At 46.1% G+C, this 142,430-nt stretch overlaps 3 protein-coding genes, 1 long non-coding RNA gene, 5 other non-coding genes and 1 pseudogene across 12 annotated transcripts; 4 read left to right on the forward strand and 6 right to left on the reverse strand.

Moving 5' to 3' along the window:
* Positions 1-3,807: 3,807 nt before the first annotated feature.
* On the reverse strand, positions 3,808-15,094 carry LOC122909604 (mitochondrial pyruvate carrier 2-like). The gene is made up of 3 exons (XM_044253994.1): positions 14,956-15,094; positions 14,688-14,808; positions 3,808-4,391 (listed from the first exon to the last, which is right to left on the reverse strand). Exons 1-3 carry the CDS (start codon positions 15,092-15,094, stop codon positions 3,965-3,967), a joined length of 687 nt encoding a protein of 228 aa, XP_044109929.1. The 3' UTR covers positions 3,808-3,964.
* TRNAI-AAU lies at positions 5,895-5,968 on the reverse strand. The gene has a single exon. It is a non-coding gene; the product is annotated as a tRNA-Ile (tRNA).
* Positions 7,243-7,315, forward strand: TRNAV-AAC. The gene has a single exon. It is a non-coding gene; the product is annotated as a tRNA-Val (tRNA).
* LOC122897269 lies at positions 12,660-12,835 on the forward strand (annotated as a pseudogene).
* Positions 15,095-17,253: 2,159 nt separating the features above from the next.
* Positions 17,254-17,335, forward strand: TRNAS-GCU. Its single transcript has one exon. It is a non-coding gene; the product is annotated as a tRNA-Ser (tRNA).
* A 7,830-nt stretch (positions 17,336-25,165) lies between these two features.
* On the reverse strand, positions 25,166-28,462 carry POM121L2 (POM121 transmembrane nucleoporin like 2). The gene has a single exon (XM_044260248.1). It carries the CDS (start codon positions 28,460-28,462, stop codon positions 25,475-25,477), a length of 2,988 nt encoding a protein of 995 aa, XP_044116183.1. The 3' UTR covers positions 25,166-25,474.
* Positions 28,463-42,203: 13,741 nt separating this feature from the next.
* TRNAM-CAU lies at positions 42,204-42,275 on the reverse strand. Its single transcript has one exon. It is a non-coding gene; the product is annotated as a tRNA-Met (tRNA).
* A 5,279-nt stretch (positions 42,276-47,554) lies between these two features.
* Positions 47,555-47,627, reverse strand: TRNAK-UUU. The gene has a single exon. It is a non-coding gene; the product is annotated as a tRNA-Lys (tRNA).
* Positions 47,628-80,456: 32,829 nt separating this feature from the next.
* Positions 80,457-83,880, reverse strand: LOC122914372. Its single transcript, XR_006385789.1, has 3 exons — positions 83,798-83,880; positions 80,770-80,837; positions 80,457-80,541 (listed from the first exon to the last, which is right to left on the reverse strand). It is a non-coding gene; the product is annotated as an uncharacterized LOC122914372 (long non-coding RNA).
* Positions 83,467-92,899, forward strand: ZNF391 (zinc finger protein 391). 4 transcript variants are annotated; one of them, XM_044260308.1, is made up of 5 exons: positions 83,467-83,507; positions 83,806-84,697; positions 84,813-84,892; positions 90,216-90,326; positions 91,040-92,899. In XM_044260308.1, the coding sequence occupies exon 5, from the start codon at positions 91,118-91,120 to the stop codon at positions 92,189-92,191; it is 1,074 nt and encodes a 357-aa protein (XP_044116243.1). In that variant the 5' UTR covers positions 83,467-83,507; positions 83,806-84,697; positions 84,813-84,892; positions 90,216-90,326; positions 91,040-91,117; the 3' UTR covers positions 92,192-92,899. The 4 variants fall into 4 exon arrangements, 3 of the variants coding, with proteins under 3 accessions (XP_044116243.1, XP_044116251.1, XP_044116258.1); XR_006385725.1 differs by lacking the exon at positions 83,467-83,507 and having other exon boundaries at positions 83,896-84,697; positions 91,040-91,175; positions 91,498-91,587; XM_044260316.1 differs by lacking the exon at positions 83,467-83,507 and having other exon boundaries at positions 83,896-84,697; positions 91,044-92,899.
* The last annotated feature ends 49,531 nt before the right edge of the window (positions 92,900-142,430 follow it).

Below are 142,430 nucleotides of genomic sequence, written 5' to 3' on the forward strand. Positions count from 1 at the left end.
CCAGCAGTATTTCCCAAAACCCGCGGTATAGGCTTCGCGTGTGCAGCGGGTGCAGCGGGTGCAGCGGTTGGGCTGGAACCGACCCGGGGGCGCAGGGAAGGCGCGGAGACCCCGGCGGGCGGAGAGGGTTGCTTACCCCCAGCCTCCTTCCCTTTTTCTCCTGCCCTGCTGGACCCTCGTGCCGCCACCTGTATACCTCAGGCACCCGGTCCGCCGCGGGATCCACGCCGTCGAACCTTCCGGAGCAGCACGGCACCCCGCGGCCTGGGCTTTCCTGGGGGGAGGGGGCGGCACCAGCTGGAAGTGGGCTCCACCGGCCGCTCCCGCGAGGCCCGGGGCGGTCCCGGCTGGGAACCGAGAGGGGCTAGGACGGTTTCCTGGGGCGTGGGATGGAGAAGAGTCTGCGGGACAGACGTACACGGACTTGGGAACCGGGACCCTCCAGGCAGGGTCCGCGTCGTGGCACCCGCTCCTCAGGGACGTCGCCGCGGTCGCGAGACCCAGCTCAGCTCCTGGACTTTGCGGCGCGGTGTGCGGGATTTCTCTGGAGGGAGGAAGGAGAGGAGGAAATGGCATCGTGGCATGTTGCGATGATGGGGTGTTTGTTTTCGTCACGGATGTTTTATTTCAATGGGGGCAACCACACTCGGGGAGATGACACCCCGAGGTCTTAGCTGCTGGCGATACCGGCGGACCGCTGAGAACTGGAATTCTAGCCGGGGTGGGGAGGAGGGTTGAGTTTGCTGGGCTCTCAACCGAGGTCACTGGGTTTGTCCCCAGGGTTAGACTAAGGGGATTTCCAGGATCCAGATTTTTATGACTTTTCAAATTGTTTGGGGAAATTTAGCTGGGTTTCAGTTATATTCCGAAAGACCAGATCAAATGCTGTGCGAGCTTTGCGAGGACAAAGAGATAAAGGCAGAAACTGGTGTTTCTAGAAGTATTGATTTTCGCCTACATATTTTATGGCATTTTTTTTTTAAATCATGTAACCTTTGAGATTATGGCCTGAAATCCTCTCCTTGGCAGGGAGGTGGAGGGGGTTCCTATGTCTTCAGCCTCATTTCACACTTCACTGCCCCTTTCCCTCCTGCCACACCAACCCCTCGTACTCCCCACGGAACGATTTGTGGACTTACTATTTGTTCTTCCTGAGGTGCTTTTCTTTACCTAGTCAATGTCTCCTCAACCTTCATACTTGAGCTCAATCACTACTCCTTCAAAAAAAACTTCCCCACAACCTTTTAAATAAATCTTCATATTTCTCTTAGGACATACCCTTTGGTTGCAAAGTTTGTATTAATCTGTGCGATAACTTGCTCCGTGGCCGTCTCCCCGCGGAGAATATCATTTCCCTAGAGGGTGGTCTTGTTCATCAGTGAAACCCTGTTGCATGCCTAACACACCCAATAAATGTTCAGGGAACAAATATGTGAACACTTACTGCGGTGCAACAGGGTAAATGTTATCCCCATTTTGAGATGAAAAGCTGAGGCTCACACCAAGTAGCTATTGTCTAAGTTGCAGAGCTGGGACCCATCACCGGCAGAAACTTATCGTTTATGATGAGAACTCTCAGTCTGGACAAAAGAAACGGAGCATTATGAGATCACCATGTGTCTATCACCCAGTTTCAACGACCATTAATATTCTCCCACTTTTATCTTTACCTTCATCCATTCCTCAGTCTCGTCTGGGTTTTTTTTTTAATTATTATTATTTTTACAGTTCTTTTTATGGGTAGAAGGCACATGTTTCAAAATGTATAAATCTCTACTACAGTCTTGAAAAATGGATACAGTCATGTAACACACATCTCTATTATTATAAACAGACCATTTCTGTCTCCCCAAAAGCTCCCTCTGGTCCTTTCCCAACCACCTCCACCCAGCCCTGTAGATAAAACGACTGTTTCGACTTATTTTTCAAATTAGTTTTGCCTGCCCTATAAGTTCACAGAAGTGGAATCATACAGTATTTACTCTTCTGTGTACCCCTTCTTTCACTCAGCATCCTGCCTCTAAGATTCATTCAAGCTGTTACTTCTAACAGTAGTTGAGAGTTTGCCTTTGTGTGGATGAATACACTGCAGTTTTTTATCCACTCTCGTGTGGAGGGACATTTTTTAAAACAAAATAAACGTAAACAGACATCATCCACATTATTAATATACCCATTTGCCCCAAACTGTTCTTTACATTCAGATCAATCTAATCTAAATTCCAACAGGTTTTTTTTATATTAAAAAATCTTTGCCTCCTAAAACCTACATCAAGAAAAATCAAGAAATCTTGACTAGTAAGGACAAATTTGGAGGACTGACACAAGATATCAAGATATATAAAGTCATAAGAATTACCTGAGTTGGTTTTCCTTCCCGAGTTGACAAAGAGATCAACAGGAGAAAATTCAGAAATGGTAGTGTTGGAACTGTTGGTTAGCTGTGGTGTGGGGGAATGAACTTTAAGTCCTTCTACACACCATAATTATGGGGATGACAGCTCTGGATGCAAATATCAAAGGTAAAATGATAAAACTTTGGATAAAAAATTGGGGAGACTATCTTCACGACATTATCATAGACAAAAAAAATTTAGAGCATGACATAAAAAGCTACAACCATTTTTTTTAAAGTTATTAGTTCTCTTCTGTAGGCCACTGCTGTTGACTGGAGAGAAATTGCAAAGCTAGACTCTTCTAACACTAGGGCTGAGAGGACATCAGAGCCACGGAAGCCAGTAATTACGTTTCCCTGTCAGGAGCCTCCCGTTTATATGAAATATAATAAGCCGCGAAGCTGCAGCAGCCAGGAAAACCTGACTCATGGAGGGAAAACCTGACTCATGGAGAATCGTGGAAATGTTTCAGGTTCAACCTGTGTCATCAGAGGAAAACAAGGATGAATGATCAGGAGGGTCCTGATCTACCTACTGAGGGTAGTTATGCCAATAAAAGTCGCAATCCCATGTCCAGTTTCTGAACTTAAGAAAGATCTTCAGATTCAGAATCTGCTGAATGAAGACGACACCTCTTGTATCCCCAGGATGCGGCAGTTGCTTGTCTGAGGTCGTACAGCCGAGAGCCCGGAGATAACATCCACTGCTCCGGTTGAGGATACCGAAGGCAGGCGTCTGGTTCCTCTGTGTGCCGATGAGAAGCTATGCTGTACTTTCAGCGGATCCTAAACGGGTGTTGAAAATATCAAAGAAGCATGAAGATGCTACTGAGTGAGGACAAGAAAGTTGTCAAATAGAGGTCCTAAAAGAAAAGAGTGATTTCTCCTACAGGGAAAATGGATTTCTACATGCTACCCACTTGTTATCTTTCATGCAGGGATGTGAGTTAGGGAGTATTTGAATTTCATAAAGGAGAATGTTGAGAGAGTAAAAGGAAAAATACGGACTTCAGACCAAATTTATAGAGATCTGGGTTCTGTGGCTGTTTACTCTCAAAGGAACTAGATCAGTACTACTTAAAATATGGAAATGAGCAATGATTTCCGTAGGATCAAGGCATGTTTCAGATCAGTGGGAGAAAGAACAGCTAGGGGGAGCTGAGTAGCCCCACAGCGGGGACCAAGGAGAGTCACTGTGCAGGAATCATACAGCACATGGGAAAAAGGACCCATTCCAATGGGTCACAGATATAAATGTAACATAGAAATGTGAAAATTCCAAAGGAAAACATAGATAAAAGTTTTTATGACAGTAAAGTGGATAAACAGAACTAAAAACCCGAATAATTTGATAATTATAACTACAAAATAATGACTGTATTTTTTTGTTATTAAAAGTTTGCTTTATTTTTCTGTTGAATCAAGTATTAGGCCCCAGTTTACAATTTGATTTTTTATGCCTTCCAAACAGTAGCACAGCTAATATCACCTTATCCATAGCCAAATAATAAGTCAAATTAGTCCCAGTGGTTCTATCCACGTCTAGATTGTTCAGGTGGTCAGGAATTCTTACTTGTTTGCTTTAGCTTTTAGTTCTTGGTTATATCTCCAAATACGGAAGAGCTGAGACGCTCCTGCCGCCCCCACAAAGAAATGAACAGCAAACAGACTCCAGTTTTTTGGGATAATTACAAGTGAGTATCTTGACCAAATAAACCCTGTGGCCATCAAAACAGCAGATTGAGCTGTGCTGAGTTTCTCAGCAAGTCTGGCCACGTCAGCCAAGCCAGCACACACCAAGCCCCATTTCATAATTGGAGCCCAGAAAAAAACTGTTCTGGGACCTGCCGGGTGGTTGTACAGCGGCCTCAGTTTCTCTGGAAGCAGCAGCTCCACCTTGTCCAGGGCCCGGTGGTAGGTGGCCCGAAGGCCCCTGCGCGTCCTGGGCGGCTGAGGGGGACAGCGGCCGAGGGAGACAGCGGCCGCGGGCTCCTCCCTGGATGACAGTGAAGGACACGCGTCACTTTCTCCTGCCCCAGCGCCTCGAGCCCTCCTCTCGCCCGCGGCGCCCTTCCCGCGACTCCTCGGCTCCTACCTCGGCTCCTAAGAACCGCCCGCCGGGTGGCAGGGCCAGGGAAACCTAATGACCATATTTCTGCAAGGCACAATGGATCCTAAAAGAAGTCCAAAGGCAAATGACAAATTAGAATATTTTGGTTACACCTCATAGACAAATGACTCACAGGCCTCAAATTTAAAGAGATCCTACAAATCATCAAGACAAAACTAACAGTCTTAATGGAAAGATATCAACACACAGTTCACAGAAAAAGAAATAAAATGTCTTATAGATTTGACTAGATACTTGACATACTCATTATCAGAGAAATGCAAATAATTAAACTATGGAGGATCTCTTTTCACTACCAGACTGGCAGAAGGAGAGCTTTGGCAGCATTGTCTGTTAGGGAGGAGTCACTCATTCAGTAAACGACTGTGGATCGCCTGCTTTGTCCCTGGCCCTGACACGACCCGCCGCACACCTGGATCCAGCTCAGAGTCACGAGAGACTCATGTTTCACGGATGGCTCCGACCCAAATGCTCCTGCTCTCAAGGACGCCCCATTCTAAAATAAGCTCCGCTCAGCAGTCAAACACAAGTCAACCGACCCTCAGTTGACCCTTCAGTGGGTCTGGCCACTCATGTGAAAGTGAAGCCATGTGAAGCCATGTGAAATGTTTGCATTTATACACAAAGACAGGTCAGATTTAGGCCCAGGTCAATAAAGCACTTTTACTTCCAAGAAGGTCCAGAAGGACGTTTGGGAGTCCATTGGAGCTGAGGACAATCTGTGGACTAGCCAGCATATTTTCAGATGAGAAGGACGCCTGACCTCACTAAATGCCAGAAGAACTGGCCACCTTGTGACGGCAACCAGAAATGTGTGCACAAGAAATTTCCACAATACCCCTTCGTGCTCACTTGCAAATTCTAGGTGTAACTTACCACGAAAATGGGGGCAATGAAGTGCTTTCTAGCAAGTAAGTATGAATAAAATGAGTATCTTGGAAATTTCAGAAGTTGGAAAATATTTGTAAAGACTGAGGATGGGTAAGTTGAAGGGAAAGATTTTTGGCGAATTGACGAATTGATTGTAAAATAATAGAACGACTAACATCCTGGACAAGATAGGTTCCCCAATCAAATAATGAAGGAACTCCAGAGTTTTTTAAATTATGTGAAATCTGGTTGATTTCTTGTGTGAAAGTAAGCCCTCTGGCCAAGGTGGGGGGAGCTGCACTTGTATTACCCACTGAGCCAGTAGGGCACCCTGATAGCAGCAGTGGTTTAAAGATTATTTGTTTATTTATTTGTCATAGAGAGAGAAGCGAGAGCAAGCACAGGCAAGACAGAGTGCAGCAGTGGTTTAGAAGGAACCTCAAGTGTTAGTCTTAGGAAGCACAAGAAAATCCATAGGATCCGAAAACAAAGGCAAGATGGCCAGTACGGGGCTCGAACCCGCGACCTTGGCGTTATTAGCACCACGCTCTAACCAGCTGAGCTAACCAGCCTGCGTGTGCCCCGTTCTGTAGCAGCTCTTCCTGGAAAACTAGACATTTTCTTCCTTTTCTCATTCCACCCAACCTCACATGAACACAAACACTGAAAGAAAAAAGTCCATCTGCAAGCACAAATAAACCTCACGAGGAAATTTCGTCTTTCTCAAATCCTGCCGTTTGATCAAAATCTCAGCAAATCTTTCCCCACTCCCCACCAACCACCGAAAAGCTAATCTTAAAATCCACATGGAAATGCGAAAGACCGAGGAAAGGAAACATAATTTTGAAAAAAAGAAAGAAAGAAAGAAAAGGACCCAAGTTGGAGGATATATTGTTCTTGATTTGAACACCCTCTGCGATGACGCAGTAACCAAGAGTGGAAGAGTGGCCAAGGGCAGCCGTACAAATCCACGGAACAGAGCAGAGTGGAGAAGTCACGCCACCCACATATGGCCAAGGGTAGTCTCTTCAGGAAGGAGTGCGGGGACAATGGCTAGCCACATGAGAAAGCCTCCCTGGTCATTAGGAAAATGCAAATGCAAATCCTAGGGAGGTATCATTCTGCGCTCACAGGTATGGGAGGGGTTCTCCTTGGAGCTCTGGGCCCTGCTGAGGTTTGGAATTGTGGCTCCAGTCCCCACTGGAAAGTCACTGGCAAGCTCCTGAGCTGAGGTGGGCCTTTCAGTTTAGGACATTGGCCCTCCTGGTGTTGTAACAACATCATGGGATGTTGCAGAGGGGAAACTGGGCCTCCTCTCTGCATCTCACATTGGCCATTGACATTCATAGACACACTGGCCTCGACTCATGCGCACCGAGTCCAGCCTGGGACAGTCCGACAGTCTCCTCCCCATTTCAGTCCTCACTCTGCCTGGCACACAGGTGGGCACATCCCCCGCTTAGTCCTCAACTTCTATGGGTCCCGCCTGGCCCCACCGAGTATGGGTGCTTTCCAGAGTTCAGTCCAGCAGCTCCCGAAAGGTGGAGACCACAGGACTGTCTAAAGTTAGATAAAACCAAATAGGACCACTTCCAGGAACTTTTCTGAAATCTCCCATCCTCTGAGGCTGCCTAAAATTTCTTCCCTGCTGTAGAAAAGGACTTCTTCCCCCAGGGAGAGTTTACTTGGTGTAAGTCATTGACTCCGATATTATTGATTTGAATAAGTAGAAAACCGCAGTAACCTTGATATTTCTTGGAAGAAAGATCAATTCAGTGTTAGGGGACCTGGGACAGCCCGAAAAGTCTGTTCTGTATTAGCGAAGAGAATAATGTGCCTGGGAGGGGTTTCCGTAGTGTAGTGGTTATCACGTTCGCCTAACACGCGAAAGGTCCCCGGTTCGAAACCGGGCGGAAACACCATGACTCCTTTAGGGAGTATAATGCTTTTGAAGTCTCTCTAGAGCCTTGCAGTACGGAGAGTGAGTGGGGACCCCTCACCTGATACATCTAGCAAGCACGTGGTCAGGTGGAAGGAGGTTGGCGGGGACCCCAGGGGCCCTCACTCTGCCCAACACTCTGGAAGTTCACTTATCTACCTTCAGTGGGATCAAAACGTGTTCCACTTAGGTCCAAGACTCTCCTGGCTCATTTAAGATGGAGTTAGGGTGTTTCTTTGCATGTATGTGCACTGGACTGGGGTCCTCGCTAAGAACCTCGATACTGCAGACACTCAGCGGAGCGGCTGGGCGCGGGTGGGGGGCTCTGGAAGAGCCCAAGACCATTTCCGGTGGGAGGAGGGAGTCCACACGCTCTAAATAAGTGGGGCCATTTGCTGCATTTTGGGAAGTGAGGAAGGAGAGTGGGGAAGATTTAATAGTAACTCGGTTGTGCGTGTTAGTCTCATTTTACTCAATACCAACCGTGCACACTGGTCTTTCTTTTCAACTGGCTGACTGGTTGGTGGAGGTTCAACGCCCTTATGTGGGCTTTGAGCCAATGTTTGTGTTTAAGTCATGTTTGACTCAACAAGAAATTTTGTTTTGCTGCAGCATGAGCTGGACTTAGTAAGACTATGAATTGATGTAAAACATCAGGAAACATCTTCAAGTTACTTGTTATTTTTCTGCCTCTTAGATGTGAAACTGGCCCTTTGGGTTTCAAGCCTGCAAATAAAGTATCTCAGTTGTGAGTCTTAAGTAAGTTCTGCAACTAATAGCTCTACCAGGCGTCCAGCTAACGCTGCACATCCCGCCCTGGAATACTTCAAGAAGCCGGCAGTGAGGGGGCATGCCTCCGAATGGGCAGGTCTGTGGCTGGCGGACCTGGGCATCCATTGCATTCAGATACCCGAGTAGATGTGAACTCCTGTACAGTGACTAATGGTTTGGCCGATCGGTCAGAGAGATCAGTGTGGACTCCTGGACACAGCTCCTCTCTGGAGGAGACCAGGAAGCCCCTTGCTTCTTACTAATTACCCAGGAGAAGTGAGCAGCCAGAGTCCTAGAGAAGCTATTCCCAGATGGCCTGAATTCGCTACGTGAAGGCAGTGGCTCTGAGTGGCACCATCGGTGGGCGAGGTGAGGTGAGTGTTAGCCTAGAACCACCCCTTTCCGTTGCAAGGCATTCATTCTTCTCACAGGCCGGAGTGCTGTTTGCTTCGAGCTGGGGCTGAGCTCCCCCAGCCATGCTCTCAGCTAAAGGAAGCTGACGGTTCTAGGGTTACCCGCCCTCTCCGGCAGCAGACGCATCTAAAAGAAGGTCTCTGAGTGTGGACAACGCCACTCTTTTGCCTCCATTCACGACAACCCTGAAGAGTCTTTGTGGGGGTGTCTGCGTGGCTCAGTCCATAAAGCATCTGCCTTTCGCTCAAGTTATGATCGCAGGTTTCCTGGGATCCAGCCCTGCCTGGGGCGGTTGGGGGTGGGGGTCTCTGCTCAGTGGGGCGTCTGCTTCTCCCTCTGCCCCTGCCTCATATGTGCCCTCTTTCTCAAATAAGTAAAATCGTGGGGAAAAAAAGAGTCATTGCAACTATAGTCTCTCTTAGAATCAGAATTATTTAATACCTTCGCATTATACTCAAAGGAAAGCCAAGTTCCTAAGATCTCCTACAAGGTCTGGCACTTTCTAACAGTCCACTGCTCCCCGTCTCATCCCTGGTCTCCTTGCTTGTGCTCTGGCCACATGGGTCTTGTTGCCATTCCTCAAGCATTTTGCGCAAGTACCCACCTTGAGCTCTGGTCCCGGGGGTGCTCTCTGCCTGTAATTCCTCAGCACCTTCGTCCGGTCAAATGTTACTACAACGATGCTGCCAAGTCTGCACCAACAACTCAATTTAGAATTCCAACCTACTTCTAACACCATAGCCCCCTCCATTCTCTCAATCCCCTGTAATTTTCTTATACATTCTATCATTTTCATGTTATGCTAGTATTTATTTCTGTTTTCCTCCCTAGAAGGGTAAAAATTTTGTCACTGGTGGTGATAGCGCGTCCTTGCCCTTCGTTCCCTAATGCTTCCTAAGCACGTGAAACTGGGCGATCTTTTTAAACCACAAATCTGTTCATATGACTTCTCTGCCTAAAATCCTCCCGTGGATTCCTACTACTGTTAGGACCCATTAAAAAATCCTTAACTCTGCCTATAAAGAGTGATCCAACACCTTAGTTTATACTTGATGAGGATCAGCTAATGCCTGGTAACAACAAAAGTACCCAGATTTAGACGCTGGATTCTAGTAGAGGGTCCTGTGTCATCGACGTGTCCTCTCCCCTCTGTCTGGTATCCTACTCTCCCCACCAGTCTTGACCTCCAGGCACCTTGGCCCGCGTGGTAGCCCCGCTTTCCTCGGAGTTTTTGCCCACGAGATCCTTTCTGAGGTGTGAAAACGGAAGCCCCTGCGGACCCGTCTTCCCGGCTCTCACCCAGCCCCTTCCTGTCCCATCTGCTTCTACCACATTCTCTTTGTCAAACCACGAAGTGCACCCCCAAACTCTCACGTACCTGAGCGAAGATAATATTTCTGAACTCAACATGCACCCTCTGTAAATTTGCCTACATCTTGGCTGTCTAGTTTTGCTTCAGACCTGTAGCATGCAGCAGGGACTTCAGAAAGGAGAGCAGGAAATGTGACCAGGACCCCATTTATGTGTCCTCAGTTAGAGTTAAACACACACACACACACACACACACGGCTCTGCCCTTAAGCACAGTGGGACAGTGTCTGTCGAAATTATCAGTGCACAAATTCTTTGACATATTTTCTGTATGTGTGGGAAGCATCATGACAGGAGATATGGTGTGAAAGTTGCGAAGAGAATATCTGAAGATAAAAAAACAGCAACAATTACTCTGAATTTAGCACTTAAAAAATAGAAGTAGGGGAAAGAAGACAGAAAATCTACCCCCCACCCTCCATGTAGTGGCCGGTTAGCTCAGGTGGTTAGAGTGTGATGCTAATAACACCAAGGTTGTGGGTTTGGTCCCCGTACAGGCCACTCACTTTACGTTTCTGTTTCTGTTTTTGGTTTTTCCCCTCTTCAAAGACAGATGCTTAATTTCTGAAAAACCCCCTTCTTGGCATGTAAAAAGCAGGGAGTAATGCACAACGGTCTACGGAGTTCTCAGTCCATCAACATCAGTTTCCTTTAATCCACTCCTAACTCGATTCAGCTCCCGGGTGCATCTAAATTTGAACTTGGTGCTTTCTCTGTACCTCCATGACTGAGCGTGGCTGTTCAAGGAGGACAAGTAGTGGAAAAGAGAGACAGGCCTCTACCTTCCTTCCTCCTTGCTTGCTTGCTTGCTTGTTCGGTTTTAAATTGTCTTTCCAAAGTTGTTTCCCAACCAACCTCCTTTTTCTGAAAACATCAAGAGATACACAAAGTAAAAGAGAAATTCTTAAAAGGTTGCTATTTCGATGTTTCCAAACTAAAATTTCACTGACAGCTGAGATTGGCTGCAGGTGGAGGGCTAATTCAGGACAGCCCTTCTCTCTACCTCTGTACCACTTTGAACAAAAAACAGGCTTCCTCCCTTCTTTCTTCTTTTCATTTCTTTTCTTTTCCTTTTTTCCTTTTCTTTCTTCCTTCCTTTCTTCCTTCCTTTTCTTTCTTTCTTCCTTCCTTTCCTTTTTTCTTTTCCTTCTTCCTCCCTTCCTCCCTCTTTCTTTTCTTCTCTTCCTTTTCCTTTTGTCCCTTCTTTCTTCCTTCCTTTTCTTTCTTTTTCTTTCTTTCTTTCTTTCTTTCTTTTCCTTCTTACTTTCCTTCTTTCTTCCTTCTACCTCCCTCCCTCCCTCCCCCCTCTCCCTCTCTTTCTTTCCTTTCCTTTCCTTTTCTTGTCTTGTCTTCTGAATAGGAGTTGAACCTAGATTCTTGAAATCAATAGACATATACCTTGTATCATTTCTCCTGACTTGAAAGGACAAGCAAATATCACAGTTACCTCTGATCTTTGTGGATGGTCCATTCCCAGCTGTGTATAGTTGCCGGCCTGCCTGAACATGCTGATCATTATTCCCCTCAGTGGGGAATTCCTTCTAGAACTTTCCCTCATCACAGCTCTCTGTCCTGCCAACTCCAGCTGTCTTAGTCTCCTGGATCTCAGCAACCTCTCATAAGCTCAGGTAGTTTTTCAGCCTCTCCCCAGGTCCCTCTTCCCTGCACTGGCACCAAGAAACTCTCGAGGCAGAACGATGGGGCAGTCCTAGTGCTCACCTCATTTCCGCCCAAGATCACTTCATCTTTTTCAGTCATTTGGGGATTTCTATCCTTTGCCTGAGGGCTACTGTCCTGAAAATTGTTGTTTTCCTACCCTTTGCCAGGTTTTGGTTATTTCAGGCAGGATGGTGACTCTGATGCCTGTTTCCGCTGTGGGTGGAAACAAGTGTCCCACTTTGGGAGGGTGAAGGGTGGGTAGCAGAGGCCTCTGGTGTTTCTGCTGCAGGCTGTGGGCTCTGGCAGTTCTCATCACCTCTCTGGGCATCTTGGGGCTCAAGATGCTGGGGGCCAGCCGTCTGCAACATGTGCTGGAATCCTGACTGGGTCTCTAGCTTCCAACTGGAACAAGCTGTCTGAAGGCTCCAGGCTCCAGGGCACAGCAAGATTATTTGTGTGGGGGTTTCTGTGGGCTTGGGCTTGCTAGAGGGGAGGAGGTTGCTTGTGGGCCCAGAGTCCAGGGTCCTGAAGAGCCAACCTAACAAAAACAAGCCTTTGTTCGGATGGGTTGCGAGGTTGAAGGTGGGCATTTTGGGGGAAGGCAGTCTGAGACTTGGGGTGTGTGGGATCCATGCACGTTGCCTTTATTGCCGCCGCTGGGCGCCTTGCACTTGGGGGGCATCAGAACACTTTCCTGCCCCATCAGTGCCCCCCATGGGGGAAGTCCATGGTCCTTCTGATGGGCCAGGCAGTGACTGCCACTGAGCACAGCCCCAGAGGCTGCAAGTGACTGAATGGAAACTTCTGGGCACCTGACCAGCTGGGCTGGGTCCCTGGCTTAGGCGGGCGCCTGCACACATCAAAGGGTAGGGGCAGATGGCATGTGGCTGGGCTCTCAAATGGAGCAAGCCGTTAGCCAGTGATTCTTAAGTGACCTTTCTCGTAAGTCACATGGAATCCGTACAGACGTTGTTATTAGACAGAGTTATTTGTGCACTATTTGGTTTTGAAAGTCTCAAGAGAATAAAGGTCATCCTAGTGGGCTCTATTTTGGCATAAATATTTAGCCACTAGTGAAATTAGACCTATGTGTTTATTATAAAAATGGAAGCTTTGCGCAGTGGCAGTATCGTAGCCAATGAGGTTTATCCGAGGCGTGATTATTGCTAATTGAAAAATGAATGGGGGCACCTAGGTGGCTCAGGTGATAAGCATCTGCCTTCGGCTCAGGTCTCATGACCCCAGGGCCCTGGGATCTTTTCGGGTCTCCCTGCTCAGCAGGAAGCCTGCTTCTCCCTCTCCCCCTCCCCCCCACCTTTATCTTCCTTTAAAAAATGCATGATCTTGGTGATCCTAAAATCTTATACAGTTGAGAAGCTTTATGTTCAAGCTTTATTTCAAGTAGCTAATTTTCTTATTTTAAAGTGTATCCAGAGATAATCTGATTTACCATTTTTACTACATGTTCAGAAAACTTCCTTCACTGAGAATCATTTCGGGCATCTCATTTTGTAAATCAGTGACCTTTTTTGAAATAATAGGGATTTTTTCCAATTTTATTTACCTTTCAGGTTATTCTTACTGCAAATAACTAATTATATTTCATCCAATGAAAGTAATATGAAGATTCACTTTAGAAATAAATCTATATAAGAAATGTTCTATGAATGGACATAAAGAAATCATATTCAATAAATCATCTGTAGGGGCGGAGGGCAGATAGCCCAAAGATGGACCACTTTGGCATGAGCTGAAGGCAACTGACACCTTGTGGGCTCAAGAGAAACTTTTGCTCCTTCCTTCACTACATAGACAATTCTAAATCTGGAATCTATTCTAAAGTAAGGGTCATTGTCAGAGATGCATTTTATCTGACTGACCCGTCTATAGGACAGGGCAAACATCTAATTACTGAGCATCTTCTCTGCCTCTCATTGCCCTGGAGTTGCCCTGAAGTCCCTTACCCCCCCCTTCCTTAGTCAGGATGACATATATACCTCAGTTAGACTCTCTTTGGAATTTCTATGTCTCTGTGGATTCCTCCTGTTAAATGGGATTTTTTTCCTGTTAATTTGTCTCATGTCAATCCGATTCTTATTCCAGCAAGAAGGACCTTGATGAGGACAGAGTTACTTGCTCCCTAACACAGACAAGGGCTGACTCACAACCATTTTCCAGAGCTGGGAAGGAGCGGGTTGGAAGCCCGGGGCCCAGCAAGATCCATGGCAGCTGCTCACTTCTCTCTCCCTCTTTCCTATCACCTCACGCCCCTAACAACTGAAGTTCTCACCAACCTGCCCCCTCTCAGCCTTGAACACAAGGAGGACCCCCTTCCTGACCTACCCTGGCCATTACAATCTACAGTCTGGCAGGGCAGACAGGGTCAGGGTAGGGACCAAATTGGAGAGGGGGGATCAGGATCCCAGGAGAGGGGGAGCCAGGAAGACATCTAAGAGATGAGTTCCCCTGCTCCACTAAGCAGGCTGGGGGACAAAGCAATGACACTAAAGAGGGAAGAGTCTAGAGGGAAAGGAAACCCCTCTCACAATTTGTTAGACCTTGTCTGAGGTCAAGTTCACAGAATTAACTGTCTACACCTCTGGCAGCCTCCCCAGACTTCAATATGTGGGCCAGACACAATTTTCTACAGCCGAAGGAGGTAAAATGCCAGTCTTGGGGCTTTCCAGCCTCTCACAAAAGAAACAAGGGTGGGACCCAGGGGTCAAAGTTCCACCTGCAGGAGGACCCCGCAGCAGCCAGTGAGGGACAGATAGGTCGACCCAGAGGTCCAGCAGGAAGTCCTAGGAGCTGGGCATCTGTGTGAGGGCTCAGGGGTCAGCCTTGGGAGGGCAGACAACAGGTGACGGGCCCAGGGCCACAGAGCACAGGTACAGAAACTTCTTTAGGAGAGAGAAAAAGTACTGCGATGATGATGTAGAGTGTGAAAGATCTTACAAATAGCGGGCCTGTTTGTGCTTCAGCCTCAGCGCCCCGGAAGGGGAGGGGAGGCAGGTGGGTGGGCGTTCCCCCTGGCGTCTCTTTGGGGGTCTCTCCTGCTCACGTGGCCGGTTCCTGAGCGCTGAGCAAGGGGAGGACGGTGGTTGCGATCCGTCCCTCCTCCTATCCGCTCCCCCCACCAGGTGCTCCGGGCGCCCTGGGAGCCTCCTCCAGCCTCGCAGTGCAGGCACGTGGACTTCTGCGGAGGCGCCAGCCGCTCCCCCGTGGTGCGGTGAAATCTTTCCAGAGCGCGAATAAGACCTGATAACAAAGCAAGGGACCTCAGGGCTCTGCCTCAGCTTCCTCACTCCTGAAACAGGGACAGGGGACCCTATCCCACAGGGCGGCCGAAACACCTGTCACGGAGCCTGCACCTCGGGAAGGGCTAGGTCTCCGTCACGGCCTTGCCTGCCCCCTTTCCGGGGCACCCAGCTCCAAATGGCGCAAGAGGAGATTCGGGGACGCAGGGCAGGATGCCTGACGTTTGGAAGTCGATGTTTTCTATTGAGACTCTGGTGTAGATGGTGTCTGACAGGTAGCAGCCCATCACTTAATCCTACAGGACGGAAAGCAGAATGCTCCCACTTTTCAAGCCACTGGATTTAAGGAAGGACAAGCAGGTCAACAAAGCCTTTAGGGTCACCACCAGGGGGTTGGGTCCCGTGGTGTAATGGCCAGCACTCTGGACTCTGAACCCAGCGATCCAAGCTCCAAGTCTTGGTGGGACCTCTGTCTGGTTTCCCCCTGGATTTCGGGCACTCAGCTCCTTTCTGAGAGCCATGCTCTTCTTTCCATGCAAATCGCTGTGGCCAAACTTATTCTTGCCTGCCACCCCCTGTGAGCCAACAAGCTGGGGCACTCCTTCAGAGCAGACTGAAATGCTGTCTCCCCGGCTCAGTAAGACAACGACTGAAGCGTTTACCAACCTACTCTGAAGCTGGCCTTTTGTCGTCCCACCTCCCCCACCCCACCCCATGGACCCCGTTGTGTGGATTGGACAAGCGCAGTCACTCTGGGTATTGCCGGGGACGTTTGTTTTTGGAAACAGGCTCTTTCGTTTGGTTTTGGAAAGAGGAGGAAAGCATCGCGGCGCGAGGCGAGGAGCAAGGAAATGTGGTGGGAAAACAGCCGCGCTCGTGTTAGTGGAGATCCGAGAAGCTGGGTCAGAGAAGCCGGCGCGCCCCGCAGCAGAGGCTGGAGATCGGGAGCCCTCGGGACAGAACGAAACACTCCCCGAAAGTGCACCTGCGCCAGCAGGCTCCTGGTCCTGGGGGGCGCGACCCTCTCCGCTTCCCAGCCCCTCGCCAGTCCTGCCGTAGTGTTCCTTTGCACGCGACAGCTAGCTGCTGCGGCCTGCGACCTGGGAGCGGGGGTGGGGGTAGCTGGGGGGGGGGGCGGAGAGGATGATATTCCCTGTTGCCAAGAAGGAACAATTGGTTGGAAACGCTGGCGTCTCCGATATTCTGTATATATTGTCTGTAAATGAGACCCAGGGCTGCGTCTCAGCGGCGTGTTCTTAAGGGCCTCTTCGCGGAGGAGGTGACAAATTTCTCATCCCCTTCCGACTGACAGCACAGTAACGCGGAAGGGAACGCACGTATCACGGCAAGTTAGCGCTTTAATTTCTCTACACTTATTCAGACTCTTAAGAAGATGATTCTCCTTGACTTTTGTCCAAGGAAATAGATAATTATACTTGGTGAAACTACACTTAGGTGGTTACAAGTCCTCTCTTTGCTATCCCTGTTATTTACTAGTAAATTTAGTAAATAAACTATTTACCGTTTATTTACTAAATTGAGATGGAGGAAATGTACCGAAGAGAATGCACCTTAAACAATCATGAAAGCACCTTTTGTAAAATGCCCCATACTTAGAAGCACAAACTAGTGGTCTTTTTGTTGTTAATTCCCACTAAATTCTTCTTATTCCTCTGCGGACACATGACTTGGGGGGAAATATTCCCAGCCCTTTCACTGAAGAACGCGTTTCCAGTGCAATTCTACTTTACATGTTTAATAAATGACCGATGCACAAAATTATCTCTGTGCATCTTTTACTGTGTGCCACAGCTAAATGCGACAGCTATTCAAGGCAGAAGAAAAGTGCTTAAATAGATGCATCGTCGCTGGAAATAACTAAAATTTGGATTTCAGTGTATGCTGTTTGTTGCACAGTGGCACGAAAGGATGTTTGAGCACTAAAATACATATTAGGATAAAATTCTGTAGCAGGTATGCAATGAAAATACATTTGCAAGAGAAAACGTTTTATCGAAGAGTCTTCAACGGTAAAGCCGCAGCAAGTAGGGCTGTAAGGAAAACGGGGGGCGGGGGCTGTCAGGCCTCAGGTGAGATCGTGAGATCGGAAGGTTGAGCAGAGACTGAGGGTGCAGCGGGTAGAAAACGAGATTATGGAGTTTGGTGGTGGTGGTGGTGGGGGGGAAATAGAGAGAATCTCTCGGGACCGGAAGGCAAGTGCGAGCACGAAGGAGGGATGACAGCCGAGGCGGGAGACCCGGGCGGGTGTGGCAGGAGCTTCCAAGTGTGACAGGTTCCCCGGGGAGAAGGTGGAAGGAGCGGTCGGGTGTGAGAATTCTCTGGGACAACCGCAGTTTGAAAAACAACGCCACGCCTCAGGGTCCAAGTGCAAAGCTTTGCTAAAAGGGACACTTAAGAGTCTTCAAAAAAACCCCGATTTCTGTCGGACGAGGTGGCCGAGTGGTTAAGGCGATGGACTGCTAATCCATTGTGCTCTGCACGCGTGGGTTCGAATCCCACCCTCGTCGACCGGTGCCCGCCTCTGGGGGCGGACGTGCGCGTTTTGTCCCTCACGCACCGGCGGCTGGACCCCTACCGGCGCCCCGGGGAGGGCGTCCGCGCGGGAGCTGCTCCTCGCCGCACTCACCGCGGCTCTGCGCGGCTGAGGTCGAGGCCGGCCACCCTCGGAGAACAGGTTCTCCCTGGGAACTCTGCCCTGGATTTGCTTCAAAAGGCAGCTCGACGGTCGTGGAGGCGTAGAAGGACGTCGGCAAGATACTGCAGACCGTCCGCGCTGCTGGCGGGACCGTGGGCGTTTGTGGTACTGTTCATTCTTCACTTTCCGAACTGCCGTTACTAGGATCTTAAACGTTTTACTTGGAAGTAACTTCAAACTTGAAGAAAACTAGTAAGACTAAGAATAGTACAAAAACAACCGGTATACCTTTTTTTGGGATTCACCCCTTAATCCTGGAAACCGTTCCCTTCCTCTCCCTCCCTCCCTTCGCCCTGCTCCGTCCGCCTCCGTCTCCATCTTCATCTTTGTGTTTCTCTATTAGTTTTCAGAACCGTTTAAGAGTAAATTCTATGTTTCATGGCCTTTTGCTCTCAAATATTTAAATAGATATTTCCTAAAAATAAGGATATTCTTTATATATAATGGAAGTATGTGTCAGTTTGGTGTATTTCACAATGGTGTTATTTTTAAAATCTCTCGTCTGTATTTCAGTGTTGTCTGTTGATCCAGTAATGCCCTGGATAGCATTTCCCCTCCGGTACAGATTAGCTGTTTTATCAGTCGCCCATATCCCTTTTTTAATTTTTTTTACGATTTTATTTATTTATTTATTTGACAGACAGAGATCACAAGCAGGCAGAAAGGCAGGCAGAGAGAGAGAGGAAGGGAAGCAGGCTCCCTGCTGAGCAGAGAGCCCCTTGTGGGGCCGAGATCATGACCTGAGCCAAAGGCAGAGGCTTTAACCCACTGAGCCACGCAGGCGCCCCCCTAAATCACTTTTTAAAAAAATGTTTTTATTTAGGGGCGCCTGGGTGGCTCAGTGGGTTAAAGCCTCTGCCTTCGGCTCGGGTCATGATCCCAGGGTCCTGGGATCGAGCCCCACATCGAGCCCCACGTTGGGCTCTCTGCTCAGCGGGAAGCCTGCTTCCTCCTCTCTCTCTCTCTGCCTGCCTCTCTGCCTACTTGTAATCTCTCTGTCAAATAAATAAATAAATCTTTAAAAAAATGTTTTTATTTAAATTCCAGGTAGTTAACATCAGTTGTCCATATCCTTTTACTTTCCATTTATCTAAAACATCTTCACAGCCTCTTTTTGTATTTTATGAAATGCCATTTTTAAATAGTACAGTAACTGCTCCCTTTGTGTTCTGTATTCTTGTTGTTTTTAAATAATACTTCTCATTTGCACTTTGTGAGATGTTTTTCCCCCTCATAATAAGGCCCAGGTTTTGCATCCCCAACCACAACACCACGTAAGTGGTACTAAGTCTTTATCGGGGCAGGAAACTTAAGAAGCATGCAATGTTTATTGCCCCTCATTAATGTGGTTAATTCTGATCACAGTCAAGATCACACATGAGTAGATTTTCCCCTTTCATGATGAATAGGCAGTTTGTGGGGAGACATCTTAAGACCACACAGATATCTTGCTCCAGGCAGGAAGAATTTCCTCTGCCCTTGAAGCTCCTTCAAGAATCAAATTGACATGAGAAAGATTCACAGGAGAAAATAAAGTTTAACCTTGTTCATCGAGGGAACACACACAGACATGAAGTTCCAAGGACAGCCAAGCAAAATGACGTATACGTGTCATTCTGAACTAAGAACTGGACTGTAGTCTGAGACTTGAAGGGATGAAACGCAATTCTCTGGAAAATGACAAAGAGCAAACGTTTGGGACACAAATATTTGCTGGGCCACTCAGAAACAACAGGACACAGAGGACCTCCTAGATTCTTCTCAGACCGACTTCACAGTATAACATAGTTCTCTGCTGTAGCAGCTCTCTTCCTGGAGCAGGTTCTCTACCAAATTTCTTTTTAGCCATTTGTAGGGGAGATAAAAAGCTTTTCCTGAATCTGCTGGGTTCGGATGGCTTTTTAACTCAAAATAATCTTCACACCAAAGTGGCCCATCTTGGGGCAGCCTGGCCTTGGCCCTGCCAAGTTACCCCTCGGAGTTATCATTTTGAAAACCAGTCTTTACTAGATGATGGCATATCAGCTCCCGCCTTCTTGCACATTCTACTGTGAGTCGAAGTGCGCACCCATGAACGTGAGGTATCAAAGCAGCACCCCCCACCCCTGCCGTCTGGTCCTCCACCCTCCCACCCACTTTATTTCCATTTTTCCATGTGATTTTTTAAAGCAATTTTTCTTATTTCAGGTGCTTATTATAGGAATTTGTATTTTCTTTTTATAAGAAACTCACTCCAGAGTACTTTACTCACAAAACTTTTCTCAAAGACACATTTTTGCAAATGTCTTGCTAAGACTTCTGTGTTTTGTTTTGTTTTGTTTTCTGAGTCTGTCCATGGGATCCTGATGCACAAACTTCTTTTGTTGTTAACAAATCCCTTGCATTTTTCTCTACCATTTCCCATTTAACTTCTTTCCTTCTGTTTTGCCCTTAAAGTGCCTACAAATGGTGTCTTCATGATTACTGCAACATGTCTTGCTTTAGGAAGGATTCACAAAGCACTCCCATTAACTTGATCTGATAAATCACACATCAGGCTGAGTAAAGAAATGAAAGAAGCAGGAGACTAGTGCCCAAGTAAAGTGTAATAGAGCCACCAGGCAAAAATCCCCAATAAGAACATTTTCTTTAAAGTGTGAAGGAAATATAAAACTGGGCACCTGGATGGCTCAGTGGGTTGAGCCTATGCCTTCAGCTCAGGTCTTGGTCTCAGGTCCTGGGATCAAGTCCTGCATCGGGCTCTCTGCTCTGAGGGCAGCCTGCTTCCTCCTCCCTTTCTGCCTGCCTCTCTGCCTACTTGTGATCTCTCTTGTCAAATAAACACATAAAGTCTTTTTTTTAAAAAAAAACATAGCTAGAAACAAGTGTGTATTCTGAAAGACATAATGCTGATCCATTGGAAAGTAAACGTGAATTTGTCACCTCGTCCCAAATAAGAAGGGAGAGAGATTTGTTTCTTGACCATCTGTAGAAATTAGATAGTGTGGTAAGGCATCGTAGGAGGGGTCAAAGGAAAACTAGATTCTGCAACTTGCCCATTCCACCTGAGATCTGGGAGGGAAGAAATGCAAGGATCCTAGCAGAGGAGAGTTTTGATGCATCAGTCTCTGGGGTATGGGCCCAGCATGCTTCTGCTGTGCCGCTCTGCTGGCCGGGCTTTAACAGATGTTGTTTCTCCTAACTATGGAAATGATCAGGCATCTCATTTCCTTGCACTATATAGGAGAATTGTGATTTGTTTATAAAATAGAAATCTATTTTCAATAAAAACAATACATTTCTATCAGTTCTGTTGTGTATATAACAGCACAGTTAAATCTCAAAACCATAACGCCAGGCAAAAAAAATGCCACACAAGGCATTGTACTATATGATTCCACTTATATGAAGTTCCGGAGCAATCAAAACTGTCTGGTGATGGAAATCAGAATAGTGATTAGCCTGCAGGATGCAGTGTTGACTGGTAAGGTGGCCTAAGGTAGCATTCTGGAGTAAGGGGAATGTTCTTGATCTTGATGTGAACGGCGGTCACAAGGAATATACATATGCAAACCTCGTAGTTCTGTCTACACTTGAGATCTATGCATTTTACTGTGCATAAAATATATTTCATGAAGTACTGAAAAAGAGGGGACCACAGCGATATAATAGTGGAAAGAGAAGGGAGGGAGGGAGAGGAGAAAGGAAAAGAAATACCTTCAGTGCATACTTCAGGGAGCTAAGGCAAAAGTGGCCACGAGAGGACAGCTTCCCAAAATAATTTGTAGAACCAAGAAGTGGTCCTTGGGAGCAGGAGAAAATTCACAGCGCTCATTGGGAAGAGGGCTGAACCTTGGCAGGATTCCTCACCACCCTTCCTGCATGAAAGAATGACATTCTCAGCAAAGTGCTGACCCTAAGAGACTTGACAGCATTCTCCTCAACAAGTGAGAGAAAATTTACTTTCCAAGTATACTTCCAGGAATTCATTTCCTTCATATCAGTTTGAAGAGTGTATTGAGAGAGATCAGAACTAAAATATGGACATTTTTGTTCTGGAAAGCACATTCTTCAAGAGGTCAGAATTAGTCCTTTCACCCAGTTAAATATTTTTCCACGACTTCTGTAAACAAACAACAGACTTGGGTTTTCTCCATGTTGTCCAAGAAGTCACAGCTCTCCGCATGGCCACCCTGCCTTCTCGTGCTTTCCTCTCTAACCTAGCCCCAGTGATGTGAATAGAAAGCATACCCCTGCCACAGGAAAATGCTAGAATTGTGTGAGGTAGCAAAGCTGAGCCGTGGGCTTCATCTCTGGCCACACCGGTAAAGATAGTACCACCTTGGTAAGAATTCCCTTCTTTCTCCTTCATATGAAACTTATTTGTATTGTTTTAATCTTTTTTTTTTTTTTTTTAAATAGGCTTCACATCCGACGTGGGGCTTGAACACATGACCCTGAGACCAAGAGTTGCAGGCTCTACTGACTCAGCCAGCCAGGTGCCCCTAAACTTATTTGTATTTTCTATGGTACAGTCTGGACTGCTTTAAAATGAGCTCCCTGAGATTAAAAAAAAAAATCGTGTCTTCTGCATTCGACAGATACATGTCTCAACGCTATAGATACATGCCACGACTGCTCAACAACTCCACACTACTGGGGTAGTCCGCTAGAGCAGAAACCTCATTTAGACTGCAGAAAAGCATAATAAAAAATGAGAATTTACAATCACAATGAAAATTTTGTTTTCTCAAGAATGAGAAAGTATGGGGGTATCTGGGTGGCTCTGTCTTGGTCTCAGCTCAGGTCCCAATCTCAGAGTCATGAGTTCAAGTTCCGTGTTGAAGCCTAGTTAAAATAAATAAATAAATAAGTTAGTCTGTTTCGTGTTCCATCTCCCCTCTTAGCCTGCGGTCTCATCTCAGCCAGCAATCAGAATAATACTACCTAAAAGTGAGTTGACCTGTCATTTCTTTGCCCCAAAGCCCCCTCCCCCCACCCCACTCTGGAGCCTGGCACCAGTTCTTCTGGCCTGGAATCCTCTTCCCTCGTTCGCTGGCATGTGAATTCACGTCTTTGCTCAGTTGTCCGCTTCTCGTAAGACCGCAGATGAAACTCCGGCCCCGTCTCAGTCCTTCTTCGACCCCTATTTGGCTCGTGCCATTTACCATCTCGTTCACCTACTCATTACTTTCTATTGTGTTGATGGTTTTTTGCTTATCATTACCCAGAAGAGAAGCTCGGACAAGAATAGGAACATTATCTGTTACTGATGCATCCCACCTGTTAGAAGAGTGCCTAGGAACCAGTCTCGGTCAGCCCATGGTTTGTGAGCAAGTGATTGAAGAGCCTGCAGAGGTTTCCTTCCCACCCAAGTCGTCTCACAATCTGTGCGAAATTCTGTGTATTCTGCGCAGACTGTTCTCCCCTCTTTCCAAGCCAGACGGCTAAGAATCCATCTTTTCAGCAACCCCTTTCCCTCATTCTGCCTCTCTCCTCCTCCCACAACCATGCAATTGGTTACCAGTCCCTGCTCCTTGATTTCTGCTCTCTCTCTGCCTGGTGAGCAGTCACTGCTGGTTTGAAACCATATTTTTAACGTTTGCAGGTGTCTTCACACTCTCCCATGTCTCCAAGCCTCCAGTCTGTCCCCATGCGATTCCTCCTCATGTGACAGCCAGAACCATCAAACCCAAACTTGTCTCTTCCCTGATTAAAATCTTTCTGAGGCTCTCCATTGTGTTTGGAACACTGTCCATGCTGCACATGGTTTGTAAGCATGCCCAGCATCTGCCCACGATGTGCCCACGATCTGCTCTGTGATTTGCCCCACGATCTGCCCACAATATGCCCACGATCTGCCCCACAATCTGCCCACGATCTGTCCAGATCTGCCAGGGCTTCTCCCCAGCCACACCTGGAAGTTTGCCAGTATCTCCTTGGAAGTTAACCCAAGAGATCTGCTCTGTCTTCTAGACCTGTCCGTGAACATCTGCCTTCAGCCTGCAATGTCCCTTTCCCCTTGGTGCCCCAAACACATAAAGACAGAATTGAAGTTCTGAGTCCTTTTGTTTGTTTAAGTTCTGCGTTTTAAATAAGAGGACTTGCTCCGCTACCACCCCCGGCATTTGTACTGGACTCACGGGCTGACTGACCAATCCCCGCACTCAGTTTTCCCAGACAGGAGTCGTCCTTTGCCTCTGAATGTCTGGTGCAAAGCACAACACAGGACATATGGTCATGACTAGATAAATATTAAATTATCATGTAAAGAACTCTTGCCCCCCTCTGTAAGATGGCACTCTTGGGTCATGGAATGCTGTAAACATCTGAAACAGCATGGAGATTTAATCAGACATACCTGCTATACAGCTCTAGCTCTGGGGACCTGCTGTAGTGAGGGAGAGGTGACCACAGACCTTGGAACCATGAAGTTTAAAACCCCACATCGGCCTTCACTAACAGGGTGGGCTTGGGCAAGTTTCTTAATGTCTTTCTGCCTCTCTATTGATACGAGTTTAACAGTAATTCCTGTAGCATGTACTTATTTCAACATTTATTTTTATTTTATCAACCAATAGAAGATTGCTTGTTGTTCCAATTGGACCTCTTCCAAGATATCCATAAAACAGGAGATAGATATGTTCAGGGAGTCATTCTTGCCTCCCCCCTCCCCACTAGGAAATGCTAAGGAATATGTCACAGTTCACTTACAGACCTCCTGTTGGTTCCAGAGCAGATGTCTGCTGACTTGTCTCCCTTTCTCCCATGTTCTCAGGTCCAAGAGGCTTCCTGCCCTGCCTGTCCTCTCTGGGAGAGATGTGAATGTGGAGGTACAGATTCAAAGAAAACATGAAGTGTAAACTTTGGCTCCCTAATTGGGCCTTTCTGGCTCATACTGTAGGATCATGACTATAATGTAGAGAGAAGAACATGTCCTTCCCTTTCCAGGCCCTATTACTTCTTGAGGAGTCCGCCCTTGAAGTCAAAACCCTGTCGTGAGGTCAGGAATCAACATTTGCAGCCATTAAGTGGTCTTGCTGGCCCTAGACAATCAGCCCAGCCCCAGAAACTTCTCACAGGGGCTCTGCTCTCTGGGAGTAACATCACTCCTCCAAGCCATTCCTCCTCCAGACTCAGCTCCAAGTACAAAAGGCACAGTTGTGTCGACAAAGTGATGAGAGCAAGTCTCACAGACACACTGGAGAGTGGACAGCACAAGGCCGGGAGACTTGCTCCAAGCCTGGAGGGACACTGGCCGAGAGCTTCCCTTTTCTGGAACACGGAGTGACCTCTGGGATCTGACAGACGGGACCTTTCCCCTCTGTGAGGAGCTAAACTGGCAGGGAAAGGAAGGGGCCAGAGCACCATCTCTCCCGGGAAAAGATTAAAACCGGGAAGTGAGAGCAAGTGCAGCCCTCAAGGGTTGATCCGTCAGGGACAATTACACCAGATTTCATTGAATTCAAGTCAAGGTCAAATTATATCCAAAGCTCCTCCAAGTGCTCACTGAAGAAAAAGCAGTGAGGGATGAGGGGGAGCACCCCTGTGGGACGAGAAAGGGAATGAGTTCTTCCGGCCAGATGAGAGCAGGCTAAGTTTTAGAGAGAATCTATTCCTCCCCCCACCCCCCGCCCCAAAGATGCAAGAGTGCGGGCTGTACTTGCTGCCTTCCTGGCATGTCTGTTCCCGAGGAGAAAGTCAGGGCAGTGTCCTGACCACTCTCACCCCGACAGACAGAGGCGAGAAGGGACAGTTCTTAGTTGTGAAGGTTCGGTCCCGCTCGGTTTCATTCTGCCATTACTGCTAGATACCTTGGCTCTTCACCTTCTTCTAGGTTGCAGATTGGGACCCACACGGTGAATATGTAAAGTTCTAGCCTGAGATCTGGGAGTCGTTTGCTGTAGAGAATTGGAAGACCCCCAAGGCTCTTCACAATCCTGATGTCCAGATCAGGGGAGGGGGACACAGGCTATTTCCTGTGGGCATGCCTTCGGGAATGCCCTTGGTCCCGGTTCTTTGGGGTTTTTGATTTTGCACCAATGGAAAATGAAGAGGCTGGTGATCTGAAAGTTCCTCTCCCGGCACAACCCTGGGCAGGTGGAGAGGACATCCCAAAGTTGAAGCTGCTGCTTGTCGTTACTGGCCCAGGGACAGGGGTGCTCTGAGCAAAGGGGGCCATGCAGGGGCCCCCAAACATAGATTTTCCTGCAGAAATGCTGGCCCTCCCCAAGACAAAAGGTGGCCTCTGGTTGGCCAGGCCTGGGCTGTTCTGGCTCCAGCCCTTTCCAAAAGGTGAGGTGGCGCCAAGGGTCCCACTTGGCACTCCTCCAGTGTTGAACGTCCCGGGATTGGAGCTCCTGTCCGGACCAGTCCCACTGACCCCAGAGTCCCCACAGTCCATAGGGGTCACTAATCCCCCAAAAGCAAAAGGGGGTGGGGCTGTGCTGCCAAACACAGAGCCACAGGCCACATTCTGGTGCGTCTGGGCCACAACCCCCAAACCAGTCTTACTTGCTTGGCCAGAGGGAACCCCTGCCACAGTGCTGCCAAAGTTTGGCCAGATGCCAGCAGGGAGGGGACAGGCGGAGGCCAAGGCTGTCAAACCCCCAGAGGGTGACTTCGCAGTACTGCTTAAGGCTGGCTGAGCCGGAGCGGGGGTTGGGGTGGGGAAGGCCGCAGCTGAGTTTCCAAAAATGAAAGGGCTACTGAGGCTTGGGCCAAGGGCTGGTTGTGGGACCCCTTGCTTCTGCCCACATGTAGCCCCCCATGCCTGCTGGAGAGTGGCTCCTGGGGAGCACGGGAAGAGTGGCCCTGAGCCGGCCGCTGAGGGAGACCCGAGTGTGGATATGGGAGCGGAGATGCTGGATGGTAATGAGGGCTGGGGCGAAGCTACCAGGGCTGAGGCTGACAGAGGACAGCCCACACCCTGCGAGCTGGCAGTGCTTTTCCTAGGGGATATCTGCACAGCGCTGGAAAGAACCTGGCTAAAGATGGTGACCGTGTGCACGGTAGGAACAGTAGTACGCGGGTGTGCTGGGAAGATGAAGCTTGTGGTCGGGGTGAAGCTGGCCCTGAAGGCACAGGTAGCCCCAAGAAGGAAGGAGTGGCTGGTCGAAGGGGTGGAGTAAGTGTTGCCGGGGGTACCGGTAACATTCACAATGGCCAAATCCAATGGTGGCACGAAAGAACGGTCTTTGGCGGGGGTGGCCATGATGCCAGAGAGAGCCTTGACTGGGCCATGGAGGAGGTGGGTTGAAGCAGGAGAAGCTAGAGGAGAGGTCTGCTCGAAAGAGAAAGGAGCGATCATGGGCAGGGCTTTAACGGGTCCTATGCCATCCAACATAGGCTCAGAGGTGGGAGTCAGGATGCTTGAAGATGTTGTAGTGGCCACTGAAGTTGTGGAATATGAAGAGACTCCGATCTCACTCTTGGGTGGGAGCCCCAACATGGGGTTTGACGTGGGGTCAGCAGAAGCTGTGGCTTCAGGAGGTACAGAGGCAGGAAGATGGGGCGCTGGGCTGCTCATTCCGGACAGAGGACTCAGCCCGGGGAGCACCGCAGGGCTGCCAGCAGTCCCCTCGGCCTGAGAGGATGGAGGGGGCCATGTGGCATCAGTCGCCGGTGATGTGGGAGAAACAGAGGTCAGAAGGATGAAAGCTGACATGGGTCTGGAGTCTGAAGAGGTGCCTGAAGGGGGCTCTGACCGTGAGCAGCCTTGGGAGGACAGCGGGCCGCCCTCCTTCAGGGAGACTGCCTCTCCCGTGGCTGGTGGGAGGGCCAGGGGAGACTCCTGCATTTCTGTGAGGCTCTCCAGCTGTGGATTTGGGCCCTGGGTTGGAGTGGGGCCTGCAGAAGGCAGGGCGAGAGGCAGGGAAGGCTGAAGAGCAGAGCCCGTCTCAGGGACAGAGTCTGTGGTGAGGTCGGTTGTCTCCTCTCCGGCTTTATTGCTCCCCTGGAGTTCACGAAGCTGGGGAGGTGGGGTCGGTGCCAGCAGGTCCCCAGGACTAGAGAGCAGCCCAGAGCTGCCAGATGCTTCTGGGGACCCGTCTGATTCCAGTGAGACTGGTGAGTGAGACCGATGACCCTTTTCTGCCTTTTTTATTGGCCATTCTGGAGTCTGTAGGGACACTCTGGAAACACTTCTCTTCCAGAGCTCAGAGGAAGTTCTCGAAGAACTGTAAGAACTTGCGATCGCATTTCTTCTGGAGCCGAGCAGGCCACCTGTGTGTGTGCTGGCCAAGGAGCTCAGGGAGGAGCAACTAGGCCTCTTCATCATGCTACGATCCGAACTCCACGGCTTGAGGCTTCTCTTCAGAGGCCCAGGCCTGGGCACAAAAGAAGTGAGAGCTCCGTGTTTCACCAGGGGCCTAAATGCGGATGCTCTGGTGTCTGGACTCCTGATTTCACTGTGTGAGTCCTCGGGAAACAGTGGCTCATCAGACCTCACTCGCCCTTTCTTGCACTCTCCGAGGGCCCTGAGCACCGTCTCCTTTGCACACGGGTCTGGGGGCTTCTCAGAGGGTGAAGACCCTGCAGAGTCGATGTCCTCTGCGGGAGAAGTGGTGGGAAGCGCTCTCGGCTCAGGAGGAGCTATCTTGACGGTCACCGGGCTCCCTGCTGCCCTGGCGTGCCGGAGAGACCAGAGAGTCCGCTGGACGTAACTGTCCCACCAGTCCGAGGGACGAGGCCCCACGATGGAATTCCGGGACCTCTCCATGGGAAAGCGCCTCCAAGCCTCATGGACCGCCCACGCGATGGGACTGGCAGGATCCCGTTTTGGCTGCCTCCTCGCAGGTCGGTGCCGCAGGGCCGGGTGGGCGCGGTGGACGGCCGGAAGCCGGTGGACTTGATGAAGGGGCTGAGCCGGCCGGCGGTTCCGCGGCCTCTCGGTCGAGTCCGTGCGCGCCTGCGCGGGAGACGACGGCTGGGACCCCGGCCTGCCCAGGTAACTGCCCATGCGGGGCGCCGAGGCGGGTCGGTTCCCCAGGTTTCTGACGGACTCAGCCGGAGTCGGAGCGCGCCGTGTTCCGCTGACGGTTGGGGTCCTGGCGCGAGGAAAGTGCGAGGGTCTCGGGGCACTCGGTAGCCCCCAGGCCCGGCACCCCCAGGTCGGCGCCCCGTGGGAACAGAGAAGAGGGGCCCCGGGAGCCCCAGGAGCTTGCGGTGCGGTTCGGACGCTTCGGCGGGGTGCTGGGGCCTGTGCGCTCTCGGCTGCGGCTGCGACGCGCGCCGGGGAGGGGCCGGGGGGCAGCGCGCGGCCTGGCTCCGCGCCCGCAGCGCCATCCGGGACCGCGCGGCTGGGACCGTGAGGCCGGGAGACCAGGCTTCGCGCCCGCAACGCCGTCCGGGAGCCGCGGTCGAGTGGGCGCCGGGTCTCCAGGCTCTGGCTGCGGCCACTCGGGGGTCCAGGCGCGCGGCCCCGGAGTCGGGACAAGCCCCGCGTGGTGGGTGGGGGCGGCGCTCGGAGCGCGCAGGGCCGCGGAGCCGACCAGGGCCCCCCGGCCGCCAGCAGCCCGGGACGCTGATTTGGGGGATTCGGCGGGCGTTTTCCCCGCTTCTGCTTTCCCGCTGCCCTTACCTTTTCGCCTCCAGGGCCAGCCTCCGCCGGAAGCACGAGCTCCTGACGCCGCCACCTCCCGGACCCGTCCCGGCTCTTCTCCCCCGGGCCGAATCCCGGTCGCCCCTCAGTTGTCAGCGGGATGACGGGAGGCCGGTGGAGAGGGGCAGAGCGCGGGAGTGGCTCCGGGCGCAGCGGCGGTGGCGCCGCGAGGCCAGGGCGCTGCCGTCAGTCCCCGGTAGCAGCGGGTCGGGACGGAGACTCTAGTGACAGGTTGGAGGGAACACTCTTCCCGGGTGCGCAGTAGTTTCCCTTCTCGAGCCCTTCGTGACTTTCTGTGGATGAATCTGCTCCTGGAATTTCCCCTGCCGGCGATTTCAGGGCCCTCGGGAAAGAAAAGTCCTCCCTGCTCCATTCAGTTAAAAGTACAAGGTTCTGAATAGAAGACCCGAGAGGCAGAGATTTCTGGGCAGAGGAAAGGGTAGAAGTCTTCTGCTTCCCAGGAGTCAAGGCCCGAGACTGCTCTCGCCCCCTCTGCTGGGCGCCCAGAGGCCTGGGTGGTTCCAGATCGTGACTTTCAGACGGGCTTCCCGGAGGGTTTCTGCGCTGTCAGCCTCTCTAGACTCCAAAGTATCCTGAGCCAGAAGCAATTTTTCACAGATAAAGTGACCACAGGGTCAGCCCTAGGGCTCCGAGCAGCCATTAAAGTTAACCCGGGAAGTTCCCTGCTCACTTTCCAGGAGAGAGAGGGGGAAGGGTGGGTAGGATCCAGCAGCAGGAGATCAGCCTCACGGGAGTTGAACCCAGGGTAGGGGCAGCACAGAGAAAACCTTAAGACTGGGCCCTGAATTTGTGTGTAGGGGGCAGGCTGTGCAGGTGATGGGCCTGGGGAGGGCAGAGGACAGGGGGCAGATCTTGGGCATAGGACAGGAGAAGGTCCAGGGGAGGATTCTTTTAAGAGACAGAAAACAGGGGAATAACCAGAATGTCGGCAAACGGAACCTAGTTAAATAACTTATAGTACAGCTGTAAGATAGGATAACAAAGATAAGGCAGACCTTTATATATTAATGTTTGTCTATGTCCATGATACATAAGGCTTCTTCCTAACCTCATATAATTTTAAATTCTAGGCTTTATTTGTGTGAAAACGTAGCTGTAGATTTTTCTAAGTAGAGATGTGGTCAGCAAAGAAGGGAGGATATTGACCAAAGTACTACATGCAGTTATCTCAGGTGTGGTACTGGAGTTGGTTTGCAATGAATTCTTTTTGGTTTTCCTGCACTGTGTCATATTTTCTACAAGATTCTATCTCATTAAAAAAAAAACAAACTATTAACATTTTTAAAGAGAAAGTTTAAAAAGGAAAAAAGTTAGTTGCAAAGGAGATGTATTTGAACTCAGTATCTGGAGCCAGGAGATAAGAAGGAGGGTGTTGAAAGAATTCAGGATTCCAGGCAAAAAGGCCTAAGTAGGGATGTGGTCTTTGATCCTTTGACAACCGCTTGGTGGGGTGCAGAGTGAATGAGAAGAAAGAACAGAAGATCACTTTGAGCATTCTTTATGCATGATGGCTTGACAATAGTGGCACTGAGTTAGAGGTCCCCGCCCCCCGTAAGGAGACAGCATTAAACATCTTGGTGTTGAAAGAAAACATTGATCAACTGGATTTCATTAAAATTAAAAACTTCCACTCAGCCAAAGACGCTGTTAAGAGAATGAAAAGACAAGCCACAGACTGAGAAAATGTTTGCAAAACCTATCTGATAAAGAACTGGTATCCAAAATATACATAAACCTGTCAAAATTCACAATGAGTTTTTTAAAAGTTAGTTAAGAAACGGGTAAGTCACCATGGAAGAAACATGGATGGCAAATACGCTTGTGAAATGATGCCTGACGTCGGACATCAGGAAAAGGAGAGAATCGCAAAGGCAAGCATCAGTGAGATACCAGGACAGCCACGTTAGAGTGGCTGCAATCCAGGACACTGGTGACGCCAGATGTTAGTGAGGATGTGGAGCAACAGGAACTCTCAGGCTTTGCTGGTGGGAATGCAAAATGGTATGGCCACTTTGGAAGACAGTTTGGAAGTTTCTTACAAAATAAAACTCTTACCATGCCCGCTGGCAATCAAACTTCTAGGTATTTACCTAAATGAGCTGAAAAGTTCTGTTCACACAAAAACCTGCACATGAATGTAGAAGCTTTATCTATAATTGCCAGGAATTGGAAGCAACCAGAAAACACTTCAATGGAGGAACGTGATAAACCATGGCACGGTCATACAATGGAATATTATTCAGCACTGAGCGGAGATGAGCTAGCACGTCATGAAAAGACAAGGAGGAGCCTCAAATCTATATTGATTGCTTCCTGAACAAAACCAGTCTGAAGAAGGTTACCTACGTGTGATTCCAACTACATGACATTCTGGAATGCACAAACCTATAGAGAGTAAAAGGATCAGAGAAAGTTTTATTCTCTATGAAACTATAATGGGGGATACATGGTGTTATGAATGGCAAAAACCATAGAGTGTACAGCAGGAGAGTGAAGCCTGATGTAAACTGTGGACTTTACTAATAATGTATCAATGTTGATTCATCAGTTTTAACAAATGTCCCACACCAGTGCAAGATGTTGCTAAGAGGGGAAACTAGGAGTGGAAGTCGGGGGAGGAGAAAATATATGGAAACTTTCTGTACTTTCTGTTCAGTTTTTCGGTAAATCTAAAACGGTTCTTAAAAGATAAAGTCTGCTAATTTAAAAAATTAAGATAAAGTTTCCTTGTCTTGGAGTTTGGACTTCCATGCCTCACTCCTCTTCAAATTGCTTTGCGATTTGTAAAATAGTGCCATAAAATGTAAAATCCCAGGAATGTAATTATTTTGTTATTTAAGCAGGTAATGCACACATTCAGCACATTATCAGGTATGCAAGAAATTGTGGCAATTTTTTAAAACAGTTTTAGTTCACAAAACTGACAAGCAGTTTAGCGTAGCTTAAATTACCCATCTGCCCTCTTGCATAACTTAGCCTTCCCCAGGACCTAGGCCCAGCGCCTTGGGATGAACTGTGAACTCAAATTGGTTTTGAGGAAGCCCCCAGCAAATATGTTTTAAAGAACCAGTAACTAGGGGTGCTGTTACCATGTCCACTACTACTGGGTGGCAAGGCAGTGGGGGTAAGGAACATGGATGTAACCCGCAGAGTGGCTGGAAAATTTTCCAGAGGCATAAGATTGATGTCGAGGAGGTACTGGGTGGGCTGTGTGGAGAGAGACCAGGGAGGGGTGCTGCCTAGAAAGAGGACAGATGGTCAGTCAAGGCCACCTCCTGAACAGAGGATGGTAGAGCCTGAAGGCAGACCTGAGGGGAGGGAGGCTGAAGGTAGCCAGGATGGGGGTGGGGCAGGAGGAAGGAATTGGAGGGCAGGCTTGCTGGAGAGTAAAGCAGATTTGGAGTAGGATAAGGTGGAGGGAGGCCTGGCAGAAAGCCACAGTGGTGCAGGGGTGTGACCCAGGGCCCTCAGGCTCTGACCGTGATCAAAAGACTCCTCTAAAAGAGGGGCCAGTTTCTGTGCATAGAAAGATGCTATATACATTTGAAAGAAAAAAAAACCTTTTATGTGTTTTGGAAAGAAAGTAAAAATAAAGCCAATTTCTGGACTCAGGCCAGAAGAAAGTGGTGGCTTCCACTTCTCTCTTGGGATAGTACTTCTAGGAAGCCACAGTGTTAGAATGACCAAAAAGGCCCTGAGCAACGGCAGGGCAGCGTGGCCGCGCACAGAGCCGAGAGAACACAGCTGCAGGAGGCCTATACGAGGTATCCAGCAGCCGGAGAAGGTAAAAGATTGGAGGCAGGGACCCAGGTCCTCAGAAGAGGTTGCTGGCCTGCTGCACTGTGAGCCTGAGGGTTTATAATGAGGCTGGTTTGGGGAGTGTGGGAAACAACCCCAGACATCAAAGAAGCCGTTGCTGCTGGAACCTACTAGCGTCAGAGTGTGTGGAGCGGGGATGCCAAGCACCTGCAGGATGGAGGCTCTCCCTTCTCCCTGCTTCCAGGCTTCCAGCCTCCCCCAGGTCGCCAGGGCACAGGAGTGGAGGATGGTTTGCAGTCCCAGCTCCCGCTTCACAAAGCAGACTGCGGGAGTGTTAACACCATCAATGTCAAGTTCAGAAACCTACAAAGGACCTATCTCGTGATGCAGAGCTCTGTGGCACATCTGTAAAGAACAGCAAAAGAACGAGAGACCTAAAACAGCAATGCCTGTGGGTACAAAGAAAAGATGAAATTGAAGAGGACGATATCTGAGGTTTTAAAGTTACTGGCAGTGTTTGATTTTATAAGCCATGTTGTGCAAATCCGTGTGTCCGTTTGACTTCTTCCATACAGTGTGTTGTTGAAGGTGGGAGTAGTTGTAGGCATTCCCATTTTCACAGTGAAATATACTGCATCATATTAAATCTTATGTTGCTGAAGGCAATTAAAATACAATAAAAATTTTTCAGTCCTAAGTAGGTCATCTTGTACATATCAACTAATACAGGTAATAGGGATGCTATTAACATTTGGGGGTTAGCTCATGGAAAGAAACAGCATTTCAGCTTGCTTTTTAATACAACTTCAGAAATATAAACCCACTCGAAATGTTCTGCTGTCACAGCAGTGTTCTAGGGAGAAAAATTCCCTGGGAAGCTGCAGGGAGGCCCGCGTAAGCTGCTGAGTGAAGTTCATGGCTGAGTGGGATCAGAGTCCTGAGCCCTGGGGAATATAGTAAGGCGTGCCTCATTTGTGTTGGAAAAAAAGCATGTGTGCCCAGGGGTGAACCTTCCAATTTTAATTAATGATTCTATTTGCCAGGAAGACATGGCGTCTGGAAAGCATGTGACTCCTCTGGACACATCGGGGCAAATCCACTCCGCAGAGACACGTTCCCCAAGGATGACAAGTCTGAGCCAGGCCCAGCCTTGTCTGTGAGTGCGCCAAGCCGTCTGAGCTGCCCTGCACAGCTTGAGGGAGCGTCTGTCTGTCTGCAGCGAGGGCAGCAGAAGCTTCCTTTGGTGAGTGTTCTCCAAAGCCTTCTGCTCTGAGAACTTGAGGGAGGCTTAAGGCTGCTGGAAGCTTTTCTTACTCCCATTTAGCGTCAGCTTCATGGGTCCAGCCCTGTGTTTGGCTTATTGCTTTGCTGTCCTTATCTTGAAATTCCTAATGCTTTTCCCTGAGACGTCCTGCGTTTGCATCTTGTGCTGAGACCTGCCAGTTTATTAGCCCGCACAACCCTCATCAATCTGTCCCTTTCACAAATCAATGTGCTTTACCCTCACATTTTTCTCCCGCTATTTCAGTGTTAGCTCTTATTAATTTGGGTGTACCACACACTGATTCTTTTTCTTTTTGTTTTTGCTTTATTTTTTTCTCCCTTCCTTTATTTTTCTTTTTCTTTTCTGCTACTTGCTTGCAGCGGCCGGCAGAGTGGATGGATGTGAGAGGCTGCCTGCCTGGGGTCAGTTCAGTTCCAGCAGCGGAACTGGTTCAGTTCCTGGGCTGGTTTCTCAGTCCCTGTGGTCCCTGTCTGTAAATTAGAAGGAATTATTGTACGTGTCTCATGGACTTTGTGAGAAATAGAGTATCTGTAAAGTATTAGGACACTTCTCTATGCAGAATAAGTGCTAAACAAGTATTTATTAAATAACTCAGTAATCTTCTCTTATCCCTATAATGCACTTGCTGTGTTTAAATCTACTCAAGTTTCAGTTAACACTTTCACGATATTTGTTTTCATGATTCCTCTCACATTGTATTTTACTTTTTATTTTACTCACTTATTTTAAAAACAATATTCTGTGTTTTGTTATTTTCTACTTATTTTAAGTCATCTGGACACCCAATGTGGGGCTTAAATTCATAATCCTGAGATCAAGAGTTATAGGCTCCCCCAGCGAGCCAGCCAGGTGCCCCATCCTCTCACATTTTAAATCTATTTTGGCATTTATCATTTTGCTCAAGCTTTACTTAATTCCATTCATTACATCACTCTAATATTTTTTTTATTCTTCTGCTCTTCTCTGTACTTGATACATTAAGTGACTTCCTTAAAAGATCTGATTCTCAGGGCACCTGGGTGGCTCAGTGGGTTAAGGCCTCTGCCTTCAGCTCGGGGCCCTGATCCTAGGGCCCTGGGCGAGCACCGCATCGGGCTCTCTTGCTCGGCGGTGAGCCTGCTTCCCTTCCTCTCTCTCTGCCTGCCTCTCTGACTACTTGTGATTTCTGTCTGTCAAACTAAAAAAAAAAAAAAAGAAAGAAAGATCTGATTCTCAATCTCCTTCGCTGGGTCACCTGCCTTCTGTTATAACTTCTCTCGTTTCCCTCTGCTTTCTGTTCTATTCATCTTTATTCTGCCCCCGTTTATTTCTCATTTAAGGGTTTGCATACTTCCCAGATATTTTACATATTCTCTTTATGCTTTTTACAACCACTTGTGTACAGAGCCATCCTCCTTTCTCCTGTAACTAGATCTCTAACATCCATAAGTGCTTCTGCTTTTCTCTGATTTCGCAAGTAAATGTGTGGAACTTTTATTCTTCTTCTCTCCGATAGCCTTTAAAATTTTTTTTCCACATAATTCTTCATATTCTAGCATTCTCCTTTTTCCTCATACTGTATCTTCTTTGAGCTTCATTTCTCCCATTACCATAGCATTTATTTCTTATTTTACACTTTTCCTTCACGGATTTATATGTTTCATTTTTATTTTCTCTTTCTTTATTCTTACTCCTCTTTCCACTCATCCTCCTTAATTTCTTCTTTTCCCTCTTTATGTATGCTTATCCTTTATTAAATTTTTATATTACTTTTTAATCCTTGTGTGTTAAACAAGATATCCAGTTTCATTTTAATCATACTTGTAATAATTCTGTAAATTTTCTCTCTCTATATATATATGTACATATATATATGTATATATATATAATTCACCTTCTCTGAGCAGCTTTAGCTAATGTGTATTTTTAAATACTTTCAACAAATGCCATCCTGAATGGTGCTCCATCTTGAGGGGACCGTTGCAAACAAAGGTCTCTTTGCCATTCTCTCAGAGAACCACCAAACAGGTCAAAACGCAAAACCACAAACTGTATTTTACCATGCAGTCTGTATTGCCTCCCCCTTCGTTTCAACAAGCCACCCCAGGAGTACAGAGAGCGATGAAGCTGGGGAAGGCAGGATGGTAGGTGGGTAGGCAGAAGGGCCATAATACTTTCTTAGAAAAGCAAGCACTCTTTTTCTCATTAAGTGCTCCCCTGCTTCCTCCAAGTTTTCTGTTAGATTTCAGATTTCCAAAAATGTTGGTTCTGTTCATTGTTGCCAGTGGTTGGCCATGGTTGCTCCCAGGGAGGGAGTGATTCTTGAAGCCCCCAGCTCTGACATTTCCATGATGCCCCTCCTGTGTCTTTATCTGTAAAGCACATTTCATGCAGGTGGATTATAATGGACTCTTGCTTTTTTTCTTTTTTTGTTCTTGTCTGACAACCTAAACCTTTTAATTGTTGTGCTTAGCCTACTTATATTTGATTTATGTAATTTAGGTGGCTATAACGCTACCATCTTTTGGTTTTTCTATTAGTTCCCCTTGTTATTTGTTTCTCTCCGCCCACCCCTTTTTGACCTTATTCTGGATTAGTTTTAAGCAAGGGTGTGACACAATCAAACACAATTATTTTCCACATAGTAAAAGAGTTGAATGGCAAAGTTGAGCAAGAAAATTGAACTAATTATAAATGTACCACAAAAGAGATTTTCAAGGCATGAGTTAAAAAATAAATGGCGATGGGGAGCCTAGGGGGCTTAAAAGGTCTGCCTTTGGCTCAGATGGTGACCTCAGGGTCCCAGGATCGAGCCTCATGTGAAGCCTATGTCGGGCTTCCTGCTCAGTGGGTACTTTACTTCTCCCCTCCACTCGTGTTCTCTTTGTGTCTCAAATAAATAAATAAAATCTTTAAAAAAAAATGTGGAAGAATGAGCCAGGGAGGGATACAGTGCTTATATGTGGGGAATAGAATCAATATGACATTTCTTTGACTGGGAAAGTAGGAGTTATAGAAAATCTTTTTTTTTTTAATTTTCAGTTTAAAGATTTTATTTATTTATTTGACAGACAGAGATCACAAGTAGGCAGAGAGGCAGACAGAGAGAGAGAGAGAGAGAGAGGAAGTGAAGCAGGCTCCCTGGTGAGCCGGATGTGAGGCTCAATCCCAGGACCCTTCAGCCTGAGCTGAAGGCAGAGGCTTTAACCCAATGAGCCACCCAGGTGCCCCTAAAAGCTTAAAATAATACTACTTTCGGCTCTAAACTCAATGCTAATTCGTGAGAGTGGAGAAGCAAATCTGGAGAATGAACTCACGAGCAGAGTTTTGGAAAGATTTGCGAGTGTGTGTCTGTGCTCAGTAGTCCGAGAATTCAGGAGGAACGTGTTGGGTAGAAGCCATTACCGGATAATAGTGAGTCACTACAAGTTCCTAAACGTGACGGGATTGTCCAAACTCCGGGCTCTCCACATGTAATTTCTCTTGCTTTAGATGTTGAGGTTACTTTTTCTTAAGATTTTAGTTTTGAGTAATCTCTGCACCCAAGGTGGTGCCTGAACCCAGAGCCCCAAGTTACAGGGCTCCTGGGTGGCTCAGTCATTAAGCTTCTGCCTTCGACTTAGGTCAGGATCCCGGGGATCGAGGGCCCCCCAATCCATTAGGGCTCCCTGCTCAGCAGGAGGCCTGCTTCTCCCTCTCCCACTCCCCCTGTTGTGTTCCCTTTCTTTCTCTCTCTCTCTGTCAAATAAATAAATAAATAAATAATCTTAAAAAAAAAAAAGGATAGTTATGGAATTGCTAGGTGGTAATTCAGTGTCTGGAGAAGGGCTGTTTGTTAATTAAATGATAGAGACTTTGTCGTCCCTGTGGCCTGACTGGAAAACAAATTTGTTTTGTTTTTTAATTTTATTTTACTTAAATTCAGCTATTTAACATGTAGTGTATTATTAGTTTCAAAGGTAGAGGTCAGTGAGTCATCAGTCTTATGTAACACCCCGTGTTCAGTACATCACATGCCCTCCTTAATGCCCATCCCCCAGTTACCCCATTCCCATGCCACCCCCCCCACCCCGCTCTTTCGCCTTCAGCAACGCTCAGTTTGTTTCCTATAGTTAAGAGTCCCTTATGGATTGTCTCCCTCTCTGGTTTCATCTTATTTCGAGCAAATTTGTTTAATACCTTCTTAAGGCATCTGATTAACCCTCGCTATATCTGTAAACATACTAACTATGTTCCCTAAGCAAAGGATGTTTTTCATAACAAGCAAAATTAGCATTTTAACAGCAGAAACTATTCAGTACTTATTAACGGTGTGGTCTAAGTATGTTTTATGATTCGTCAAGGAACAGTGTGTGGCAATTATCCTTCTGAAAAGTGGGATTCTCTCCATGTACTGCTGTTGTGAGTTACAAGGATAGCTGTCCATAAAAAGGACAAAATAATTAAAACTAGGAGTTTACAATGAAAAAAAAATATTAGAATTGAAAGAAAACTTGCTTTTTTACTACATGCAAAATTTTCCTGGAAAATGGCCTAGAACAATGGTAAAAGTAGGCACATGGAGCTCCACTGCTCATCGCCCTAGACTCCTCTGCAGACATTCCAACAGCACGTGGTGTCCAGCCTCTCTGCAAGTGTCACGGATGCGCTATGAATTCCTCGGACAGTTGAGCATTTGAACCTTTGTTCTGAGGCCTCAGTGGCCAAGTTTCATATTTGAAATATGCTTAATGGGACTCTTTAAGCTATGCTGTTTCAGTGTCAAGTTCCAGAAAAAGCTACAAATGTTTTATTTTCAACTGAAGCGATTTGGGGAATTTTAGTTCTCTTTCAAACTGGCATTGGATTCACGGGCAACTTGCTGCCATTCATTATATATATGTACATTTTATTCATTCAGCCTTATCAGAAAAAGTCATTAGATGTGATTCTCACTCACCTAACTTTGGCTGATGTTAGGGACCCCGTATATGATGACATCCTTTGGAATTAGGAATATTTTGGAGGACATTGGTTGTAAAGCAGTGACACGGAGGGCTTGTATTTGCACTTCTTCGCTACTAAGTCCATCTCAGGCCATTATCAGTCCCGCTCATTCCAGGTGGGCACGGTTCAAGCCCAGAATCTTCACACACGTTCTGCCCTTGTTCATTCATTTCCTGGATAAGCAGTAGCTAATCAACATGTGGGTGATTTTAAGTTCTCCTGCCACTGGCACTTCCACTGATCTTGGACTTGTGTATTCTCTGATGTTCTGTAAAATAAGACAACTCACACGCCATTATGCAGTGTTATCTCAAAGTGTCATGTTTATGCACGATTTCTTCTTTTTGTTCTTCATGATTTGGACCAGTTTCTGTATGGCGACTGTCCTGTTCAGGCATCACAAGACAGCCATGCTTATCCACAGTCCCAGCCTCTCTCCACAGTCTTTTCCAGAGACGAAAAGCCACCCGTACTGTCCTCTTGCTAGTGAGCTGCTTTGTTTTCTTCTATGGGACCAACTCGGGTCTTTCCATTCATATGGGCTCTGTATATGAGAAAACCTGATGCCGGAGAACATCACTAGTTTTCATTCATCTTGCTACCCAACTGTGTGTGCCGTGGTGTTGATTAAATATGATAATAGAGTTTCCAGATCTACCTGTGCCATTCAAATATGATCATTTCTGCTTGTTTACAATGGAGATTTCTCTTGCATCTAAAAAATACTGATAAAAATGATTTTAATTGCAGGAGAGCATGGTTTTAGAATCCTTATGACTGCAGACAGTAGTCCTGATTACCCCTAGATAAAAATTTGGAAACTGTTAATCCCTTTAGAGTCAATCTATGAAAGTCTCATCAAGAATAAAAGAGCACATTGTAGATGAATACATACAATATAATGTCCATAGAAATTCTAGCAACAGAAACTACATCAATAAAAAATTCTAATGTAGTAAAAATTTTAAAAATGTCACCACGTGGTAAAATCAAATTCAGGGTCTATGAATTCAAGCCCTGCACTGGGCTCCATGCATGGGGCCTACCCAACAAAGCGAAAAGAAGTTAGGGTGATGGTTCCTTTTCAGAGAAAAGGGACTGACAAGTAGACAGTGGTTGTCTCTGAGGTGTTGGCAGTATTTTACTTCTTGAACTAGATAGAGCTTACTTGTGGGTTTTCAGTGTGGAAATTTATTGACCTACATTCCTTTGATGTGTGTGATTTAAAAAGTAATAAATCCTAGGGACGCCTGGGTGGCGCAGTTGGTTGGACGACTGCCTCCGGCTCAGGGCGTGATCCTGGAGTCCCGGGATCGAGTCCCACATCAGGCTCCCAGCTCCATAGGAAGTCTGCTTCGCTCTCTGACCTTCTCCTCGCTCATGCTCTCTCTCACTGTCTATCTCTCTCAAATAAATAAATAAAATCTTTAAAAAAAAAAAAAGTAATAAATCCACTCTTTAAAAGCTTGAGAGTGTTATAAATCAATATGTATGCTCTTAATCAGTTCTGTAAGAGCTCACGTTAGAAGGGCACCTAGTTGACTTAGTTGGAAGAACCTGTGACTCTTCATCTTGGGGTCATGAGTTTGAGCCCCATGTTGGGTATAGAGATGACTTAAATAACATTTAAAAAGAAAAAAAAGAATTCATGTTAGAAAATGACAATAAGTAACATTAAAGAGGCCCAAGGGACACACAGAAAAAGAGCCTAGAAGGAAAAGAACATAGAGCAGCTCAGCATGGTATGTCTCTAGAGCGCTTACTTGGGGAGGCAAAATTGCACTTCTGTTTTGGCAGCTGCTACCTTGAGGCAAAGTGACATCATTGGGAGCCCCTCAAAATGGAGAACAACCTATATTATTATCATGTGTCCCCCCAGTGTGTCCTCAGATTAATGATGACCTAGAGAGAAAACTCAACCCTCACTCCCAGTGAACTGCAGGGAAAATGCTCTGGTCCCTTGGGGAAGCTGTGGGGTAAAAGAAATGGAAAACATCCCCGGTCCTTAGAAGCCAGAGCCCCACAGTGCACCTCTGAGTTGATGGGCATCCTGGATGCATTTCCCGAGTAGTTCAGGGAGCCCTAAGTCCCAAACGTAGTTTGAGCTTTGTATTACTCATTTCTCTAACAACTCCAAATTCAGCAGTTTAGGAAAAACAACATTATCTCATGGTATCTAGAGGTCAGAAATTGAGGAATGTCTTATCTGGGTAGTCCCAGCTCATGGTTTCTCACGAGGTTGCAAACAAGAAGACAGCTAGAGCTCTAGTCATCTCAGTATTTCACAGTGGCTGGAGGATCCTGGGCCCCGTGCTCCAGGAGGTGTTGGCAGGAAGTCTCGCTTCCTCATGCCCCCTGCCCACCATAGGCGGCTCCAGGCTTAGCGACTGGCTTCCCATTGAGCCAGATCCATCACATAAGTTTGGTCACAAAAGACCATCTCTGATACAATGACCTAGAGAGCTGTGCAAGGGCATGAATATCAAGAGGTAAAGATAATTGGCAGTCACCTTGGAGGCTTCCTCCAGAGCCTGGCCTCTGGCCACCAAGGATCTACATCTATTCCCTATGCAAAACACACTCACCATTTCTCAAGAGGCCCCAGAGGTCTCAGAATATAACATTTAAATCATATGGGCCTGGGGTCGCCTGCTCCCCTCCCCCCTCTCTGCCTGCCTCTCTATTTGTGATCTCTCTGTCAAAATAAGTAAAGAAAATCTTAAAAAATAATCACAAGTAGATAATAAATTTGAAAACTCTTTCACTGGAAGATGTAACAGAAGTAAATACAGAGTTTGTTACCTCCTTCTCTGTAAGACCACCTCAGCTGGAGGAATACTCCAACAGTTCCTTTATTGGACACCCTGGATGGAAAGAATTTTACAGTTCCGGGAACTTCCGGTTGGTAGAAACCTTTTGAGAAGTGTCTTCCGGGAGACAGCATAATTTCAAGGAAAGCTGGGGAAGAGGAATCCAAAGATGAAATGAAAGATCTAGGAACCCGTTTATGCTTTTGTCATAGCCTAATGAATAAAACTTGGCACGAGGGAAGCAGGCATAAAAGCTTTGTAGCAGAGGATGGTTTCGATCCATCGACCTCTGGGTTATGGGCCCAGCACGCTTCCGCTGCGCCACTCTGCTTTCCCTCTGATTTCCTGTTTTGTTTATTAATGATGAGGATGACGATTTCCACGTTGGGAAAATGATCCTTTTCCCCTAACACTTTCCCCTCATGGGTTTGGTCACCCTCCTCTCCCCGTGCGGGAGAACCGCTCCCTCACGACCAGGTGGCCAAGGGCCGTCTGCCCCGGGGCGTGGGGGGGGGGGGCTGCGCTTTTCCAACCTGCCAAAATAGTGTCCAAGCTCGGGAATTTTTTTTTTTCTTTTAATTTTATTAGCTTTCTGGAGCGGCTCTTTGCTCAGAGAGCCGAGGAAGAGCGAGCGGAGAAAAACCCGGTAGAGCCTTTTTGGGCGGAATCCGAGCAGCCCGAGCCGACCCTGAACCACCATCAATCAGAGAGGAATCGTGTTGACCGCAGCGCTTGCTTCCTCTCCGCAAGTCTCAAGGACAATTGTTTGGATTTGTTTTTTTAAAAAAAGTTTTGTATTTGCTTGCAAGGCCGCAGACTTCCACAAGGACGATGCGCCCGGAATAAAGGGAATGAACCCAACTTACAGCTCAAGTGATAACATGGTGGCCGCAATGTCAGTTGGGCCTCGTTTGCAGGCGTTGTGACACAGAGAGAAATAAAAAATAAGAGACTAATAAAGATAGGAGCTTCCATCTCCTGTGGCTTTTATGAGAGAGCAGAACTCGTTAGGACGTCCCCGAACACCAGCCCCCGTTTGTCCCTGCGTCGGTGAGGACGCTCGGTGCTAGGGCCGGTCTGCACCGCTGTGAACCTCTTCTCTTTACCAAGGTCAACTCGAGGATGCGGCGCGTCGGGGAGCTCGCTCAGCCGCACGGCTAGGCGGTGGCCTGCACGCTGGTGTCTGCCTTCGCTCGGTTTCCCGTCCGCGGTTACACTGAGGGAGCGGCCTCGGCGGCGTTTTACTCTGGGGAAGAGTGGCGAGCGCAGGGGCGGGCCCAGGCGACGATCCGGCCCCGATTCCCCGCCGCGCGCCAAGCCCTTCCCCGCGCAGAGCTGGGGCGCGCGCTGCCCTTTCACGGGGCGCGCACCGCACAGCGCAGCGGGCGCAGGCGGGTGGGGGACGTTGCGCACTGCCCTTCCCGGGACAGAGCTGGGCGCACGCGGCCTTCCTACAGGCAGATCTGGGGCGCACGCGGCCCTTTCCCGGGCAGAGCCGGGGCGCGCACGGCACAACCCAGGGGGTCGCGGGTCGGCGGGGGAGGTTGCGCACCGCCGTTCCCGGCGCAGAGGCGGGGCGCGCACTCCTCCCTCGCGCGCCCGGCTCCTGCTGCTCCGGCCGCGGCCTCCGGAGCCGGGCAGCTCCCAGACTCCAGCCTCCCCTCGCGGAGACAGACGGAGAAACATCGCTAGGCACTTGAGCCCATTTCAGGTTTCCCTCGCTTCCGGGGAGGCCCTCCCTTCAAAGGGCCTTTCCTTTGGGCCTTCTTACCGCGGTCGGGGTGGGACGGAGCTTCCGTTGGCGCAGATTTCCTCAAGCCAAGACGGGGACGAGGGTGATGTGAAATTCAGGTTTGTTTCCCGAGACTGCACTTAGTTCCAGAGGCAGGAACCAGACCGCGGGCAACCTGTTCCCCTTAAGCCCCCAGGGATACTCGGGATCCAAGACAAAATGTGATTCCTCCTCTCGGGCCTTTACACTCCAAGATCTTCCTCATCCCGTGGAGATGCCGCCATCTTCAAAAGACACTGTATTCTCTCAAAAAGCAGTTATTACAATATTTCTGACTGCAACCCGGAGTCAGAAATATATTTTAAATCACAGCTTAATACCGTATGAAAACAAGTATGTGTCTCTATAGAGAGTATATTTAACTGCATCCATCTAGAGAGAGAAACCGAACCCCACCACGCAACATTTTACTACATGGGGTCCATTCTGATATTTCCTGTTCCTATTGTATTCTATTTCATTTATTAAAATGCCAGCCTTGACCTTTTTCCAAAATATTGACTCATTCACTTCTGAGACACAGGATGGACTGAAAAACACTGTCGCCTTTATAATGGTATTAGAAATGCCTTGTCCCTCTGGGGTGGGATAATGGAGTGGAAGACAGTGACCTTTTCCTGAGGGCGGGACCAGCAGTCAAAGAGTTAAGGAAAAGGTTGGTTTCCACCAGCTCTTCTTTTTGGTATAACACAGTAACCGTGTTAACTCTCTGAGAGTCTATACCCTGTGTGCCTCTCTGTGTGTTTATTCCTCAGGGGGTGAAGGAATATTGCACATTCTAAAGAAGTCCTCTCTGGTTCAGCTTTTTCCACCTCTGTCCTACGTTTGTGGGGTGCTTTCTTTTCCCCTTCATCTCCTGAAGGATTTTTACATCCATGGTTCCCTCTACTTAGAGAATTCTTACCTCATATATCTATAAGATTTACCCCCCACCCCATGCCTTCTTCAAGCTTTTGTGCAAATGGCAGGACCAATACACCCAAAGGCTTTGGATAGATGCCACCCACCCTCCGTTTTCTGTGAATACCTCAAAGATGCTTGTGTATTAATTTCCCTCACACTTTCCCTAGGATGAGTACTTCTCATCTTCGGTTGCTCTGTGTGTGTGTGTCATTCTGTCACTCTGTCACTTTGTTGTATGCGTAGATTTGTGTAACCACAACTGCAACCAAGATACGAAACCACTGTGTTACCACAAATCTCTCTCGTGCTCTCTCCATACTGACACCCACCGGCTGCTTCCTACCATCCTTCACTTCCAGTCACCACCCATCTGTTTTTCCTCTCTGGAATGTCATTTTGAGACTGAAATATATACACGAATCTCAAAAAGTATGTGACCTTTTAAGATTGGCTTTTTTCATCTAGCACAGGGCCCTTGAGATCCATCTAAATGGTTGTGTATATCACTGGTTCACTCATGGTTTTTACTGCTGAGCTGTATTTCATGGACCAGATACCACAGCTGGTGTAAGCAGTCACCCGCTGAGGGACCTGTTGGTTGTTTCGAGTTTGGGCTATTACAAATAAGGTGTCTCTGAAGAATAGTGCGTGGTTTTTCTGTGGACCTAAGTTTTCATTGTTCTGGGATGGATGCCAGGCAGTGGAATTGCTGGATCGTAGAGTGAGTGTTATGTGTAGTTTCTTTAAGAAACTGCCAAACTGCTTTCCCGAGTGGTTGCACCAACTCCCATTCCTATCAGCCATGGGCGACAGATGCAGAGTTGCTGCGTCGTATCCAGCCATAGGCAGTGTCAAAGAAGGCTTATTCATTTAGGTGCCTGGTGGCTCAGTTGGTTAAGCATCTGCCTTCAGCTTGGGTCATGATCCTAGGGTCCTAGGATCAAGCCCCATATTGGGGCTCCCTGCTCAGTGGGGAGTCTGCTTCTCCCTTTGCCTGCTGCTCTGTCTACTTGTGCTCTCTATCTCTCCGTCAAATAATAAATAAAATATTTTTTTTAAAAATCGTTCTTTTACCTCTTCTAACAGATGTGCAGTGATACCTCATTATGGTCTTAATTCACATTTCCTACCTGAGTAGTATTATTGCATATCTTTTTCATGTGTTTGTATATCCTCTTTGGTGAAATGTCTCTTCGTGTCTTTTGCCCATTTTCCAACTGTTGTTTTAATGTTGAGTTTTGAGAGTTCTTTGTATATTCTACTGTGCCAGATGTGTGGTTTACAAACATTTTCTCTGTAACTTACCTTTTTACCCTCTTAAGAGGGTCCTTTGCAGAGCAAAAGTTGTTGATTTTAATGAGATTCAGTTGGTCAAATTTGTCTTTTATGGGTGTGTTTTTGGTGTCATGTCTACAATTCTCCAAGCTGACGTCCTCCAAATTTTCTTATTTTTTTCCTAGAAGTTGTATACGTTTATGTTTTACTTTCAATCTACCATTTCCAGTTAATTTTTTAATAGAGTGTGAGGTTTAGGTTGAGATTAATGCCTTTTTTTCTTTTTTGTCTAGGGATATCAAATTTCTCCATCACCATTTTTTTGAAAAGACTAAGATTTCCTCCCTCTACTAAATTGCTTTTGTACTTTTGTCAGAAATAACTTGGCTGTAATATATTCGGTGATTTTCGGGTTCTCTGTACTGTCTCACTGACTTGTATGTCTATCCTTCTGCCAATAATGTACAGTCTTTATTACTGTCTATCAAACATCTTGAAATAATAAGAGTGATTTCTTCCACTTTCTCTTTTTCTCAAAATTTGTCTTAGTTATTCTAACTCGTTTACCTTTCCATATAGATTTTAGAATAGTGAGGTTCATATCCACAAAAATAACTCATCTGGATTTTGATAGGAATTCTGTTAAAACTGTATCTAACTTTGAGAAGACTTGACCTATCTGAGTCTTCAATCAGGGGACACAGAATATCTCTCTATTTAGGTCCTCAATTTCTTTCATCAGCCTTTTGTGGTTTTGTACTTTTCAGCACGTCCATGTTCCAGTAGATTTGCTTCTAAGTTATCTTTTTAAGCGATGTATGTGGAACTGTATTTTAGTTCTGGTGCCCACGTGTTTATTGCTGGTGTCCAGAAATACAATTGATTTTTGTATTTTGATCTTGTATTCTGTGACTTTGCTGAACACACATAATTGTTCTAAGAGGATTTTGTTTGTTTTTGGTTCCTTGGGATTTTCTATGTAAACCATCATACCGTCTTCAAAGGGAATGGGAAGTACAATCCTTAGCCGGAGAGGGAGGGCAAATGTATGTTTCTAGAGAAAAATACAATCCACTGAGCAGTCTGCACCACCAACTCACAATTGGCCCAGACTGCGGATACGTGACCCTGTGTTTCTGGGGATGCTGAGTATTTCACCTAAGACCTTACCACAGTGTCTGTCAAGTAACGCAGTACCCTTTGTCTTATATTAGAATGTGACATCACCAGGACTTGGCAGACAGATCTCCCCATCTGCCAAGAAGCTCAGTTGTGAGTGTGAAGGACTGAAGATCTAAAGGTCCCAGGTTTTGACACAGTGAACACTTGACTCAATAAATACCGTTTCCAGATCCTTTTCAAAAACACCCTGGTCTGGAGGGATAGTTTTCCTATATTCCTTGGACTTTAAGCCTTTGTACTGTGCTCCTAGGAAAATCTCTATTAAGAAGCACTGAAGTCCTTTTCTGCTTGGAAGAGAATAGCAGATCTCAGCTACTTTGGTTTAAGGTTGCAGGTGACTGACTTTTTGGTGTTTTCTTACTTTAGACAGATAAAAGTTGTCAAAGTGGAACCCAAATTTCTTCTTTTGAAAGATAAAACTCAACAATCCTCAGACCCAGGAAAGGCAAGGACCACAGTGCCTGGACAAGGGCTTGAACCCTGGACCCTCAGATTAAAAGTCTGATGCTCTGCCAACTGAGCTACCCAGGCTCCAGAAAGGATCTCTCCTCCAGGCACATAAATAGGATTGAACTTAATAGTGTGGCAGATTCATCCTTGCATTCAGGAAAGGCAACTGAGCAGGTGTTTAACCTCTATAGTCAATGCACCCAGCCCTTGTTTATGTTTTCTGTAGGTAGGTAGAGAAGGAATGTAAATGGCATCAAGAAAACAATCCTTGGGGTGCCTGGGTGGCTCAGTGGGTTGAGCCTCTGCCTTCAGCTCAGGTCATGATCTCAGGGTCCTGGAATCAAGCCCCACATCGGGCTCTTTTCTCAGCAGGGAGCCTTCTTCCCCCTCTCTCTACTTGTGATCTCTCTGTCAAATAAATAAATAAATAAAATCTTAAAAAAAAAAAGAAAGAAAACAATCCTTATTTGGGTACTTGTAGAAAGGGAAAATAAACAGAAGAAACCAACAGATGGCTCCCAATAGATATTTATGGAATGCATAGTGAAATCTGTCAGCTCTCATTTACTGGGCACCAAGAAATACCAAAAGGGAAACACAGAGCAGCAAAAAAACAACAAAAATATAAATGAATAATAAAAAACAGGAGAAGAAACATGGAAAGCAACCAATGGAGAACAATGGTAAGAATCTGCCAAATTTGGTAACATCTACCAATTTTTTTCTTGGTGCAAGAAAAAAGCAAGACATTAAAAAGGAAGGGAGATGTCTGGTGAACATGAGTGGCCCAATGTTGCACATTTCACTGATGTTCTGAACCCCTAAGAGAATTTTTACAACTTGATATTTCCTCTTACAATTTTCCCTGGACACGTAGCATTTTTCTTCACATGTTCAAATTCTTCTGAAGGGTATTGTGACTTGTATCAAAGGAATCTAAAAAGCTCAGTAATTTAATACTTAGCAATATCCATTGAGAGAGAGAGAGAGGGAGGGAGATAGAGACAGAGAGGGAGACCCCTTCTTTAATCTTCTATGGAAGATTTTGCATTGATCCTTTATCTCCTTGAATTTGTTATTTCCATTCTGTGTCTCCCATAGATTTTTTTTAATCTCAATACTGTCATTTTGTATTTAGTCTTTCTTGATATTCCTACCGTACTTTTAGGTATCCAATACAAGTATAAACATTGAAATCTGACGTTATTTCCTGTGACCCCAAATCTATGTTAAGAATACTTCTTATGGGGGCACCTGGGTGACTCAGTGGGTTAAAGCCTCTGCCTTTGGCTCAGGTCATGATCCCGGGGTCTTGGGATCGAGCCCCGAGCCAGACTCTCTGCTGCGCAGGGAGCCCGCTTCCTCCTCTCTCCCTGCCTGCCTCTCTGCCTACTTGTGATCTCTGTCTGTCAAATAAATAAATCAAATCTTTAAAGAATACTTCTTATGGATTGGGTTGTATTTGTATCTACCTGTAGTGCAAAGTAATAGATAATTTGAAGACCCCCTTTCCTGGAAGATGTAATGGATGTGAATATAGAATTTGTTTTCCCCCAGTTACGGCCCCCACAGTGAAATTCCATAAGAGACCACCTCAGCTGAAGGAGGCGTCTGACTCAGTATTTCCAATTGTTCCCACATTGGAAATCCACAAGGACAGCGTTTCCACAAATCCAAGCCAATGTGCCATAGTCAGATGAGTCTTCGTTTACAGAAATGTCTTAATTTACCAGAAGGGTGAGATTTTTCCGAGAAAAGTGAGAATGTGGGATTTAGAGCTGTACTTCCCTGGCAGACTGATTCTCAGAAGGCGAATTTTCTGTCACCCTGTTTAATTAAATAGGAAAGATCTAGAAATAGATTTAGTTAAACTGTTTGGATAGAGTTCAGCAGAAGTTGCTTATAAAACTGACGGTCAAGGACGGCTTTGACTTGATGATCTCTAGACCCCAAGGCAGGTGTATCCTTGCTAACATGCGATTCCAGTATCATGATTAGTGTTTCTAGTGTGAAAGTGGTTTCATTCCTTTCCCTGAGTCTTTTTCCTTCGTCCTTCCTTGTTCATTCCTCCTCCCTTTCCTCAGCCTCCTGAAACCCAGTCCCCTTGAAAAGCAGGTGGTTCCAGCAGCTCCTCGAAGTTCATGCCTTCCTGATCCACCCAGGATGCAGATCCCGAACCCGCTTCCTGAAGCCCATATGGCCCCAGAATGGTCCAGGAATTGCACGGCCCCGTGCCCCATGAGAGCCGCACTCTGCACACACCTGACTGGAGGCTGTAAAATACTGCCCACCAAATCCGGATTTGAAATCTCTCCAGTGCATTTCCCCAATCCTCTGATGGAGAGCGTGACAGAGAGGCTGGAGCGCACAGGGACAGTGAGATTCCTGTTGTCACATGTCCTCTCCTGCTTTCCCACTTGGCAGGGCTGGCTGCCCTCGAATTCCTGCCCCCTTTCCCGTTTGCCAGTCCCTACTTGTTCTTTGGATCTCAGTTCCCACGTTACCCATGACCTCCTTCTAGAAGCTTTTGCTGCCTCCTCAAGACCGGCTTTTGAAGCTCCTGAAATATCCCAGGATTCCTGAGATTGTCTCAGTTTGATGAATAGCACTTACCGCGTGCCATATTATCACTCTTGTATGTTCCCTCCCTGACCGTTAGCGTGCTCAGGGCTCAGTCCTTCAGCACCACGTACAAGCAAATGTCTCTTTCCATCGTGGGCTGCTCCCTCAAGCTCCACATTCACTTATGCACCTGCCTTCTTCTCGGGAATTTATACCTGACCTTGTCAAAACCCGAACTCCTGGCTTTCCCCATCTTCCCCATCTCAAGAGGCAGCCGCTCCAGCTGAAGATGCTCTTTGGCTCCAATCCTAGAGTCCAGCTCCCAGCTCCGCCCTCAAGATGTATCCACTTCCCCACCTTTGCTTCCTCCTTCTGTTGCCATCACACGAGAAATCTTACCATCACCTCTTGCCTAGATTTTGGCAATGGACTCCGCTGCTCTCCGGCTTCCTATTTCCCCTTGCCCCTTTCCTGTCTGTTCTAAACATAGAATGAGTGGAAAACTCTCCAAGGGCTCTGCTCCGATTCCAGGATGGAAGCTGAAGTGCTTCCAGCGACCTGGGCTGCCATCCCCGCTCTCTCCTCCCTTTCCCCTGCACAGCCTCCCGCTCCTACTCGCCTGGAAACTCTCCCCACCCCTCCTCCCAATATATGCCTTACTCATTTCCTCCTGCTTTGGAGTTTTGCTCAAATATCACCTTCTCAGGGAAATCTTACCTGTTCAACACATTTAAAAACACTTTTTAAGGAGTCATCCCTATTATCTTCCTGCTTTATTTTTTATGAGGACGTATATATTTTTCATTCATTGGTCTGAATTTCTGCTAAGAACGCAAACTCCACAAAGACAGAGATTTTTGCCCATTTTGTTCCCAGCTATCGTTCTGGTGTCTAGAGGCACACATGTAGCTACTCGCTAACAGTTTGTTGAGTGAAGGTTGAATGAATGGCCGGTCACTTACATAGGAAACACTTGACCAGTGAGGCTTCTGCAGGAGAGTGTGTAAGCAAATTTCAGGAGCTTAACCCTGAACGGGGACAGAAATGGGCTTTTCATAGGTAAAGCGTTCCAGATTCTGTTTATAGGGCTCTTGGTTGGGTGTATAAACCTGGGTGGCTAACGGTGGGTCTTCTGTCTAATCGCGGGGTTTGACGTGCTAGCCAGTGCCCATGCAGGGGTTAACGCTCACTCGTGCAGGGTTGAGCACCTGACATCCCTAGTCCCATCTGCAGAGCCGCAGGCTCATTAATTCATTAGTTCATCCCCTTCCCAAACCTTCAGACTGGGCCTGCATAAACCCTGACTTCTGAGCCCCCGGTGTCCAAGGATAAGGGTATAAGGCATGAGGCCCCAAGGCGCGGCAAACTGTTCGAAAGACGACATGTCCTGTGAGGCTTCCGAATGCTGCGTTGAGAGATTTTACTCATTCGGTTGTTTAGTATTTGGGAATAGTAATGGACTCCCAGAGTTCAAAATGATTACACAGTGACGTTTCCTGTGTCACCTACCTACCTACCTGGTTCCTACTTTGTCCCCCATCCCCCACAGGTTCTGCTGTTCTTCACTTCCAACCTCTCCTTCTGGAGTTTACCCACATTCGCGTAACCTTTGTTCACTTGTTCTGGGCCTTGCCTTTGGTACTTCACAATACAGGTTGGAAATCTTTACGTGTTCATTCAGAGGAAGTTTCCTTGTCTCTCTTCATGCTGTTTTATATTTTTAGTGTGAAATATAACAGGTAAATAAAATCAACATCTGTGCTTAAGCAGGAACATCTGACTGTCACTTGCGATGGTGATCGGTGTGTGCCGACATCGAGAAGTTGTGTGTGTCTCTTCCCTGTAACCTCTGTCCTCTATGTGCTCCCAATGCCCCCAGAAAAAACTCAGTCCTGACTTTTTACATTCTTAATACATTTCACCATGTGCACATATATCCCTCAACAATATAACCTAATTTTGTCTGGTTTTGAAATGTACATAAGTATCATCATCTTAAATGCTTCCTTTGTGTCTGTCTTTCACAAAAATCTCTTTGTAAGGCTCATCCCTATTATTTTCTGCAGCTCAGACCTGTTGTCAGCTGCTGAATAGCACTGGACACTGTTTATCCGAGTGAGTGCAAATGTTCACTCCAGTTGATCCCAGTTGTTGGCTCTACGGACAACACTACGTGAAAATTCTCCTACGAGTTTCCTGCCGCATACGTGCACTTACTTCTCTTGGGGAGAGATCTTGGACAATAGGGTATGCACATCTTCGACTTACTAAAGCCCAGCTGTTTTCCACAGTCTCTGTGTCACTTTAGACTCTAAAGAATAGTGATCAAAGTCATTACTTCACATCCTTGCCAATAATTAGTACTTGTTGTCTATTTAATTTCAGCAATTGTGGTGGAAGATCCATAGCATCTAATTACAGGATCAGTTTGCGTTTTCCTGATTTCTGACAAGGCTGCTTGCTGACAAGGTCGTTGTTTTGTAGTAGGTCCACAGGGGCGCCTAGATGTTGGTTTTGACTCAGGTCATGATTTCATGGGATGTCCGCTCCACAGGGAGTCGGCCAGGAGATTCTCTCCCCGCGCCCCTCCCCCAGCTCACTTGCAGGAGCACATGCTCATCCTTACTCCCTCTCTCTCAAATAAATAAATAAATCTTCAAAAAATAATAAAATAGGTCCACAAACTCTGTGGCACTCCTGTCATCGGAATACCCTCTCCTTGCCTGAGGGTCACAGTGACCGGCTTCTGAAAAGCAGAGCGAACAGAAGAGACGCTGGTGACATCGAAGGCTAACCGTTCTCGGCCAGGCTCCAGTCCTCCCTCACAGACGTCACAGTCATAGAAGCTCTTTCTGTATTCCATATTCCGTATTCTCATGCTAGTCCTGTCAGTTATGTATGTGACAAATATCTTCTGCCATTTTGTGACTTAGATTCATCCTTTCATAGTGCTTTTTTTTTTTTTAAGATTTTCTTTATTTATTTGACAGAGAGAGAGAGAGATCACAAGTAGGCAGAGAGGGAGAAGCAGGCTCCCTGCTGAGCAGAGAGCCCAGTGCGGGACTTGATCCCAGGACCCTGAGATTATGACCTGAGCTGAAGGCAGAGGCTTAACCCACTGAGCCACCCAGGTGCTCCTGAGCAGATAAGGTTTTAAATGAAGTGTGGTTTGTTTTTTGGTTTGTTTGTTTTGAGGTAAAATCGCTTAGGTTTTAGAAAACATTAGTTTAGAAAACATTAGTTTCAGGTGCACTGCATAATAATTTGATATCTGTGCACCATACCAAGTTATCACTATCCTAAGTCTAGTTATCTTGCCTCATGACACAACTGACACCCTTCGCCCGTCCTCCAACCCCCTCCCCTCTCTCAACTGCCAATCTGTTCTCTGTGTCTGAGTTTTGTTTTGTTTGTTCATTTGCTTTTTTTTGGATGCCACAGAGAAGTGAAATCACACAGTGTTTCTCTGGCTACTTAGTTAACTTGACCTGTGTGGAATGTGCTGGGTCCCCTGCGGTAGTGAAGCTGCCAGGAAGCTTTGAGCGAGGGGCTGGCGGAGCCTCAGGGATGGAGAGGGCTGGGGACCCGGCCTTGGAGCAACAGGGTCTGGCTCTGCCTCCGTCCACACAAGCCAGGCAGAGGAGCGTGCAAAGATGGCGCTCGCCTTCACCTCCACCTCCAAAGGAAGTCAGCGGGCTCTCGTCCCTCCAGCAGACACTTGAAGATTAGCACATGAATCTCCTTCACGGAGAATCCTGCCAACTCTGGGAGGAGTGAGTCAGCCTGGGGGCCCTGGACAGAGCCCCTTTAGCTTCCAAAGCCAGATGTTTGGGGGCCTCCATGCTCTAGTGCGGGTCCCGAGGTGGGACACGAGCCCCTCTCTCCTCGAAGAAACTCCAGGCCTGTGAGCTTCCTTCTGTGTGTGTCTGCTCCCCAGAGCTGGGGTTTTGGTGAGACTGCATCTATGCCTCTCCTTCCCATCTGCGATGGCCTGTTTATCCCTTGTGGCGGAGGGAGTTAGGCTACCTCTCAGTTCTTCTTCCACGGGGATCGTTGTGTTGGCTTCCAGGTAAGCTGGACTAAAATCAACGTTCCAGTTTCGTGGACAGCTTTGAGTGGAGAACACATGAGCACATGACAGCAACGAATCTTCACCTGGCTTGAAACCAGACTTAGATTTCCTTTGTAATGTGTTTGCTTTGGGGATGTCCCTGCTTGGCTTAGAGCTCAGATCTGGGCACATCACTTGAAGGAAAGGCCTACTTGAAGATAATGAATTAAGAAATAAGCTCAATTCCCCCATTTTGGTTGGGGAGCAAGCTCACACTTGCTGACCGTGGCACGCACCTTCGGAGAATGTTCCTGGCCTACACTCTCAGCTTTCTCCTTCCCGTTATTGTGCTACCCTACTGGGGCATCTAACCTGCCAGCCCACCTTCCAGACCAGATTCATGGCCCAGGAGCTTATGAAGCCAATGTAACCGATGGCGGACACCATCACGTGCCATCTGCTGGCTGTTCATTATCGTTCTCCCCTTTCAAACTACGTTCGACTGCTCCTTCTCCGTCTCCAGGACATGAGATCAGATGACCCATTTATGGTAATTGGGATAAGAATAAAATAATACCCAAAACTTCCAAGTTACAACCCTACTGGGAAAGAGATGTCTTTCCTTTCTGCTGGGATAAGATGCCTGGATGTCAGACAGAAGCGTGCTTCAAGGATTGTGCAGTGACATGGTTGGGAGCCTGACGTCTTGGTGTTCCCATGTCCACGTAACCCTGGGCTGCTCCTGTCCACAGTCTGGATAACCACTGATCTGGGCCTGTTGTAAGAGATACTCATAATCCTCATGGAAGCAACCTCTTTGAATACAGAGTTGAACCTGACTGCAAAGAGGTCCATAAAGAAAATCAACCATGTATAACAATTAACCTCAGTATGTTAAAACTCTCAGGTAAAGAGAAAATGGAAGCAGTGATCTTACATTTATAAAAACTAACGGGGCTTCTATTGTAAACAGAGACAGGAGACTGATATTCAGCAGAGACCGAAGTGAATGAGTGATTCAATAAGTTAGCAGTTACCTCCAAAGCAAGCTGTGGAAGAAAATGCCAGAATAACTATGTGTGAAAGTCCGGCATCCAAAACTGAAATCCAGCGTCAAGTTGCTGGAGAAGACCGAGGATGTCAAGTTAAAAAACTCCCAGGATAGTGGTGTTCGGTACAGACATTAGAAATTATTGTGGGGAACCATATCCTGTTTGAAAATAGCTATATGAAGAAGAAAAATAGGACTGCTATACAGTATCACTATAATCACTACACATTTTAAATTCATTTTAAATACATACATTCTAAAAAGGAAGTGCAGTGATATACCCATGGCTGGAACAAAACAGAGAGTTGGAAGAGTCATCTTGCAGAGATAAAGTACCTCTGTTCGTCGTGGTCTTGTGACTACAGCGCGCTTCCCCGGTCAGGGAAGGTTTACTGAGCATGTACTCTGTTTCTCCTTCTGCTTAGCTTCCATGAAGTGAGAAAACTCCAACGGTGGAGCTTACCTTTAAGGTGATTATTGAACATCAAGGAACCACTAAGTACAAAATTCCGTGTGAATAAATGCTACAGAAATTCAAAGAAAAAAGAGATGAGTGCTGAAAGCAGCTGATGAAGGCAAATCGTCACCAGCAGCCACGGCTGTGTGTGTGCCAAACCACAGCATGGAGTCTGAGAGGCAGGAATTCGGAAGGAAAGAAGGAGGGGATTCCGACTGGAGTCAGCATGTGGTCGAAGTGTTGGGAAGCGGGCGAGAACGTGGGAACCGACCGGTGGCTGAAATGTATCTCAAAGGGCGCGTGGTGTCTGCTGTCCATGCGAACAGGCTGAGAAAGTAACGGGAACAAAGGCATAAGGTAGCAGCTCAATGACCGGCTCTTACACTTGGGCTCCTGGTTTTGTTTGTTTGTTTGTTTTTAACATTTTAAAAAAAGATTTTATTTATTTATTTGACTGACAGAGATCACAAGTAGGCAGAGAGACAGGCAGAGAGAGAGGAAGGGAAGCAGGCTCCCTGCTGAGCAGAGAACCCCTGAGATCATGACCTGAGCTGAAGGCAGAGGCTTTAACCCACTGAGCCACCCAGGTGCCCTGGGTTCCTGGTTTTAAATCCATTGCACAATACACTAAAGTACGTTCCTTTTCCAAAACCATTCAATTTGTTTAGTTATCAAATGCTTTTCAAAAAGGCTTCCAACTTCAGCACATGAGGTCATATGACCCATTTGTGGTTAACGGGATGGGAGTAAAATAATGCACAAAACTTCCAGGTACCCCCTCCTGGGAAAGAGATGTTTTTTCATTTCTACTGGCTTGAAAAGGGGTAAGTGATTATAAAACAATGCAGAGGCATCACAGGAAATTTGGAAAAGAGTAACTGGTCAACTTAAAATCACAGGTTTCTGAGATAAATCTTCATATTTTCAGGGCATTATCTCTGTAATCACAGGACAAAGACAAGAGACCAAGAGACTTTTCTAGATGTATGGAATCTCAAGATTTACTCTTGTTTGGAAACAAATCCATTTTCCAGTTTCATCTTTTCTTGGTAAGCTGCTCAAGACTTTACAACTGTTTTCTAGTTCCTTGTCACCCGAGACATGACAGAGACCAGTTCTACTTAATAGGGACGATGTACACTGCAACATTAAATTTGGGTGCCTTCTAGGTAACCCAGCCTTTACCAACAGTTTGATTCATTCTTTTTGAGGATTTATCAAACACCATATTCTTAATCAAGACCCCAACCTTCCTACTGCAATAATTAGCACAATTTACACTATTTTATCTCTTTATCTCCTTGAATACTCATGGTATCTTCAATCTTGGAGGACCAATACAAAGATAATAAATAGCACGTAGTCTATATCTTTACTGAACTCCTAATGACTACTACATCTTCACACTGTAAATCAGACCTGTTGTAGAATAATTAAGTCACAGTTTGAGAGTCACATCTATAAAAACCTGCACTGGTAATAAATAAAATAAAGGTGGATCTTAAAGATCAATGAATCAGGCCTCCCAATATTTCAGGTGAGCGATTTAAGGCAAGAAGAGGTAAAGTGACTTACTCTGAAGCAAGTAATAGACCTGGTTGGTCACAGAGCTGAGATTCGAACCCAGGACCTCTAAACCCCAGACATGTGCCCTTCCCACTAAATCAAGTGGCCACTCTAGTGAACAGTTTTCATGATCCTCCTTCTGTTTCCCTGGGGAGGGTCTCCACAGTCACCAGACCCTCAAGGCATTCAGAGGGTGAAAGATGCAAGATTTTTCATGTTGAATAAAGGAGTTTTGTCTGAAGGTTTTCCTACACTCAGTATGTATATTTGCTTTCTCTCCACTATGAACTTTCTGGTGTTTTGTAAGATACATGCTCTGGCTGAAGGGTTTTCCACATTCATTACATTTGTGGAGTTTCTCTTTGGTATGCATTTTCTGATGTTTTTTAAGATCTGTCCTCTGGCTGAAGGCTCTCCCACATTTACTGCACTCATAAGGTTTCTCTCCAGTATGAATGATTTGTTGTCAAATAAGGCCTGAGCAGTAACTAAAGGCTTTTCCACATTCACTGCATGTGTAGGATTTTTCACTGGAATGAGTTTTCTGATGATTTGTAAGGTTTCTACTCTGACTGAAGCCTTTTCCACATATGTTGCATTCATAGGGCTTCTCTCCAGTGTGCATTCTCTGATGCTGAATAAGTGTTGACCTATCACTAAAGGCTTTCCCACAGTCCTTGCATTTATAGGGCTTCTCTCCTGTATGAATTCTTTTATTTTGAATAAGAGACAAACAGAAACCGAAAGCTTTCCCACAATCACTGCAGTCATACAGCTTCTCTCCATTGTGAGTTCTCTGGCGCTGAATATGCGCTGAGCGATCCCTGAACATTTTCTCACATTCATTACATTTGTAGGGTTTTTCTCTGGTATGAATCCTCATGTGTCATGTAAGGAATGAACTCTGGGTGAAAATTTTCTCACATTCCTTACATTTATATGGTTCATCACCTGTAAGACTTCTCTGATGTTGAGTAAGATATGCATTTCTGCTAAAGGTTTTTCCACATTCCTTACATTCATAGGGCATCTCTCCAGTATGAGTTCTCCGATGTCGAATACGAGCTGAATAGTTTCTAAAGGCTTTTCCACATTCACTACACTCATAGGGCTTCTCTCCAATGTGAGTTCTCTGATGCTGAATAAGGGCTGAATGATCACTTTCCCGCATTCACCACATTTGTGTCGTTTCTCTCCAGTATGCATTCTCCGATGTTGAATGAGGTCTGAGCAGTAACTGAAAGCTTTCCCACAGTCATTAAATTCAGAGGGCTTTTCTCCTGTATGAATTCTCTGATGCAGCGTAAGACGGGTGCTCTGGCTAAAAGCCTTTCCATATTCCAGACACTTATAAGGCTTCTCACCAGTGTGAATTCTTTTTTTTTTTTTTTAAGATTTTATTTATTTATTTGACAGAGAAAGATCACAAGTAGGCAGAGCGGCAGGCAGAGAGAGAGAGAGAGAGAGAGAGAGAGAAGCAGGCTCCCCGCTGAGCAGAGAGCCTGATGCAGGACTTGATCCCAGGACCCCGAGATCATGACCTGAGCCAAAGGCAGCGGCTTAACCCACTGAGCTACCCAGGTGCCCCCACCAGTGTGAATTCTTTGGTGCTGAGTTAGGTATGTGCTACGACTGAATGTGTTGTCACATTCAGGACATTCATACAGTCTGTCCCCACTGTGAATCCTCTGACGTTGAACAAGTACAGAGCAGTAACTGAAGGCCTTCCCACATTCATTGCCCTTGTGGGGCCTTTCTCCTGTATGAGTCTTCTGATGGTTTGTTAGGTGGGACCTCTGGTTAAATCCCTTTCCACACACATTACATTTATAGGGTCACTCTGCAGTGTGAGTTCTTTCATGTTGAACAAGAGCAGTGTGGTCTCTGAAGGTGTTCCCACATCTACCACATCCGCAAGGTTTCTTTCCATCACACTTCCTTGGTATAATTAAGTCCGAGTTTTGTTTGAAGATTTTTCCATGTGTACAGGCTCATGAAAACACTCTTCTTAGGATCACTCTGCTCTGAAACTACTGACTGTATAGTGAAAATGCTTCCAAATTCATTAGATGCTGCATCTCTTTCTTCGGCAGGTTCCATACAGGTGACTTTTATTTTGTCCCAGATACTTCTCCTGGTTTAAGTGCTGATTCTTACACTGTTGTCTAGACTTCCAGGTATCTCCCAGTAGAGATTTTCTCTTTTTAAGTTCTTCTGTGTTTACTCCTTGGGATGGGCCATCTTTGAAAATGTCCTGCTGCTCAACTTTTGATTTCTTGGCGTTAGGTCCAGACGTGCCATCTAAAAGACAGAAAAATACAAATCTGCTCTGTGTTCAATGCTGAAAGAAAAGAAACCATTCTATGAGGAATAGGCTAATGGAATTGTAAATACTGAGAACATACAACACTAGGGATATAAATGTAACCTAGTAATCTAAGGATGAATTAGCTGGAAATGCCCGTGGTGTGAAAGGGTCTGTCTGATTTAAAACAAAGTAATCAAAGAGACTGGAACAAACACTGTCAGGTGAGAAGGTGATTTGGAGAAAGGCTTAACTGTAGAGATTAGAAAAGAGAAAAACATGAAGATGAGCAGGTATTTAGAAAGGAAAACTGTTATCAAAGAGAAATGACTTTCATGAAGTCTTCTGTGAGAAAACTTACTTCATCAACACTTAAACTATTATCCTAAAGCCTTAAAAAATCTTTTCTTTTGGGGGTATCTGGCTGGCTCAGTCAGTGGCATGTGCAACTCTTGATCTCAGGGTTGTGATTCAAGCCCCACACTGGGCATAGAGATTATATAAAAATAAAATCTTAAGAGACCCAAACTTTTCTTTTAAATTTGGTTTCTTGACTTACACAAAGCAATATGTTTACCAACTTCCTCTTTGTTGAATAACTGCTGCTGATGTTGTTGCTTTATAGTTAATGTAAGAAGTACAGAAACTAGGTCTAAAAAAAGAAAAGGTTGAAAAGGGAAAATCTTACTTGTTTTGAAATGAAAAATAATTCTCATGGCTTTCCAATGACGTTTCTTTTTTACTTTCAGTCATGGACAGAAAAGATAAGAAACATTAAGCATAGAGGGCGGGCAAAGGAGAGCCTTCTTTTTATGTATCAGCATACCTGGAGGTTGTCTTTAACTATGGGTTCATACTTTTTTTTTTTTAAGATTTTTATTTACTTATTATTTGTCAGACAGAGAGAGAGAGAGAGTGACCGACCACAGGCAGACAGAATGGCAGGCAGAGGCAGAGGGAGAAGCAGGCTTCCTGCCAAGCAAGATGGGGTACTTGATCCCAGGATGCTGGGATCATGGCCTGAGCCGAAGGCAGCCACCCAACCAACTGAGCCACACAGGCGTCCCTATGGGTTCATACTTAAGAGTGAGTCACTAATATGCTGATTGAAAGTTAAGTGTTTGGGTGGAAGGACATGATACACAATGGGTTTCACTGCAGGATTGCTGGGCAGGGATTTGGTTGTTTTAATAGATGACCCCGAAATGTTGGCACCTACAGCATTTTATTTGGGGCTGATTACTCTCCCCAAAATGAAATATTCGGACCTTGTACTTAGGGAGGAGGGGGTGGGTATGTGGAAGCCTGACTGCCCATCTTCTGAGTTAACTGAAAAGAAGAACTAGGTGAGTAGATTTTTTGAAAGATTTTATTTACTTATTTATTTAGAGTGAGCACTGCAGGAGTAGGGGCAGAGGGAGAGAGGATCTCAAGCAGACTCCACGCTGTGCACAGAGCCTGATGTGGGGCTCGATCTCATGACCCTGAGATCATGACCTGAGCCAAAACCAAGAATTGGCCTCTTCATCGACTGAGGCCCCCCCCAGGTGACTCAGGAAGCAAATTTTTGCTTAAACTTGTTTTCAGTGCAAACCTTAGATCATAGCATGAAATAAGCAAGCATTAAGCACGAGGAATTAATAATTTTAACATTCGACATTCATTTCTCATTCACTAGTTTATTATTGCTTCTCCTGCCCCCAAAGCCTTTTTTGCCTTCCTTATTCTGCCCTTCTAATTCTTGACCATATCTCAGAGTCCCACTAAAATTTCACTAGTCCATGACATTCCTAACTCTCATTTTCCTGGTCTCCCACAGTATTTACTGTACTGTTTTTTTTTTTTAAAGATTTTATTTATTTATTTGACAGAGAGAGATCACAAGCAGGCAGAGACAGAGGGGAGGAAGCAGGCTCCCTGCTGAGCAGAGAGCCCGATGCGGGCCTCGATCCCAGGACCCTGAGATCATGACCTGAGCCGAAGGCAGCGGCTTAACCCACTGAGCCACCCAGGCACCCTTTACTGTACTGTTTTAACTTCTAATTCTAGTCTTTAAAAGCAGTGCCTTACACTGTTTACCCATTATGTCATGTGTGCATATGTGTGTCTCCAGAGTTGGCGTTCCATGTCTTGGAGGAAGGAAACGTGAATGACTCGTGTGGGTGTGGGGTTAATACTTAGTGAGTTTATGCCAAGCCGACTCACCGTATTGGCATGATTAATCCTCCTAACAAGCCCAGGAGGTGGAAACAGAATCTTCATTTCAGGAGAGGTTCAGGGTGTTGAAGTCATGTGCCTCAAGTTACAAACTGGAGTTCCAGAGTCCAGGCTTCAGCTCTACTGGCCTGGGAAAAAGAAGGAACAGATGATAACGATTAAAGACACAGAAAATCCCGAGTTTTAATCCCAGCCTTCGACTGACCATCTGTGTGACATGAGGGGAAGCCCCCCATTTGGCCTCTTTCCAATCCTCAATACCACTTATAGTGCGATTTCCCCCCCCAAATACTTAAATTGTTCTCATGCTTTCCCGATAAAGGTCCTTAACGTTTTGATCCATTGCCTACCTAGCCTCACCGTTTGTCACTCACACATGCCTTACATCCCAGCACACCGGGTTTACTTCCTAGTCATTTATCACACTTCTCATGTCTCCCAGCACATGCTGACCTTTTTTCTAGAACTCCCCGTCTACCACCTGCTGATAGCTGAGCTAATTCCTGCTCACTCTCCGGGATTCAGTTCGAACATCACCCACTCTAAGCTCGTTATCTATATTCTCATCACCTCTATAATAATAAAATAATTGTTCCTATAAATAATAACAGCTAATATTAAATAAATGCTTGTCATGCTTAGAACCATCACTGTTCTAAGTACTTTACACATATTTATTTATTTATTATTATTTTTTTTTAAAGATTTTTTATTTATTTATTTGAGAGAGAGACAGTGAGAGAGAGCATGAGCGAGGAGAAGGTCAGAGAGCGAAGCAGACTCCCCATGGAGCTGGGAGCCTGATGTGGGACTCGATCTCGGGACTCCAGGATCACGCCCTGAGCCGGAGGCAGTCGTCCAACCAACTGCGCCACCCAGGCGTCCCCTTTACACATATTTAATCACTAATCCCTACTGGAACTCCAGCAGGTAGAAGCTATTATTATCTTCATTTTATGAGTGAGGAAGAGGGACATAAAATTGTCCAGTCCCATGCAGTAACCTCCAGCCCCGTGCGGCTGCTGCGCACTAGAAATATGCCTACACCAAACTGAGGTGTGCTGCGAGTGTAAAATACACACCAGATTTTGAAGAGTCAAGAAAGAAAGGGCAAATATCTCAGTAATAGGTTTTATATTGATTAATCATTAAAATGTTTTAGGCATCTGAGAGTCAACCAAAGATATTCTTAAAATTAATTGTACCTCTTTTTCATTAGTTTTCTTGAGCTTGACTACCAGAAAATTTAAAATTACACATGAGGGTTGGATTTTATTTCTACTGGTCAGTGCTGGCTTCGAGAGATGAAGATATTCGTGCAAGGCTGCAGAGCCAGTATGTGACAGAGCCAGAGCCTCAGAGCCCCTCTTCACCACTGCTCCCATGCTGTGTCTGCACTGACCCATCACAGCACTCACCAGTGTCTTTACTAGCCTCTGACCTTCCAGAAATTAGAGACTGAAGTCTTTAACCTCTGAGCCCTCAACTCCTGGCACAGTATCTCGCACACAGAATATGCCTGATGAATGTCTGGTGAGTGGACAGATGCTGGTGGTTTTCTTATGAGAATGCCACAATGACAGCAGGGGTTTTATTTATTTATTTTTTAAAAGATTTATTCATTTATTTTAGAGAGAGAAAAAGAGAGAGAGTAGAGGGAGGGGCAGAGGGAGAGAATCTTCACGCAGGCTCCCCACTGAGTACAGAGCCCAACATAGGGCTCAATCCCATGACCCAAGAGATCACAACCTGAGCTGAAACCAAGAGTCCAATGCCCAACTGACTGAGCCACCCAGGCGCCCTGACAGGAGTTTTTGAAGATTAGTCTGGCCAGTGTTTTTTTTTTTTTTAAAGAGTTTATTTGTTTATTTGACAGAGAGAGATCACAAGTAGGCAGAGAGGCAGGCAGAGAGAGATGGGGAAGCAGGCTCCCCGCCAAGCAGAGAGCCCGATGTGGGGCTCAATTCCAGGACCGTGAGATCATGACCTGAGCCGAAGGCAGAGGCTTGACCCACTGAGCCACCCAGGCACCCCAGGTTTTTTTTTCCAACTAAACCCTAGAAATTACTTAAAGAATAAAGGTGAGATAAAGCCACCACTCTAATATTTAGAACAGTAAGTGATAGTATCTACTTTTCAAATAATTACAGGCATAAAAGCTAAGAGGGATATTCAACCTGTAAACCTAAACAACCCCTGAGGAGACAATTCTTCACAGATACCTATTACTAAGAGGCACAAACGGAAACCATGAAAGGAACCCGTGGAGTAGTCAGAAAATTAGCTGAATCAGAGCTTCGCATTGTCATGCACAGCCTGAGAAGATGGCTTCATAAAGGACAGCGAACTCGATCGATTTTTTCTGGAAGGAAAGGAGTAATGTCCTTTATAAGCATATTTACAGTACAGTAGTGAGAGGCAAACACAAATTATAGAGCGCAGATAGGGCAGGGATGCTGGATTTAGGACACTGGGGATTTACAGCTCCTATGATCACTGTGGCAAGCACGCTCACGGATGAAGTAGACAACATGCAAGAATAGGCGGCCAACATAAGGAGAATCAAAAAAAAAAAAGCTAGAGATTTATTTTTAAGGTTTATTTATTTATTTGAGAGACAGAGCATGAGCAAGGGGAGGAGCAGAAGGAGAGACTCTCAAGCGGACTTGGCATTCAGCGGGGAGTTGGATGCGAGGCTTGATCTCAAGACTGAAAAGCAAGAGCCGAAATCAAGAGTCAGACGCTCAACCAAATGGGCCACCCAGGCGCCCCCTAGAGATTTAAAAAAAAAAAACTGTAACCCCAATGAAGAATGCCTCTGATGAACTCATTAGTAGATGGGACACAGTCTCCTTTCCAAGAGGATACATCAATAGAACTTTCGGAAACTGAAAAGCAAAGAGCATAAAGACTGAAAAGAAAAAAAGTTTAAGAACAGACACTTGTGAACCTTGTCCTACGTATGTCTTCATCGTCTGTTCATCTGTAATCTTTATCACATCCTTGATATTACACTAAACCTGCCAACATATGTGTTTCCCTGGGTCCTGAGAGCTGTTCTAGCAAATGATGGAATCCAAGGGGGGAGGTCATAGGACCCTCCAATTTGTTGCCAAATCAGACAGAGGTTGTGGGCGATCACATACTTGTTTTTTTTTTTTTTAAAGATTTTATTTATTTATTTGACAGAGAGAAATCACAAGTAGGCAGAGGCAGGCAGAGAGAGAGAGAGGGAAGCAGGCTTCCTGCTGAGCAGAGAGCCCGATGCGGGACTCGATCCCAGGACCCTGAGATCATGACCCGAGCCGAAGGCAGCGGCTTAACCCACTGAGCCACCCAGGCGCCCCGATCACATACTTGTGATTGGCATCTGGGCTGGGGGCCATCTTGTGGAGACTGAGCACTTACCCTGAGGAGTCTTTGATAACTCCGATTAGTGTCAAAACTGAAGTGAATTTTAAAATGCTCAGTTGGCTTCACAGAGAAGTGCTTGGTGTGGGTAAAAAAATCCCCCACATTTGTGTCAGAACTGTCGTGTGTGGGTCGTGTGAGAGTTGGGAGAAAACCAGGAGTGTGTTTGTTAAAGGAAGTTGGACCTACATCCTATGTGTCTCTACTGTCCGAAGAGACTGCCATTACCAGTTTGTATCACAGGAAAAAATCTTTTCCTGGGCTGCAACACTCGTCACAAACAGGACTGAGTTGACCAGTACTGCTGCTCAGCACTGTATTGTCAGTGTTTAGCACAGTGTTCAGTCAATATATGTAGAAAGAATAAAAGTTCATTAATTCAGTCATTCAGTCATTTACTTAAAACAGAGATATCCTAAAGATGCTTGTTTTTTGTTTTTTTAAAGATTTTATTTGACAGACAGAGATCACAAGTAGGCAGAGAGGCAGGCAGAGAGAGAGAGGGGGAAGCAGTCTCCCCACTGAGCAGAGAGCCTGATGTGGGGCTTGATCCCAGGACCCCAGGATCATGACCTGAGCCAAAGGCAGAGGCTTTAACCCACTGAGCCACCCAGGCGCCCCTCTCTGGGTTTTTTTATGTGATTAAATTCTCCAGGATAAAGGGAAATGATACTGGATGGAAATTATGGTTCCCCAAAAGAACTTAAGAGTCTTAGAAACAGTAAATATCTGGGTAAATTAAAATGTATTTTTAGGAGTTTGTTTTTATTTTTTTTATTTAATTTATCATATGTGTGACCATTTAAAGGAAAAATCATAACCCAATTGCCTTGTACAATTAAAAACACATGTACAAGTAATACAGGAAACAACTAGAAAAAAAGAATAGGGTGTGGTAATAGAAACTATATGGTTGTAAGTTTTCAAATTTTTATTTATTTATTTAGGATTTATTTATGTATTTTAGAGAGAGAGCACAAGTGGGAGGGGCAGAGAGAGAGGGAGAATCTCAAGCAGAGCCCAGAGCCCCATGTAGCACTTACGATCACGACTCTGAGATCATGACCTGAGCCCAAACCAAGAGTTGAACGTTCGACTGACTGAGCTCCCCAGGTGCCCCTAAGGTTTCATGCTTTAATGTGAAGGGACATCACAGAAGCCTGTGAAGATACTGTAATCCCTACAGGAACTACTAAAAATAATAATGGAAAGGAGCACAGCTAAAAGCTAATAGGAAAACTTAAAACAAATATTTAAAAGTATTTAAGTAGTCTGTGAAACAGAAGGAAAAGAAAATCAGGGGGAAACAAGGGGACAAACACAAAGCAAATAATAAAACGGTGAGACAAATCCAAACATACCAGTAATTACTAATGTAATTCAGTCTAAACCAGTGGCCAACAATTTATGGTGCCCAGGGTCAATCTGGCCCAATGCCTGTTTTAGAAAATAAGGTCTTACTGGATCACAGCTGCACCCATTCATTTATATACTGTCTACTGCTGCTTTCCCTCTCTTTACTCTTTTTACAACTTTTTACAAACTAAATGGCCCGTGAAGTCTGAAATATTTCCCATTTGGCTCTTAAAGAAAAAATCTGTCCAATCCTCATCTAAGCCCCCTGATTAAAAGGCAGAGATCATTAGAGTAGATAAGACAAACTCTATGCTTTCACAAGAGACATATTTCATATATGAAGACATGGGTCAAGGGTAAATGGATAGAGACAGATTTACCATGCACACTGTAGATTTCAAGACAGAATATTATCAGAGCTGAAGAAGGACATTTCTTAATTTTCAACAGCCATCTCTCAGCAATTGACCAAGGGCAGTTAAAAAAACAAAACAAAACAGTAAAAACAGAAGATCCAAATTACACTCTCGAACACCTTGACCTGTCTGATACTTAGTATACGACATCCAACTGCTGGATTCACAGTTCTCTACATCCACATGGCACAGTCCCCAGGACAGACCAGATGTTAGGCCAAAACAATTTTCAGTAAATTTAAAAAGATAGGAATCAGTGTCCGAGCTGGGACTTGCACGTTCAGCCACAGTGAAATAATGAGAACCAGGTGTATCCTCCCGCCCGGAACAACCAAAAAATACAGGAACAATGACAAAATCTGGAGTGACAATATGTATTTTGACAGCGGACAAAATACATGAAACAATGGTTTTTAAGACACCGGACATCCAGTGGTAACAGTGACCCAGAGACACAGGAAACAGACGGGGAGAGCCCTCCACTGGCCTGGTGTGGAAGGTGGTCTCAAGACCATCCTCAGGGATTTTCCTTCTCTTAAGTAACCTGCTCCAACCAATAAAATCTGGCAACATTGAGGGAATAATTAGGTCACAAAAGAATGTTATTTTCATCTCAGTAGCAGATTCTCTCTCTTGCCGGCTCTGAGGAAGCAAGCTGTTAATACTGGAGGTCTGTGTGGCTAAGGGCCAAGGATGGCCTCCATCCAACAGCCACCAAGAACTAAGTCCTGCGGTCCAATAACTCGACAAACCGAATCCAGCAACAACCACAGAAGGAAGTTTGGAAGTGAATCCTCCCCTGCTTGAGCCTTCAGATATGATCACAGACGCAGCTGATACCTTGACAGCACAGCCTTTTGCAAAAGACCCTGAGATAGAGGATCCAGTTAAGCCGTGTTCAGATTCCTGGCCCTGGGGTAATAAATTCGTGTTGTTTTAAGTCTGCTAAGTTTTCGGGGCGATTCGTTACATAGCAATGGATAACTAAGACATCCAACATCCAACAGACTGCCTTGAGAGTTTCCAGGCAGTGGCACAGAGTTAGGGAATCCGTACATAAGAACTGACCGGATGGGGATCATGTGGCTGGAGTTTGCAGGACAGAGTACTAAGAAAGGAGACACATGTAGAGAGAACTCTGGAGATCTGCAGAGGGGCCCCCTTGTTAGCAAGACACAGATCACTACATGCCTATGAGGAAACTACTCAAGGCCAGGAAAAGAACTACTTACCAGTATATTGGTGGTAACAGTGCTCAGAGCTCAAACACGGCCCATTCTGACAGTCATACTAGAAAACTGCATGATACATGAAACACTGGGTAGAAATCACAGAACAGTCATGTTGTACGAAGGGATAAATATCTCCTGGCTGAGAACAGCTTTGATCCCAATTAAAAAATCTTTTTTTTTTTTTTAATTTGTTAGAGAGAGCGAGCACAAGCACAGGCAGACAGAGTGGCAGGCTAGAGGCAGAGGGAGAAGGAGAAGCAGTCTCCCTGCGGAGCAAGGAGCCTGATGTGGGACTCGATCCCAGGACGCTGGGATCATGACCTGAGCCGAAGGCAGCCGCTTACCCAACTGAGCCACCCAGGCGCCCCCCACTTAACAAATCTTAAAAGCAAGACCTGAAAGGATCAAAGTGTTTCCCAGAAACTTTATTGCATCCCAGATAAAATCTCATAAATATTTTTAGGAACACAAAAATACCTAGCACCCAAAAAGAGAAAATTCGTGCTGTCTGGCATCCAAACAAAGATTACTGGGGGAAAAAAAGAAAAAAAGACTGAAAAAGAATCAGTCAATAAGAACCAATCTGGAAAAACACGTGAGAATTATAATCGATAGAGTTACATTCCACGTGTCCAAAATAAGTAGGGAATAGCGGGCAAAATTTTTTAAAAAGGCTCAAAATGAACTCAGAGATAAAGACTAAAATCAAGACGAGAAAGGCACTGGTGGGTGTAAGGGCCTGCCCCTCCCAGAGGAACTTACTTGTAAACCCTGGATGTAGGGGCGGGGCAGGCCGGATGAAGACATCCAATCAGTGGGGCGCGCGTATATCCACTAGGGTGAGTTGAAATTCAATTGGCCACCTGTGTGTGGGTGGGGCTCAACCACCCCCATAAAGGTTGGTCTGCGAGGCTGTCGGAGGCAGAAGGAGAGCTGTCAGAGGAAGGAGGAGGATGAAGAAGAGTCGTGGGAGCAGAAGAGGAAGCCGAATGAGGGGAGTCGGCGGGAGCAGACGAGGAAGCAGAAGGAGGAGAGTTGGTGGGAGCAGACGAGGAAACAGCAGAAAGAGGAGAGTCGGCGGGAGCTGAAGAGGAAGCAGAAGGAGGAGAGTCAGCGGGAGCAGGAGAGCTGTTGTAGCTCTTGTCAGAGCTTTAAGAGCCGCCGGCGGCCCTGACGCCCGGAACCGGGCCCTGGGCAGTGGCGCCAGCAGCCTCGCCACCACAGAGGAGTGGCCACGCTGCCGGTGCTTCGAGGGACCTCGCTGGCCGGAGCCTCGGCCCCACTCTGAGCGGCCTCGCCGCCCATAATTGCGCCACCCCCTCCCTTTGAGGGGACTCGCTGGAGCGGTGCAATTCCTGGGAGCGGCAGTTGTGGGCAAGCGGCCTCATCCTGGGAGCAGCTTCCTCCAGAGTGGCCTCTTGGGAGCGACTCGGACCGGGGAGTGGCCTTTTGCAGAGCAGCCTCGTCAGGAGCGGCCTTCTTGGGAGTGGTCTTGTCCGGGTCACCGCCTTTTCGAAAGAGACAGCTGTGACCGGTCAGTGAAATTTGGTGCTTGGCGTGAAATAAAGTTTGCTTGATTTTTGCTTTATCAGTGTCCTTCCTTTGATCACGGAACTTAATAGTGGGTTAATGGCAAATCCGACATTGCAAAGTAAAGATTGCTGAACTTGAAAACCACAAAAAAAAAAAAAAATCAAGAACAAAAGATAATCTTTTCAAAAGAATGAATTATCAGTGAGCTGGGCCCAAATATTTGTGCAGTTGAAATATACAGATTGGGGTAATGGAGCAGGGAAAAAATACTTGAAGAAATAGTAGCTAAAAACTGTACAAATTTGATGAAACTCTAGACCTACAGACCCAAGAAGCCCAAAAAGTTCTAAGCACAGAAACGTGGAGAAAACTGAATCAATGCATATAATAAATCAGTCAGAACTAGACTAAGAAAATCTTAAAATCAGCCAGAGAGGAAAATGACACATTACAAATAGAAGAACACAGACAACACATCAGAAACCAAGCAATCTAGAAGATTGGAGCAATCTCTTTAAAGCACTTCTAGAAAGAAAAAAAATGTCACCTCAGAATTTTATAGAGAGGAAATACCTCAAAAATGAAGATAAAATGTGCACCTGGGTGGCTCGATTAAGGTCTGCCTTCAGCTAATGTCACGATCCTAGGATTCTGGGATCGAGTCCTGTGTTGGTCTCCTTGTGTGTCTGTCTCCCTCTGCACCACCCAATACATAAATAAAACTTTTTTTTTTTTTAAAGTAACTAACTGGTGTGAGCTCATCATAGAATAAATCTCAAACCAGCACTTAAGTTCAAACCAGTTTGCTTTTCAAAACCAGGCTGAATGAAAACTTACGTTCACGGGAAAACCTGTACATGAGCATTTGGAGCAGAACAATTCATAATGACCCCAAACTGGAAAAATGATCCAAATATTCTTTAATGGGTGAACAGATTAAAACACCACCAAGAGTGGCATATCTGTTTAGTGGAATGTTACTGAGCAATAAGGAACTCACACAAAACAATCTCCAAGGCATGGTGCTGAGCGACAGTTGCCAGTCCCAAAATGTTATACGCGTAAGTTTCCATGTACATGACAACCCGGAAAAGACAAACTAGAGAGATGGAACCAGTCCGTGGCTGTCCGAGGCTGAGTGGGAGAAAGGTGTGAATATAATAAAAGAAGAGCAGGAGGCCGGTTTCTGGAGTCAACGAAACAGCTCTGCCTCCTGGTTGTGGCGGTGGTTGCCTTTCTCTACAGTTTAGAACTGTACACCCCTCTCCTACCAGTTTTACTGTCTGACACCTTTGAAACTAAACAAACCAGGCCCTTTTCATTAAGCCACGATGGATAAAAGGCTGGCGTGGGAGAAGGGGTCACGGTGAGTGACACAGGAACGGCTCTCCTCCCAGTTCCGCCTGTGCTCCCTACAGACCCATAGGCCAGGGGGCCTTCCTCCCACCTGCTCCTACAAATGTCCCTCCCTGTGCGCTCTGGAGGGAAGGGAAAGCTGCGCGTCCTCACAGCCCGGCTGCACCTCGGCCCCTGTTCTTTACAGAGAAATGTTTTTGTGGTTTGTCCCATAGAACCGACCTCCCGGACTTGCAGGTACACAGGAAGGCTCAAGAATGCGGTTTGTGAGACTTGGGCTGTGTGAATAACCTTGGGAGTTACATGATCTGGCCTCCAGGTCGGAACTGACCCTTCTGCTCCGAACACCAAGAGCTACAAATCTTGGCTCGCATCCCCTCCTACTCCAGGGAGGCCGGCCCCACAGGGCGGTATCCAGGAGTGGGGGCAGACACACAGCCGGGCTCCTTGATGACACAGAAACGTGAGAACCTGGAAAGGCAGCTCGCTGCAAACTGCACGTCAGCGAACAAATGTTTCACTTCAGACCCCGTCACTCAAACCCTGTGAATGCGGCCCCTATGGTGACGGTGAGTTGAAGTCTCGGCCGAGGGAGGGACGCTCCGCCCAGGCCTCAGTCAGGACCACAGCCCTGCCGTGTCCACGGGGCTTCCCCGGCCGATGCGGCTGCACGTGCGAGGACCCGATGCGATGTAACTGTCTTACCCTCCTTCACCGCTTACTAGTGCTCCCATCTGTGTGCAGAACACCCCCGCGTCCCACCGGGTCACTGTCTCACCTCTCTCTCCCTGCAAAATCGTCGCCGCCACCGCGGGGTGCTGCGGCTGCCGGGCCATCCCGTGGGCTTCGCAGCGGCGCCACCGCTGTCCGCTCCCCTAGTGGCCTTCCCTCCAGACACCCGCCTCCATGCGGCCTCTGGACCCCAGGCCGGAACCCGTCACGCTCCGGGGAACGCCCGAGCGCCGGGCTCCGAGGCCGAGCATCCTCCGAGACGCACCGCAGACCCGCGGTGTGCAGGGGCGTCCGCACCCCGACCCCCGCACTGCTCGAAGACAACAGCAGCCGCCCATGAGAAGGTGACCCTTCGCCCCTTCCGACAGATTAAGGCCCTGCGAAACTTCGGGACCTGCGAGGCCTGACCCACCAGCCCCGCGCTGGGGCACTAACTACCCGGTCCCGATCCCAGTCCCGTAGGATCTACGGTTCTGAGGCTCTTGGCCCGGTGGGACCGGCTTCCGCCGGGACATTTCCAGCTACGTCTGCGGCAAAGCGGACTAGGGGAGGGGGCGGGGCTAGGACCGTCCACGTGACTCTAGCTGGGCGGGGCTTCGGGGTTTGGCTGGTCTTGGTCTCTAGGAGCCGCCGCAGCGTCTGCCGAAGGGCCTCGGTGTTGCAGCACTGACTTCTCTAGCCAGCAAAGGAGAAAGGCAGATTCCTGCCATCTTTTCTCGTCATACGTTCAAACACTAATGAAAGATCGGAGAGCCACAGGAAAATCAAACTCCATTATTTCCGGAGAGCGAAAGACAGTGACTGTTAAACACGTAGAGGGTGCTAGGCACCTCTGCTAAGCACCTTCCATGTATTATTGCATTTGCAAAAGCAAAACTCGGTTGGGCCATAGACCAGACTCAGATGACACAGATGGAGCCTGCTGCAAAGTTAACAGCAAATCTTTCTCCCAAAATCATACTGCAGCTGTAAAGTTTAACCAACATCCTCTTTGAATAATTACTGCTTTCTCATCGATGATATCTTTGCCTTGCTACACCCACTTACAAAAAAAATTAATGAGAAATCTTCTTTGATAAAATCAGAGACTGTCAGAAACTGTCTGACATCATTGTGAGGATAAGTAAATGTCCCACTCTTGGGAGGATCGGAGCCATCTTCAACGGAAATAATCTCTCTTCCCAGCTAGTTGTAGAGCTTCATGTACAGCATTTTCACACACAACGTATCCCATTTATAGTAACCTTGAGATTTCAAAGACAGATCAGGACCCTGAGTCTACTTTTTAATTCAGACCTGCTGGGGCTCCTGGGTGGCTCCATTGTTGCACTATGGGCCCTACTACTTGCCCAAGATGGGCACGCTTCAAGTTTCACAACTAGCAGATGGCAAAACTAGGATTAGAGTCTGTGTCTAATCCCAGTCCAGTTATTTTCCTATGCTACCTACTGTGGTATTTGTGTATGTATGTTTGTGTGTATGTGTGTGTGTGAGAGAGAGAAAGAGAGAGAGAGAGATGTAGATTCTAGCTCATCTACCTGACCTTTTATAGCTTCAGTTATTTACCAATGACAATATCTCTGAGTTCCAAATACAGTCATATTTCAGATGGAAACTGTCAGATTGCATCCCTTGGTAAGGAATGGCCTTGATGCTAATTGTTCATTCTGACAGTGACAAATGTGAGGGAAGGGGCCTAGCTCTGAGAAGCACATTGGTAGTTGGAAGAAGTTAGTACTGAGCAGAAAAGTGCAGTGCCTGGTGCGGAATTAAGTGCTTGTGGTCTACATTTCCGACAATGTCCTCGGCTCTTGTTCCTTCCTAAATAGACAACCTGAGAAGCAACATCAGTGGATTTGTCTGATTGTCTCTCCACACTTCCTAAGACTTCTATCCTTATATCTAAGCAAGCCTCTCACAACCCTTTGGTTATGAATGGGCAGAACTCGGCATTCTCCTTTGGTGCATTTCCGAGATGATTCCTCTGTGGTTCCTTCCATAGGTTGTTAGGAAGATGAAATGTGTTACTGATGTGATGCTGCTAAGAACCCAGCCTGGCAAATGACACAGGGAGCCTCTCAAAGAAATTGGGAACAGTTACGAGCAAGTCAAACAAAACTCAGAATTAAATATGTAGAACATTAATGCTCCTCAATGAAAAACTGCCACAAAGATTCAAATAAAGCAAAATTGGAAAAAGGCAATTCTATCTGGAAAAATTTAAAACTAGAAAATCATTGTCAAAATAAGCTGGGAAAGATTAAAGTCCATGATCTTCAATGATGCAACAAAACAGGAAATATATACATATATGGGGTGTATGATGAGTGTGCGGAGAGAAATAGATGCGTCTGAGCTTGAATGTGGAGCCTGTAGATTCGCAAATCTAAATAGAGAGCTAGGTTTACAAACTTCTCAGGAATGTATACATACTGTAAAGAAAATGACCTTAAAGAGAAATGATAGAAATTAATGGTCTACTTGCATAAGATTTTTTCAAATATTTTTTGGAAGTACTTTAAGTATACAAGCCAATGACTGACAACTGTAGACACTTGAGTAACCACAGCCCCAGTCATGATACAGAACATGCCTGTCCCCCAGAAAGTTCCCCTGTGCTCCCTTGCAGGCAGTATCCCTGTGTACAACATTTTAATTATTTCCCATTAAAATAGATGAAATTGGAAATTTTTTTTAAAAGATTTTATTCATTCACTGGACAGAGAGAGAGATCACAAGTAGGCAGAGAGGCAGGCAGAGAGAGAGAGGAGGAAGCAGGCTCCCCGCTGAGCAGAGAGCCCGATGTGGGGCTCGATCCCAGCACCCTGGGATCATGACCTGAGCCGAAGGCAGAGGCTTTAACCCACTGAGCCACCCAGGCGCCCCGAAATTGGAAAATTTTTAATTAAAAACATATTTGAATCATTGATTCTATAATAAAAATGTACATACTACTTTGTTTGAAGTTATGTCTTTTGGCATTTGTTAACTAACTTTGATTGATTTTGCAAACAAAAAATAGCCTTCCTGACTTTTAGGTACTCAACCTGCCCCAGGGGCCAGTTGTTACAGTTGTACTAAGATCACCCTCATGTCATTAACCCATCAATCGATGGATTAAATGGAAGTTAATGGAAGTTTAAACCTGTGTTTTCCATGTAATCTTACTGAATACTGGCCTAAAGATTTAGACAAGTAACTTCCGTACACTGCCACTATTTCTGATTTCGATGTTCAGTTGTATTGTAGCTGTTGCCATACAATTTAGAGTATATTTTAAGTTGTATTTGAACTTACACTGATTAACAGCCAACTCAAACTAGATAGAAGTGAATTTGCAGGGAGAGGAATCAAGTTTCACAGTTTCATCATGTTTAGGTCAATTTCTGGTTTCTTCCTCCTCTGCTGTGGGGTTTCTCAAGGGAACTCAGATTTACTATCATCTTATTTTCTGACCTAAGCCCAATCTACTAAAGTGATGTGACCTCATTTAATATGGATAATTAGGTTCACTCATGAAGCATGATAACATAGTGCTCTTTTAAAAATATTGTATTTGGGCGCCTGGGTGGCTTAGTGGGTTAAGCTGCTGCCTTTGGCTCAGGTCATGATCTCAGGGTCCTGGGATCGAATCCTGCTTCCGGCTCTCTGCTCATTAGGGAGCCTGCTTCCTCCTCTCTCTCTGCCTGCTGCTCTACCTACTTGTGATCTCTCTCTGTCAAATAAATAAATACAATCTTTAAAAAAAAAGATTGTATTTATTTAATAGAGAGAGGATGCACGTGCACAAGTTGTGGGGGCGAGGGTCAGCTGGAGTGGGAGAAACAGACTTCCCAGTGAGCAGGGAGCCTGATGTGGGGCTTGATCCCGGGACCCCGAGATCACCATCCACTTCGAAGGCAGATGCCCAGCCGACTGAGCCACCCAGGTGCTCCAGCATGGTGCTTTTTAAACCAGTGCCAAGTAATAAGAAATAGGCTCAGAGGTATAGTATCTGCATGTCTTTCCGGACCCTCTACTTCTTCATTGGTATGTTCAGAGGCAAGAAAATAAACTTCAAAAAGTACATGTCTATATCCTATAGAAATGTATTCTTATGAAACACATCTTGAAAATCGTTCTCTTCCCATGTGTCTTTCCCCCTTGGAAAAAGTCTTGTGCTGTTGGGGATGAGGAAGTGAAGAGAAGCCTAGTGAGGAAGTGAACAGCTCTGTTAAAGGGCTCAGTTATTTAAAAAGTGTCCCTTTGCTTCTATAGGTCCTCTGGAATCGTCTCTGTCACCGCCGAGAGGGCTTATGTGATAGATACTTGGATTCTTAGCTTCTCTGTATAGAACTTGTGGATATAGAATTTGGGGTGGTCTTCCAATGAAAACATTTTCTCCATCCTTATTTGGGAGGTTCTATTTCCATTTGGAGCACTATTCTTTTTAAAATTTTCATTATTAAAGTATAGCTGACATTCAAGGTTATATTAGTCTCAGGGATACAACATAGTAATTCAATAGTTCTATATATCACACAGTGCTCACTACCTTAAGAGAGGTTGCCAGCCGTCACCATACGACATTAGTACAGTATTTTTTACTCTATTCCCTGTGTTGGACCTTTCATCTCCATGACTTACTTGTTTTATAGGGGAATTCCTGTTTTTTAAGGTTTCAGGAAGCTTCTGAAGATGAGGACATAAAAAGACTGACCAAAAATGTGTTAATGAAAGATAGAAGCATTACATGGAGTATCTGTAAGAAACACTGAAAAAAAGTTGAAATATCGGAACCACACAATATCTGTCCTCAAGTATCTTACAAAACTTACTTGGTAGTGTCTTGCGCACAGCATTAGCTTGCTGGCTTTTCATGTCAAGTGTCATGTCAAGTCTTAAACTTTCCTTGTATTCAAGCGAAGCCTTTGATCTCAGGGGATGACTGATGTTTACCTGAAGTCAATACATTTTTCACATTCACAGAATTTCTAGGGAGTGTGAGTTATCCGATGCTGAAAAGGATTCTACCCTGGGGGTGCCAGGGTCGTGTGGTCACTCTTGGTTTCAGCTCATGATGTCAGGGTCCAAGGATCAGGCCACATCAGGCTCTGTGCCCAGCACGGAGTCTGCTTGAGAGTCTCTCTCTCTCTCTCTCTCTCTTTCTCTAAAATAAATCTTTATTTAAAAAAGGATTGTACGCTAGCTTTTGCAGACTGATTATATCCTTAAGGTCTTTCTGCAGTGGGCAGTCTTCTGATTTTTGGTGAGACTTGTGCTCTGGGTAAAGATTTTGCCACATTCACCACTTTGGTATGGTTTTTCTCTGGTATAGGTTGTCTGATGTGTGATAGGGTGTCAACTCTGGCTGAAGGCTTTCCCACACTGGCTACATTCATAGGGTCTCTATCCAGTATTTTTTCTCATGTTTGGCAATATTGGAACTCTGGCTGGGGTGCCTGGGTGGCTCAGTTGGTTAAGCATCCGCCTTCACCACAGGTCATGATCCCAGGGTCCTGGAATTGAGTCCCACATCCCCAAATCAGGCACCTTGCTCAGTGGTGAGTCTGCTGCTTCTGTCCCTCCCTCTGATGTGTTCTCTTTCTCTCAAATAAGTAAGTAAAATCTTTTTTTTAAAAAAAGAAGTAAGAGGCCTTTAAAGTGAGAGTAAAGTGAGAAAAAACTTCTAATTTATCCAGGAGGTGAGAACTGGATAGTGCAAGACATCTCGGGGTCCGAGGGGTGACCTTGAGGGCTCTGTTTTGGAAGAAAAACAAACAAACAGTAGCTCCAAGAAGGACTGAGAATCCCATCAGTCTGGTGGCAGAACCAGATATTAATATTAATATATTGTCTACTTATTTTGCTGACTCTTCTCTTTTCCCTTCTGTTGCATAGTCCATGGGAACACACATTTCTGTTCAACTGTGTACACTGAATAGGACCTAGGAAACAGGAGCACATACTAAACACATAAATGAATGGATGATTGCCTTTCCTTTATTTTCTTAAGCTTATTTATTTTTTATTTAAATTCAGTTAATTAACATATAATGTATGATTGGTTTCACAGATCAAGGTCAGTGATTCATCCATCTTATATAAAACCCCGTGCTCATCACATCACGTGCCCTCCTTTATGTCCATCCCCCCATCACCCCATCCCTCCACCCACCTCCCCTCCAACAACCCTCTGTTTGTTTCCTGTGATTAAGAGTCTCTTATAGCTTGTCCTTCTCTGACCTTGCCTTGTTTTATTTTTTCCTCTCTTCCCCTTTGATCCTCTGTTTGTTCCTTAAATTCCACATATCAGTGAAATCATATGGTAGTTGTCTCTCTCTGATTGACCTATTTCACTTAGCATAATAACCCTATAGTTCCATCCTGCAGATGACAAGATTTCAAATTTTTGATGGCTGCATAGTATTCCATTGTAGATACATACCACATCTTCTTTATCTGTTCATCTGCTGATGGACATCTCAGCTCCTTCCATAGTGTGGCTACTGTGGACATTGCTGCTATAAACACTGGGGTGCAAGTGCCCCTTCAGATCACTACATTTGTATCTTTGGGGTACATACCCAGGAGTGCGATTGCTGGGTCATAGGGTAGCTCTAGTTTCAACTTTGTGAGGAACCTCCATGCTGTTTTCCAGAGTGGCTGCACCAGATTGCATTCCTACCAACAGTGTAGGAGGGTTCCCCTTTCTCCGCATCCTCGCCAGCATCTGTCATTTCCTGACTTAATGTTAGCCATTCTGACTGCCATGAGGTGGTATCTCATTGTGGTTTTGATTTGTATTTCCCTGATGCCGAGTGATGCTGAACATTTTTCCATGTGTCTCTTGGCCATCTGGATGTCTTCCTTGCCTTTCCTTAACTCATATTTTTTCTGACAGCTTTGTCTATCTGATGGTTGATTATATATCAACCAGTTACTTAGCTGACTTTACCTTTTTTTTAAAAAAAAGATTTACTTAGTTATTTTAGAGAAAGAGGATAATCAGGAGGAACAGAGGGAGAGGGAAGAGAGAGAGAAAAAATCTCAACCAGACTCCACGCAAACCATGGAGCCCAGCATAGGGCTTGAACTCAGGATCTTGAGATCATATCCTGAGCAGAAAGCAAGAGTCAGACAATTAACTGACTGTGCCACCCAGATGACCCTGATTTTACCTTTCAAAGAAGACCCACTATATGCCTAAGTTGCAATAAATATCAAAGAATTGAAATCTTACACAGAAAATATTCTGACAAGTGAAACTAAATTGGTAATCAGTAACAGTATAGTATCCAGAAAAGCCCGAGACATTTAGAAATTAAAACCACACGTTTCTAGGTGACTAGTGAGTCACAGGAAAAATCATCAGGGAAATCAGAATCTATTTCAAATTAAACAATCTCAAAAGTGTAATTTAGCAAAATGTGTGAGATCTAGCTGAACAGTCTGTTAGAGGGAAGTTTGTCCCTTTAAATGTTTATACTATAAAAGAAGGTTTAAAATGTTATCTAAGTGTCTGGCTTGAGAAGCCAGAAAAAGAACATATTAAACCCCACATAAGCAAATGGCTGTTAAAGACTAGAAGAAAATGAAGTAGAAAACAAGATTTGAGAAAATCAACAGAAAAAGGTTCTTTAAAAATATTGGTAAAATTGGTACTTCCTAGAAAAACTGATCAAGAAAAAAAGGGAGTACACAACTTATCAATATGAGGAATGGACAGGAGATACCACAGATTCCACAGACATCAAAAATAATCAGGGTATAGTATGAGCAAATTCCTGCCACTAAGCCCAACTTAGAAATGGACAAATTCTATGAAGAATGCAATAAAACTAGCACAAGGAGAAGTAGAAAATATGAATAAATAGCCCTGTGCTTGTTAGAGAAATTTAATGCATTATTAAATTGAATTCTACAAAACAAAACAACAACAACAACAAACCTTCTAGGCCTATATGGTAAATTCCATTAAACACATAATGAAGAAATAATACTATACTTCCCCTAAATCTTTCAGATAATGTAAAGGAAGGGAACGGTTCCCAGGTTGACAAAGTTATTATGATAAAATTATAGATCAATATCCTTCATGAACATAGATGCAACAATTCTTAAATGTATATTATCAGGGGCACCTGGGTGGCTCAGTCAGTCAAGCCTCTGCCTTCAGCTCAGGTCATGATCTTAGGGTCCTGGGATCGAGCCCTGCATCAGGCTCTCTGCTCAGCAGGGAGCCTGCTTCCCCCTGGCCCCCGCCTCTCTGCCTACTTGTGATCTCTCTGTCAAATAAATAAAAATCTTTTTTTAAGAAGTGTATTATCAGATAGAATCCACAATATTTAAAACTGCTTTTTAGGGGTGCCTGGGTGGCTCAGTGGGTTAAAGCCTCTGCCTTCGGCTCGGGTCATGATCCCAGGGTCCTGGGATCGAGCCCCACATCGGGCTCTCTGCTCCACGGGAAGCCTGCTTCCTCCTCTCTCTCTCTGCCTCCCTCTCTGCCTACTTGTGATCTCTCTCTCTGTCAAATAAATAAATAAAATCTTTAAAAAAAAATTAAAAAAAATAAAACTGCTTTTTATTTTTTTTAAGTTTTACTTATTTTTATTTTAGAGAGAAAGAGTGGGGGGAGAAGGGCAGAGACCCTCAAGCAGATTCCATGCTGAGTGCAGAGCCTGACATGGGGCTTGATTTGACAACTCCAAGATCAAGAATCCATCCATATTTAAACAAAATAATATGTCAGGATCAAGTGGGGTTTATGCCTGAAATATAAGGTATACAAAACATTTGAATAATCAATGTAATTCACCATATTAACAAAATAAATGATAAATGATCTTATATGATCTTTTAAATAGATGCAAAAAAAAGTGTGGCAAAATTCAATACCCATTTAAAAAAAGAACTTTTAGCAAACTATGAATAGAAACAAAATTCTACAATCTGATACAACTAATATATTTAATGGGGAAATATTAGTTTCTACTTACAAGATTGGAAACAGAACAAAGACATCTGCTGTCATCAGGTCTCTTCAGCATTGTACTGGAGGTCCTAGCTGGTGAAATAAAAGTAATAAACACATATGAGGAATAAACAGAAAATAAATAACAGAAGATGTAATAAAAGTAGTTAAAAAAATAGAAGGCCTAAAGAATTAATGCTATTCACAGTCAGCATTATTATTTACATGGAAAAATCCCAAGAAACCTACAAAACAATCACTGAAACAAGTAAACATAACAGGGTGACAGAGTTTAACATCAGTATAAAAAAATCAATTGCTGAGGCACCCAGGTAGCTCAGTCAGTTAAGTGTCCAACTCTTGAGTTCAGCTGAGGTCATGACCTAAGGGTCATGAGATGGAGCCTTTGCATCAGGCTCCGTGCTCAGTGTAGTCGAGATTCCTTCTTCCTCCCTCTGCCCCTCCCCTACTTGAGCATGTGCTCTCACTCTCTCTTTCTAAAATAATAAATAAAATCCTTTAAAAAAATCACCTTTCTATATGTTAGTAACAAACAACCAGAAAATAAAAGGCAAATAAGTCCATTTCTTTTTTTAAAAAATATATTTATTTATTTGAGAGAGCATGAGCAGGAGGAGAGGGAGAGGAAGAAGCAGGATCCTCATGGAGCAGAGAGCCCCATACAGACTTGCTCCCAGGACCCTGGGATCATGACCTGAGCCAAAGACAGACGCTTAATGGACTAAACCACCCAGGTGCCCCCAAATAATTCCATTTCTAATGGTATAAAAACCATAAAATATTTAGGGTTAATTTAACAAAACACATATATGATCTTTAAACTGAGAAGTAAATAGATTGCTCAGAAAAGTAAAGAAAATGTAAATAAATTGAGAAATATATCATGTTCATAAAGTGAAGACTGAATATTGTCTGGATACCAACTCCTCCCAGAGGGATATATTTATTTAATACAACCCCAATCAAAATCCCAACAGGAATTAAAACAGGAGCTGAAGTTAGGGATTCAGGTGCTTATAATCTATGTTCATAGCAGCACTCTTCACAACCGTCAAAAGTCACAGCATTGACACTATTCGCAAACACCCCAAGTGTTGAGGAAGAGATGAATGGATGGTGCTCTCATATGGGTGAACCCGGGACAGGGTGAACCTGATACATGCTATACCGTGGATTAGCCTTGAAAACATCACGCTATATGCTAAAAGAGGGCGCCTGGGTGGCTCAGTGGGTTAAGCCGCTGCCTTCGGCTCAGGTCATGATCTCAGGGTCATGGGATCGAGTCCCGCATCAGGCTCTCTGCTCAGCAGGGAGTCTGCTTCTCTCTCTCTCTCTGCCTGCCTATCTACTTGTGATTTCTCTCTGTCAAATAAATAAAATCTTTAAAAAAAATGCTAAAAGATAAATGTAGGATTTGACTTATACGTGTCGTCTAGATTGTGTAAATTCATAGAGACAGGAAGTGGAATGGAAGTTCCTAGGGACTGGGGAGGAGGATGATGAGGGAGTGGTTGCTCAGTGTGTTCAAGGTTTCTTTTGGGGTGAGGAAATGCCCTGAAATCAGACGCTGGTGGTGTTCGCACAACATTATGAATACACTAAAAACTTTCTCGTGCACTTTCAGGTAGTTAAAATGGGAACTCTGTGGTCTGCATATTTTAGTACGATTTGAAATTTCAATTAAAAATATAATGAAAGGGATGAAGCTAGACGGTCTCCCAGTCCCTTGCAGCTTCAGGGTTTGGCTCCCGCTTCTCCTGGATTACGCCCGGCCCGCGCGCAGCCGTCACACGCCCAGTCCGCCGCGTTGCACACGCGGTCCGTGGTCGGGCTCGTCGGTTCTTCCCGGCGTTGCCCTCTGCCGTGCGCTCCGTGGTACCTCCCAAGAGCCAAACCGGGCTGATGCCCCTCATCCCGCAGGCTCTCCCTTCCGAGCTCCAGAACAAACTTACCGATTTGGGTGAGATCACACAATCCTGTTCCAACTGTGTAGAAAAGCGCCCTCCCCACCAAATCGATACCGATTTTATATATCTCTACAGCTCCTGATGGATGTTTTGTTTTGTTATTGATTCATTTATTTGAGAGCAAGAGAACACACAGGCAGGGGGAGGGGCAGAGCCAGAAGCAGGCTTCCCGCGGAGCAGGCGCCCGATGCGGGCGCGATCGCAGGACCCCAGCCCGCCAAAGGCAGGTGCTTCCCGGCTCAGCCCCCAGCTCCCGCGACTGACCGCGTGAAGCAGCGACGCAAAGAGGCCGGTGTCCGCAGGGAGGTCGGGGACAGCCTGCCCCGGGGTCCCGGTCGGCAGCGCCGCGTTCCCGCGACCCTCCTCAGACCAGGGCGGCGACCCCGGGACTCTGTTTTACCCAGTTTTCCTGGGACGCTATCCACAACCAGACGGGTCGGCGCGGGCCTCCGTGGACCGCGGCTCTCCATCACCGACGCCCCGGCACCCACCGCGGCAGGGGCCCCTCACAGCGAGCGCCGCGGAGCCCCAGCTCTCGGGCGCAGGCGCAGAGCTGCGCCACCGCCCTCCCCGCGCCCCCCCTACCCCCCCGCCCCGCGCCCTCCCCCACCCCCCGCCCCGCGCCGCTCTGTGCTCCTACAGCGGGTCTGCGAGCCGCGGGGGTCGCCGGGGCTCCCCGCTAATCCTTCCGGCTGCCTCGAGCGCTGTGCACTTGCGTTCCGTCGCAGCGCGGGCCCGGCGCCAGGTGTGCCCGGGTGCGCGGCCGAGGCGGCCGGTGAGTGGAGCGCGCAGCGCGCAGGGCCGGGCCTGGGCGGGTGGGCCTGGGCGGGTGGGCCTGCGGGCTCGGGACAGGTCATGCGGCGTAACGCCGCGACCCCGGGCGGGGCGGCGGGGTCGCCGGCTGCGCCTGTGGGCGGCTCCGCCGAGTCCCGGGGCTGAGCGGGGGGGCGGGCGGTGGTCCCCGGGGGTGCGTGGCCGCGACCTGCAGCCAGGCGCGGGAGGGCTTCTGGAGCCGGCCGTGCCTTTCGCCGCTCCACGACTCTGTACCCGACGGACCCCTCTTACCCTCGCAGGCACCCCGCGCCATGCGCGTTACTCTGCTGCCGGCGAGGACACTGAGGCGCGCGGAGATGAAGCGCCTTCCCGGGAGTTCCACAGCTCGTGAGTAGCAGCCGCTCGCTTCTGCCCCCGACGAGGACACTCGGCACTGGCCTGGAGAGTGCGTGTTTACCTATTGGTGGAGCCGCCGGCCGGTTCTGCGGATCAGATTTCTGTGTTATTTTGAGCCAGTTCCTGCCCACACTGTTGCCTGAAGACCACCTTTCAGGAGTCTCGGGACTTGGTCGTCTCTACTCTGGGGTCCAGCCCTCGTGCTGATTGCTTTGTCCATCAGCAGAGGCTCCAGCGGGCCTACCCGGGCCTGAAAGCAACCCCCCGAGAGAAGAGCCATTCCAGAACCTTCCGAACCTGCTTCCTTCTGAGCGAGATAAATTCTTAATGCTTAAGGCGGTAGAAAGAAAGGAGAATTCTTGCTGAATTCTTGCTGGAAGAGGCGGTGACATGGTCCAAAAAATTTCAGATGGTTTGGGTCACAGGAGGTGCGTATCGCTGGAAGTTGGTCCCATAAAAGCAGATAGGTTTGGGGGGCTGCAGCCCTTATGACCACTGGACTTGGGAGAACAATGACTGGATAGGATGCAGTATGGTTGTAGCAGTAAAGTGCTCCAAGTAGCTGAAGCATGAGGTAGGAAGGAGGAAGAGAGGAAAGGACTTGCCACACCATGGTGCAGGAGTCCTCGGTGGGAGCCTGAGCAAGGGAATGGCTCGCAGCCTCTCTGAAATCTGTTGGAGGGTTTGCCTTCCAGCTCGTCCTTCAAGACCAGGAATAAGAGCTCCTCTGTCCCCGCTCTGTAGCAGCAGCTGCTGAAGGCAGCCTCACAGATTCTCGGAGCATCTGCTTTACAGGTATACCCTCACACTGTTAAAGTGAATTCATTGGAGGTACACCCAGCAATTGTATCTATTTACGTTGTATGTGATATTCTTTACTGTAAACGCTTTGCTGTTTCTTCACTTGTAGCACTGACAGAAGCTTTGTAAGAAAAGACACGCAAGTCCTAGCTGTGCCGTTTTACAGTGTGGGACCAAACTCTCAGAGAGGTGAGTGACTGGCCCAGGGTTGCACCGCCCTATGGTGCCAGAGCGGCTTAGGCAGCCTTCTGTTTGGATCTCCAGGAGGAATGAAGAGACTGCTGTCAAAGTCCATTTGAACATGGGAAAATTGACCAAGAGCCTGGATTTTATGCCTCAGATCACCTAGAGAGTTCAGGGAGGGTTTAGACATGGCCCAGATTCATCCCTTGTACCTTTTATCACTAAAGAACTAGGGACTTCAGGACAGGCATCAGTGTCTGTTGTCCTTTTCTCTGCATCTGGGAGGAGGTAGGATTGCTTTTAGGCATTTGTTTTACCTCGACCTTTAAGGATGCATTCAATGTAACATTGCATTCAGATGTGACATTACCAGACCAGTGATCCTGGGTGCCTAGAATAAGATCTTTGCCAGCTTTGCCTTTGACCAAAAAGAAAGCCAAGAGGAGGTAGACGAGGGAAGGGTAACTGGCTGTCTCACTAGAAGAGTATGTCCCCATGAAAGTTAAGGATTCTTCCTCTTTTTCTGAATGGGTCATCACACCAAACAGGGGATACATTTATTTTTCTTTTTACAGAACTTCCCTTAGGCGAGTCTGCCAAATTTTGCCCAGGATGGGACTATTCATTGCTTGGCTGCCGATTGCTCGTAATGTCTTCCTCAACACTCCTTTCTCTATTTCATCATTCGGTGATTGAAGAACATCTTACTGGCCTGAATGGTTTCATCTGAAACATGGACCTTAGGCTTTCACATGTCTCTGATGATTTGAAAAAAACTAGGATCATATTAGTCTAATGCCCTTAATGTAGGCAGACAGGTACGTGCCTTAGCGTTTGGGACTTAAAATTAAACTCTCTGAATCAGAGAGCTTTGTCCCAATCAAGTCCAACATCTTCATCAGACAGATGAGGAGACAAAAACCAAATTGGTTATTTTCTCCTGGGTTTTATATAGTTATCATTATATCACTATAATCAAAATCCAGATTACTGAGGTGCATGGGTGGTACAGTCAGTGGAGCATCTGACTCTTGGTTTTGGCTCAGGTCATGATCTCAGGTCTTGAGATAGAGCCCCATGTGGGGCTCTTCTCTCAGAGTAGAGTCTGCTTTAGAATCTCTACCTCTCCCCCGCCCCTCCCCTGTCAAACAAATAAATAAATCTTTTTAAAAAATATTTTATTTATTTATTTGACAGAGACACAGCATGAGAGGGAACACAAGCAGGGGGAGTAGAAGAGGGAGAAGCAGGCTTCCCATCCAGCAGGGAGCCCGATCCTAGGACCCTGGGATCATGACCTGATCCGAAGGCAGATGCTTAACGACTGAGCCACCCAGGTGCCCAATAAGTAAAGTTAAAAAAAATCCAGATTATCTGGTAAATGCTTACATCACAGGGCCTCTATGTGATGTCCACTGATTCGTGCTGAGGGCACCAGCCGCGCTGGGGTGTCTGGAACATTCCACGTTCAGCTGACATAGATCGGGCTGTCGCATGAGCAGGACTTAGCACAGCCTCTCAGGACGGTCACCTTTCAGAGGCAGGCACTCTCTAAAGCTCCATGGCACTCTGCAGTTAAGGTCATGCTGGTATCCTGGGATCAGTGGGGTTATTTTCTTGGCCATTTAGGGCCACAGGAGTGGAAAGTGCAACTCAGGTTTTATTCCCTAGTGAGTTTGAGTACAGGATTTAATGCTTGGCTTGGGGCCAAATTACTTCACCTTTCTGTACCTCAAGTTCTTCATTTGTATCGAGGGGATAACAGTAGTACCCCCCTCACTGTTGTGAGGCGTAAAGGACTCAATACTCATAAAACGCTTATAAAAGACAGATGCAAAAGACCTAAAGAATCTCCCAAGTTAGCTTCCTTTGTTTTAATGTAGAAGCTCTCCCCAGTGGGGTTTCTATGTCTGTATCATGTGTCACATATACAAACAGAAAATGCATGATACAGTTATACATGTAATGAACTTCTCTGTAATGACAAAATAACTACATTTTAGGGCACTTGTACTACACAGTATATATACGAATTGAATTCTGTAGATCAACTGATATCACATTGGCTTAGATTACCAATTCCCAGGATATTAATGAGCATGAGGAGGACCCTCCACCTCAAACTGTCCATCTGTCTTTGAATCTGTCCTCGTTCTTTCTCTGTTCAGGATATTCTGCATACTTTTAGGGAGCCCAAGTTTTATGGATCTAAGAAGACAATTTACAAAGATCTTCAAATTTCGGATCTTTCTGGTTATGGGGAAAACCTAAACCACCATAAACTTAAACATCCTCGTAACAATATCTCTTCCTCAGGATGGGATATAATGTGAAATAGTAACATTCTACTGGGAACCAAAGTCCAACTTACCATCCTGTCGTAAAACTGACAGATAGTATTAATTACTTGTAGGTATAATTTCCAAAATATCAATGTCTTACCTAACTCGGATATGAAGGAAAGTAATTTATATTAGAATAGTGTGTATAGTTCATTGTGTACAGTTTGGATGAAATGGATATCTGCACCTGTTCACAGAATCACTGTGAGTACAACAGTTAGAAATGTGGCCTGATAGGTGAATGTCGTGTTTGTGAATCTAGTACTGTAAGTGGTTTGATTTTCCTGAAATGGTGAGCAAGTCCTAATAGCATCCAAAGAAAGAAAAGTTTATTTCCCTAATTTTTCAGTATATATCAAAGCTGTGCAAAATATTTTGTATCTCCGGGGCACCTGGGTGGCTCAGTGGGTTAAGCCGCTGCCTTCGGCTCAGGTCATGATCTCAGGGTCCTGTGATCGAGCCCCACATCGGACTCTCTGCTCAGCAGGGAGCCTGCTTCCTCCTCTCTCTCTGCCTGCCTCTCTGCCTGCTTGTGATCTCTGTCTGTCAAATAAATAAATAAAATCTTTAAAAAAAATATTTTGTATCTCTACATAAAGTAGTGTTAGGTTCTAGCCTTGGGTAACTATTAACTTTTTTTTTTTTTTAGAGTTGGGGATGCAGAGAGAGGAGGGAGGGAGAGAATCTCAAGCAGGTTCCATGCCCAGCATGGAGCCCAATGCAGGGCTCGATCCCAGGACTCTGAGATCATGACCTGAGCCGAAATCAAGAGTTGGACGCTTTAACCAACTAAGCCACCCAGCTGCCGCTATTGCCACATTAACAGCCTTTTTAAAAAACCTTAACAGCCATTTTTAAAAAAATTAACATATTATATATTATTTGCCCCAGGGGTACAGGTCTGTGAATCATCAGGCTTACACAATTCACAGCATTCACCATAGCCCATACCCTCCCCAGTGTCCATGATCCAGCTACCCTTTCCCTTGCCCACAACCCACCAGCAACCCTCAGTTTGTTTTGTGAGATCAAGAGTCTCTTGTGATTTTTCTCCCTCCCTGGTCCCATCTTGTTTCATTTTTTCCCTCCCACCCCCTACGACTCCCTGCCCTGCCTCTCAAATTCCTCATGTCAGAGAGATCATGTGATAATTGTCTTTCTCTGTTGACTTACTTTGCTCAGTGTAATACCCTGTAGTTCAATCCACATCGTTGCAGATGGCAAGATTTCATTTCTCTTGATGGCTTCATAGTATTCCATTGTATATATACCACATCTTCTTTATCCAGTCATCTGTTGATGGACATCCAGGCTTTTCCCATAGTTTGGCTATTGTTACATTTGGGGTGCCCCTTCGGTTCACTACATTTATTAACAACTTTTTGAAAGTCACACAGGGGGCACTTGGGTTAAAGCCTCTGCCTTCGGCTCAGGCCATGATCCCAGGGTCCTGGGATCGAGCCCCACATCAGGCTCTGCTCAGTGGGGCGCCTGCTTCCTCCTCTCTCTCTCTGACTGCCTCTCTGCCTGCTTGTAATCTCTGCCTGTCAAATAAATTAATAAAATCTTAAAAAAAAAAAAAAAAGAAAGTCACGCAGGATCAGGAACATTTTTTTGTTTTGCAGGAATGCCCATTATTCCTGATCCACACTAAATTCCAGTAGCACCATCCAATCAACATTACAGTCCAGAAAAACCCCTTACCAATTCCCAGAACTCTCCCTGGGAGGTAGTACTGCTGCCTTGAGAACTACTGTCACAAAAGAAATAATAGTGAGCTGTCACCAAAATCATGATGGTGTAGTTGGCAGGGTCTGTGCTGCAAGAATGCAGGCCAGGCAGTCCAGCAATATGGCAAATTCCCACTAAGGGATGAGGGCGCCGTGAAGTATACAACCGGATTGTAGAGAGATGTTCTAAATAAATCAGACTCTTAGTCTAGTGGTAGGTCTTCTGTGTTCCCTGTTTCCAGTCGGAAGGCATATTTTTGGCAAAGCTGGATACAGACAACATCATCCCATTGCCTTTGAGGGTCTTCTCCATGCATGACTTCTTGGTGGATGTCCTCCACAGCTCACCTGCACATGTGTGAGGGTTACTGGTCTACAAGAAAGGAACCTCTGAAACCAGATCATGTCCTAACCCAGTGGATCCCAAATTGGGCTGTGAGCAGAAGCATTAGGGGAAATGGTATTTAGTTTATAGCTGACTGTCAAGCACAGGGGCTCAGATGAAGCTTAAGAGAATGGCTTAAAGAAAAAAGCTTTCGTGGGGAAAGTTAGAGTCCAGAGATGGGTGAGGAAAGGCACAGATTCCCATATCCTCCCAGTCTTCCAGCAGAAAGGCCGCTGTAGAGGGACGCTGTGCTGGTCAGTTTTCCAGGAGATGGCCTGCTGCTCCTCCTCAGGGGCAAGTGTAGAACAAGCCCATCAGTGGGGAGCTAAATGGACCGCTTGGGGCCAGGCAGCCCGAGTGTGGGGGCTAGCTGTGTAGTGGGGGTGTCTGAGGAAGCTGCCTGCCTACTTCCTGGGAATCTTGGGAGCCCTGGGAAGTGTTGGCCCTGCTGGCAGAAGGGAGAAGCCTCCGGGCTAGGGGAAGCTGAGTGTGTATGTGAGACCCTCCTGCTCCGAGGAAGGTTTTTCAGGCAATCAAGAGTACATTTCTAGGGTTCTTTGTGGACAGTTCTACTTGTCAGGTTATATGAAGTTATTAGATACAAATGCCTGGGCCCGTATCATACCTGCTGGGTCTGAAGCAAGGCCCAGGTATCTCAACTAATAAGTCCCATGGGGGATTCTGATGTGAATGTGTATAACCTTCTGGAACCCAATTTTGACCCCTTTCAGAAAGCTGTTTTCGCCAGGCCATCCTCCTACAGCTTCTGAAAGTTCACACCATCTTTTCTATAGATCAAGGCTTTAAGATTGAGCTCTGAATAGCCCTGTGTCTCCAGCACCCAAGCCTTGTGTTAAATCCTTTCCCATCAGCTGGAATCCCAGCATGTGACTTGGACATTCTCTTTCGGTCGGAGGGAGGACAGCCGAGGACGCTGGATCTTCAGGCCCTGAAGAGGGAAGTGAGCGGAAAATACTGTCTGGGTGAGTGATATCATGAAAAGACCAGCAGTTCGATATTTAGGAGACCCGAGTTCTGGTCTAAGCTCTTGGAATTCAGCGGATGACTTAAGTTAGTCTGCTTGCTATTTGTCAAGTAAGTGAGCGGGCCCCGGTGACTCCGAGAGTAGACGTGTTTAGAACACCGAGATTCGCTGGAAGGAGGGTTGGGGGGCATGTCCAGTTGCAGTGTTGTAGACAGCATTTCTGAAATTCTGTTCTTTCTCAATCCCAAGAAAATGATTGCATCCAAGCTTGACAGAATCACCCTTAGTGTTTGCTTTTTTTAGAGGGTGTCTTTTCTACACTTAAGAGTCTACTCTTCTCATCCCTTTCCTTCGTCCCTCTTACCACTGCTCATTGGCTCTAGTAACTGATAGGTCACTTTACTTTCTACTCCCCTACTCTCTGTTCATTGGCTGGTATATCTGCTCATTCCATTTTATTGGCTGAGTCCCGTCACCCTTCCCAGAGTTCTTGATGTCTCTGTGCTCCCCATGCCTGTTATAAAAACTCTGCCTGTTACCTTTTCTGCTCCCATTCCCTTGCCTTCAACTATCCCTTTTTGTTTTCTTCCCATATAAAGTTGCTAGTGTGCGTGAATAGCAAATTTGCTTTTTTTTTTTTCCCCTACTGGTTTATTTTTCTTTCTCTCTATACTAGATGCAGGTGACATTTGCACTTTAAATCTCTTTCAGATAGGGAGCTGTGAACTGAGCCAAAGCAGCAACACCAATCAGGCTATTTCTGAAGAACCAGAGTTTTCAGGGTCAGCCATGGAAAGTCTCAGAGGGAGTACTGCCCAAGGTCCTACGAATGAAGAGGCCTATAAAGGTGAGGGCCGGTTATCGAGGCAGACAAAATGTCCTGCCCGGAAGACATCTTTTGCGAAAACATCGATCAGGAACGTGTCGATGACCCTTAAGGAAATTTTTACTAGGGAGAGAGTTCCTGAATCTAGAGAATTTAGTCTAAGCTCTAAAGTTAATACACAGCAGAACATTCCAAAGGGAGCTAGATACCCCATATCTAGGAAAAACTCCAAAGATAATTTGGACTTCATTAAACACCAAAAAATCTTCCCACAAAAGAAACCTTGTAAACGCAATGAATGTGGGAAAGCCTTCAGTTACCAATCAGACCTTATTGTCCACAGGAGAACTCATGGTGGAGAAAAGCCTTTTGAATGCAATGAATGTGGAAAGACTTTTAGCCGAAGTACACATCTTATCGAGCATCAGAGAACTCACACTGGAGAGAAGCCGTACGAATGCGGCGAGTGCGGAAAAGCTTTCAGCCGGAGCACTCACCTGAGCCTGCACCAGAGGGTCCACACGGGAGAGAAGCCCTATGAGTGCGGCGAGTGCGGGAAAGCCTTCAGCCGGAGCACGAACCTCAGCCAGCACCAGCGGACTCACACTCAGGAGAAACCTTACCAGTGCACCGAGTGTGGGAAAGCCTTCAGCGACCGCTCGACCATAATTCAGCACCAACGAATACACACCGGCGAGAATCCCTATGAGTGCAGTGAATGCGGGAAGGCTTTCAGCTGGGTCTCCTCCCTCGTCGAGCACCAGAGAACACACACGGGCGAGAAGCCCTACGAATGCAGCGACTGTGGGAAAGTGTTCAGTCGCAGCTCTTCCCTCGCCGAGCATCAGAGGACCCACACCGGGGAGAAGCCCCACGAGTGCGGAGAATGTGGGAAGGGCTTCGGGCGGAGCTCATCGCTTATCGTTCACCAGAGAACTCACACCGGAGAGAAGCCGTACAAGTGTAACGACTGTGGGAAAGCCTTCAGCCAGAGTTCAACCCTCGTCCGACACCAGCGACTTCACGCTAAAGAGTAACAGTCGAGCGTTTTCCTTCATGTGCGCGTCAGAGCACACAGCACTCCGTCCTGTTGCTGCAAGGAGAAACATTCCTCTGTGGAGTTTTCTTCCTATAGCTAGCTGTAAGCCACGGTCAAGGTAGCCTGCCTTCCGTTTTGTAAACTAGATGCTGCAGTGAGTGATCGGTACAAGGGGGTGAGTCTAGGAACCACACATACTCCCTCTCCTCCCCGGAAGGACTCCCCTTAGAGTGTAGACCTGTCACCTTGCATCTGCTCACCCGTCTCTTCCCTGGGGCTCCGATCCCTGCGCAGTCAGTGGACCATGTTTCCCGACCACAGAAGCCCCTTTACTTCGAGAGGAGGTCCTGAGTGACAGAGTGTCGGTGTGTGTGAGTGTGACGCGGGCTCCAGTACCAGAAGACAAGGAGCTGGCTTCAGAGCAGGACAGAAATCTTCCCACCAGTTTGCTGATAATGGTGTTGAGGCAAATCCAGTTTCTGATTTTATACGAACAGATTTTTCTGTTAAACCTTTTTGGTTGTAGCATGTTTTCCTCAAAGTATAAACCATGTGCCTAACTAATCCTAGTATTTTTTTATATTATCCTCATCAAGAATGACCTAAAACTTATATTGAGTTCTTCTATGATTAAAAAAAAATTGCTTCCCTAGTTTTTAATTTTCTTCTGTTGGAAGGTTCATGAAACTTACACCCTCTGGCCCTAACTCGCACCATTCCTATAAAGCTCATCTCTCAAGGATAAATTCCGTGACTGTTTCTTAGTCTTTTTTCCCACTTGACATTTGCAGAATTGACTCTTTTGGCCACTCTCATGCCTTAAAACTTGAGCTTCTTCTGGCATCCCCAATTCTGTGCTGATCCACACTTTTCCTACCTCATGGCACTCTCTGATTAACAGTGATCAGCTGTATAACTTTGGGCAAGAGTTAAACTGGAGTGGTCTCATTTTATTGGGCTGTAATACTTGAGGTCGCTCAATTAGATTGTAAACTTCCTGAAGACAAAGGTCTTTTAGATCCCTGTGAAACATGCAAAGTGCAGAATGGTCACTAAATGCCCTGTAATTGCTGCCTACTTTATCCCAGGTAACTGGCCTGCTAGATTTCATCTGAAATGGTTTGCAAGTTGATTTCTTGCCCTATTCCTAATGCTGCTGCTAGGTGCTCAGTAGTCAGGGCTCAGATTACGAGAGTCAGCAGGACTTCCCTTGTCTCTCTGCCTTTAGCAGCCTGACTAAACGACCATCTTGTCCACAGAGTTCACGGTTCCCAGGACAAAGATCAAACTCTCTCACTCCAGGGCCTTCCACACTTAGGTCTATTTACTTATTTTCCATTACTCTCCAGTTCCTGCAGCCAGGCCTGTCGTTGGTGTCTGTTATACCCTCTTCTCGCACTTGGCTTCTTCCCACAGTGTGTGTGTGGCCCCCGTTTACGTGTCCGGCTTTCCCCCTGTGTCTCCAGAAATCTCATCTGCACGTTATGAAAGGCCTTGCTCAGGTCCTGCCTTCTCTGACACCTCGGGTCTCCCACCTTAGAAGTCCTGTGCAGTGGTGTTTGCCTTGATTTTCCTGCATTACAAATGCTCCTGTTCTGTTTTCTGATTCGCTCAGGTGCTTTTTCCCATAAGCTGTTGAAGTTAGACATTACCTTAAATCTCTCAGAAGCCCCATCTAATGCGTGGTATAATGCAGGTCTAGACTCCAGTTTTAATCTAAACAGGGAGGGTTTAATTGAATCGTGTAATCTCGTAGTCTTTTGAATGGAGGAAGAGCCTCATAAATATTATGTAAATTCACTCTTGGGACTAATTCTCCATTAGAGCTCCTGGGATGCTGGCCTCTTGGCTTTCCATTTCATGAGACCGTTGTAAGGAATAAGTGCGTTTATTCGTGTAAAGTGATGAAAACAGTGTCTGACCTAAAGTGAGTGCTCAGTAAATGCTCATTGTAATGATTCTGCTGCACATCAGCCCACAGCCTTTCATTTCCTCCCCTGCAGGGTCTGTAAGTCCATTACCAGCAGTGGAAAACTAGGGTTACCATCCATTAGGTTAGAAGATGTTTATGCTAACTGTGGCAACAGGCGATAGCCATCCATCTGTATGTCTGGCACGTATCATGTGTCAAAGGGACTCAAGATAGCTTACAAGATAGGATAAAATGGAAAACCAAAACACATAAGAATCAGCATTCAGGGGCGCCTGGGTGGCTTGGTTGGTGAAGCATCTACCTTCTACTCTGGTCATGATCTCAGGGTCCTGGGATCGAGCCCCGAGTCAGGCTCCCTGCTCAGTGGGGAGTCTGCTCCCTCTCCCTCTGCCCTTCTCTGCTTGTGTGCTCTTTCTCTCTCTCTCGCTCTCAGATAAATAAATCAATAAAATCTTTTCTAAAAATCAGCATTAGAGAAAGGGGACGGACCAGAAGACCAACATGAGGACAAGTATGGTATGCTGTAGTTACCCAGATAGAGGTGTAAACTGAGCATTCTGGTAACCGAAGGGGGATGGTCATTTGGTTACTTTGTATTTGGAAAGAAAAAAAATGTCCATTGTTCAAGGAAAGCTTTCTTTCCTTTTTTTTCGAATACTCAACTGTGGTCATCTCTTCTCTTGTTTGTGCCTTTTTTAATTCTTTGCCATCATTGTGATGATGTGTCCAGAGGAAGCAGAGATAGCACAGGGTTCAATTCTCCATTTTCAACCTCTCAGCTCCGTCCCCCAACTAATCCCCCCACTCCCCAGCCCCACATGACAGCCTGACCTTTGATGTGGCCTTCGCTGCCCCTTCTCCACCAGCCACCTCCTGCAACCACCCTGTACGCCCAAACCCAGGGCCTCTCTCTGCTCCTCACTGGCACCTTAGCCGCCCCAGAGAGGGACACTGATAGATGGGCAGGCGGACTTCAAGTTCTTTCTACTCAGGTTCTGAGTCAGGGGTATCCCAGGCACACTGTGCTCTTTCCTGACTGGGCCTTTGCAGATGCTGTTCCCTCTCTCTGTTTCTCTGATACCCCTTCAGCCCCAGGCCTGCCTCCTGGCATGTCTCCCTGGTGGGGGTTCCTAGTCGTCTGCAGGCTGGGACCCCTCTCCTGAGAAGCCCTAAGTGGTACAGACAGAGCTGGTGTTCTCTATCCAGTTCAGCCACCACAGCCAGGATCTTATCGCAGTCTACGAACATCTGCATAATGGGTGTGGCACCCGTACCCTCACCAGTCTCCCCTGACCTCCCCAAAGCCGCAGCAGGGCAAGAAGTCATCCTTGCCGTGTTGCATGATAAAGCAAGGAGGTCTTTTCTTCCCAAGTTGGCTCAGCCCTGGGAAGGCACTGAGGCCAGACGGATCCTCTAACATTCTAATGACCACACTACACCCAGCTTAAAACCCATTCATGGGTACTCAGTGCTGCTGGCCTGCCTGGCCCATGCTGCTTCCGTGGGACCAAGTCTCTGCTCCCTGCCCCCACCTCATTTTTCTTCCAAGAGAGCCTGAGTCCTCCCAGTCTGCTGGCTAACTGCTGGGAGCCCTTTCTCTCCCTGCACAGCCAGCCTCTTCATAGATCTTGTCCAAAAGCTTTCCCAATACTTAGATTTAAGATGAATGATGAATTTTTTCATTTGTCTGCATGTAATTTTACAATGCATTTGATAGCAAAAATTAAAGAATAATTTATTCTCCACAACACCTAGCATATATGTAGGTTCTCCAGTGAACAGATATTTAGTTCATAGTGGACAGCTCAGAAAGGAAGGGGTGAAGATTGTTCTTGGCGTGGAGTGGGGTCTGAAGGAGCAGGGCATAGAGTAGATAACTGCGTGATAACTGGGTGCTCTAAGAAAAGCTCTTTTCACTCACTTGAGTCATTTAATTTCTATCTCATGGGATGAAAAAGCCTAGGAAGGCAGTCCTAGAGAGAGATTTAGGAAAAGGGCTTAGAGGGGAATCAAGACTCCAAATCTGTACCTTCTATGATTGCTTTGAATTTTTATCTCAAAGATCATAAAACCAGTCAAATCCACTTTAAACTTGTTCTCTAGGAAATAATTAAACTGATAAAACATAATATTCACTTCTACAAAAAGTACTGAAATTTTGCCACAGTTTTGGTTTATTTGTCCATCTTTGTTTTATTTTGCTGACTTTAAAAATTTTCTTAAATCCCAGTATACTTAACCCACAGTGTTGTATTAGTTTCAGGTGTGCAGTACAGTGATTCAGCAGTTTTCTACGACACCTGGTGCTCATGATAAGTGCCCTTCTTAACCCCCATCACCTGTTTTCCCCACCACCTCCCCACCTCCCCTCTGGTAACCATCAGTGTATTCTCTAGAGTTAAGAATCTGTTTCTTCATTTGTCTCTCTTTTTCCCCCTTTGCTCGTTTTTTTTTGTTTTGTTTTGTTTTGTTTTTTTCCTTAAATTCCCCATGTGAGTGAAATACTATGGTATTTGTCTTTCTCTGATTTATTTCACTTAGCATAATACCCGCCAGTTCCATCCATGTTGTGGCAAATGGCAAGATCTCATTGTCTTTAATGGCTGAGTAACATCCCATTGTGTATATACAAAGCGCAGCTTTATCCATTCATCTGTCCGTGGACACTTGGGCTGCTTCTGTAATTTGGTTATTGTAGATAATGCTGCTATAAACATAAGGGTACCTTTATCCCCTTGAATTAGTGAATATTTGGGGTAAATAGTACCGTGATTACTGGATCATAGAGTAGTTCTATACTTAACTTTTTTTTTTTAAAGATTTTATTAATTGAGAGAGAGCACGAGTGGGGGGAGAGATAGGGAGAAGCAGACACCCCGCTGAGGGGGGACCCTGATAGGGAGCTAGATCCTGGGACTCCAGGATCGTGACCAGAGCTGAAGACAGGTGTTTAACCTACTGAGCCACCCAGGCGCCCTTCTATACTTAACTTTTTGAGGAGCCTCCATACTGTTTTCCAGAATGGCTGCATCAGCTTGCATTTCCACCAACAGTGGAAGAACATTCCCCTTTCGCCCCATCCTTGCCAACATCTATTGTATGCTGAGTTTGGTTTTTTTTTTTTTTTAAGATTTTATTTATCTGTTTGACAGAGGTCACAAGTAGGCAGAGAGGCAGGCAGAGAGAGAGAGGGGGAAGCAGGCTCCTTGCTGAGCAGAGACCCTGACTCGGGCTTCGATGCCAGGACCCTGAGACCATGACCTGAGCCTAAGGCAGAGGCTTAGTTCACTGAGCCACCCAGGCGCCCAAGGGTTTTTTGTTTTTGTTTTTTAATTTTATTTATTTATTTATTAGAGAGCACGAGCTCACAAGGAGGGCAATCCGCAGAGGGAGAGAGAGAAGCAGGCTTTCCACTGAGGAGGGAGCCTGATGTGGGGTTTGATTCCAAGACCCTGAAATCATGATCTGAGCCAAAGGCAGATGCTTCACTCACTGAGCCACCTACGTGCCCCCTGAGTTGTTAATTTTAGCCATTCTGACAGGTGTGAGGTAATCTCATTGTAAATTTGATTTTCATTTCCCTGGTGATGAGTAATGTTGAGCGTCTTTTCATCATCAGCCATCTGGTTGTCTTCTTTGGAGAAATGTCTCTTTATTTCTTCTGCCCATTTTTTAATTGGATAAATTATTTGTTTTTGGTGTGTTGAGTTGTATTTTGCTGAGATATTTTAAATGAAATTGAAACATCATGTAATTTCATCCCTCTTTGTTTCTTTATGCATTTCTAAAAACCAGGGACCATTTCCTGTGTTACCACAATGCTGCTATCAGACCTAACAAAACTAACAGTAATTCCTTGGATACCCTTCATTTTGTAGATGAAATAAACCTGAGCTACATATTCTGTTTTGGAAAGTGCAGAGGAACTGAGGTAGCCTGGCTCTGGATGTGGATCCATGCTAAGTTTAAGGGTTGAGACAGGACATTTCTTCCTTGTGATGCTCACCTTTTATCCTAACTTCCAAGACCCTAGAGTAGAACTGCTGTAACCGAGCCTGTTCATTTCCTCAGAACATTTTGCGTCTCTGGGTGCCTGGGTGGCTCAGTCAGTTGGGCGGCAGGCTCTTTGTTCGGCTCTAGGCGTCCTGGGATCTCAGGGTCCTGGGATCAGAGTCTGCTTGTCCCTCTCCCTCTGCTCCTCACCCTGTTCTCTCAAATAAATAAAATCTTAAAAAACAAAACTGGTGTCTGGGGAGCTAAAGACTTAAGTCCTTGAGAACCATCGTCTAATATTTTTCCTCACTTTCCGTCTTCTCCGATAGGCATCTTCCATCTTAAAACTTGATAGTCTTAAAGGACTCTTAGCAATGAAAATCTGGCAACCAAACTTAAAAACACAGTTCATATCCAACCCAACAGCAAATCCTGTTGGCCCTACTTCAGAATGGTTCTGGAGTTAAACTATTTCCCAATCTGTCTTCAACACAGAACCAAGAGGGATCCTTTTCCAATATTTGTTAAACCCTGTCACCCCTGCTTAGAACTGTTTGGTGGCTTCTCATCTGGCTCTTTCTGACCTCTTAACTCTAGCCTCCTGTTTCTCTCCTTGTCATGCTTGTTCTTTTGTCCACTCTGGCCTTCTAGTTGTACATAAACCCTCCAGGCCTCTCTGGCCACAGGCCTTTCACATGTCTCTTTCCTCTGCCCAGATCCACGTGGCTCCCTTTCTCACCTCCTGTGCCATCTTCTCGATGAGGCTGTTTCTTGTCACCCTATTTAAAATGTATTCTCTACCTCCCGTCCTGCTTTATTTTTACCTATGGCATATACATTTACTTTACTTTTTTACGTTTTTATCATCCATCCTGTCAGTAGAATGCAAGCTTCATGAGAGGAGGGATTTGTTTCTTTTATTTACCGCTCTGTTTATTTACCGCTCTGTTTATTTACCGCTCTGTTCTCATTATTGGAAAGAGTAAGCACTAGAAGCATGAACATAGAGAAAAGCTGATTTTTGTCTTTTTGTTTACTTTAGATTCAGGGATGAGGACTTAGACAAAGTCCACGATTTCGGAGCAGAGCATTACAGAATGAGCAGTACCAGACCCCATCCGAGCAGAGGGACACTTTGAAAACCTTCCTCAGCACCCTTTGTATGAAGAATCTTGTGTGGGTCAGAGTAGCAAAGCTTAGGAGAAATTGCATAGGAACACTCACTAGAAATGCTTTCTGAAGAAAGGGGCTTCATGAAAAATACTACTTACCAAAAAACCCCACTGTGCAGCCAAATCATGAATGTAATAGGTTCAGCAAAAGCTAAGACAGTAGTCACTGAACAGCAGAGAGTAACTCTCATCAATTCAGCTGATAACAACTCATATAGTGTATATGAGAAGAGCTTCACATGGAATTCAAAACCAGTAAAACATCAGATTATTTTTACTAGAGAGAAAATGTACTGTTGTAAAAATTCTGGGAAAGACTTGCGTCATCATTCCAATCTTATTCAAGAAAAATTAAAGAAAGAATTTGTAACCCCTAGTTATCAGAGAAGCCGAAAGTACAGAGGTCTCATACATGTATTGAATGTGGCAAATCCTTTAATCTGCATGCTGTCTTGAGCCAATGTCAAATAATGCCCATGGGATGAGGTCTTAAAAATGCTCTGTATGGAGAAAAAAAAATGCACTGAATGCAAAAGGTATTTCCTTGAAGTACTTCCCTTCCTGTGCAAGGTAGAATTCAGTTATATTCAGGGAACAGTTTTTGACAGGGATCTTCTCTGCCTTTCTCTGTCCCTCAGCATCTCCCCCTTGTCCTGCCCTTCTCTCTACCCATCTCTCCTTCTCCCTCCTTTCTCCCTTACTTTATCAGAACTACTGGGGAGAAACCACATAAATTCAGTAAATATAAGAACACTTTTAGTCTCAGTTCACATCTTGTCTAACAGGAGTGAATAGGCGAACTCTTTCAAACCAATTTGTACAGCTTATTCAGCCTATAATATAGTTCTTGCTGGAGAAAAACTGAACAAATAAAATTACTATGGGAAGGCCTTCAGTTCTGCACCCTTTATCAAATGTCAACCTTTGATATTGGGAAAAACCACACAAGTATTGTAAAGAGGAGGAGACCTTTAAGTTCTAGGGCCCCGAGATAGGCCACTTTGGCATGAAGACCATTTTGAATTAAAAACCAGACCCAGGAGACACTGGAGAAGCTCTGTACCTCCCCCACAACTGCCTAAAAAGAATTTAGATGCAGGTCCTGCTCCGGGAAGGGAGTTGTCACCTAGGATAACTATGTTAAGGTATGACTGGGGACAGTGGACAGGGAAGAACCTAGCAAGGACGGTTTAATCGAAGTCCTCTCTGTGTCGTGTTGTTTCCGGGTGGCCCAGGAAACATTTGTTTACCAAGTAGTTACTCTCTCTCATTCTTGCTGAGAACTGCATTCCTTCCCTTTGAGTCCCAGGCCTCTACCCTCTTCTCCTTAGTTTATGAGGACATTTGTACTTCATTTTGCTCAACTGTGCAGTTTCCATGTCTGCGTGGATTTCCCCACATATGCCGTTAAATTTGATTTTCTCCTGTTAATCTTTCTCATGTCTGTCGGGGACCGCCTCCAGCCGGGAAAGTCCCCGCCATTACAAGATGGCGCTTGGCTCACTGCCAGCAAAATACGCTGCAAATAAACAACGAACGTTCTGGTGAAGCCCGCCTAAAGGAGGACATAGTCATTGGCTGTTTCAAATTTAATCAGCATAGTAACAGGACTCACATTGGCTCTCCCCATTGCTTGGCCCCTTATTGGTCACCCTGCTCGCTGATTGGTCATGTAAACGTATAAAAGTGTGTAGACTTGCGGAAATAGAGAGAGAGAAGATACACCAGAACCGGGGCTTCTTGTCGTCCTTGCGGGTCAAGGGCGACACATGTCAGTTTGATTCTTAGTCCAGTTAGAAGGATCGTGAAGGGGACAGGGTATTCTTCTCCCCAATAAAGCATAACTCCTCTCTCAGTATCTCACTCTCACACGCAGGTTAAAAACAGTAGTCACCATAGGAAATCTTTTTGGTTTTGTTTCATCTCTTCACATCAAAGAATAAGTATTAGAAGTCATATCAAGATGTCACACGTGGAAGTATCTTCACTCAGCACACGTCTTTCATAGCATCAGAGATTTCTGAGGGAAAACTCTCAGGAGAAGTTCTGTTCTCATAGCATTGAAACTCCATAGCATACAGTAGAGACTTCTGGTTTCCAGGGCAACATGTAAGTGATGAAGTTCTAGAACTTAGGTGAGGTTCGGTGGGCTGAGGTCTGGAGTCGATGACCAAGAAAGAATTCTTGAGACCTCTTTGGTGCAAAATGGTGGTTTATTAGAGCATGGGGACAGGACCCGTGGGCAGGAAGAGCTGCTGCCCCGGGTTGTGAGGGATGGCAGGTTATGTACCCTGCAGTTGGGGGAAAGTGAGGGGAAGGGAGGTTTCACGGAGTTTTCATATGTTAAAGAGGGCCTACAAGGTGCCTGGAGGAGGCCTTGCCCTTGTGGCTTGATCAATGTCATCTTTAGGCCAGCCATTAACATCAAGATAGTTGGGAGATTCTTGGTGGGGTGTTATGATCCTGCTATCATTTACCTTCCCTTCTACCTCAGCCTCCTCCAGTTTCGTTTATGGTGGGGAGGGAGACATTAGGACTTGAGGAACTGAGAGTTATTTGCCTCTGGAAATTTGTGCTATTGATAAGGTAACCTCCCTGTTTGTAGATCTCCAGGACATCTGTAGAGCAAGGGAGATTCCTGTCTTGCAGGATTGTGATCTCTGCAAGTTAACTATTTGTTGATCGTTTATGGCAGTCAGGGGTGCCTGAGGAATGCTACACATATTACGGAGGGGAGCAGGTGGAGAGGGGGTGCAAGGCGCCAGCTTTTGCTCTGTCCTCAGCCAGCCTCCTGCTCCCTCATCATAAGGAGCTTGGAAGTTATCACTCCCATCCTCACATCAAGAAAACAAGCCGAGCAAACTGAAAATTAACAACATCTTTTTAGATCCCTCACAGGGCAAACATCACTCTGAAAACTGGGGGGGCAGACAGTGGGTAGAAAGAATCACAACTGGCCGAGAGCAGAAGCCAGGTTGGAGCCAGCTGCTGATCGGATTAACTAAAGCCTGGTCGACTAGTTGCTGGAGACTGGGTAGGGTCTGACTTGAGAGTTAAAAAACCTGGGGGTCCAACCTTTGTGCAGCCCCACATTTTTATAAGGTTTAACTCCAGGAGCCCTGTGGGGTTTTCCCTGTCAAGATCTGAGAAAAATCCTCTCCCTGCTGCAAGTAATCATCTTGGGACATGCCTAGAGCTACTCCATTCTCCGTAACAAATGCCCGCCCTCCAAGAAAACTATTTTACTGGGGTCTGACTCCATGGGGGAAGGGAAATTCCCAACTCTAACTCCCTCTTGCCTTCCTGCCTCACCTAAAAGGGAAGAGGGAGTGCTGAGGAGTGCGTGTGACCATGTACCCAGTCCAGGGTCCTGAACACACTGGACACCTAATGCCTAACCACAGATTAGAGAACGCTTCCCGCCCAGCCCCACATCTGACCGAGTCAGCATGCTTCCTGAATGAAACCGCAGGATTACTCATGAGAGAGTTGTAGTGTTGCCAGGTGAACTGGGGAGAAGCCAGGCCTTGGGTCCTCGACCCAGCTTGTCCCAAAGATGTTGCTGAAGGTTCTTAGTCATGTCAGGAGAAAGAATTCAAGGGCAGACACAACACAGTGTATGAGGGTATGAGCAGGAAAGTTTATTGAAACCAAAGAACACTCAGGATGTGAGCATGGTGAGCTCAAGAGGGAGAAATATGCGTCCTGGGGTTAGGGTTTCTTTCACTGACAGTTGTTAACCAGCGGGCAGAATAGTCATTTCTTGGGACCGGAAGTAGGGTCTCCTCACTGGCTCAGGGGTTTCGGGTCATGGCGCCGCCATCTTGGGCCTGTCTGGTGGGGTCCGACTTCTCGTGGATACGGCCAGGATGGGCCTCTGACCTTCCTCACAGCTGACCATGGCTGCCTCCTTTTTGGCTTCAGGCATCCCTTAGAGCCTCACTGCCTGTCTACTTTCCCAGCAAGACTCAGGCTGCATTTGAGAAAGAATCTCTGGGGAATCCCAAGGACTACAGAGAACACAAAAACAAGGACACAGGAAATTAGCCTCCAAGGCCTGTGGCTGCAGAAAATAGTAAACACAGTCTAACTCCAAGCCACACAAACACAAAACCCCACACTACAGACCCACTTACTGTTTACTTCAGTTCCTGTTACCCAATACATCATGTCTGGATTTCAACAAGTAATTACAAGTTGTACCAGGAAGCATGAAACACAGGCTAAAGAGAAAGCAAACATCAGTGAGAAGCAGATTCAGATATGGCCTAGATTTTGGACTTATTGGAACAGGAATTTAAAATAGTATGTTAAGGGCTTTAAAAAGTGGACAGCTACAAGAGTAGATAATGTCAGCAAAACCTTTACGTCTGAATCAAAAGGAAATGCTAAAATTCAAAAGCACTGTAAAGAAATGAATAGTTTAGACAGGCCAATCAGTAGACTGGGCACAGCCAAGCCAAGAATGAAGGCTGGCTGAAGACACAGCACAGGCTGACCCCGGCAGCCTCCCCACCCCCCACACTCCTGGGTGGGACATGTGGGACATTCCTCCAGGAAGCTCCAGACTGTCTTCATATTAATGTCTTGCTAGAGTGAAAAACAACCTTAGCTTGACAATGGCCTCCTGGTATCCTGTGTCTTCTTTAACACACGAATATCCTTTTGAAACCTCCCTTTTCCTTACCTCCCTCATCTCCCACGTATATGATCAGCCACTTCTCACAACCCCAGGACAGCAGCGCTTTCTGCCCACAGGTCCTGTCCCTGTGCTTTAATAAAACCACCATTTTGCACCAAGAATTCTCAGAAATTCTTTGCTAGTCGTAGGCTTTGACCTCACCCCACCAAACCTCAGTTATATTCCCAAACAACGTCAGGATCACTGATCTTGAGTATGTGCTAATAGAAACTCCCCAAACTGGAAAACAAGGAGAAAACAGAATAAAAAGCACACAGCAGAATGTCGGAAAGCTGTGAGGCAGTTACAAAAAACCTGTAACTTACTTAAGGGGGATACCTGGAGAAGAAAGAAACAAAGTGATAGAGGAAAGACTTTTTTGAGTTCGAAGCCGAACGTCTTCAAACGGGCCAAGAAAGAATTCTGGAGACATCTCTGGTGCAAGAGGCACCTGTGGGCAGGAAGAGCTGCGGCGGGTCCTGAGGAGTGCCCCTTGTATACTGTCAGGTTGCCGGGGGGCAGGGAGAGCGTAACCACTAAGGAATTTGGAAGCAAGGTTTCCAGGACCTTGAGGGGGCTCGCTATTGTTGGGAAGGGTCATTTATTACCGTCCAATAGAACCTGAGTCATGAGACCCTTCAGATGTGTATCGGTGGGCCATATGCTGGGGGGCCGATTGCCAGATGGAATCCTGGAGGTTTGGAGAGAAAGGAAATTTCTAAAGGAATTTTTATATGTTAAAGTAGACTTACAGGATCCTGGTGATGAGGTTTAGAGTAGAAGTGAGGTCCTGAGCCGACCACCAAGAAAGAATTCCTAAGACGTCTCCAGTGCAAAGTGGTGGTTTTATTAAAGTACGGGGACAGGCCCATGGGCAGAAGGAGCTGCTGCCCCCCGGGTTGTGGGGATCGCTAGTTCTAGACAATGGGGCTGGGGGAGCTAAGGAAAAGGGACGTTTCAAAAGAACTTTCATGTATTGAAGAAGACACACAGGATACTAGAAGCTTTGCTCTTCGTCAAGTTCAGGTTGTTTTTCCTTTCAGTAAGGCATTAACAGTGAGACGGTTGGGAGCATCCTGGGGGAACGTTACAGTCACACTCCTGCTATCACAGGTCCTTGGCAATGAGCTTTAGGTTTAGAAGAGATTTAACTTTATATACATTTCCTTCTGCCTCAGCCTCCCTCAATTTTAGGGAGGGGAAGATGTTAGGGCTTCAGGAACTGAGTTCTGGGTCTCTGGAAGATAGGCTATTGGTAAGAAATCCTCTTCCTTGTAAATCACTAGGACATTTGCAAACTGAGGAAGACTCAGGTCTTGAAGGATCATGATCTCTGCAAGTTAGCTATTTGTTCTTCCTGTAGGGCAGCCAGGAGTGCCTGAGGACTATCACAGATGTCACAAAGACAGGGCCGGGGGGGTGGGGGGTGTAGTGATGAAGTTCTAGAACCTAGGTGAGGTTCGGTGGGCTGAGGTCTGGAGCCGATGACCAAGAAAGAATTCTTGAGACCTCTTTGGTGCAAAATAGTGGTTTATTAAAGCCCGGGGACAGGACCCGTGGGCAGGAAGAGCTGCTGCCCCAGATTGTGAGGGCTGGCAGGTTATGTACCTGCGGTAGGGAGGTTTCAATGGAGCTTTCATAGACTAAAGAGGGCCTACAAGGTGCCTGGATACTGGAGGCCTTGCGGCTAGATCAAGCATCTTTGTTAGTGAGATTTAGGTTTAGTAGAGATTTAACTATATTTACATTTCCTTCTGCCTCAGCCTCCTTCAGTTTTGTTTATGGTGGGGAGGGAGACATTAGGCTTGAGGAACTGAGTTATTTGCCTCTGGAAATTGTGCTATTGTTAAGGTAACTTCTTTGTTTGTAGATCTCTAGGACATTTGTAAACCAAGGGAGACTCTGTCTTACAGGATTGTGATCTCTGCAAGTTAACTATTTGTTTCTTATGGCGGTCAGGGGTGCCTGAGGAATGCTACACATATTATGGAGGGTGAGTGGGTGGAGAGGGGGTGCAAGGTGCCAGCTTCTGCTCTGTCCTCAGCCAGCCTCCTACTCCCTCATCATTCCCCCCTGAACAATTTTGACCCTTAAATTAAGGTAGTTGAAGGTGCAAGGTCTCATCTTCTGTACCTTCTTCCTGCAGAATAGGGGCATAGAGCTGTCCCTACTTACTTGGGCCAACATGGATGAGTGGAGGAACGTATAGGGGAGTTACGAAAGGCGGAGGCAGCTGAATTCAGCGCTGACAGTGAAGGGGTGTCTTTGCGCGTGGTAAGGATCATCTGTCGTGGTGAAGTCATTGCAGCAATGGAGTCTCGGCATCAAGTAGAGAAACATTGAACAAAGCAACATACTAAGATTAATAAGGCGATAAGAAGGAGAAGCCCAAAAAGGAGATTTTTAATTGTTGGCCATAGTCCTCCTTCAAACTATAAAGTTTTTTTCCGGTGAGATAAACACAACACCAGGCAAAGTGGGTGCAAGGCAAGATTTATTAAAAATGCTCTCCAGCGAAGCTTCAGGGCTCAGGAGAAGGGGAGCCAGGAAAGTTGCGCCGGGAGGAGGTGGGCACCCTCGGGCGAGGTTCCGCGACTCTGGAAAGCAGAGTGGCGGAAGTCGCGCCCAAGGCAGGGAGGAGGGGGCTTTTAAGGGGTCTCGAGGGGAGAGCTCAGGGGTCTTTTGGTAAGTTTCCCTTATTTGGATATTTCGCCTGCTCGTCGGGGTCCCATTGGTCCACTGGAGCCCGGGGCGGGAGGGTCTCAGATTCCTTCTTGGGCCTTTGTTCTCCTGTCTGGGCTCAGGTCTTGTGGCGGGAACTTTCGGCATCTTAAGTAGCCCTTTCTGCCAGCCCAACACAAACCAGGAACTTAAACCATTCACTGAGAGAGAGAAGGGTCTTGTAGAGCCTTGATCTGGGTATTATATCTTTTATTAGTCCTGTGACATTTTTGTGATGTCTGAGATGTACATACAACATTCCGTTTTGATAATTGCACCTGCGCTGCCCTGCGCCGCTGTTAGGACAGCGAAGCCTGTCCCATTCTGTGGGACCACCATGTGCGTCTGTGTGACTTCAGTGTTGAGTAAGGAGGTGCTATTTAGTGAGTCACTGAGTGCTTTCACCGTATAGTTATTGATGAGGGAGCAGGAGGCTGGCTAAAGACAGAGCAGAAGCTGGCGCCTTGCACCCCCTCTCCACCCGCTCCCCTCCGTAATATGTGTAGCCTTCCTCAGGCACCCCTGACTGCCATAAAACGATAAATAGTTAACTTGCAGGGATCACAATCCTGCAGAACAGGAATCTCCCTTGCTCTACAGATGTCCTGGAGATCTAAACAGGGAGGTTACCTTATCAATAGCACAAATTTCCAGAGGCAAATAACTCTCAGTTCCTGAAGCCCTAATGTCTCCCTCCCCACCATAAACTGGAGGAGGCTGAGGTAGAAGGGAAGGTAAATGATAGCAGGATCATAACACCCCACCAAGAATCTCCCAACTATCTTGATGTTAATGGCTGGCCTAAAGATGACATTGATCAAGCCACAAGGGCAAGGCCTCCTCCAGGCACCTTGTAGGCCCTCTTTAACATATGAAAACTCCATGAAACCTCCCTTCCCCTCACTTTCCCCCAACTGCAGGGTACATAACCTGCCATCCCTCTCATCCAGCGGCAGCCGCAACTGCCGCATCTCCGCCTGCCCTCGGGTCCTGTCCCTGTGCTCTAATAAACCACCTTTTTTTTTTTTTTAAAGATTTACTTATTTATTTATTTGACAGAGAGAGATCACAAGTAGGCAGAGAGGCAGGCAGAGAGAGAGGAAGGGAAGCAGGCTCCCTGCTGAGCAGAGAGTCTGATGTGGGACTCGATCCCAGGACCCTGAGATCATGACCTGAGCTGAAGGCAGCGGCTTAACCCACTGAGCCACCCAGGCGCCCTAATAAACCACCTTTTGCACCAGCGACATCTTAAGAATTCTTTAGCCGTTGGCTCCGAACCTCACCCCACCGAACCTGACCTACATTCTGGGACTTCATCAGTTACGAAGGGCTTCTATCTGCCAGAGGACGTCCTCTCACCCTACAGATGGAGCAAAAAGGATGTGAAGTGATCATATCATTTAAAAACAGATCGTGTCCATCTTTGCTTTAAATTGGGGAGATTAGCTGCAGTAGTGGTGGTTGTAGTAATACATCCGTGAATCCGGACAAAAGCTAAGGAGCAGCGACCTATCCCCACCCCGGAGAAAGGCAGGGCCACAGGTAGTTCCACACGTCCAGTGGGTTCCATTTGGAGCTGGCTGTCTGATGCCAGGTCACCTCCCCCAATCTGTAGCAAACCAGTTGGTCGCCCAGAGTGCTATTATGTGGGAACATGTTCTTTCTTTTTTCTTTTTTTTTTTAAAGATTTTATTTATTTATTTATTTGACAGACAGAGATCACAAGCGGGGGGGGGGGGGAAGCAGGCTCCCCGCTGAGCAGAGAGCCCGACGTGGGGCTCGATCGCAGGACCCCAAGATCATGACCTGAGCCAAAGGCAGAGGCTTAACCCGCTGAGCCACCCAGGCACCCCTGGGAACATGTTTCTAACTATAGCCATCCCAGACGTGTGTGTTATTCGCCCAAGTATCATATGGATGTCTTTGCTCCCAGCATAAAACTGCCTTTTGGCTGAGCTGTCCGATGGTGGGTGTGAGCCACCAGTATGTATCCCAAATTTGATACATGCCCTCCTCAGGTCCACGGTTAATAAGTAGGGTTTTGTAACTTAGGCCCTGGTTGGTAGCTGTTAATTTGTGGTTTGTAAGGTCAGATAAGATTTTAATAGTTTGAGGGTGTGAAAAAGTTCGGTCATGTCCTGGTGAGTTCCATGTATCACTGATCACAGGCAGGAAGAAACATTTTGATTATTGACAGATTTATCCTGATACCTAGTATCTCCACATATTATTTCTGAAATACTATCATGTAGAGAGCACCAGTCAGGGCCCTGTAAAGGGGAGACCCACCAGGGTAAACCAGATGTTCTTGACATGGGCAGAATTCCCCATATCCAACAACCCATTTGACTTCGTAGTTCAGCATAATGCTGTGCCCACTGTAGAAAGGAATTGTCAGTTAAGAGAGGTGAAAGGAACATAAAGAGAAGACACGCAGCCTTCATTTTCGTTTGAAGAGGAGTTTGAGGTCTCCTGTGGGTACACAGGTGTAAGAAAGCACACTAGTTTCTTCACTGGGTTCCTGTGAAGGAGGTACAGGTTTTATTCTAGATATACGAGCCCATGAAGAATGTCCTTCTAGATTTACAGCAGAGGGAATACATAGTATGACCCGATATGGACCTTTCCATTTTGGATTGAAGTTCTCTGCTATATCCGACTTCCAATTTTTTTTTTTTTGAAGATTTTATTTATTTATTTATTTGACAGGCAGAGACGCAGATGGGGGAATGGGGGAAGCAGGCTCCCTGCTGAGCAGAGGACCCCCCACCATGTGGGGCTCATTGCAGGGCTCAATCCCAGGACCCTGAGATCATGACCTAAGCTGAGGGCAGAGGCTTAACCCAGGCACCTCCAACCTCCAATGTTTTAAATAAACCATGTCTCCGTGATTTTACATGGGGTGGGTTTTCAGTTATAGGTAAATCAGGTTTTGGGAGTATATGATTAATATATTCATTTAGCATCTATGAATTAAACCAGGTTCCAGAAAATAATATAATAAAGCATTATAATCTTCATCTAATAACAGATATGCAGAAAGAAATGGTTTCCCATGCAATAACTGAAAAGGACTGAGTCCTAGAGGTTGTTTTGAAGCAGTTCTTATCCTGAGAAGTCCTCTTGGCAAGAGAGTAACCCAGTTTTCCTGGGTTTCTAGACTAAGCTTAGCAAGATGGCATTTTAAAGTATGATTAGCCTTTTCTACTTTCCTGGAGGATTGTGGATGCCGGGCTGAATCTGGGAAATATTTAATTTTTAAGGCTTGGGCTATTTGTTGAGTTATTTGAGCAGTAAAAGAAGGACCGTTGTCACTCTGGAGAGACAGAGGAAGGCCACATCTAGGAATAATCTCTCGCAATAAAATTAGTTACTTCTACGACTTTTCCAGTTTTACATGGAAAGGCCTCGATCCATCCAGTGAAGATGTCAACAACACTAATAGAAACTTAGAGCCTTTGCAAGTTGGCCTTTGTGTGAAATCAAGTTGTCAGTCCTATCCTGAAGAGGGTCTACGCCTTTGGGCTGGTTTAAGAGAGGAGGAGGGTGAGCTGCGCCTTCCGGATTTACTTGGGCACAGACAATACAGGATCGGCAGACCTGTTTTATTGTGGTGGTTAAATTCACTCCATCAAATCTATTTTTAATTAAATGTTTTAAAGTGTCTTTGCCCAAATGAGTACCCCGGTGTAGGCCTTGTATTACCTTCCATTGACTATTTTTGAGTATAGAGATTTTCCCTCATTGTTAACAAGCCGGTCATGTTTATTTTTAGTATATCCTCGCTCCTGAGCTGTGTAAGTCTCTTGGTCTGAATAGACTGGCATTATGGACTCCATTGGAGTTAAGACTGGTAGAAGGCTTAATATCTGTTTATCATTTGCTGCCTCTTTGGCTGCACGGTCTGCTAAATTGTTTCCTTTGGAATCTAACGTCATATCCTTCTGATGTCCTTTGAGGTGTTCACGGCTTCCTCCTTGGGCAGGCCTATGACCGCAAGAAGGGTAGTGATTTGGGGCCATATTTGATTGAGGAGTCACAGCTTGATAGCGATCCCCTTTCCTTCCAAATAGCTCCATGGGCATGTCATGCCAGAAAGGCATATTTGGAGTAAACGTAAATGTTAAGTTTTAGACCTTTTGCCAGTTGAAGAGCATGGGAGAGCACTATTATTTCAGCTTTTTGGGCAGAGGTATTTATTGGAAGGGGTTTTGCCTCAGTAGTTTTAATCAGACTGACTATAGCATATAGTCATTGCCTTTTTTTCTCCCTTATCTATGAAGCTACTGCCATCAGCAAACCACTTACCATCTGCATTTTTAATAGAGGAGTTTTTTAAGTCCGGCCTGCTAGAATGGACAAGATCACAACTCTGAGGTACGATGTTCTATGGAGCTATTATGGTCAGGTCCAGGCATGAGAGAAGCTGACAGGTTAAGTATTACTTCCAGTGTATCCGAAAGCATAGCCTGGTATCTAGTAAGGCGGCCTCCTGTCCTCCATTGGTGGCCCTCGGTCTCTAAGACACTCTGGACCTGATGAGAAGTCATTACAGTCAGGGACTGTCCCATTGTGGGCTTGAGGCTTCTACCAGGAGGGCTGTGACAGCCGTTGTGTGAAGACAAGCCAGCTCTCTTGGCTACACTGTCAACTGACTCTGAAAAATGGCCCACTGGCCTTGCTTCACTGCCTGATTTTTGGGTGAGAACTCCCAAGGCTCAGTTGTGCTTTCCTGCTGCATATGGAGTGAAAGATTTTTCCAAATTTGGGAATGCCACAGCTGGAGCTGACAGAAGCTTAGCTTGAAATGTTTGAAAGGCAACGTGCTGAACTTTAGTCCAGAGCAAGGGTTCCTCACTGGCCCTTTAGCAGAGTCATGCAGTGGTTTGGCTAAGAGTCCAAACCCAGGAATCCACAGGCAGCAAAAACCTGCACTACCTAGAAAAGGGCGGGTTATTTTTGTAGTCGGATACTGGAGATCTAGTATACCATTTTTCTATCAGTAGACAGAATATGGTGACCTGGTGTCCATTCGTATAATATTGTATTTTTTTGTTGTGCCTTTTTAGGGGATGCACGATAACCTCTATCTGCCGAGAGATTAAGTTACAGAATTTTTATTGGATGTCTCCTTTGTGGGCCTACAGATTAGAATGCCATCTACATGTTGAATTATTGTCCCTTCAGACAAGGGTATCTCACGGAGATATTTGCTAAGTGTGGCTCCAGATACATGAAGATTGTTTCTACATCCCTACGACAAGGCTGTCCAGGTTCACTGAGCAGCCTGTGGGCTTGAAGGAGAGTGGTTGTGTTTCCTCACTTAGTGGGATGCAAAAGGAGGCATTTCTTAAGTCAAATACTATAAACCACTTGGCGTCACCAGGGACGAGAATGCTGTACGGATTCGGCACTACGGGACAAACAGGCCTTACTGCCTTATTTGGAGCTCTTGGGTCTTGTACCATTTGGTATTCCCCGTTTGGCTTTTTTACTGGTAAAATTGGGGTGTTCTAAGGAGATTGACAAGGCTTTAAAATACCATGTTTGAGAAACGTATCAGTAAGTGGCTGTAACCCAGCTTTGGCCTCGGGTTTTAGATGGTTTTGTTTTTTATGAGGTATATTGGTTGGGTCCCTTAAGGTCACATTGACTGGTTGGGCTAAAAGAGCCCATCCTGGGATATCACAGTCCCGGACCTGTGGATTTACTTCCTTCCAGACGTTGGAAGGGATAGTGAGGTATGGCTTTAGGTCTCCAGATGTTAACGTGAACAAGCCGGCCCCGCCTACAGTAAGAGCAGATCGGCCACCCAGTTTAGACACTTAGTCTCCTCCGAGTAATGGGGTGGGACAAGACAGGAGGACTAGGAAAACACAAGTGACCATTTGACTTCTGTATTTACAGTCTAAGGGCCTTGTCTGCCGGCATGTTTCAGTTTCCCCTTCTGTGCCAACAACTGTAAGGTTAGAAAGACAAGTAGGGCTGGAGTGCTGAGGAAGAACAGAGTAAGGGGCTCCAGTATCAATAAGAAAATTGATAAACTCACCTTCCACATCCAGGGTAACCCGGGGCTCAGCTGTCTTGATGTCAGGGGGAGCCGGACCAGCCAGTTCCTCCAGCTCCGACTCTCAGCCGGGGAAGGGAGTTCTTGTCTCCCTCTGTCTCTGGAGATGAGGACAGTCTCCCTTCCAGTGTCCTGTTTCTTTACAGGTAGGCCTTGTCTGGACATTCCGTCTCTCATCGCCAGCTCTTCAGCAAACCCTTGTGCTCCCTCCCAGATTCGTTTCTTTTCCTCAGGGTGCAGCGACAACTTAAAATGATGTGTATATCCTGCCAGGTCAAATCAGACATTATAGATACTTCCTGAAAGCCCACAATAAGTCCAGAGGGAAGTGGGCCCTCATTGTGCCCGCTTCTCCATTAGCAACTTCCCTAAGAGGACGCCCCCCACCCTCAGCCGGAGCTCCGGGAAGACAGGGAGTCCTGCTCCTGGTCTTTCCAGTGGGGCTGGGAGCGGAGGGGTCTTGGGGTTTGTGAGGAGGAGGGAGAGCAGCAGCGCCAGTGTCCTCTTTGGACTGGCCGGCCAGTCCTTCAACATCCTGGGTTTGTTGAGAGCGATCGGCCTGTTTAGACAGTCACCCTGCAGTATGTCTTGTTGGGGGGAGTCCGTTAGCCGGGCTGAGGGTGAGACTCACTCTACAAGAGGCCCGTAGGTCTGGATCCCGATCTAGGGCCATAAAGGCTTGGACGTATGGGACTTCAGTCCAGTTGCCTTTCTCCTTGCAAAAGAGGTCTGATAGATTGAATTGAAACTTAATGTCCCACTTACGGGCTGCTTCTCCTCATCTCCTAAGGTGTCCTGATGCCATTCAGCATTACAGATTATTTTTTTCTTCCTTAAATCTTGCAGTCTGAGTTTATTCCAATGGGTTAAAAGGCATCCCAAGGGAGAGTCCTTGGGAACAGAAGAAGAGGATCCCATCCATGTTCCTAGAAAAGTCAAGAAGGTCCATTATCACAGTCCCCCCTGACTCCTGGGTGGTGTCCCATGCAGGATACGTTAGAGGTTCCAGGTGTCAAAAGCGACCGGAGGTGTCCCTCACACAAGACCTCGCTCCTGAGCACAATCCCACCTTCCCGGGAAGGCATTCCTGCCGTAAAGGGCCTGGAGGGGTGCTGGTGTCTCTCCTCTTCCCCATCGCATCCTAGGCTACCGATGGGTGCCTGGTGGAGGACGAAGATACTGTGCTGTCCTGTACCCTGGAAGTTGTGTTACTGCCCTGCCATTTTGATCCCATGGGAAATACTAGAAAGGTTTTACTAGGGGAAATTAGCCAGTTTTATAGCTTTAAGTGGTTAGTGGAGGACACGGAAAAGAAACAGTAAAGATTGCAATCCATCATGGTCTAAGCAGAATTCCAACACACATAATCCCTACAGCCACCTTCCCTAGGAAACGGTCACTGATTGGGTTTTAATTCAGTCGGGTACTGGTTTCGGCCATCTCCCAATGGAGGTCCCGTGGCCAGAAGTGGCTAGACCAGGGATGTGGAGGGGATCACATTAGATCAATCAGGAGGAAACCACACATGGGAGTCTTAAGACTGGCAGCTGTCCTGGTGGCTTAGGTGGCTGTCCGTGCCCAAGACAGACAACTTTCTATAAGAACAGGAACAAAGAGAGGGCATCAAGTTTCTGGGTCTTATTACCATTCTGGCCGGGTACAGACTTCCAGCCAAAAGGCAGACGTTCTCCTCCCGATAGAGCAGCCATGGGCTAGAGGACTTCAATCTGAGCAATCGACTTGCAAGTGTTCCAATAAGACCACACTCCTTGAAGGGCCCTGAAATGAGAGTAAGGAAAGAGGAGAGAAAGTACTCACCAGTTTTGCACCGAAGCTCAGAGTGCAGATGTAAAGACTCAAAGCCCCATGTTCGGGCGCTCAATGATGACGTTTTAGAATGTAACTGAGGGTCGGTGGGGGTGGGGTCTGTAGCTGAGGAAGAAGAAGGGAATTCCTAAGACAGAAGCCTCTGGTGCAAAATAGTGCTTTATTGAAACGCGGGGGGCAGGTGCGTGGGCAGAAAAAGTTGCTGCCCCAGGGTTGTGGGGGGGGGGGTGATTACAGACTATGGGGATGGTAAGGAAGGTAAGGAAAAGGGATGTTTCTAAAGAACTTTCATGTATTGAAGAAGACACACAGGATAACAGAGGCTTTGCTCTTTGTCAAGTTCAGGTGGTTTTTCCTTTCAGTAAGGCATTAACAGACAGTTGGGAGCTTCCTGGGGGAACATCACAGTCCTGCCATCACATGTCCTAGTCAGTGAGCTTTAGGGTTAGAAGAAATTTAACCTTACTTACATTGCCTTCTGCCTCAGCCTCCCTCAATTTTAGGGAGGGGAGGATGGTGTTAGGGCTTCAGGAACTGAGTCATGGGTCTCTGGAAGTTAGGCTGTTGGTAAGAAAGCCCTTTCCTTGTAAATCACTAGGACATTTGTAAATGGAGGGAGACTCCTGTTCTGCAGGATTGTGATCTCTACAAGTTAGGTTTGTTTTTCCTTTAGGGCACCCAGGAGTACCTGAGGAATGTCACAGATGTCACAAGGGTGGGGGGCAGCTGTAGGGTGCCAGCTTCTGCTTTATCCTCAGTATGCCTTCCATTCGCTCATTACTGGGGTCAGGCTAGGATTGCTTTTGCCCTTTGCAAGGTGTCAACATCAAGGCAGTTGAGTCCCTAGGGAAATGTCACGCTGCCTGTTTCAAGGACTTGTCTGTGGGGTGTAGGAAGTAAGGAAATTTAATAATTTTTCTTCTGTCTTTGTTTCCCATATCAAAAGGACCAGAAGAATTTTTTGGAGTTATAACATCCGAGAATTTTTCAAAATAAATGAAAGATAGTATGTAACTGGGGCGGGGGGGGGGCAAACTAACGTGAAAAGAAACTGTCGTATTTATTGTTGTGCCCGAGTTTTCACGTCCAAGAGACCACCAAGGAACCAAGCACTGATGCAATCACACGATGGCTTATTCGACAAGCTTAAGCTTGGGCCCAAGTATACCCGACACTGGAGTAGGAACTTGGACCCCAAGCTTAGTTAAGGCAGGGGTATTTATGGGTTCCTGTTACTAAAGCAGGGTGGGGGGTCTCTGGAACCAAGGCAGGGTAGGGCTTCCTAAAGTAGGGTGGGGGTCTTTAGTCTTTAGAACTAAAGTAGGGTGGGGCTTCCTAGAACTCAAGTAGGATCGGGAAACTTCATCCCTTGGGCACAGGGGCCTGAAATGGCTGTACTTAAGCTAAGGCTAAACCTGAGGTGGGATGGCCTTGATTTTTCTCAGCCTCCACATTTATCTTTTGCAAAACAATTAAAATATATCAGAAACCTCTCCACTGTTCAGATAAAATAGTAGTAGCTACTCAAAGACCACTTTGTGTGCATTTAACTTTCCTAGGACAGTCTTAGGCACCAAAGACCACCTAAATAGTATAATTACTACCTTACACATTTACTCCTCCTTGTGAGCTCTTTGGGCAGAGCTGAGGGTAACTTCGGAACAGATTACTTGATATATTTTTAATCCCAGGAGTATTGATTTAGCAGAGCTATTTTAAGGAAAGAGGTTTGGAGGCCTTAGAAGTAGGTAATGCCATCCTGCTGTATACTTACTAGATAAAATGATGCAGTTCGTGAATGGGAGAGATGTGGAGGGTAAGGTATAGGGGAAGGGCCCAGAGCTGCCATGCCCTCTCCTGGTACTGCGATGTAGTCACCGACCTGGAAGCCCTCAGAACCACTATGGTTAGGGATTTTAATGGAGGCTCCATTACATTGGGACTGATGGGTTAAACTGATGAAGTTCTTGAACCTAGGTGAGGTTCGGTGGGCTGAGGTCTGGAGCCGATGACCAAGAAAGAATTCTTGAGACATCTTTGGTGCAAATGGTGGTTTATTAAAGCACGGGGACAGGACCCGTGGGCAGGAAGAGCTGCTGCCCCGGGTTGTGAGGGCTGGCAGGTTATGTACCTGCGGTAGGGAGGTTTCAGTGGAGTTTTCATAGGCTAAAGAGGGCCTACAAGGTGCCAGGATGTCCCAGGCCTAACGCAGGCCTTGCCCCTGCGGCTGGATCAATGTTGTCTTTAGACCAGCCATTAACATTCAGATAGTTGGGAGACTTTTTGGTGGGTGTCACAATCCTGCTATCAATCGTCTTTGTTAGTGAGATTTAGAACATTTGTAAGCCAAGGGAGACTCCTGTCTAGCAGGATTGTGAGCTCTGCAAGTTACTATTTGCTTATTGTTCATGGCAGTCAGGGCTGCCTGAGGGATGCTACACATATGACAGAGGGGGAGCGGATGGAGAGGGGGGTGCAAGGCGCCAGCTTTTGCTTTGTCTTCAGCCAGCCTCGTGCTCCCTCATCAAAATCACTGGCCATTAGTGATTCACTCACCTTCCAGCCCGTCTCCCCTTCTGGGAGTGGGGCCGGGAGTTTCAACTCTCTAATGCGGAATGAATGCAGTTGGTTCCCCTGGTAACCAGCACCCCATACTTAGGGGCTTTCCAAAATCTGCCTCATTAACATAAACTCTGGGTGGTTGGAAGGGGCTTTTATGAATAACAAAGGATACCCTTTTGTCTTTATCATTCTGGAGCTGTTTCCAGAGCTGGGGACAGAAACTAAATACAACAGATGATGCTTCTGTTGCTTTTGTTACTTAGGAAAATGCCAGGGTTTGAGGAACTCAGGACCTGGGACGAGACCAGTTATATATTTCTTAGTGTAGTATAATACCACAGCCAGAAACATAGAGGTTTGGAAAAGAATTGAATAAAAAAAAAAGAAAAAGAATTTCAGATATAAAGACTACAAGGAACAGAAGAGCAAGTAAACAGAAATAATATATCAAGAGAAATAAGGTAGAAAAATATTTAAAATCAAAAATAAATGAAGAGATAATTAATTGAGATTATTGAGGCAATGATCTCCAGTGGCTGACATTATTGCCATCATGCAACTCTAATAGATGTATGTAAAAAACCACCCCCCCATGGGGTGTGCTTCTGATGAAGTTTAGAATCTAGGTGAGGTACAGAGCCTGTGGCTAAGAAAGAATTCTTAAGATGTCTCTGGTGCAAAAAGGTGATTTATTAAAGCAAGGGGACATGACTCGTGGGTAGGAAGAGCTGCTGCTCCGGGTTGTGAGGCGTGGCAGGTTATGTACCATGGGGTTGGGGGAAGGTAAGGGCAAAGGAGGTTTCAATAGAACTTTCATATGCTAAAGAGGACCTACAAGATACTGGATATTGGAGGTCTTGCCAGTGTCAAGGTTGTTTTTCCCTTTTAGCAAGCCATTAACATTAAGATAGTTGGGAGAATCTTAAAGAATGTCACCTATGTCCTACCCAGGAGTGGGGATGAGGGGGAGGTTGCAAGCTGTCAGCCTTTTGCTTTGTCCATAGCCAGGCTTCTGCTCCCTCATTTCCCCCTGAACAATTTTGACCCTTAAATCTTTGAGGTAGTTGAAGGTGGAAAGTCTCATCTTCTGTACCCTCTTCCTGCTGAATAGGGATGTAGAGTTGTCCCTGCCTACTCAGGTCAACATTGATCAGTGAGGAAAGTGTAGGGGAGTTACAAAAGATGGAGGCAGCCGAATCCAGCGCTGACAGTGAAGTGTCTGTGCGTGGTCAGGATCATCTGTCGTCGTGAAGTCATTGTGATGAAGTTCTAGAACCTAGGTGAGGTTCGGTGGGCTGAGGTCCGGAGCCGATGACCAAGAAAGAATTCTTGAGACATCTTTGGTGCAAAATGGTGGTTTATTAAAGCATGGGGACAGGAAGAGATGCTGCTGCCCCGGGTTTTGAGGGATGGCAGGTTATATACCTTGCCGTTGGGGAGGGTGAAGGGAAGGGAGATTCTTGTGGCGTGTTATGATCCTGCTATCATTTACATTCCCTTCTACCTCAGCCTCCTCCAGTTTATGGTGGGGAGGGAGACATTAGGGCTTCAGGAACTGAGAGTTATTTGCCTCTGGAAATTTGTGCTATTGATAAGGTAACCTCCCTGTTTGTAGATCTCTAGGACATCTGTAGAGCAAGGGAGATTCCTGTTCTGCAGGATTGTGATCTCTGCAAGTTAACTATTTATCGTTTTATGGCAGTCAGGGGTGCCTGAGGAATGCTACACATATTACAGAGGGGAGCGGGTGGAGAGGGGGTGCAAGGCGCCAGCTTTTGCTTTGTCTTCAGCCAGCCTCCTGCTCCCTCATCAATTGCAGCAACGGCGTCTCGGCACCAAGTAGAGAAACATTGAACAAGGCAACACATTAAGATTAATAAGGCGATAAGAATGAGAAGTCCAAAAAGGAGATTTTAAATTGTTGGCCATAGTCCTTCTTTAAACAAGGAATTTAGCCAATCACTGAGAGAGAGAGAAGGATCCTGTAGAGCCTCAATCTGGGTATTCATATCTTTTATTAGTCCTGTGACATTTTTGTGATATTCTGGGATGTACACACAACATTCTGCTTTGATAGTTGCACATGTGCCATCCTGTGCTGCTGTCAGGACATCTAAGGCCATCCTAGATGTTGTGTGTTATTTGCCCAAGTATCACATATATGATCTCTTTGTTCCCAGCATAAAACTGCCTTTTGACTGAGCTGTCCAATCGTGGGTGTGAGCCACAAATATGTACCCCAGATTTGATACATGCCATCCTCAGTATAGCGATAAGTAGGTTTTTGTAGCTTAGGCCCTAGTTGGTGGGTATTAATTTGTGGGCTCACAGGAGTAAGAAGACACGTTAATTTGCTCACTGGGTTCCTTTTGCTGCTGCTTTAGCTGTATGGTCTGCTAAATTGTTTCCTTTAGATTCTAAGGTCATATCCTTTTGATGTCCTTTGATGTGAATCACCGCCACCTCCTTGGGCAGGTGTAGGGCCTCAAGAAGGGTTATGATCTCGGGCCCATATTTGACTGGGGAGTTACGGCTTGACAGCAATCCCCTTTCCTTCCAAATAGCTCCATGGGCATATACTACCAGGAAGGCATATTTGGAGTCAGTATTAATGTTCTTTTTTTTTTTTTAAGATTTTTATTTATTTACTTGTTTGACAGATAAAGATCACAAGTATGCAGAGAGGCAGGAAGAGAAGAGAGGAGGAATCAGGCTCCCTGCTGAGCAGAGAGCCTGATATGGGGCTCCAGGACCCCGAGATCATGACCTGAGCTGAAGGCAGAGGCTTAAGCCACTGAGCCACCAAGGCGCCCTTAATGTTCATTTTTAAAGCTTTTGTAATTGCAAAATACTGGTGAGCACTACGGCATACCCAGTTTTTCTTATTCTTTTTATGAAAACCACTGTCGTCAGTAAACAAGCTGTCATTTGTATTTTTAACAGGGGCATCTTAAATCTGGCCGAATAGAGTAAGCAAGATCAATAACCTCTGAACAGCTTTGCTCTATAGAGAAAGAAGCACAATGGTCAGGTTCAGGCATACGGGTAACTAGGTTTAAAGTTTGACAAGTTTTAAGTATTATTTCTGGCATATCTGTAAGTGTAGCCCAGTATTTAATAAGTCAGCCTCCTTCATTCATTGGCGGCCTTTGGTTTCTAAGACAAATCTGGACCTGATGTGAAGTCATTACAGTCAGGGACTGTCCCATAGTGAGCTTTGAGGCTCTTTTTACGAGGAGGGCTATTCTATGCTTAGCTAGAGCATTTGTTTGCAATTGTACCTCAACAGAGGTGGCTTCTAGGGTAAATATGACTAAGGGATGAAACCATTAAGAAGCCTTTGAGTGGTCCAGCCTTAACAATATCTGAATACAGAGGATCACTGGCACGTGGGAGAAAACTTGTCAAGAGATAAGGGGAGTTAAAAAAAAAAAGAGAGAGAGATAAGGGGAGTTCCCCATGCATCATCCGATCCAGTCATAAAGAAAGTGGGGTCATCCATTATCCATTAATCCTATGGAGTGCTGTATGCTGGCTTTTAGGCAATTTCATTATTCCAGCCACATACAAGGTGATAGTTAAGTTATACAGTTGTTGGGGAATCAATCCCATTTTTCCAGTTGTTTAATCATGTGCCATGGGGTCTTGTTACTATCCCCACAAAATAAAAAAGGCAATAAGATCGTCTAAATGAGCTATTATGCAACTTTTCTGAAGTTTACCTCAAGTTGACTAGCTTAGGTAAACAAACATTTAAAGACAATCAAATCTAGTATTTAACATCCATAAAGGTGTGTTATTAAAACATAATTTTTCTCTCTAAAATAACCCTCATTTCCAGAGATAGCAAAATCAGGACTAATTTATTTGGAAACCAAGTCTGGTTTTAACAAACTTGGCCTAATTATTTACATAAGCTCAGCAAGAACAGTGAGTGATCATATAGAACTTCTAGAATCTCCTTTGCTAGAACTTCTTATAAAGAAACTCTAGGTTGAACTTTATTAGCCTCTCCAGGCCAGAAGCCAAGCCACGTACTTGCCATCAGACATGGCTTGCAATACCTGTTGATTTGGGTGAATTCCTCTTCCTGAGGTCCCCAAAGTATCCTGAGGTTCCTGCACCTGCCAGGAAGTGACATTCTTTACTAGGCTGGTGAGGCTGCTAGGAACTCTGTAAGCAAGGTATCAGGCCAACAGTTCCAAGGGCTTTATGGCTCCAGGCTTCATAAAGTCAGCCTTAGTTCCTTAAAACTGTCTGGTCATATCTGAGTCTATGCATGTCTTTCTCCAATATGACATTCCAGTCAAAGCCTTGGTAAAATAACCCGTGTTTCCAACAGTGTCCTGTTACAAGGAGAACAGATTCTTATTGAACTTATTCATATGACTGATTGCTATGGAAGAAGGAATGCTTACTGAGAACTTTTGAGTTTCAAAGCGTTCAGACAGAGAGAAATGTTGAATGCTTTGATTTGTTTACAAATGAATACTTTTACAACTCTGTAAGTCACAGACATTTTTTTTAAAGATTTTATTTATTTATTTGACAGACAGAGATCACAAGCAGACAGAGAGGCAGGCAGAGAGAGAGGGAGAAGCAGGCTCCCTGCTGAGCAGAGAGCCCAATGCGGGGCTCTATCCCCGGACCCTGAAATCATGACCTGAGCTGAAGGCAGAGGCTTAACCCACTGAGCCACCCAGGCACCCCAGTCACAGACATCTTAAGAAAAAGTTTTCTTAGTCTGGAAGAGCAAACATCAGAGAACCAGCAATGTCTAAAGTGAGAGACATAACACCATAATCTTTTAGTTCATTTAGTCCAATATTGCCAATTCTGGTTTAGTTTGAATACAACTTTAGTTAGTTCTGGAAATTCTTACCCATTTTGTTCTGATCTTAAAGATATTGAATACCTGTGCTGTCCTGAAAGTCCTTTATATGAATCTCCTTGAAGATAAAATTCATTTTACAAGGAAATCAAGACTTAGTTCAAGATTTAAATTTTGGGGAAGTTTGCTAAAACCTTTAAAAGCACCTGCCTAGATAGGATTAGGGATGTTAAAGATCTGATAAAACAAAACGTAGAAACTGGTTTCTCTGGACAGGCAAAGAGAAAACCATTTACATTTTCTTCTTAACAGCAGATCAATTAATCAAAGAAAACTGTCCTTTTTGAACAGAGAGAATTTCAGTCTTATACAAATGTACCTTTAAAACCCATTCATTTCAATCTTAGTCCGTCCTTACCATACCTAAATTCAATTCCAAAGATTTCCCTTCACAAACCTTCTACAACTTTCTTTTGCATCCAGGTTTTGTCCCATGCCATTTCCTTCCAAACAACTATCTCATTTAGGACAAAATTACCTTCTCTTCAGCAAAATGCATTCCCATTCCTTAAATCTTTCTTACATATCTCCTACTCTCCTACATAATTATTTCCATCAGTCTTACAATTAGTGGAATTTTATACTCTTAGAAACACCTTAACCTCTAGTCAGTTAAGTACTAACCCATTGTGTACTGTTACAACAGAATTTTTAGATGGCAAATTTATGAATTATTTAAGCACAAAACATGTTTACCAACAGATTTAAATATTCTTAGTTTCTTTGCAGTAAGAAGTCAAAAGCACAAACCTACATCCAGTAGGTCAATCAATGCTACATCAATGCTTTAGCACTTTATCCTATTTGGAAAAGACCTAGATGTCCAACAAATTTAATTCCATTTGTCATCCAAGCAAAACTTTAAACTTTCAGGTTACCAGAGACTTTGAAAGTTATCTCAGCAATTACCCATTAAAACTTTGAGACAGACAGTTAACCATTAGTTTAGTCATTTCTTTGCTAACAAACTTTAACAAATAACACGAGCTTATTGGACCTTCAGTAAACTTTGAAGTTTCACATTTACTGCTAATAACTTAAGACATGTATATATTAATTAAACCAACAAACTTAACTTAGTTCAAATACTGATTTACTGTATTTGACTGATTTACTGGGCCCACTGCAGTTTGAATGTTTACCTGAGATCTGGATTGGGGGGTGTTAGGTTCAGGGGGTGCTCTTCTTGCTCCCAGATAGTGAAGAGAGAAGGAGCCATGGTGGATGGTCTAGAGGCTAGTCATGCAGGCCCCACGCACGTTGGTGCAGAAACAGGAGAAGGGGGAGACAGAAGGAACCAAGTGCTGCCAGAAGGCAGAGAAAGGATTCCTGGTTTTAGAGCTCATCAGCCCCAGTGGAGGAGCGATGCCATGCTCTCCCACAAGCACTGGGAGAGGGGCTAGGCAGTCCATGTAGGGCCAGAGAAGACAGGGAATTTCCCCCCAAACAAAGGGAGTTTCAGCAGCTGCTTGGGAATATTCTTTAAAGTCTCGGTCTCGAGTTAGACTAACCACAGTTGGCTCTGGTTATAGCCATTAACATGGGAAATGGGTGAGGGAGAAGCCCCCACAGCTGGGGGGAGAAACAGAGAGAAATAAGGTCAGAATCCCCTTTGCTAGGGATGGCCTATGTATCGATACTCCAGCAACCTGGGTTTACTAGAAGAAGGCTTATTTACATAATTATCATCCAACGTATCAGGAGGGGGTTTACTAGCTGACTCATTCAGGCAAACACATTCTGCAAAAGGCCCTTAGATCGGGGTCCTGGTATAGAGCAATGAAGGCCTAGGTATGAGCAATGAAGGTATCCTAGGTCCATTTGCCCTGTTTCCTGCAGAGGAGATCTAACTGATAGATCCCACTGAGGCCATGCAGTGTTACAGGAGCTCAGTCCTTTTCTACGTTTTGCAATCCAAATTATTTCCAGTGGGTTAAAAGGCACACCAAGGTAGAGTCCTTGGGAACTGAAGAAGCCTACTGAGGCCATGCTCCCAGAAAAGTAAAGAAGGTCCAATACCAAATCCCCCTGACGCCTTGGGTGGCGTACCACACAGGATATGTCAGAAGTTCCCGTGTGTCAAAAGTGACCAGAGACATCCCTCAAGACATTGCTATTGATCATGACCCTGCCTTCCCCAGGAAGGCATTTCCACCATAAAAGGCCCTGGAGGGATGCGGGTGTCCCTAGTCTTCCCCATCGCTTCCTAGGCTGCTGGTGGGTACCTGGTGAGTGGACCAAAATACTGTGCCATGCCATGCCATCATCTGTCCTGAAGACTGCATACTGCCTTGCCATTTTAACCCACGGAAATACTAGAAAAGTTTGGCAAGGGGAAATTACCCAATTTTGTAGCTTTAAGTAGTTTGTAGAAGACGCTTGACAAGAAACAGTAAAGACTGAAATCCATCATGGTCTATGCAACATTCCAACACATGTGGTCCTTACAGCCAACTTCCCTAGGAAACGGTCCCCAGTTGCATTTTAATTCACTCAGGTACTGGTCTCAGCTGGCTCCCAGTGGAGGTCTCGTGGCCAGAAGTGGTTAGACCAGGGATGTGGAGGGGATCACATTAGATCAATCAGGAGGAAACCTCACACAGGAGTCTTAAGATTGGCAGCCATCCTGGTGACTTAGGTGACTGTCCCGTGCCCAAGACAGACAACTTTATTTAAGAACAGTAATAAAGAGAGGGCATCAAGTTTCTGGGTCTTATTACCATTCTGGCCAGGTACTAACTTCCAGCCAAAAGGCAGACATTCTCCTCCCCGTAGAGCAGCCCAGGCTAGCGGATTACAGCCTGAGCAATCGACATGCAAGTGTTCCAGTAAGACTGCACTCCTTGAAGGGCCCTGAAATGAGAGTAAAGGGAAGAAGAGAGAAAGTACTCACCAGTTTTGCACCAAAGCTCAGAGTCCAATGTAAAGACTCACAGCCCCACATTTGGGTGCCAAATGATAAAGTTTTAAAATATAAGTAAGGTTCGGTGGGGTGAGGTCTGGAGCCGATGACCAAGAAAGAATTCTTGAGACATCTTTGGTGCAAAATGGTGGTTTATTAAAGCACGGGGACAGGACCCGTGGGCAGGAAGAGCTGTGCCCCGGGGATGTGAGGAATGGTCTATTAGATACTTGTAAGTTGGGGAGGGGATTAGGGATGATGTAAGTCTCTAAGCAATTTTGGAAGCAAGGTTTCTAGGACCCTGAGGGCCTAGCTATTGTCTGGGGAAAAGGTTATTTATTACCAGTAATAAAATCTTCTCATGAGACCCTTTAGATGTATATTAGTGGGCCATGTGCTTGGGAATGATTCTCGACACTATCTTGGAGGTTTAGAGATAAAGTTTCCTAAAGGAATTGTTAAAGTAGACTTACAGGATCCTGGTTGGGGGTAGGGGGTTGGTCAGGCTAGGATTGTCCTTTGCTCTTAGCAAAGCCTTAAGATGGAGGTCACTCTGCCTGTTTTAAGGGCTTGTCAGTAGGTAAGGAAATTTAATAATTATTATTCTGCCTCTGTGTCCCACATCAATTAAGGACTTCTGCCTGCCTGAGGACATCCTCTAGTCCCACAGATGGAGCAAAAATGGATGTGAAGTGATCGTACCATTTAAAAACAGTTCGTGTCCATCTTTGCTTTAAATTGGGGAGATTAGCTGGAGTAGTGATGGTTGTAATTATGCGCCCATGAATCCAGGCAAATCCTAAGGTGCAGTGACCTGTCCACTCTGGAGGAAGCCAGGGCCACAGGTTAGTTCCACATATCTTGTGGGTTCCATTTGGAGCTGGCTCTCTAATGCCAGGTTGCCTTACCCAATCCCTTACCCAGGTAGCAAACCAGTCAGTAGCCTGGAGTACTGTTATTTGGGAACATATTTCTAGTGATAGCCATCCTAGATGTCGTGTGTTATTTTCCCAAGTATCATATGTATGATTTCTTTGTTTCCAACATAAAACTGCCTTTTGACTGAGCTGTCCAATCGTGGGTGTGAGCCATAAATATGTATCCCACATTTGATATATGCCATCCTCAGTATAGTGATACGTAGGGTTTTGTAGCTTAGGCCCTAGTTGGTGGGTATTAATTTGTGGGCTTGTGAGGTCAGTTAGAACATTAATAGTTTGAGAGTATGAAAAAGTCTGGTTATGTCTTGGTGAACTCCATGTTTCACTGATCATGGGCCAGGAAGAAACATCTTGATTAGTGATAGATTTATCCCGGTACATACTGTCTCCATATATTATATCTGAAATATAATCCTGCAGAGAATACCAGTCAGTGCCCTATAAAGGGGAAACCCACCAGGGTACCTTGACATACTTGACATAGGCAAAATTCCACATATCCAACAATCTGTTTGATTTTGTAGTTCAGCATAATGCTGTGCCCACTGTAGAAAGGAATTGTCAGTTAAGATAAGTGAAAGGAAAATAAAGAGAATATATACAACCTTCATTTTTGTTTGAAGAGAAGTTTGAGGTCTTCTATGGGCTCACGGAGTAAGAAAGCACGTTAATTTGCTCACTGGGTTCTTGCAAAGGAGGTGCAGGTTTTATTCTAGATCTATGGACCCATGAAGAGTGACCTTCTAGCTCTACCACAGTGGGAGTACCTGATATGGACCTTTCCATTTTAGATGTAGGTTTTCTGTTGTATTCGGCTTCCAATTTTTTAAATAAACCATGTCTCCAGGATTTACATGTGGTGGGTTTTCAGCTATGTTAAATCAGGTTTAGGGAGTATATGATTAGTATATTCATTGAGTAACTTATGAGTTAAATCAGCCTCTAGTGAGTAATTTAATAAGCATTATAATCTTCATCTAATAACAGATCTACAGAAAGAAATGGTTTTCCATATAATAACTCAAAAGGCCTGAGTTCTTGAGGTTGTTTTGGAGCAGTTATCATACTGTTGGTAGGAGAGTAACCCAATTTTCCTGTGTTTCTAGACTAAGTTTAGTAAGATGTCGCTTTTAAAGTATGATTAGTTTTTTTCTACCTTTCCAGAGGATTGTGGATGCCAGGCTAAATGCAAGAAATATTTAATTTTTAAGGCTTGGGTTATTTGTTGAGTTATTTGAGCAGTAAAAGAAGGACCATTGTCACTTTGAAGAGATTGAGGAAGGCCACATCTAGGGAAAATCTAAAATCTAGGCCATAACAAATCTAGGGATAACAAAATCTTAGTTACTTCTGTGGCTCTTTCAGTTTTACATGGAAAGGTCTTAAGCAATCCAGTGCAAGTATCAACAACACTAATAGATGCTTATAGCCTTTGCAAGTGACATTTGTGTGAAATCGAGTCGTCAGTCCTATCCTGGAGATGATTCACACCTTTGGGCTAGTTTTAAGAGAGGAGGAGGATGAGCTGCGCCTTCTGGATTTACTTGGGCACAGATAATACAGGATCGGCAGGCCTGTTTTATTGTGGTTGTTAAATTCACTCCAACAAATATATTTTTAATTAAATGTTTTAAAGCGTCTTTGCCCAAATGAGTGCCTGATGTAAGCCCTGTATTATCTTCCATTGACTATTTTGGGGCATAAAAAATTTTCCCTCATGTTAACAAGCCAGTCTTGTGTATTTTTAGTATATCCTCGCTCCTGAGCAATATGAGTTTCTTGGTCTGAATAGACAGGAGTTATGGACTCCACTGGAGTTAAGACTGGTAGAAGGCTTAATATCTGTTTATCTTTTGCTGCTGCTTTAGCTGTATGATCTGCTAAATTGTTTCCTTTAGAGTCTAAGGTCATATCCTTTTGATGTCCTTTGATGTGAATTACCACCACCTCCTTGGGCAGGTGTACAGCCTCAAGAAGGCTTATGATCTCGGGCCCATATTTGATTGGGGAGTCACGGCTTGATAGCAATCCCCTTTCCTTCCAAATAGCTCCATGGGCATGTAGTGCCAGGAAGGCATATTTGGAGTCAGTATTAATGTTAATTCTTAGACCTTTTGCCAATTGAAGAGCACGAGTAAGTGCTATTATTTCAGCTTTTTGGGCAGAAGTATGTATTGGAAGGGGTTTTGCCTCAATAGTCTTAATCAAACTAACTATAGCGTATCCAGCCCTTCTTTCTCCCTTATCCATGAAGCTGCTGCCGTCAGTAAACCAGTTACCATCTGCATTTTTAGTAGGTGAGTCCTTTAAGTCCGGCCTGCTAGAATAGACAAGATCAGTGATCTCTGAGCAGTCATGTTCTATGGAGGTAGGATGGTCAGGTCCAAGCATCAGAGAAGCTGGGTTTAAAATTTGACAGATTTTAACTATTACTTCAGGTGTATCTGAAAGCATAGCCTGGTATCTAGTAAGGCGGCCTCCCGTCATCCATTGGTGGCCCTCAGTTTCTAAGACACTCTGGACCTGATGCGGGGTCGTCACTGTCAGGGACTGTCCCATTGTGAGCTTTGGGGCTTCTTCTACTGGGAAGGTTATGGCAGCCACCGCTCGAAGACAGGTTGGCCTCCCTTGGGCTACACTGTCAGGCGACTTTGAAAAATAGCCCACTGGCCTTGTTTCATTCCCTAATTTTTGGATGAGAACTCCCAAGGCTCGGCTGTGCTTCTCTGCTACATATAGAGTAAAGGTTTTTCCAAATTGGGGAACGCCAAAGCTGGAGCTGACAGAAGTTGAGCTTGAAATGTTTGAAAGGCCGCGTGCTGAGCTTTAGTCCAGAGCAAGTTTTCCTCATCGGGGCCTTTAATTGAGTTATATAATGGTTTGCTAAGAGTCCAAACCCAGGAATTCACAGTTGGCAAAAACCTGCCATACCTAGGAAAGTGCAAAGTTGTTTTTTTGTAGTTGGATGCTTGAGATCTAGTATGGCCCTTTTCTATCAGTAGACAGAATACGGTGACCTGGTGTTTGTTAGTTCATATCCTAAATAGTGTACCTTTTGTTGAGATATTTGTGCCTTTTTATGGGATACACGATACCCTCTATCTGCCAAAAAATTAAGTAAAGTTATAGAATTTTCATCAGATGTCCCCTTTGTGGGATTAGAGATTAAAATGTCATCTACATACTGAATTATTGTCCCCTTAGATAAGGATACATCACAGAGATCTTTGCTAAGTACAGCTCCAAATAGATGAGGACTGTTTTAAAATCCTTGTGGCAAGGCTGTCCAGGTTCACTGAGCAGCCTGTGGGCTTGAAAGTGAGGTCCATTCAAAGGCAAATAGCAGCTGCCTTTCCTCACTTAGTGGTATGCCAAAAGAGGCATCTCTTAAGTCAAATACTGTAAACCACTTGGCGTCACCAGGAACGAGGGCGAGAATACTGTATGGATTTGGCACTATGGGATAAACAGTCATTACTGCCTCATTTATAGCTCTTAAATCTTGTACCATCAGGTATTCCCCATTTGGCTTTTTTACTGGTAAAATTGGAGTGTTATAAGGAAATAGACAAGGCTTTAATGTACCATGTCTTAGAAACTTATGAATAAGCTGCTGTAACCCAGCTTTGGCCTCAAGTTTTAGAGGACATTATTTCTTGTGAGGTATATTGGTTGGGTCTCTTAAGATCACCTTGACGGTTTGGGCTGTAAGAGCCCACTGGGATTTTACAATCCCGGACCTGTGGGTTTACTTCCTTCCAGACGTTGGAAGGGATAGTAAGGTATGGTTCTAGCTCTCCAGATGTTAAAGAGAACAAGCCGTCCCCCTCTGTAGGAAGAGCAGATTGGCCACCCAGTCTAGATGTTAAGTCTCATCCAAGTAATGGGGTGGGACAAGACGGGAGGAGTAGGAAAACACGAGTGACCATCTGACTTCTTATTTACAGGCTAAGGGCCTTGTCTGCTGGCATGTTTCAGTTTCCCCTTCTGTGCCAACAACTGTAAGGTTAGAACAAGTAGGGCCGGAGTGCTGAATAAGGACAGAGTAAGGGGCTCCTGCATCAAGAAGAGAATCGATAAACTCACCTCCTCCCCCATCCAGGGTAACCCGGGGCTCAGCTGTCTTAATGTCAGAGGGAGCGGGACTAGCCTCAGGACCCCGTCCTGCCGGCTCCTCCAGCTCCGACTCTCAGCTGGGGAAGTTGAGTTCCTGTCTCCCTCTCTCTCTGGAGATGAGGACAGTCTCTCTTCCGATGTCCTGGTGGGGAGTGCTCGTTTGGGCATCCTCTGCTCCAGTGTCCGATCTGGCCACACATGTAGCATGGGGACTTACCTAGTTTTCTGTTCATTATTGGCCCTTTCTTTTGCCCCTGGTTAGTCTGGTGCTGTGGGGAATCTGCAATAGTGGCAGCCACTATTTGAGCCTGTATCTTGCCTTAAGACCATATCTCTATTTTTAAAGACTTTGGTTGCTACTTCTAATGGGCACTGGGTGGGAGTTTGAGGACCTAAAGCCATTTAGTTAATTTTTGGCAGATGTCAGGTGCTGACTGACTTATAAAATACATATTTAGTATGGTTACTCCCTCAGGTGAGGCTAGATCCAGATTTGTGTATTTACGGATGGCCTCTACCAGTCGTCCCTGAAATAGAGCTGGATTTTTGTCAGTTCTTTGTGTAACTTCCTGAAGTTTATCCAAGTTTACAGGTTTAGAAAATCCTTTTTTCATTCCTTCTATCAAACAAGTGATCATTTTGGTCCCGTTTTGCTCTCCCTGGACTATCCTCCTGATCCAGTGTGGCTCAGCATTAGGGACAGCAGCGCTCCCAGCTGGGTAACGATCCCCGTCTCTCGTCGCCAGCTCATCAGCGAACTCCTGTGCTCCCTCCCAGATTCCTCTCTTCCTCAGGGTGCAGCAACGAGTTAAAATGATATATATATATCCTTCCAGGTCAAATTGAACATCATAGATACTTCTTGAAAGCCTTCAATAAATTGAGAGGGATTTTCAGAATATCGTCCTAATTGTTTTATCTGAGCCAGTCTGCCATGGAGAACAGGACATGGACCCTAATGGTGCCTGTCTCTCCATTAGCAACTTCCTAAAAGAATGCATCCCATACTTAGATGGAGCTCCTGGTAAATAGGGAGTCCTGCTCCTGGTATGTCCAGCGGGGCTGAGGGCAGGGGCGGTCTTGGGGTTTATAAGGAGGTGGGATCGCGACAGAGCCAGTGTCCTCTTTTTTTGGACTGGCTGGCAGTTCCTCCAACATCCCGGGTTTGTTGAGAGGACTCGGCCTGTTTAGATAGTCACCATCTAATACATCATGGCTGGGGAGGGTCCTGTTAACCTGGCTGAGGATTAGACACATTCTACAAGAGGCCCGCAGGTCTGGATCCTGATTTAGGGCCATAAAGGCTTGGGCATACGGAACTTCAGTCCATTTGCCCTTTTCCCTGCAGAAGAGGTCTAACTGATAGATTGACCTGAAATTTAAAGTCCCATTTATGGGTCACTTTTTCTCATCTCCTAAGGAGTACTGAGGCCATTCAGTATTACAGAAGAAGATCATCTTTTTCTTTCTTAAAACTTTAGTTTGAATTGATTCCAGTGGGTTAAGAGGCACCACAAGGGAGAGTCCTTGGGTACAGAAGAGGAAGATCCCATGTTCCTAAAAAAGTAAAGAAGGTCTATTACCAAAATTACCCCCAACTCCTGGGTGGCATCCCACGCAGGATATGTCAGAGGTTCCAGTGTCAAAGGCGACTGGAGGCGTCCCTCAACAAAAATCGCTATTGATCAACCATTCTACCTTCCCGTGAAGGCATTCCTGCTGTAAGAGGCCCTGGAGGCGTGTCGGTGTCCCTCCTCTTCCCCATCACATCCTAGGCTACAGATGGGTGCCTGGTGAACGGACTAGGAAACTGTGCCGTCCTGTACTCTGAAAGTTGTGTTACTGCCCTGCCATTTTTAACCCATGGGAAATATAAAAAAAAATTTTACAAGGGGAAATTTACCCAATTTCTTAGCTTTAAGTAGTTTGTAGAAAACACTGACAAGAAACAGTAAAGGCTGAAATCCATTGTGTTCTATGCAACGTTCCAACACATATGGTCCTTACAGCCAACTTCTAGGAAACGGTCCCTGACTGCATTTTATTTATTTATTTATTTATTTATTTATTAATGAGGCATCTTTTTTTTTAAAGATTTTATTTATTTGACAGGCAGAGATCACAAGTAGGCAGAGAGAGAGAGGTGGAATTAGGCTCCTTGCTGAGTAGAGAGGCCAGTGCGGGGCTCGATCCCAGGACCCTGACTGAGATCATGACCTGAGCTGAAAGCAGAGGCTTTAACCCATTGAGCCACCCAGGTGCCCCTCGTCCTCCACCCCTGTTGTGTTTTAATTCAGTTGGGTACTAGTTTCGGCCAGCTCCCAAAGGAGGTCCCAAGGCCAGAAGTGGCTAGACCAGAGATGTGGAGGGGATCACATTAGATCCATCAGGAGGAAACCTCACACGGGAGTCTTACGATTGGCAGCTGTCCTGGCGATTTAGGTAGCTGTCCCTTGGCCGAGAGAGAACTTTACATAAGAACAGGAATAAAGAGAGGGCATCAAGTTTCTGGGTCTTATTACCATTCCAGCCAGGGTACTGACTTCTAGCCAAAAGTCAGAAGTTCTCCTCCCCGTAGAGCAGCCCAAGGCTCAGCTCAAGGCTGAGCAATTGACATGCAAGTGTTCCAATAAGACCGCACTCCTTGAAAAGCCCCTGGAATGAGAAAGGGAAGAGAGAAAGTACTCACTAGTTTTGCACCAAAGCTCAGAGTCTGATGTAAAGACTCACATTGGGCTCCAAATGATGAAGTTCTAGAATCTAGGTGAGGTCCAGTGGGGCGAGGTCCGGAGCTGACCACTAAGAAAGAATTCCTAAGACATCTCTGGTGCAAAAAGGTGAATTATTAAAGCAAGGGGACATGACTCGTGGGTAGGAGGAGCTGCTGCTGTTGGGGGGGGTGTGTGTGTGAGGCGTGGCAGGTTATGTACCATGGGGTTGGGGGAGGAAAGGGCAAGGGAGGTTTCAATAGAACTTTCATATGCTAAAGAGGACCTACAAGATACTGGATACTGGAGGTCTTGCCAGTATCAAGGTTGTTTTTCCCTTTTAGCGAGCCATTAACTTTAAGATAGTTGGGAGATTCTTCTTTTTTTTTTTTTTTTGATAGTTGGGAGATTCTTAAAGAATGTCAGGTATGTCCCACCCAGGAGTGGGGGTGAGGGGGAGATTGCAAGGTATCAGCCTTTTGCTTTGTCCTCAGCCAGCCTTCTGTTCCCTCATCACTTCCTGTCAGAAGAAATAGAGATATATAAATAGACATAATTAAATATATCTGTAAGTTATATGTAAATATAAAAATATAGATATATCTGGTTAAGCCTCTTGGGTCTGTTGATTTATAGGAAGCACAAGGGACAAAGGAAATCTGTTAAATGACACCAGCAAAATTCAGTACAATGGGAAACACTATGACAAACAACCTAATTCACTAAAAAGTTGCAAGAAAAAAAATAAAACACAGAAGACGACACTATAAATTAAAAAGTCTCGAGACTTGGGGTGCCTGGGTGGCTCAGTGGGTTAAGCCTCTGCCTTCGGCTCAGGTCATGATTTCAGGGTCCTGGGATTGAGCCCCGCACTGGCCTCTCTGCTCAGCAGGGAGCCTAATTCCACCTCTCCCTCTCTGCCTGCCTCTCTGCCTACTTGTGATTTCTCTCTGTCGAATGAATAAATAAAACCTTAAAAAAAAAAGTCTCGAGGCCTGTCACCCCGTTATAATATATAATCTTATTTGGATGCCAGTTCAGCTTACTAGAGCGAGTTAGTTAGGTTCTAACAAGATGCATGCAGGTCAGCCAAGAGGAAGTCATGGTCGGCTCTGGAGAAGTCAGAAGCCAGTCCTGGCAGCACTCCAGGACAAAGCCACAAGACGTTACATCCAACCAGACAGGACCAAATGACTGACAAAATTGGCCAGAAACCCCTGACCAAATAAGAGAGAAAAGGCACAGAATCCTGCTTCCAAGAAATCCCCCCTCAAATAATGAACATTCCACCGCCTTGTTAACAACTGTCAGTAGAAGATAGAAATCCAAAGCCTACTGCACACAGCATGTGGTCTCCATCTCTTTCTCTCTCAATCTCTCTTTCAGCTTTTAGATAAGCTTCCTTCACTTCAGGAAACTTTCTTGCTTCTCTGCTGTCTTGTCTATCCTTGAATTCTTTCTTGTGGTAATGACGAAGTTTTAGAATATAAATGACGGTCGGTGGGCGGAGCTCCAGAGCCTGTGACCAAGAAAGAATTCTTGAGCTGTCTTTGGTGCAAAATGGTGGTTTATTAAAGCACAGGGACAGGACTCTTGGGCAGAAAAAGCTGCTGTGTCAGGGTTGTGAGGAGTCATCCATTATATACTTGCAAGTTGGGGGCGGTCAGGGATGGCATAAGTGTCTTAAGGAATTTTGGAAGCAAGGTTTCCAGGCTCGCTGTTGTTGGGAAAAGGTCATTTATTACTGTCTAATAAAACCTTAGTCATGAGGCCCTTCAAATATATATTGGTGGGCCATATGCTTGGGGGATGATTGCCAGCATGTATCTTGGAGGGTTTAGAGATAAAGGAAGTTTCCAAAGGAATTTTTATATGTTAAATAGACTTACAGGATTCTGGTTGGAGGTAGGGGTCAGTCAGGCTAGGATTGCCTTTTGCTCTTAGCAAAGTCATAAGCTAGAGGCAGTTGAGTCCCTGGACTCCGCCAGTGCACATGGCCACCCTCCGACGGAGCGTCTGTCACCAGCGTCGGCGATGTATCATACACTCCTCTGTCTACTTTCCATAGCACCGTAACTAAAATCACAGTTTTCAGTCTGAATAAAGACGGGCATTCCAAACTCGGCCTACAGGGTCTGCTGAGGCCTTGTGAACCCGTTCAGCCTCTTCCTGTCCTCTCAGAGCCCTGTGCTCCTGCTACTCTGGCCTTCTTCTGGCTTCTCAGAGATGCCAAGCGCTCACCTGTCTTAGGCCTTCTACCTGACAACCCTACCTTGTTTTCTTTGCCTCGGTTTTAAAATGCAGGTTTTATTTATTACTCAGGTGTGGTGACATCAGGAGATGATCGCCACTGACCTGAGACCCTGTCACTCTGTTCCTGAGGCACACGCGGGCCACGCCAAGCAGAGCTACATGGGGGGGAGCACCGAGGTTGGTCAGGAGGCTGAAGAGATGGGAGGAAAAATGTGGGCAGAAGCCCTTACTATGGTTTCTGTATGGAAAAGGACGGGAATGAGGGTAGGCAGGTTTAGAACTGGCTACTTTGAATTATTTCAGTGGGGGAGTGTAGAGACCTGGGGTGATTAGGACAGGGGAATAGCGGAGAGTAGGAGCCAAAGGGGAGGTGGGGAGGGGTGTGGTGGACCCCTGGATTGGTTAGTTTGCAAATGAAAGATGCGCTGGGGGACAGGCAAATTGTTGGCTCCCTCTAGGACTAGGCTAATTCTGGGAAGGGACAATCCCTCTCAGGTTTGTGAGGTTCCAAATATCAGAGCATCCCAAGGAAAAAAAATAATGGTTAATACAACCTGTTAAGTCTTCCTTACCCATGAACTCTCAACTTGTGTGTCACTTCAGGGGACTCCCAGAGTCCCAGACTCAGTCATTTTACTCTCACAGCTCCTTCACAATTTCTAGCTTATAGCATTATTTGGTTAAAGTCTGTCTTCCTAACCAAATCCAGCATGAAGACAGATAATTTTTTTTGTCCACCTTTGTACCCACAAAGCACGAAACAGTGTTTAGCACACGGGAGATATTCAAGAAATACCTTATCGAATAAATAAATGAATATCTCTAAGCCTTAGTGACAGCCACAGCAAAATGAAAAACTGTAGGAACTTCCCTCTTACCTACAAGTTAAATCCCCAAGACCAGCAACTTAGAAACCATTTTCCAAGGAAATAATGCTTGGTGTTTAGGGAGCTAGGTCAAGCTTAAAAGCTTACACAATGAATATCCGGGATGTGCCTGACTCACAAACCACTGTAACAATGTGGGAAAAATGGATTCTGAGTTCCGGGCTTGGGAAACCAGAACTTTCTTATCCGTGTAGTCAGGGCTGCCTTCTAAAATCAGTCAGGATCTGGAACGAGGCTCCATCTGGTGTGCAGGAAGAGGCCGCCTAGCAATTCGATTTGCTAACAGTTCACTTTTCCATAGCGCTGTCTTTAATCTCACACTGTATACATAAGAACAAATCATAATGATGAGCTTTCTCCTAAGATGTTTTTGAAACATGCAAAAATCATCTTAGGGCTGAGAAATTTCTTTCCAGGCCATCCAGAGGTCAGTTTCTCTGTATCAACTGAGGACTGCCTGAACGCCCGACCTGTTACTTGACTCTCTCTCTCTCTCTCTGCGGCTTTGTTAGCTTCATAGCTATGAGCTGGAGGAACGTGAGGAGGACATCACGGTGTGGTGGCCGAAAGAATGGTCCATTAGATTCGGCTTCTGGCCCCAAAGATGCTACGTACTCCCTGAACATAAGGCAGCCATTCAGTGTGTTTCCTCCTCATTTCCACTTACCCCACAAAACTACTAAGAAATTTAAAACATAGCAGTGCAAAGAGCAAAATGCTCAGATCTTATTTTAGTGACTCGTAACAAAGTGATGACTGATGGTGAGTGCTTATCTGTGAGCCACTGTTGTCAAGCTTTGCAGAAATTTATTGAATCTATTGATCCCTAACAAAGACATCCATGTTGTTATCCATGTTTTAAACATGAGGATGGTGAGGCAGGGATAGTAATTCCATCGGGGTCCCAGAGCCAGGGTTTGTACTTAGGGAGTCTGGGGCTGGGGAGCACATTCTATGCTACCGTGCCTTCCTACAAGGATGTAGCCTCTGGAAAGCAGGCTCAGGGGACTTGGTAATTGCATTGTTCCCTCCCCTGAACTATAGGAGGCAAAGCAAGCGCTTGTTTTCCGGAGGGCATAGACCTCAGGGGCACAGGCGGCAGTGCTGGAGGGAGACAGGTGGTCTTCTGGACCTGATACAAGCGACATCACACCGAGGACAGACGTTCTCTCCCCAGCCTTCTTTCCAGAGTTCTCTTCCCAGACATGTTTCTCACCTTTTCACCCTTTGGAGATGGATTTTATCTTCTCCTGAATCTCATCTTGCCGTTCTCCCTGCCCTCCTTTGAGGCCGTGCAACAACCCAGCACTCACCATCCCTTTGATGCGGGGGATTTGGCGGTTTCACCTTAAACACGCGAGCGCACACACACACACACCCCACCCCACCCCCCCGTTTCCCTGGTAAAGCAATCAGGAATGGCTTCGACCGCAGCAGTTAGGATCTACTCCTTAACGCGGCTCTTCTTCCCAAGATCTCGGGCTGGAAAGCTGTAGGTCAGGTTGGTTTTTCCCAGAGTCGCAGGCCCGTGGCGGGCTCAGCCACCCAGTCCCGCTCGTCCCTGCCCCGCTGCCCCGACAGTCGGCCGGCTGACAGCCACTCCGAGCCCGAGTGCAGACTGCCAACCCCGCACCCTCCGCGCCCGGCTCCGAACCCACCGGGGAGAACGACACGTCCGCAAAGGCCGCAGCCGTCCCAGCTTCCAGACTCCATTTCCCAGAATTCTTGGGGACAAGCCCCGCCCACACCGGGAGCCCTGTGTGACGTCACTCCCCATGGACGCTCCTGCGGGGCGTGGGGTGGGTGGCTGCTGGAGGGATGCTGTGGGGGTGCGGGTAGGTCCCGTTTGGGGCGGGCGGCGGGCGCTGGGTCTGTTGCCGCCTGTTCTAACAACGTGATAAGGCCGGGTGAGGGCGTATTTGTTGGCTGACCCCGTACTTGCCGCGCCTGCTCGCTGTGATCCGCGTTTCTGACGTGTGGACAAGGGGTGGGTGGGGGTTAGGATGGAGCCGGAGACCCTCCCCCGGGTGTGCATTCAGCCCATCACCGGGGCCGCAGTCCTTCCCCCAGCCCCGCCCCGCTGGCTGAAGAGCAAAGGAGCTTCTGCGTTGGGCAGATGCTAGTACTTGTGCTTTCAGCCTCCGTTCCTCCCTGATCATGTCTGTTTGTTCATACTCTGAGTCTCCTACATACGCTGAGTATGGAGAGAGACGGGCATCTGTGTTCCTACGTAACGGATACCTGTAACAGTGTGTATACATTTGTCCTGACCTTCCCTATGTTAATGCTTTGCGTTGTAGCTTCTAATACTACTGTCAAAGACCTGTCCCTGCATCAGCTTTTCTTTCCAGGCTTTCTAAACACCACGGTGTTTATTTTGCACCCTTAGCAAATGCTTCGGTCACTTACTACCAAAACAACTTTACAAAATTATTACTCTTGTTAGTTGTGAAAATGGCATTATGGTTGTGTTTTAAATGGAAAAAAAAGTCCTTTATGGGTTAAGAGATACAACTCCTATATCTGGGTCTTACTGATAAATACTCCAGGAATAACTAAAAGTGGGGAATGAGGGGTGATCACTAAACAAGACCGGCAAAATATTGATTATTGAAGCTGAGTGAGGGATACATTGGAGTTCACCATACTATCCTGTGTATTTGAATTTTTTTGTAGTGATTTTTACGTGTACCAGCATTCCTTGTGGAACAGTGAGGTCCACTAATTCCTTCCTGCCTCATGTTCAAAACGTCCTTTCACCGCTGACGAAATGAAGAATTTTCTCCTCCAGTCCTCTCTGTGATACTAGTGATTCCTTTTCCTGGGACCCATCTTGTCAGTAGATTTTCCACAGTACCTCTGAGGCTAAAGTAAATCTCCGCTTATCCCAGAACATGCCTTCTAGCTTCATGCTCCCTGACTCTCTCTCCTCCCGGTCTCAGACATACGTGACCGTGGCATCTGGCTTACATACTTCTGCTCTATTTCCTGGTCGCATTTCATTCTGACTGACATCAGTGTGGCTCACAGGGTAAATGTTCAGTAATTATTTGTTGAATGTTCGCGTCCACATGGATGAATCATCCAACAAACATTCTGCCTTCTGTCTGGAACCCTGGGGTCTTGCGGTTGGAAGCCCCATGCCTGGGGCCAGTGTAGCATCTGCGCCTTACGCTTTTCCTTTCCCACCGCTGAATCCAATCCTTCCCTTTTTAATTCTTGTTCCAAAAGTTCTCCTCCTCCTCTGCCTTTAGAAGGTGCCTGCCATCTGCTCCCCACCCACCAGCTTCTGTCCTCCACACTTGCTACACCCACCGCTTAGCCCCTACCCGTCCCCACTTTGTTGGCGATCCAGTCTTTTATGTCTCCTTTCTGACTTTGCTCTCACACTCCTCAATTTTCAGTCTCTCTGGTTCTGGTGACTCATTATCACTTTAAACAAGTCTAATAGATCTCTTCTATTTGAAGACATCTTCACTAAACCCACATGCTGCTCTAGCCACCAAGCAAATTCTCTCCTAATAATTGCCAGATTTCTGTCCCTTTAGGCCACCTGCTTCTTCGGTTCTACACCATACCATCATCCACGTGTTCCCTGGCCCCTGACATTTGACCTGTCCCCTGGAAACTCAGCTGTGTCTGCTCACAGAGAAAGGAGAGCTGGAACTGCATGGGGCTGTTATTTTCATCAGTCAGACTGGCAAAAATTCCCAGGTTTGACAGCATTGCTGTTGTCAAGGCTGTGGGGAAAGAGTCAGTCTCCTGCATCGCTGGTAGGAGGAGCAACCCCGTGAAGGGGGAGTTTGGCAGTGTGTGACGATCGCACGCATCTGCACACACTTAAGGTGACATATATCTGAGGTAGTTCACTGACTAGTTTTAGTAGCAAAAAAAATGGTAATAAGCTAAATGTCCTCCATCCTAGAATTGGTCGAATAAATTCTGCCCATCCATCCTGTGAAATACTGTGCATCTTGTGATGGTTAATTTTGTGTGTCAGCTTGGCTGGGCTATGTGCTGAGTTGTTTGGTCAAACCCTAGATGTTTCTGTGAAGGTATTTTATAGATGTTGACCACTGAGTAAAGTTGAGAGCCCTCTGTAATGTGGGTGGGCCTCATTCAGTCACTTGTAGGCCTTAAGACAAAAACTGAGGTTGCCCAGAGCAGAAGGAATCCCACCTCAAGATCGTAAGGTGGAGATCCTGCCCTGTCCAGCCTGCTGGCTTGCCCTGGGGATTTGGGACTTGTTGACTCCCATGTTTGCATGAGCCAATTTTTAATAATTAATTTCCATCTTTCTGTATCAGAATCTGTATGTCATCTGTATAGGTTCTGTTTCTCTGTAGTGACACACTATACCCCTATAAAAACAAAACAAAGATACTATGTTGTAGAAAGAGCTCCAGAATATATTTATGAGTGAAAAAAACCCAGGTGAATAACATTTGCTGTGACATATCTGGTGTTAAAGAATTAAAACAAGAATATGAATTTATATTTGCTTTTATCTGCACCACAATTCTGGAGGGGCACACAAATTAATTAAAGTGGCTCCTTGAAGGGGACTTCTGGACAGGTGCAAGGCAGAGGTAGGAGTGACAGAGAAGTTTAATGTATTTTTTTTAATACCTTTGTGATTTTTGAGCCATGTGACTATTTTTGGTTACTCAAAAACCTGCATTTTCTGTGGATTTCATGAGCTCCTAATTGTCACACACAGTCTTACCCTGGAATTTCCTCATTTCACTTGTCAGAGCTTTGTGCCCCTCCTAGTACTCGGACTTGCTTTCTCTGTTTCTCTGGCTCTTCTGTTTCTTCATTTTGCACATTCCCCAAAGTTCTGTCTTGAGCATCTTTCCTCTGGCTCTCATCTTTCTGTGCAGCTTAAACCATTAACTCGGAGGTTGCGGCTGCATCTCAGTCTCTCCTCCCGAGTGGAAGACCTGCGTTTCTGCCTGTTTCCTAGGGGTCTGCAGACCACTCTTGTGTTGGCGCCCAAGATCAATGTGTGTGCATAGGAGCTCCTCATCTTCAACCCTGCTTGTTGGACTGATTCCTGGGCCAAGAGGTGTCCCCAGCCCGTTAGAGGGCACCTTCATGGTCACAGCTACTGGGGGGTGTTCCTTGAATTTAGTGGGCAGGAGTCCGTGATGAGAAACATCGTACAACGCTTGCGGCAATCTGGCACAGCGGGAAGCGTCCCCCCCAAAGGCCACTAGGGTGATGACCTCACTTTCCCACCCAGCATCTTGGTTCCGAGTATGGTGACATCTACCGCTCTTCTCTTGTCCTGTACTTAGCCCAGCCCTGTTGACCCTACCTTTGCTGCTCTCACTGGCTTAGTTCACATACGAGCCCTCAGCTATAGCTTTGCAAAGGGCTTCCTAAACCCGCCTCTGCCTCTGATCTTCATTTCCTACTCTTCGAATTTGCTATCTGTTATCTTCCCCCCATATGTATCTGATCCTGGTACCGGTCAGTAAGCAAAACACCCCAGACTGAGAGCCCGCTTTGCCAGCTTTCTCTCCACTCCTGACCTGTGTGGGTCAAAGCATTCCTTTCCACCTCCTCTGTGCTCCCCAGAAGGTCAAATATCTGATTCAGGAGCTCCTAGGAGTCCCATGCAAAGAAATCACCATCCTGGGGCACCTGGGTGGCTCAGATGGTCAGGCGTCCATCTGGCTCCTTGAGATTCTCTTTCTGCCCCCCTCCCCCCGACCTCCCCTCTCCATCCCAGGCACCCTCTCTTAAGAAAGCAAAAACAAAAAACCACTATCCACCTGTTTCTTGGAATCTCTCTTTCTGTACAAAGATCAAAGTCTACCTCCTAGGACTTAGGGTTGGACCAAGGACAGAGATCAAGAGCTGGTGGATGAAAAGTCACAAGGCCCACATTCTGGATCTCTGCAGCCGCCCCCATCTGACTCAGACTGCACCGCTTAGCAGGAGACGCTGCGGTGAAGCCTGCCTGACCCAAGCATTAGAGGAGACCAGATACTATCTTACTTTACAGTGTTGTGGAAATAAGAGATAGTTCTCTCCAAATATCTTAATGGGCCACACTCCCCTTTCTTGTGGTGGTGAGGGATGAGGGACTGTCCTGGATGAGAGGACGTGATGAGAAGGACATAGGCACTGTGACGTGGCCGTAGGCTCCTACTGACCTGCTGGTCCCTCCGAAGGAAGGCCATCTGCTCTGGACAGGGGTTGACCCCTGGGAACTGGCACCATGGGAGGCAGAACCACAGGCCTGGGGCTGGTGTCTGAGCTGGTAAGTCAGCCGGCACAGGCGTCCTTGCCCCAAGCAGGCGCTGTGCTAAGCTGTCGCCTGTTTTGTCCTGTCTGATAGCTGCCGCAGTGAGGTCCTGCAGTAGTTTGAAAGATGTTTTATTTTGTTTGGTTGGCTTTTTCAAAAGATTTTTATTTATTTATTAGAGAGAGAGAGAGAGAGATCACAAGTAGGCAGAGAGGCAGGGGTGGGGGGAAGCAGACTCTGCGCCAAGCAAAGAGCCTGATGTGGGGCTTCATCAGAGGACCCTGAGATCATGACTCGAGCCGAAGGCAGAGGCCCAACCCACTGAGC

Source organism: Neovison vison, chromosome 1 (assembly GCF_020171115.1).
Source record: "Neovison vison isolate M4711 chromosome 1, ASM_NN_V1, whole genome shotgun sequence".
NCBI classification, from domain to species: domain Eukaryota; kingdom Metazoa; phylum Chordata; class Mammalia; order Carnivora; family Mustelidae; genus Neogale; species Neogale vison.

What these genes read in the sequence shown, in the direction of transcription:
- POM121L2 (XM_044260248.1), bottom strand. Translation starts at nt 28,462, where the DNA reads ATGGGCAGTTACCTGGGCAGGCCGGGGTCCCAGCCGTCGTCTCCCGCG.
- ZNF391 (XM_044260308.1), top strand. Translation starts at nt 91,118, where the DNA reads ATGGAAAGTCTCAGAGGGAGTACTGCCCAAGGTCCTACGAATGAAGAG.
- LOC122909604 (XM_044253994.1), bottom strand. Translation starts at nt 15,094, where the DNA reads ATGGGCTGCTACCTGTCAGACACCATCTACACCAGAGTCTCAATAGAA. An exon ending in GTGCCCCGGAAAGGGGGCAG is followed by an intron (nt 14,809 to 14,955) that starts GCAAGGCCGTGA and finishes CTTTGTTATCAG; the next exon opens with GTCTTATTCGCGCTCTGGAA. An exon ending in CAGGGCGCCCGGAGCACCTG is followed by an intron (nt 4,392 to 14,687) that starts GTGGGGGGAGCG and finishes ACTGTCATCCAG; the next exon opens with GGAGGAGCCCGCGGCCGCTG.